General features: G+C 45.4%; 3 protein-coding genes and 1 pseudogene across 5 annotated transcripts; all 4 read right to left on the bottom strand.

The window, feature by feature from the left end:
* Nucleotides 1–17051: 17051 nt before the first annotated feature.
* Nucleotides 17052–25973, bottom strand: LOC142017621 (pancreatic alpha-amylase). Its single transcript, XM_075002682.1, has 10 exons — nucleotides 25806–25973; nucleotides 24990–25136; nucleotides 24569–24766; nucleotides 23216–23446; nucleotides 21222–21355; nucleotides 21014–21136; nucleotides 20824–20923; nucleotides 20456–20577; nucleotides 20231–20356; nucleotides 17052–17241 (listed from the first exon to the last, which is right to left on the bottom strand). Exons 1-10 carry the CDS (start codon nucleotides 25971–25973, stop codon nucleotides 17052–17054), a joined length of 1539 nt encoding a protein of 512 aa, XP_074858783.1.
* A 20390-nt stretch (nucleotides 25974–46363) lies between these two features.
* Nucleotides 46364–57264, bottom strand: LOC142017455 (pancreatic alpha-amylase-like). Its single transcript, XM_075002321.1, has 10 exons — nucleotides 56927–57264; nucleotides 55077–55223; nucleotides 54171–54368; nucleotides 51755–51985; nucleotides 50429–50562; nucleotides 50224–50346; nucleotides 50019–50118; nucleotides 49659–49780; nucleotides 49442–49567; nucleotides 46364–46866 (listed from the first exon to the last, which is right to left on the bottom strand). Exons 1-10 carry the CDS (start codon nucleotides 57206–57208, stop codon nucleotides 46677–46679), a joined length of 1653 nt encoding a protein of 550 aa, XP_074858422.1. The 5' UTR covers nucleotides 57209–57264; the 3' UTR covers nucleotides 46364–46676.
* Nucleotides 57265–57855: 591 nt separating this feature from the next.
* Nucleotides 57856–110500, bottom strand: RNPC3 (RNA binding region (RNP1, RRM) containing 3). 3 transcript variants are annotated; one of them, XR_012646534.1, is made up of 16 exons: nucleotides 110302–110500; nucleotides 108764–108811; nucleotides 101519–101637; nucleotides 99274–99357; nucleotides 97682–97793; nucleotides 96746–96814; nucleotides 94285–94433; nucleotides 92482–92607; nucleotides 89297–89433; nucleotides 87524–87685; nucleotides 85876–85970; nucleotides 85741–85799; nucleotides 84814–84946; nucleotides 83984–84056; nucleotides 79986–81011; nucleotides 57856–58373 (listed from the first exon to the last, which is right to left on the bottom strand). XR_012646534.1 is itself a non-coding variant. In XM_075002324.1 (15 exons), exons 1-14 carry the CDS (start codon nucleotides 110494–110496, stop codon nucleotides 83997–83999), a joined length of 1548 nt encoding a protein of 515 aa, XP_074858425.1. In that variant the 5' UTR covers nucleotides 110497–110500; the 3' UTR covers nucleotides 79828–81011; nucleotides 83984–83996. The 3 variants fall into 3 exon arrangements, 2 of the variants coding, with proteins under 2 accessions (XP_074858425.1, XP_074858424.1); XM_075002324.1 differs by lacking the exon at nucleotides 57856–58373 and having other exon boundaries at nucleotides 79828–81011; XM_075002323.1 differs by lacking the exon at nucleotides 57856–58373 and having other exon boundaries at nucleotides 79828–80063.
* A 3012-nt stretch (nucleotides 110501–113512) lies between these two features.
* Nucleotides 113513–137339, bottom strand: LOC142017936 (protein FAM200C-like; annotated as a pseudogene).
* Between the last annotated feature and the right edge of the window lie 6840 nt (nucleotides 137340–144179).

Genomic DNA, 144179 nt, shown 5'->3' with positions numbered 1-144179 from the left:
GTCAGAGGGGAGGGGCTCTCTCAGGTAGGCCAGAGCTCTAAAGCCCTGCTGGCAAGTGACCAGGGAGCATGCGAACAGGGTGGTTGCTAACAGGAGGGAGTTTTCAGAGGGGAGTTTAGAGGGGGGGCTTAGAGGGAGCTAGTTATTTCTTCAGGTGTAAGAGGCAGCATCATCCCCAACTGCTGGCTGGAGCTGAGGGACCCGCTGCAGCATGAGGAGCGGGGGGGGCGAGATCAAGGGATGTCAGTGCTGGGCAAGTGGTCTGGGGGTGTCTGGTATGGCTGTGAGGAAGGCAGCACCCACGGAGGCTGCTTGCGGTGTGCTGGCCCAGATTGCATGGCTTCCAGACCCAGTCCTGCGCTCCCTGCATGCACACGCTGCACCAGATCTGTGGGGCTCCAGGGACAGCCGTAGCCAGATGACGAGTTGGTAGCTTTGGCTGGGACCCAGGGTGCGGCTGGGCTGCAAGATCGGTGCCTTCCTGGAGGACGTGGGGCTGCAGCAGCGAGTGGCCAGGGGTGGAGAGGCCAGGGGAAGGGGGACCTGGGGGCAATGAGAACTGATAGGGGGCAGTGTGGTGCAGTCGGGAGACATGGAAGTGGATGGGGGAAAAGAGGACAGGGAGGGAGGATCTGGGGGGTGATGGTAGCTGATGAGAGGCAGAGGGGTGGGGAGGAGGGTCCTGGGGAGGCGAGGTGGTCGTCACGGGGAGCTTTGGGGACATGTGGCGCCAGGGAGGTGCAAGAGGTAGTGGGACCATACCCACGTTCTCCATGCCCCACTGCCTTGTGCATTATCCTGGAAAGGAGCAAGGCTAAGGGAGTAAGGGAAACAGTGGTGAGCAGCAGCTAATGCAGTGTGGTGCAGCGGAAAGGGAAATGCTTTGGGGAAAGGAGAATGGCTTTGGGAGAAAAGAGACTTGTAGGGAGGGGAGCACGACTGAAGGTGAAGGAGCTGAGAGATCACAGTGAAATGGGAAGTTAGAAGAGAAAAGACAATGAATTAGTTAGACTGAAGACAATAGGGGAGAATCAAACCACAAAGTTTCCTAGGGAGGGATGGCTCTTTGTTTTGGCCCCATAATCAAAGACTCCTCCATAAAATGTCTCTCAAGCAGCTCTTTGTAAGGGGGTTGATCTGGAAGTGTTTTCCTATACAAATGGAGCCAAATAAATCTACATTACGAACAGAACAAAAAAGCAGTCCAGTAGATCTGTAAAGACGAACAAAATAATTTATTGGGTGGTGAGCTTTCGTGGGACAGACCCACTTCTTCAGACCATAGCCATTCCAGAACAGACTCAATCAGAAAAATTGTAATCAAGGTGAGTAAATCAGAAGAGAAGAGGGGTGGTAGGAGTGGGGGAAGTCAAGAGTCAGATGAAACAAAGTATGTAAAAAAGTCTATATAATGACCTAGGTAATTGCTGTCCCGGTTCAAACCATGTGTTAATGTGTCAAAATTTAATATAAAAGAGAATTTGACACTCTCCCTTTGCAGGCAATTCTTAAAGTTCCTCTTCGGTAAAACACAGACTTTCAGGTCATTAACAGAATGGCCCACTCCATTTAAGTGCTGGCTGACAGGCTTGTGAGTTAAGAGCTTTTTGATGTCTGGTTTGTGTCCATTCATTCTTTGTCAAAGAGTGTTTACCCTTTGTCCTATATACAAAGCATGTGGGCATTCTTGGCACATGGTACAGGTTTTCATTTTCCTGCTGAATGAATTTTTCAGATATCAAAGGGAAAACAATCACATTTTACACTGCTATGGATATACAACTACAAATCTTCTTCCAGCATATATAAAAAACAGGCTACTAGACTGATATGTCAACAGAAAGTGAAGGTGTCGCTCTTTGCTAATAGTGACCCAGCACCGTAACTTCTCGTTGCCTCTTCCAGTCAGTCACATGGGACCACAATTCTAGAGTCAATACATGACATAGACAATAAGTTATATGTAGCCTGCATGGTACAAACAGTGACTAAGACAAGATTTATTTGTTGTTTCCAGATGCAGCTGTGTACAGTTAAATGGCACACATTTACTGGAAATTGGCCTGCTATCTACTGGAAGGTTTGAAGTTCCAAAAGCAACTGAAGTATTCAGGCTCTGGACTATTGAAACATTGTTATTGTGTAGCATGTCTGAGTCGCCTTATAACTCACAGTTAAACCTAGATGCAGTTTTGTTATACTTTAGGTGGCCAAAATAAGTTTGAAGAGAACCAAACTGTCAGTCGGGTATCACTGTTGCCAACTCACATGCATTTATTACATTTTGCAAATTATGATGTCTTTGATGAAATCTCATCTAATAGAGATAAACTGATAACATGAGGATTCCTGCTTTCATTTTTTAAGGTAATAGAGGCTAAAATTCTGAAGGAGGCCATGATATTTGCTAAGAACCACTATTGCAAAATAAAGTCTGGTGAGCACCCCGCCGCCCTCCCCCCAGCCATCTGCGGAGGGCACCTCAGCTACTGTAAATAAGTCCCGAGGCAGCCACATCCCAGGAAGGGATCCTGTGGGGAGGGGAATTGGAATATAGTTAAAGGGTGATTGACACAATTCTTTCACTATCTTCTGCTTTGATCTTGCTTGCCCACTTGCTTTGATTCTGTAGAGATAACATGAATGGTCCGTGTGAAGATTACATCGGGATGCCAGATGAGACATCACCACTTTACACATCAGTGTTGATGACTGCACTCTGCAAAGGACTTATTGTTTATAGACAAAATGTTCTGTAAACTGCACACAGAAACTCTGTAACTCCCAGATTGCTCATTAATTCATCTGGATTGCTCATTGATTGTTCATTGATTATGCTCATTTCCTTACTGTCTGCTCCTATTCTTTCTTCTGCCTATCAGCTCTTTATATAACCACTCATAACTTGATGCTTGTCAGTGCATTCTGAAACTCAATTAAATTCAGAATTGCTCCACCAGCTGGTTGCGATAAACCTTTGCTGCTTCACATACAGTATCCAAACTTTATTCCACAAGGTAAATTTCTGACTCTCATGATTGTACAAATAAGCTTGAAATTATGATTTGAGTGCACCTTATAGGTTCAAAAACTTGAAGTCAAATTAAAAGAACCCAAAATGTATTAAACATAAATCTTATGATATCTAAGTCAATATCTTGGCTCATTTTGTCATGTTTGCAGTTGGCAATACTGCCACAAATCATTAGAATACTAACTTATACCATCATCCAATATAAGCAACTTACACTGCATTATTTGAGTGAATAGAAGTGGCTGAGTTTGACCCACAGTGGGCACTTGACTAACATATTGTCTGGCCAGAAACATCTGAAATATTAAAAAAATAAGTATTTAAGCAAATGATTCTCTATGAATTTCACCACAGTAACAATTGAAACTATAAAGAAGATGAATTATAGACATCCTACTTTGCCCTGGGAAATTCTCCAGTTAAGGGTGTTATGAAATATTTTACAGCTTAAGTTTTAAAGTTTTAAATCTTCTTTCTTTTATATTGACACACAGAATTATAAATGAAGGATTCAGTGACAGAGCTTTAAATATTCAACTACAATTCAGTCTCCCTGGGTGCTCAGTAACAGATTTAAAAGTCACAGTCCTACAACAAAAGAATTCAAAAATAAACTGCAAACAGAAATTTCAGAGGTGCAATTCATTTGCAAATTTGACTCAATCAACCGAGGATTGAACAGATACTGGGAGTGGTTGGCCTATTACAAAAGCAGTTTCTCCACTTTTGATGTTCACACCTCCACATTAGCTACTAATAATGGGCTACATCCCCCTGACTGAATAGACCTTGTCTTCTCTGGCCCTCCCCTTGACTGAGACTCTTTAAATCCACCTCTGAAACCCCCATACTCATGCATCTGATGAAGTGGGTCTTTGCCCACAAAAGCTTATGCTCCAAACTATCTGTTAGTCTACAAGGTGCCACAGGACTTCTTGTTGTTTTTGAAGATACAGACTAACTTGAATACCTCTCTGATAGAATTATGTTGTTAATAATAAGATTTCCCCAAAGAACTTGAAGAATAAAATTTCGGTGACACTTGGTGGGCATGAGAGGTGGAGTGAGGGAAGGAAACTTCACATGACTTCTAACTCCAAGCTGAACTAAGTGCACTTTGTTTCTTACCCTAGCGCGAGCGTCTTTCTTACACAAGCTATGTCAGTGGCTCTGCGTCATAAATAGAATTCTCTTTCCCAGAATTTATATTCAAGGACAAAAAGAGCAAACAGATCGTGTTTGCCCATCTGTTCAAATTCTAATCAAAGGCCTTTGAAGGACTTTTTTGTTGTTGATTCCAGTTGAGAGTGAGACAGCAGGTGTTTTTTATTTTTATCTGAGCTCTTGAAATGTTAAATTACTACATATTTTCATTGGCTTTTTTTTAGTAAAGATTTTTCACATTCACTCAGAAGCTGGTTCCCTACAAGAGATATATGCCATAAATATCAGAATATTTTCAAATGATAGGAGAAGAGAATAGCTCATTAATGATTTCAAATTGCCCAGCAGTAGTCACTAAATTATTCATGTTACTTTAGAAATATACGTCAAGCCTGCAGGTGAAGCACAAAGGCACCCTACACACCAAGAAAAAAATACTGAAAGAATAGAACAGATTTCCTGTTTACCGCCATCACCATACCAGGAAGAATCAGTTGAAGGCTTTTTTCTGGTTCTTCTCAGAGAGTTCTTCTAATTATGACAGACCAATGGACAGAATTATTTTCCGAAGTTACATATCTGCTGCTGAGATGCCTGACTATCAGCTAAGGAAAGTATTTATAATGAGAGGGAGAGTGAGAGAGCTCCTTTAGTATGATAAAAGCAAAAAAGTAAGCTCTTAGAAGACTGAGAGAAAAACTTGGGGGCCAGCCATGAAGATATCATTCAACAACTTGATTTTGAGAGCAAATAGGCTGCAAAGCAGATAGTACTGACGCTACATGCTTAAGAGGGACGTGCCAATGAAAGACAAGTTATCCTACACTACCGCTGTGCCTACACTAGCTCCCTACTTTGAAGGGAGCATGGTAAGTAGGGTGTTGGAGGACCATTAATGAAGTGCTGAGGTGCATATGCAGCACTTCATTAAGCTAATTCTCCCCTGGGGTGACTTCAAAGTGTTAAACTTTGAAGTGCCGGCTTGCACGTAGCTGCAGCCCACCCACCAGTACTTCAAAATGCCTGGGCAACTTCAGAGTGCCTTTACTCCTCAAAATGTTGACATTTTAATGTTGGTCCAGTGGAGAATTAGCCCAATGAAGTGCTGTGTATTCACTGCAGCACTTCATTACTAATGTCCTGTTACCCTGATTAACATGACCCCTTTGAAGTTGGGGGAAGTGTAGACAAGCCCCTCATCGCACAATCTATGAGCAAATTCTTAGGCCAACTACCTGCATCATCACTGTTCAGACTGAATAAATTCATATTATATCTCCTCTGCAGAGGTTATGGTAAAGATTTAGGGCAAGTGGGAAAAATGAATGTTACCATAAAGAATTAAACTTGAGTAGAAACATTTTAGCACCCTAACAATCTTTTTTTTAATTTACAAATGCCACTTAATTGCTTGTAGAGAAATATATGACCTAGTTTGCAAAAAGAGCTCCACATCCATTCAGACACCTAAAAGGGGACACATTTTCAATAGTTCAGCTCTCATGTAGCTAGAGGTGTCCAGTCCAGAGGATGAGGTGGGTGGCTGCTCCTGGCCTGCACTTGGGGAAGGGAGAAGGGCTGCAGCAGTCACCCCAACTGTCCTATGAAAGGCAGAGACCGCGCCATTATTGGGCCTGGTGCCTTGGCATGGGTCACAACCCAACCCCCACACTGAACATGCAGGCAGCAGGAGCTGGTCAGCTTGCTCTGCTCTTCTTTAATCCACTGTCCCATCCTCCCAGCCCACTGAGCCCTACTTCTCTGCAGTGCCAGAAAGCAGAGTGCCACAGCTCCAGGGTGCTCTGCTTCCCACTGCTGCAGAGAAGCAGGATGCAGTGGGCTGGGAGGGCAACATCATGGTGGGGAGCAGAGTGTTACTCAAGCTCCTACTGCCAGCATTATGTGTGGGGCCCGAGGAGTGACAACCGCTGCCATAGTGTCAGGCCCTGTAATCCCGTGGGCATCATTGCTCACAGGACAGGGCAGAACAGAGGTAGGGCTTGGGAAGGGGCAGGGCCTGCAGCTTGGTGTTGATGTGGGTGTTGCCCAGGCCCTGCACCTGCAGCACTAGTAGGGGTTGCTCCAGATCTCACCCTACCTTAGGATGGCCCTGCATGTACACGTAAATTAAGTAGTGTGTCAGATCTTCAAAAATGGTCACCCCCAGCAGATGTCATTGTTTTGGGATCTGCTAGTTAGAATTATAGACTCCGAGGGCTGGAAAAGAACTCAAGAGGCTATCAAGTCTAGTCACCTGCCCAAAGCAGGATCAGCACTAACTAAATCATCCCAGCCACAACTTTGTCAAGCTGGAACTTAAAAACCTCTAGGGAAGGAGAATCCACCACCTCTCTAGGCAACTCATTCCAGTGCTTCACCACTCTCCTGGTGAAGTAGTTTTTCCTAATATCCAACCTAGACTGCCTCCACTGTAAATTCAGACCATTTTTCCTTGTTTTGCCATCTGTCACCACTGAGAACAGCCTCTCTCCTTCCTCTTTTGAGACCCCTTTCAGGATGCTGAAGGCTGCTATCAAATTTCCCCTCACTTTTTGCTTCTGCAAACTAAATAACCTCAAATTCCTCAGCGTCTCCTCAAGGGTCATGTGTTCCAGCCCACTAGTCATTTTTATTGCCTTCTCCTGGACCCTGTCCAAGGCATGCAATGCATTGCTGGGGACATTTGAAAAGCAGGCCCCAAACATAGAAAAATATGCTTTGTGGCTTTTCTGTGGCGGAAAAAGTAAACTATCATTCACAAAAGAACTCTCACATGCATGCACACACATTCACACACACAAAAAAAAAACAAACCCTAAACCAGGAATATGTTTACTTCATATTTCAGCAGTAGTAGGTTCAAGGCCTTCTGATGTGGTAGTTTGATTTAATGTTTAGTAGTAAATTTATAGAATTATTCATATATGTAATGCACTTTTCTATCCTACCTACTTTTACCTCCTCTGGCCACGCCCCCCTTCACTCATGCATCAGACGAAGGGGGTCTTTGCTCATGAATGCTTATGTTCCAAAATATGTCTATAAGGTTCCACATGACTTCTTCTTGTTTCTTCTACCCAGAGTTTAGATAAATCAAAGCAATATCTACCATAATTTTGTAGAGCTAAAGTGTTAACTGTAACAAAAAGCAATCAAGTAGCACTTCAAAGGCTAGGAAAATAGTTTATTAGGTGAGCTTTCGTGGGACAGACCCACTTCTTCAGACCATAGCCAGACCAGAACAAATAATAACCTGATAAACTATTTTCCTAGTCTTTAAAGTGCTACTTGACTGCTTTTTGTTTTGATAGTGTATAGACTAGCACGGCTTCCTCTCTGTTACTATTTAACTGTAACAGTTTGAGATTAAAACAATGTCAAGACTTTATTTTGCGGGGAAAAGCCTATGAGAATGGATCAGCCAGGCTTCTAGTACTGGCTTTCAGTGAATATCCCCCAGAGGAAGGTCCTTCTCAAACATATCATAAGAGCTGTCCTTGGTTCTAGAGTGAGAAGCCATTTGCATGCCACATTTGGCACGTACTTACCCATTTTCATAGGTACAGCTTTAGGATGCATTTGCACTCAGGCCGTCATGTCCAATCAACAAGATTTTGCCATCACAAATCAGCAGATGTCAAACTGGTCTGTTAACCTAACTTTGCTTAAGCTTGCCTGCAGCTAAATAATAGTAGCAACAAGAGTGTTTTCACCCTACTCAACTCAGGGAGCTGTTAATGTTGAATTAAAATTGTCAATCTAGTAAACAACACTGTTGTAAGTTGAAGTCAGTTTTCAGGATATTTTCAGGGCATATGCAGCTTGATATGTGTTAGAAAGTGCGCTTTGTTTGACCTCTGTACTATATTCCTTTTTTGCAGTCACTCTGCTGTCGCCTTACACTTCAGCAGCTTTTTAAAATAAGAATTACATTTGCAACCTGGTATTATAAGGATTAACCAGACTTAGGTCTTTCTGGCTTCAGCTACACTACAGATGTATTTCAAAATCAGATATTCTGAAACAGCTATTTCAAAATATCTTGTTTCAAAATATCACAGCTACAAAAATGCATTGGAAAATAGTACTTACGGACACACCAGGCTATTTTGAAATACTGCCTTTGGGCGCCATTAGGATTTATTTCAAAATAGCGCTATCTTAATAGCACCTGTTTCAAAATGTCCTGCTCCTCTTTGCGCCTGGTTTATCAGATCAGTAAGTTGGGGCGAGCAACAGACTGGTAATTATAACATCTGCAGAGGGTGTGTGTGTGTAAAAAAGCAAATGCTATTTTGTTCTATTATCAATAAATATGGCGTGTTGCCTTATCCCTCTGAAAAAGATCCCATGTGTGTCTTTTAAGCATAATATTTTTTAATCCATGAACAGCTAAAATTTCCAGTGTTTCCATTAATCTATTTATTGGGAGCTTTTATTTAGCAATTGTAACGAAAAACAAATGTACATTTCAAATTTCAAATGTATTAATGATCATAGGAATGACCATACTGTGTCAGACCAAGTGTCAGTCTAGCCTAGTATGTTGTCCTCTGACAAAGGCTGGTGACAGATGCTTCAGAAGGAATTAGCAGAACAGGGAAATTATCAGGTGATTCCATATGTTCATTTTAAACTTGCTGTCCATTAATTTAATCCTGGAGATCTTTGTTTCTTGTATTACATGAAGGACCAAATTATACTTTCTAATTTACTCCCTCCACAGTGTTAAGAATTTTAGAGACCTAAGACCCTGCCTGCAGGTCATGCCTTTTCTAAACTGAATACTCCCAGTCTTTTTAATCTCACCTCATATGAAAGATTTCCATTAGCCTAATTATTTTTGTTGACCTTTCTTTATTGTTCCCTTTCCAATTCTACAATATATTACTTGTCTGTCATAGTGAAGGTGTGGGCATAGCCTGGATCTATTGAGTGGCAAGGGCATTATGATATTTTTGTCTTATTTTCTATCCCTTTTCTCATGATTAATAGCTTTTTCAATGGTTACTGCACTTGGAGCAGATAATTTCAGTGGACTACCCACACTGACTTCCAGATCTCCTTCCTGAGTGGTAACGGCTAATTTAGATGCCCTTATTTTGTATTTAGGGTAGGAATTAGGTGTAACCAACATGCATTGCTTTGCATTTATCGACATTGTATTTTTTCTGCCATTTTGTTGACCAGTGCCATCATTTTGTGTGATCTCTTTGTAACTCTTAACAGTCAGCCTGGGACTGACTATAGATAGTTATTGTCAACAAAATTTACAACCTCACTGTTAACTCACTTTTCAAGTATTTTTCAAGTATTTCACTTTCCAAGTAGTGGAATCACCTAAAGATCTGTGTTGGGACCAATGCTGTTCCACATCGCAATAACTCACTTTTCAAATATTTTATTGCGATGTGGAACAGCATTGGTCCCAACACAGATCTTTAGGTGATTCCACTACTTACCTCTTGCCACTAAGAAAAACTGACCATTTAGTCCTACTCTTTGTTTCCTATCAAAACAAAAAGCAGTCAAGTAGCACTTTAAAGACTAGCAAAATAGTTTATTAGGTGAGCTTTCATGGGACAGACCCACTTCTTCAGACCATAGCCAGACCAGAACAGACTCAATATTTAAGACACAGAGAACCAAAAACAGTAAGCAAGGAGGACAAATCAGAAAAAGATAATCAAGGTGGGCAAATCAGAGAGTGGAGGGGTGGGGGGGAAGGTCAAGAATTAGATTGAGCCAAGTATGCAGACGAGCCCCTATACTAACTCATGAGAGACTCTTCACTCTTATCCCATGAATCCTTACTTTGCTTAAGCACCTTTAGTAAAGGACCTTATCAAAGGCTTTTTGAAAGGCCAAGTACACTATGTTCATTATGTTCACCTATGTACAGGTGCATAGACACCCTTAAAATTCCATTGGGTTGGTGAGACATATTTTCCATTTACAGGTGCAATGCTAACACTTCCCATAATATGTTGTGTTCATTTATGAATCTTATAATTACATTCTTTATTACAGTTTTAACTAGTTTGCCTGATAAAGTTAGGTTTAATGTCCTATTATCACCAAGATCACTTCTGGGTCCTTTTTTACAACTGTAGTTGTATTAGCTATGCACCACTCATCTTGTACGAAGGTTTATGTAAGCACTTATTTACATACCCCAGCTAGTAGTTCTACCATTGCATACTTAAATTCTTTCAGAACTCTTGGGTGAATAGTACCTGGTCCTGGTGATTTATTACTGTGTAATTCATCAGTTAATTCCAAAACTCTTGTCTATCTTCACCTTAATATGGGGCAGTTGTTCAGATTTGTCTCCCCTATACAAAAACAGAATGAGCTCAGGTGTCAGAATGTTCATCCCATTCTCTTCAATGAACAGTGATAAAAAGAATACATTTCCTTTCACTGCAGTGGACTTGGTTCCCTGACCTGCTGCTGATATACATTTTTTGAAGAAAATGCTGTTTGTTTATTTTTATCTTTTGCTACTTGCTCTTCAAATCCTGATTATATTTTAAGCTGTGAATTTCCAGAGTTTAATTTTTCTATTTTCCTCCGTAGGATTTAACTGCCAAGTTTTAACAAAATGTCTTTTTGACTCTGTTGTTCAGCCATAGTGGCAAGCTTTTCTGGGGGAGAAGGGTAAGCGTGGGAGTGGTTCCTCTTACTGTTTTATAGAAAGAGCCACTACTATTTTTAATTGCAGGCATTATATTCTTGACATTTCCTTGAAATTTCCATTTAACTAGCCTTCTCCTTCTTCTATAGTTTCCCTTTCTGAAATTAAATTTTACTGGGCTGGGTTTCTTTTGTATTTTCCTCCCATGAGGATGCTAAGTTCATTACATTATGATCCCTGTTAATGACTGGTTCAGCTCTATTCACCTTTGACCAGCTTCTATGAACCACTGAGGACTGTGTCCAGAATTCCCTTTCACTTTGTAGGTTCCAGGACTAACGCTCTAGGAGACAATCATTAATAGTGTTTAGAATGTTATCTGTGCCTCCTCTCCTGAGATTCTCACCATGAGGATAGTTGAAGTCCCCCATTTTTATTGAGTTATCTGTTTTTATGGTCCAGTCCTGGACACTGCATTTCAAGAAAGAGGTGGATAAACTGAAGAAAGTACAGAGAAGAGCAACAAAAAGGATTAAAGGTCTCAAAAACAGGGCATACGTTATGACGACCAATTGAAAAAAATTGGTGTGTTTAGTCTGGAAAAGAGAAGACTGCAAGGGGATGTAATTTACAGTTTTCAAAACCACAAAAATTGTTACAAGGAGGAGAAAGAGAAACGTTGATTTCCATAACCTCAGAAGATAGGACAAGAAACAATGGTCTTAAATTGCAGTAAATACAGCTTAGATTGGACATTAGAAAATGAATTAGACAAAGACCTTTCAGGGAAGACCTATCAGTGGTGTCCAACCAGTAGCCACGAGCCACATCTCAAAAATAGTTGCAGGGTTAATGATGGGTCCCTTTGAAATGGGAGAAATTTGAATACTTTGTGATTTTTTTTTCCTTAATTTGATGTGTAAGTGACTATTTATTGCTAAATCCACCTTGTCTAGCTGAGGATGGTGAGCCTAAGGGACTGTCTGTGTCTCCATGGTGAAATTCTTATTGTGATCCAGTCATTCACAGTTGTTACTATATGACCCCTTTCACCTAGCGAGATGGTGGTTAGCAGTGGCGATGAGGATCTATGGCTAGTGTTTGAGTCTGCAGCTTCTCTCGTGGCTTATCCATCCAATATTAGGTTTGCACGGTCGATTTCAATAACCACGTCAGTCTATTTCCAAATTCTTTAGTCTGAGAGTTTTTCCTTCTAAGATGAAGTTCTTTCGCCTGCCTTGCACATATACTGTTGAAGGATGATGTGCCCTGTTGTAGGAATCGTCACCAGGTATTTCAATCTGATGATGTAGATTCCCAGGATTTTGGATAGATGTTGAATTTTTCATGACATTTTTGCATGTGTCCTTGAATTTTAGCTTTGGTCTTCCTAGAGACTGTCTAGGAATGACTACAGCAGAAAGGGATCTAGGGGTTATAGTGGACCACAAGCTAAATATGAGTCAACAGTGTGATGCTGTTGCAAAAAAAGCAAACATCTTTTTTTGGGTTTTTTTTGTTTATTTTTTATTTTTGTTTTTTTGTTGTTTTTTTTTTGTTTGTTTTTGTTTTGTCTGGATGCATTAACAGGTGTGTTGTGAACAAGACATGAGAAGTCATTCTTCCACATTTCTCTGCACTGGTTAGGCCTCAGCTGAATTATTGCGTCCAGTTCTGGGCACCACAGTTCAAGAAAGATGTGGAAAAATTAAAGGGAGTCCAGAAAAGAGCAACAAGAATGATTAAAGGTCTAGAGAATGTGACCTATGAACAAAAGCTGAAAGAATTGGGTTTGTTTAGTTAGGAAAAGAGAAGATTGACAGGGGACATGATAGCAGTTTTCAGGTATCTAAAAGGGTGTCATAAGGAGGAGGGATAAAATTTGTTCTTCTTGGCCTCTGAGGACAGAACAAGAGGCAATGGACTTAAACTGCAGCAAGGGAGGTCTTAGGAAAAAGTTCCTAACTGTCAGGGTGGTCAAACAGTGGAATAAATTGCCAAGGGAGGTTGTGGAATCTCCATTGCTGGAGATATTTAAGAACAGGTTAGATAGATGTCTATCAGGGATGGTTTAGACAGTATTTGGTCCTGCCCTTGGAGCAGGAGGCTGGACTCGATGGCCTCTCGAGGTCCCTTCCAGTTCTAGTATTCTATGATTCTATGATTCCTTTTGTTCTCAACTCACATGACAGTTCACCAAAGAGGATTTCTTTGGGAAGACGTTTGTCACCCATTCTTCTCAGATGACTAACCCATCATAGTCTTCTACTATAGAGGATTGCTATGAGGCTGGGTATACCAGATCTTGACAGGACATCTGCATTTGAAATTTTATTTTGCCAGTAGATATTGTCAGTTCTGTGGAGGCAGCAAAGATGGAAGCTGTTCAATTTTTTCTACTGGTTTCGAGTAGGTGTTCCATGCTTCAGAACCATATAGCAGGATATTCAATACACATGCCTGGTAGATTAGTATCTTTGTTTTCACTGTCATCTTAGGACTGTTCCATACTTGTTTCATAAGTCTGCCAAAAATACTCGCTACCTTCCCAATTCTGATATTCAGTTCTTTGTCTATGGATAGGTTTGTGGTGACAGTAGATCCAAGGTAGCAGAATTGTTGAACCACATGTAATGGGCTGTTATCCAGAATGGCATTGGATTGCTGAGGTATACCTTGAGTGAATACAACAGTTTTCTTCATGCTTATGTCAAGGGAAAACAACTTGCAAGCTCTCGGTAGAGAATCCATCAGTGAATGTAGCATGTCCTCATTTTGAATGACAAGATCTGCACCAGCTGCAAAGAGGAGTTCCCTAAGGAGGACTTTCTTGACCTTAGTTTTGGCCTTGAGTCTTGCCAGGTTGTAGAGAAAGACATCTAATCTTGTGTAGAGAAATACATCACTGAGTGAGTTTTGAAATTTGCAATTTAGTAGAACTGAGAAGAATATGCTGAAGAGGGTAGAGGCAAGAACACACCCTTGTTTGACTCGCTGTTCATTGCAAACAGTTTTGATGTAGATCCATCGTATTGCACTGTTGCTTTCATATTTTCATGAACTTGAGTAGGGTTGGTGGGCAGACAATCTTGGTTAATACTCTATGTAGGCCTGAGCTACTAACTGTGTCAAACACCTTTGTTAAGTCCACAAATGCTATGAATAACAGCTTTCCCTTGTTCTCTGCAGTTTTCCTGTAGTTGTTGAAGTCAGAAAATTATGTCCATTGTTGACCTGCCAGCCCTGAAGCCTCATTGTGTTTCTGGGTAGACTTGATCCGCGAGTTGTTGCAGGTGTTTGAGAATGATCTGGATAAATGCTTTGCCTGTGATCCTCAGTAATGAGATGCATCTGTAGTTGTTGGTCACCCTTATTGCCTTTGCTTTTATAAAGAGTGATGATGTTTGCATCCTTCATGTCATGTGGACATCTCCTGTTCTCCAACATTTTAGGAGTAAGATCATAGAGGAAGGGGAGGAGCACAACCTTGTTTGCCTTCAGGACTTCAGCTGGAATTCTGTCATTTGCTTTTCCATTGGCAGGAGCATCAAAAGCTTGAGAAAGTTCCTCCTCTGTTGTCTCTGCATCTAGCTGAGACATTTCTGGAAGAGTTGGGATGAGGTTGTCAAATTCAGGTTGTACTGTACACTCATGGGAATAAAGACTTGAGTAGTGTTCCACTCATCTGGACATCTGCAGCTTTTTGTCTGTGATTTCCTGTCTATTTAGATGCCTCAGTGGGGCAACTTTGGTAATGTTTGGTCTGAGTGCTTTCTTCAGTCCATCATACATGGTTTTCAGGTCACCCGAATCAGATGCCTTTTGAATATTAGACCATAGATCGGCCCAATACTTGTTCACACATTGCCTGGATTCTCTCTGAGGAACAGATCTTGCATGTCGAAGAGGATGTCTGTGCTTTGAGATGGGTTCTTTATATTATTCAAATGTGCCTTGTGTTTTTCTTCAAGAAGAGGCCTAACAATGTCAGCATTTTCATCGACCCAGTCTTTGTTAGAGAATTTATGTGTTCCAAAGGCAGATTTGGCATATTCAGATGTTGCGTCTCTCAGCATGGACCATGTTTCATCAAAGTTTTGCTGGTTAGGTTTGTGTTCCATTTTGCGAGTGAGATCATCTGTGATGACAGAGCATTTCAGCTCATTGCTGGCATTGAAGGTATTCATTTTTGGTTTCATTGCATTCCTCTGTCATATAATAGAGTTTCTTTGGGACAACTTTCACTTTACTGATGATCAAGGAGTGATCACTGTCACAATCCACTGTGATACGTGCATGTAATTTTGATGGTGGTGAGGTGTTTCCTGCATACCAGTACAAGGTCAAGTTGATGCCAGTGACCGGATCTGGGGGTGGCGCCGTGAAACATTGTGACACTCTCGCAAGTTAAAGAAAGTATGAGTGCTGCAGACCTGATTCTAAGAGTGGAATTCAAGAAGCCTGTGACCCTTTTCATTCATTTTCCCAATACTGTGATGACTGAGGTGGATGGACCAGGACTGTTGGTTACATCCAACTCTTGCATTTAAGTCACGCAGGATGTACAGTTGTTCGCAAGTTGGAAAGGAATTAATAACTTTCTGAAGATTATAATAAAAGTGGTCCTTGTCTTCGGTGCATGACGCCAATGTGGGTGCATAAGCACTGATGATGTTGACATATGCCGACTTGGTGCAGAGCTTCAGGGATATATACCTTCCAATTCAGCTGTGGGCATATTGATATATTTCAGCAGATTGTTCCAAACAGGAAATCCAACTCCATAGAGGTGATGTTCGTTTGAACTCAGGTCCTTCCTGAAGAAAGTGTAGTTGGTTTCTTTCACTGACCCACAACCTGCCAGCTTGGTTTCCTGGAGAGCAGCAATGTTCACATTCCATTTGTGTAGCTAGTGATCTGTGACTGCTGTTTTGCGTATTGTGTCAGTGTTTGTAAGGTCATGGGCAGATTCAAGCCCCAGACACATGATCCACACATTCCAGCTACCAAGCCAGAGGCAAGTTGATTTATTATTTTGTTTTTTGCTGGGTACATCATTTACATCTACTTTTCGATTTTTGGTCTATCCTCATGCACCCAATGAGGAAGGAAGATGCGCAGGTCAGCACATTATTAACCGGGGAGCTGCCTGGCTTTAGGCATGAGGTAGCTGACCAGTGGAGCATGATAACTCCTCCCACCAAGAAAAGTGACCCATGGCATCCTCCTTTTCACCAGTTGAGGAGGGCTTATAACCCGTAACTGCCACTTCCCATGCTGCTTCCATGCTAACAGCAAGGATGGAGTGTCCTCTCCATTTGGCACTCTCTTACATGCTGCATTGCCTGGGCTAGTGTTTGGAGCAAGTGCATTGCCCAAGCAACGCTGTTCCCCTCTTGGTCACCCCAGTTGAACCCAAAGGAAAGACAGAAGTTAGTACATTTGGAACTGAGGTGACTACAAGGAGATGACGGAAAGCAGGTTTGAAGAATCCTCCCTGCTAACCGCCTTAGGTTCTCCACTCTAGATATTCTATCTTGGTTTACTCCCATAGACATTGGATCTCCCAAGCCTACCCACAAGGGAGTGGAAAATTTTCTGACAGGGTTGTCTTCCCTGGGGTGATGTAAGGAATCACACTCCCTTGGATGCCGGTGACCAAATCATCGTTCATACACCATTTGGATTAAATAAAATAATCCAGGGACCCAAGTAACCCAGACCCCCATCTCATACAGAATGAGGTGGCAGAAGCTGCTCAGTCCAACCACCCGCCATAATGCTCGGGGATCTGTGCTGCCCACCCAGCGCCCGTGGGCTGCTGGCACTGCCCTTGGTCATTTCTTGCTGGGTAGGTTAATTCTAAGGGCATATCTATACTTGCCAGTTAAAGAGCAAAAAAAGTCCCTTTTCGGCTCAAAACCCTTGGGAACATCTATATTTGTTGTCCTTGCCTTTGTTCCAGCTGTAACAAATTAGTACTGTTAATGGTAGACTACACTGTTGGCCAGTTACACCACTTCACTTATGTAAGGTGGATGAGTGAGGTGAGGTGGTGTAAATGGCCAAACAGTTACACTTAATTTCATTAATTCCATTCACACAGTTTTGCTCCATTACCATTTATTTCTTAATTAGAAGACCGTTCATTGGTATGCTACATATATACAAAAGCACAAGATGGATGACTAAGAGAAGAGATGCATCCAGTTTACATTACAATGTATCATTCACATGAATTGCAATGAAAGGATCTTCGGCCTCATTACTAATATAGAAGTCGGCAAAGCCATTAGAATCAACATTGACTCTGGTTCCACTACAGGAGTTGCCTTCCTTTTGCCCCGAAATGACATCACAGTAAGTGCCAGCGGGAAGGCCAGTTTGCAAATTTTTATTCAAGGTCCTGTGTATAAGAACAGATTGAAAAGGAGTAAGTGGTAGTTCAGACTCTCTAATACAGTTCTGTCTCTGTAATTAAAAACTTGACATGTCATGCTAGCCTATACCCCATGGGATGACCTTACAAAGCCAAATGGACATTCATCTTTAGTCTGGCCATTTACTCTTTCAGCCAGTGGTACTGGAAGTGCAGGTATGGGAAATTTACTGTGACTTCTCTAGGAGAAGTGAGAACAAAAGTGATGAATCCAAAGTGCTCAGGGTAATCTTCATAGGCAGCTTACAAGGTCGTAGAACCCTTGGTCAGCATGAGTAAGACAGTGCACTTCATGTCTCTCATTCTGAAAAATGTTTCATTTATTTATTTCCTCGTATTGTACTCTCAGCACATATATAAACTGCCACTAAAGCTACAGAAATTTCATCTAAGGTTTAGCCTACACTTAAAATTTAGGTTGATCTGTCCACATTGCTCAAGGGTAAGAAAAACTCATGCCCCTGAGTTCCATAATTACACTGACATAATTACTTTAGCAGAGACATGGCTAAGAGCATGGAAGAATTATTTTATGACAAAACTGCCATTACTTGGAAACATGATTTAACTATCATGTTGGAAGAAAATCCCCTTCTGTTATTCTAGATATGACCTGAATCCCTTAGGGCAATTCTAGCAAAAAGAGAAAGAACACACATTCAGATTTTTATTACACTTACCAGCTTTGATAACATGCAGCTTTTAGTTCACACACAACATTTATCACTTCATGGCTGCGTCTACACGTGCACGCTACTTCGAAGTAGCGGCAGTAACTTCGAAATAGCGCCCGTCACATCTACACGTGTTGGGCGCTATTTCGAAGTTGAAATCGACGTTAGGCGGCGAGACGTCGAAGTCGCTAACCCCATGAGCGGATGGGAATAGCGTCCTACTTCGACGTTCAACATCGAAGTAGGGACGTGTAGACGATCCGCGTCCCGCAACATCGAAATAGCGGGGTCCTCCATGGCGGCCATCAGCTGGGGGGTTGAGAGATACTCTCTCTCCAGCCCTTGCGGGGCTCTGTGGTCACCGTGGGCAGCAGCCCTTAGCCCAGGGCTTCTGGCTGCTGCTGCTGCAGCTGGGGGTCCGTGCTGCATATACAGGGTCTGCAACTAGTTGTTGGCTCTGTGTATCTTGCACTGTTTAATGAAAGTGTGTGTGGGAGGGGCCCTTTAAGGGAGCGACTTGCTGTTGAGTCCGCCCCGTGACCCTGTCTGCAGCTGTGCCTGGCTCCCTTATTTCGATGTGTGCTACTTTGGCGTGTAGACGTTCCCTCGCTGTGCCTATTTCGATGTTGGGCTGAGCAACGTCGAAGTTGAACATCGACGTTGCCAGCCCTGGAGGACGTGTAGACGTTATTCATCGAAATAGCCTATTTCGATGTCGCAACATCGAAATAAACTATTTCGAAGTTGGGTGCACGTGTAGACGTAGCCCATATAATTTATTTTTCCTCGCCCTAGAACTCATCCTCTTTGGACACCTAAAGGACCATTTTCTGGCATTGTCATGTTCCTTATGGCTTTCACTGAGTCTCAACTTACCCAAGTATCTTCCTGCACCTCTGACATGAGAGGAGCCTAGTAATCCTAACAAATTGCCTTCCCTCATCCAACACCTCTAACTTTTCTGACTAATCAATAAGCTTGAAGACACTGCTAGGGACTAAATGCCTTTTGTTCGGGAGAAGGGGGCATCTAACTGAAGTGATTCAAACCTTAACACAGACAGCACCGAGAACAATTCAATGAAGAGCACCTAAACCTGACAATCTTCTCCCTTTAAATCAGGGGTAAGAAACCAGATCCAGCCCACAGGCTCTGCCTGCTGGGGGCAGGAAGCAGCTCCACTGCTGCTGCTGTTTGAACTCCCCCTGCCCCAGCTGGGAGAACAGCAGCTCAGCTGCCTGAAGAGGCTTTCCCCACCACTCTTGATTGGCCAGAATTCTGAATTCTGGCCAATCAGAGCAGCAGGTGGGCAGTGCCTAGAAGTGACAGGAGAAAAGCTCCTCCAGGGAGTGTTTCTCTGCACTGGGGGAGGGCGGCAGTTGTTGCGGCACACAGAGGTAAGTGCACCTCTTGCCACCAGACTCCTCCACCCTGCTCCTGCATCCTCTCCCACCCAGACCCCCATCATCAACCTGTTCCTCTACCCTCCTATCCAGAACCCCATCCTCAGCCTGTTCCTACACCCTCTCTCATGCCCAAACCTCACAGCCCCAGCCTGCTCCTGAACCTCCCACTGAGATGCCACACCTGCTCTCCAGCAGCCTCCTCCTGAACACTAAACCATGAACTCTCTATATTTGTTCCCATCCCAAGCCCTCTGAAGAGCTAATCTGGCCTGGGGAAAGCCCTGAGCTTTAGTTCCCACCTTATCTACCCCCTTGCCCATGGTGTGGAGCATGATGAGTGTGAGGTGTCTAGGTCAGAGGCGTCAGTGAGGGTTTTGTAGTTTTTTTTTGGTGGGGGGTTGTTATTCCTTTTCTGTAGGTCAGTAATCCTGTGACCCAAAAAAAGTTCCCCACCCTTGCTATAACTCGTCAGTTCCAGTCATCAGCCCCTCTTTTCCTCCCTTCAGCAGGCCTGACCAAATCCCACCTTCTTAGCCTTTCTCAGAGCATTCCAACTTGACTTACATATTAGTTTCCACCCATTTCTCTGGATCCATTGCCCTTCTAGCACTTGGCTATTTACCTCTCAGACCTGCATGGTTATAGTTTCCTGAAAGCCCAAACTCCTCACTACTGGGTCCAAATCCTGTGATCAGAAATCACACTGGTGTATTGCTTAGGAAGCCAATGGTGGGTTTTGAAATGTGTTTTGTGGAGAAGGTAGGCAGCAGGTTTGGAATTGCAACATAGAAGAACCAAGATCTGTTGCATTACAAAGATGTCACTTATCCTGTGTGTAGCTGCCATATTTTGATGCAATTCACTCTAGTTACTTACCAGTCATCATTGTTAAAGACAATGAATCCTCTATTTCCACGCCCAAAAGCCACTTGATTGCTGTCATTGTCCCACCAGTTTGAGAAAGGTTGGCCATTTACCACATTACGGAAAACAACCATGTTCCTGAAAATACAACAAATGTGATTAAAAGATCCTCACTTAATTTAATGATATATTACAAAAAGAACCATTTTTATTGAATTTCTCTATATAGATCCCTACCTTATTTGACGCCACCTATGTTCACAGACCCAGTCATTGCCACAAGTGGTATCTGCATTGATTGTGACAGATTTGATTGAGCCATCACCATTACTTGGAGGTCCTATCCAGTCATTAACATCCTTGTTAAACATAAAATTATAAAAATGAAACATTATATCTTACAAAAAGATCAGAGAAAACATGATGATATTCATTTTTTGCATCAAGAGTCAAAACAAGGCTTATTCATCACTCAAGTACCACTCCTACCTCAAGCATTTTTAATGGGAATGAAGTAGTGCATAGACCCACAGCTGTCGCTCTACACAGAGAAAAAGTTCATCTTAAGACCCACATATATTTATTTTCAAATATTGGAAACCGACCTCTCCATTCTGGAAATTTCTTGTCCACCGGTAACTTGACATTACACGTGTGAATCCATAAGGATGAGCAAGCATGAAACCAACTGCCATTTTATATAGTCTGTAAGCCAAAGAATAATGAGATACACGAAGTTACATTGTCTTAAGAAAAACAGAGTAAGACCCTTACACAGCCAACAGTATTCCCTACCTGGAATCCCAGAATGTCAGAATAGAAGCTCCTCCAGCACCATGTCCCCTTTGGTTGTCATGATTATCCACAAAGACTAGGGCTCTGTCAGAGGACATGAAACCCCAGCCTTCTCCCCAGTTCCTAAAAAACCCAACACAGAGTCAAATATTGACACTAATATTTCAAGCATTACAGTAATTGCACAACTAATCCAAATGATATATACTTTAAATAGGCCATCTTTTCACCATTCCATTTGCGGATGACTGTCCCCAGTTTTGCACCATATTTGAATTCAGTTACTCGGCCATTTCCAAAGTATTCACTGGCTGTAATTGGCTCTCCACCCAAATCAATTACCTGACAAAAGTGAAAAAAACAACAAAAAACAAAAAACCAAGCTGTTAACACAATCCTTTATATTTAAATAGCGATGTAGTAAGCACCACTTAACATTAGTGATGGTAATGAAGAGCATTAATAACATTTTATTTTGTATATAACTAGTATGTCTAGGTATTGTGGGTGTTAAAAGTATTGCCCCAGTGCCTGAATGCTTAGTTTGAGAATTCAAAAGAGAGTTGAGATCTCTGACCTTAAGTGATTTAGGTTTAACAAACAAACAAAAATTTAATGTGGATAAGTGTAAGGTAATGCACATTGGAAAAAATAACCCCAACTATACTTACCATATGGTGGGAGCTAATTTAGCTATAACTAGTCAGGAAAGAGATCTTGGAGTTATCATGGATAGTTCCTTGAAAACATCCACACAGTGTGCAGAGGCAGTCAAAAGGCAAATAGGATGTTAGGTATTATTAAAAAAGGGATAGAAAATAAGAAAAGGAGTATCTTACTGCCCCTGTATAAATCTATGGTACGCCCACATCTTGAATACTGTGTACAGATGTGGTCTCCTCACCTAAACAAAGATATCCTGGCACTGGAAAAGGTTCTGAAAAGGGCAACAAAAATGATTAGGGGCTTGGAACAGGTCCTGTACGAGGAGAGGCTAAAAAGATTGGCACTTTTCAGTTTAGAAAGAGGAGCCTAAGGGGGGGATGTGATAGAAGTATATAAAATTATGACAGGTGTAGAGAGGGTGAATAAGAAGAAGTTATTTACTTGTGCCCATAATACAAGAACTAGAGGACACCAAATGAAATTAATGGGTAGCAGGTTTAAAACTAATAGAAGAAAGTTCTTCTTCACTCAGTGCATAGTTAACCTGTGGAACTCCTTGCCGGAGGAGACTGTGAAGACTAGGGCTATAACAGAATTTAAGAAAAAGCTAGATAAATTCAAGGAGGTTAGGTCCATAAAAGGCTATTAGCCAAGGGTAGGAATGGTGTCCCTGGCCTCTGATTGTCAGAGGTTGGAGATGGATGGCAGGAGACAAATTGCTTGATCATTGTCTTCAGTCCACCCTCTGCTGGGGCACCTGGCACAGGCTACTGGGCTGGATGGACCTTTGGTCTGACCCAGTGTGGCCATTCTTATGTTCTAACGAACGAACAAACAAACAAACAAACAAGAAAAACACCAAAGTTTTTCTACCGATAGTCATTAGTATCAGCTTTTTAAGCAGTCATTTCAAGAAAGAAAAAAATGCATTTAAAACAAGAAAAACTCTCTTTAGAGCCTATACAAAATAAATGTTAGACTTGACTGGCTCTGAGTAGATCAGCTAACAAAATATTTCCTAGACCTCTATATATTAAAAAGCCCTGGAGAACTGTTCTCTGAAGATTCTAAGGGGATTTGGAAAGTTCCAACGTCAGCACAGAAGACTAAAAGAGGGTCTCCTAGGTGGCAAAGGCAAGCAACCTTTGAGACTATTTTTGCTTGATTCACTATTCCCTTACATTGCTTGTTTTCATTTGTACGTGCATACAATGCGTAAATGCCTAAATACCTTCATGCAAAAAACGAATATTGAACTCCTACTTGATTTCAAAAAAAAAGCACCTATTTATTGGTGGTCACATAAAATTAAAGAATTTTTAGTTTAGGCCCTTGACTTTCATTAACTCATAGAACGCTTAATTTTGTAAAATAGTGAGTACTTTATTAAGTTAAGCCTATGCTTACAGACACTTCAATATTGAGTTAAAACTGTTCAAAGCTTAGTGCTTTGCAGGATCTGGCCCATACTGTACTTGTATCGTTGTATAAAAAAACCTATTTTAATATAAAGTAAAATTAAGAAAATGAGATTACCTCTTGGTAAATAAAAGGCTTGGTGTCTGGAGAAAACCATTGTGTGTTTAAATTATTCAGTTTGTCTAAAAATGCCTTTATGTCCCCAGGCCACATATGCTTGGAAGCATCAATTCTGAAGCCTGCCACACCAATATCAATGAGGTGGTTCATGTACTGAGCAATTGTTGAGCGCACATAGTCCTTCTCCAGGGCAAGATCAAGGAGACCGACCAGGCGGCAGTCACGGACCTGTTTTAAAAATTAAATGAGGTGCCACAGAGTCAGAAGTCAAACCTTATGTTCCATCTTCCCCTCTAGCTGGTGGGGGGGTACTTGACCTTGACTGTGACCCAGGTCTTCCCCCAGTTCCCTGCCATGCTGCGTCCCACTGTCTCCCAATCTCTTCCCCACCTCATTTCTTGTCTCTGCTCCTGCCCCTCCATCCCAGTGCCTTCTGTATGCTACAAAACTGCTGTTCAGGTGGTTGGGAAGCTCTGAGAGGGAGGGAGAGTAGTTCATCAGCTTAGGTGTGGGCAGGTGAAAGTCACCGCGGGGAAGAGGAAAAAGAGAGACTTTAGCTACCACTCGATGCCAAGTACTTGGTAATTTCCTCTGTGGTTGCTCCCACTCTCGAGCAACCATAGTATTGGCACTTATGCACCAAATTATAAACCTCTGATTAAAATATTAATATTAATATATTTTTAATTTCATACTGTAATTCTGTTCAATCTATGTGCTGAAGCTGTTCTGAACAGAATTCCTCCTCAGTCAGTACAGAAGAGTAATCCCTTGAATGTATTATGTGATTCTCAGTACAGGCCAGGAAGTGAAGAATATTGTCTCCAAACATAGCTGCCCTGGGAATTTTGGAAGGAAGAGGGCACAATGGAATTTGGAAGACTAGAAGAGCTAAAAACCCCAAATTTCAGAAAGGAGACTTTAACCATTTCATGATTACTAGATTTCCATGATATGGCTCATCACCTAGTGAATCACCAGCATCACTTGCTGCATAACTGTGGTTTTTCTAAGGTGGTCTCCCATTAGTGGCTACTGATCCAGCTGAAGGGCCTTAGGGAAAATCTTGCACACAATAGTATCTTCATTAGTTGGGATTGATCAGAACTATGTAAATAACAGGTACATAAACCGTTGTATCAGAGTAACTCTAAGCACCAGAGAAGTCAGTAGTCATACTCCCATTTTTAAATGTAGGCACATACTTAACTACCATCTTAAACTGAGTGCGTATTGCTCAGCTCTGCAAAAGGATCTCTTTTTTTTTTTTTTTGCCTTGTTAAGATGGTCAAAGACCAGTCAAGAAGATAAGGGACAGTAAGAACATACAATTACATATTTATAAATTACCTGAGTTGCATCATTGTAATTTTCAATCTCTCCACTGCCAGTTTTACATTTACCATCATTAAAGTCCCATGCTGAGTATGGTACAGCGGGAAAATCTCTGCTCTCTGCATTGTAATAGCTTCCACAAGTAGCACCATTTCCAGAGCCGCCACCAGATCCACACATGTGGTTGACTACAGCATCCACGTAAATACGGACCTAGATAGCAATGGGTGCATTTCAGTTTTCACAAAGGAGAGTGAATGAAGTGACACTGTGAGTCTCACTGACCAGGTCACCATTCATTCCCACTTAGATCTCACCTTGTGTAACTTCTTTGGTGTTGTCTCCCTTCATTCAACATTGGACAGGCAGCTATTCCACCTGAAACAAACTATTTCTCCCCACCTGATTTCAACATGAGGAATTTCCAGACACTTACTCCAACATTGTTGCATCGGGTCACCATGTCTCTAAATTCATCTTCATTTCCAGAGCGTGTGCACAGTTTGTAGCTGATTGGCTGGTACCTTTCCCACCAGGGTCTCCAGGGGCTAGTGATGACAATATTTTCATTTGGGGGTGAGATCTGTGAATGAAATGATGTCATCTGATAAACTAGTAATTAATTTGACATTTATCTGCATGAACTGAGAGAGGGTGCTCAGTACCTTACAACTCACACAAACGAATATCACCTATACCAATATTACTCCTGATTTACATCAGAACCCAGCCCACCCTTTCCCACAAAGAGCTTGCTCTCAAAGGAGTTGATCCTCAGAAGACTCAGCTTGAAATCAGTGGGAGTTAAACGAGTCCAACACCACACAAAAGGTTCCAGGGACTGATTCCTCAAAAAAAGACAGTAACACCCTGGGGAGACGGAATTATTTTCCACGTTTCTTTTTCAGCTGGAATGACACAAGTTGGTGTTTCTGTAAATCACTGAAAAGTCACGTGTTTCAAATTACAGTAAATAATTTGTTATTCCATTTAGGTGAAAGGTACATGACACACAAGGGAAAACGTGGGGTTTTTTTTAAGCTGTTTCCCCCCTCCCCCCCGAGGGCAAAATAAAATCACCCCTTCACAATGTTTGATCTATGTACTTACCTGTCAGCAATTCCTATTTCCATAACGGATTTCCTGTGGTGGTGAAAGTCACCTGTCATCTGTGAACATGGCCCCTTTTTTTCTGGTAAGTAAATAATGACAAAAGATGCAGAAATGTTATTGCATATTAGAGGCTACATACCTGAACACCACCAAATCCGTAGGGCGCCAAATACCGTTCACATTCAAGAGCAATGTCAGCCCAACGCCATTCAAACAGGTGGACAATAGACGTTGTCCCAGAGTTTGTATTTGGGTTGTATTGTGCCCAACAAAGGCCAACAGCTGCAAGCAGAAGAAGAGCCTTCATTGTGCCTGGGAGTGAGGCGCTTGTGCTCTCACTGGCTCTTTATAGTCTTGCAAGAGGGTACAGTTCTCTTTACATTTACATGTGACATGTTTCACATGACTCCCTGTTGTTTGGTTAACTAACCATTTGTCATTTTATCTGATTGTGTCTGAAGTGCCCAACAGGTGAAGATAAAACAAATTCTCGTGCTAACAAAATTTAACTATAAATAAAACAGTAACAAACTTTGACTATAAATAAAGCTGGTTAATTTTCCAGAGGACTCTCGCATGTGTGAACGCACCCAGGGACACAAACTCATTGACAAAACGTAAATATGACCATTGGCCTTCATATATTAAATGCTAAGCTAGGAGGTTTGCACTCACAGATCTCAAAGACGTTATGGCTTAGAGTCAGAAGACTTAAATTAAACATATATCTCCCCTGTACCTCTAAAGGGCTCCATGATTTCTTAAAAGTCCAGAATTTCTTGCTTACGCCTCCAGTTTGCCCTGTTGGATAGACAGTCCTTAGGTGGGAAGGAAGCAACTGCACAGCCTCAGAGGATATATGCATGGCATTGTGCATTGGCTATTTTAACCCGTACTTTTCCACATAGACTTGCATTATTGTAAGAGCAACTAGAAGAAATTGTATTTTTTTGCAGTTTTGAGAGTTTAGAGAATGCATAGTGGGGCCTTCATTATAGCACTGGCTTAGCTGCCGCGAGTAGTCCCAAGTTAGGACAAGCCGTGCCAGAGGAAGTACTTAACGAACAACAATTTCTGCAATTCCTGAAACAACTAGCTGCTGTCATTACTCTAATAAGTGAGGTAGAAACTAACTAGTGTGGTTATATTTCTTAAAAAGAATGTGGGTAGAAATGCCCTGAGCGATAAGCATGCCAGATGCAATCTGCAAAGAAGCTGACCTTTACGTGCAAGTATAGCTGCTGGAAGGTAAGAAAGATGTATGTGAATTGTGGTGTGATACAATTGCCGTTGTGCCCAGGCAACTGCTGTGGGGGATTGCAGAAGGAGCACTGGCCAAGTGCCCCTGCTTCTCCCATGCCACACCCTTTCCTTATCTATACCCCTCCTGCCTGCCCATGAGCCACCCCTCTTGCCTGTGTCTCACCTTCTCCCCACCGCTGGTCCACCCCGACTCCCTTTTTCCTGTGGCAGCACCACACAGCTTCCAGTGGGTGTGGGGGCAGTCCCTCCCAGTCTGCACAGCCCCCAAGTAGCATTTTTGGCCATACTACTGTAGGGGAGGGGTGGGACTGCCCCCGTACTCATCAGAAGCGGCAACGTTCATGGTGAGTGTGGGGGGGGCGACAGGGGGACACCTGTGCACCCCCTCCCATCTGTTGCCTATGCAATTGTGGTATCCTTCTGTGCCTAAACCCTTACACCTAGGCCTGGCTAGAGTACCCACAGAGCAGCTACCTGCCTAATAATGTAACCTGTGTCAAGCTGGAATGAAACAGCTTCTGGCTGCAGAGCACTTGATGAAGTGCTCTCCCAGAACTCGACAACGTGTTCTAGTTAAACAAGTGCAAAAGACTCAGAAGGAATCCCAACATATATGACAACTTGGAGGTCAACAAGATTATAGTCACAGAAATTAAATTCTCCAATAAACCTTCTTGTTTATTTGGTGGGAATAACTGAGTTGAATCCATACAAAGCTGGTACATGTTTGAGATGTAATAGGAAGGTATCTATACATGCATAGCTCTTTAAAGCTATAAGGGCTCATTAGGATCTGCTGCGCTGACCTTCTGCTTAATGCAGGCCCCAAATTTCACAAATATTTTGTACAACAAGCCCAAAAACCTGTGTTTGAACGAAGACTGGGACTTTTCAGCTGAGAAAAAAGGCAAGTAAGGGGGAAAAGGGTATGATAGAGGTCCATAAAATTCTAAGTGGTGTGGAAAAAGTAAATAAGGAAAAGTTATTTGTTTCTGCCCATAACAAAAGAACTAGGGGTCACAAAATGAAATTAATTCACTGCAGGTTTAAAACTGACAACATGAAGTTTTTCTTTACGCAGTGCGTATTAGGCCTGTGGAAATCCTTGCCAGGGGATGTTGTGAAGACCAAGACTTTAACAAGGTTCAAAAAAGAGCTAGATACATTCTTGGAAGTTAGGTCCATTAAAGGCTAATAGCCAGGATGGGTAGGAATGGTCTCCCTAGCCTCTGTTTGTCAGAGGCTGGAAATGGGTAACAGGACAGTGATCACTTTCATGATTACCTGTTCTGTTCACTCCCTCTGGGGCATCTGGCATTGGCCACAGTCAGAAGACAGGATACTGGGCTAGAAAGATAATCTTTTATGAAGAAAGCAAATTTTAGTCAAAATGTGGAAGATACTCAGAACAACAGGGATATGTCATAACAGATCCACTGAACTGATACTGCAGGTAGAAAGAGGGTGTGATTCTATGTGTTTGTTTTTTTAAGGAGACAATAGCGGTCTTCACAGCAAACAAACAAAGAAAACAGGGTTTACCAGTAGATATCTTTGACAAGATTGGTATCTTGAAGGGAAAAAAATTTGTTCTTGCTGTGACAAGGACAATGTGAATTTCAAAGAGATTAATCATTTTATCATCTCCAAATGAAACAAAGACTAATAAAATCCCACCGTCTTAGTAAACATGCAGAAAAGTAAATATTAAGAAGATGTATTAAACTTCAAAAGAGACACCAGAAGATGAAACACTTTACAGTGTGAATGAATAGGAGCCAGAAGCTGAGAAGCCCTGTGAGACAAGACTCATTTGCTCACCAGGAACAGATTGTTCACAGGCAACTTACACACAACCACTGTTACATCACAAGAACAAGTCATCAGAGTAAGCTCTGCTTTCCAGCAGGAAGCATCCAAGTGCCAACAGCTAGTAAAAGTTACTATGATGGCAATGGATAAAAAGACATCCTTAGCTTGTCAAGCTCACTTGACTTTTAAATCCAAACGCAAACATCTAAAACTCTGACATGGCCATCACCTGATCTCCAAAGTGGCTACTTGGGGACCAGAAATTTGATACTAGGCAGGGGTCTTCAGTCCAAAATGGCTAAAATATATCAATGGCAGGCTAAGGTATGAAGTTCAAGCTTTTCACAGTGGAAAGTAATCATCAGCTGAAAGTACTGAGGCTGAGGTGGCATTGCCATCACCAGACATTTTCAAATCAAAATCTCCTATCGGCCTGGGTATTGGAATTAATTCAGATCAGTCCTATGGCTTGTGTTTAGGTAGGGATCACAGAGGTTCCCTGATAGCCTTAAAAAGCTATGACCACTCAGACCTACAATCCCTAGCACGGATGACATTAAATTAAACTAAACAAGGCAGTTAAATCCACATGGAGGAACTCAAATTAGCTTATGCAATAGGAATTTAGATGCCTAACATGCATCCAAGTAGGAACATTCTGACACTGAGGTAATAAAACATCTTTCTAAGGCTATGCAAAGGAGCTGCAGAGATTTTGCTATTGTGCCCCTAGTAGGTATCTCCTATCAGCCCTTCAGTAGATGAAACCATTTGGACGTTCAACTAGAAATCCAAATTTGTTGGGAGAGAAAAAAAGCTGAACTTCACTTTCTGTTTAACCAGTTAGCACCTAGTCTAAGGCCAGGCCCACAAATACGTGCGCAAATCACACACAGCAATGAATTTTATTTTCTTGGAAACTTTAAAGTGGTCACTTAGCATCCATCTTCCTTGTAGCTAGGTTGGGACACAGATTTTAGAGAATTTCTTAGAGGTGCTTCATCACAGACTGATAGATCATAATGCCTTCATATTACATGAAACACTGTCAATGCAGAGAGGTAGCAACAAACTGATTTTAGTATTTAAAAATGCTAAATAACATGGTACAGCTGCTCTCCCAAGGGATGGTGGGATCAAGCCTCCTCCCAGATGTCTCCTAGTCTGAGGGTTTATTCTGCTGTGCCCATCTGGGTAGCTGGGAGTAGCCAGTCAAGGTGAAGCCATTCTGTTCTTGGGGCACAGGCAGATGCTGTCCCTTAGAAAAATTACTAATACTCCTGTTCTTACTAAGGGTTCTGACCCAGCACATAAGGAATAGTATCCAATAATGCAACCACAAACATGTACTATGCCACACTCATAAAGGCCAGTGTAACTATGGGGGACTTTATTGAGGACAGGAAACAGATACACCAGAGAAAGAAAGTGTCAAAGTTAGACTCGAGACTCACAATTTGTCAGACCTCTCTGTTTATTAGCAAAGCTGCTCTGCTAATGCATTCAGAAAACCGTGAGCCCCACCTAGGGCTCAGGTCTTTCAATTTATACAGACAAAAAAAGGCAAGTTAATAAACAAAGAAAAAAAAACAAATGCCCACCCACCACACATAGCCCCTGAGACTAGTCAGGTATCTTCATTTCCATATCACCTTCAGCAATCTCCTATTTATGACTCTCTGGTTACCTTAATTAACTACCGTCTAACACCTACTGCTCTGGTTCCTGCTTTCCCAGACACACCTGGCTCCATCCAAACCCACCCTACATTCCTACACACAGCATCAACATAACTTCCCCTTCTTGAGCTCAGAAGCAACATTGTATCATAGTGTGATTTTTTATAATGTAACTCTTATACTTCTTTCATTATTACAATATAACTTATACTTCCACAAAAGAGTTAACCGCTAAAGCATTAATAATACTACTAATTCTTTCCTCACAGCTGTAGTACAGCCCCCAGCCTCTGGCACCTTACTGAGCAGCTGGATGTGTGGAGAAGCACTGCACTCACTGACTGGCTTAAAGAAAACCAATAGGGCCCTCTTAAACTGTTTTCATCCCTCAGTGGGAAAGGGGTTCATGCCTGGTGGGCTCTATGCGCTGGAAACTGATGTGTTGCCTGGCTCTAGTGAGCCACCACCAGGTTGTATTTGTGCATCCCAGGACACTGTTATTCATGGGGCTGTAAATTGCCTGACCTGGGCAGTAGATTCCCACAGAAGTGCCAAAACTGAAATTAAACTTACCCACTGTGGCTGCATCTACACTACAGCCCCCTTTCGAAAGGACGACTCTTGAAACAGAACATCAAAAGCCTTTCTTTCAAAAGGGAGCGTCCACACCGACAAACAGAGACCGAAGCTGCGATCGTCTCTTTCGAAAGTCCAGGAGTGCAATTTCGAAAATGAGCGTCCACACTACGCAGGGCGCTGTTTTGAAAGTACAGGTGCAGGAAGTCCCGCGGGCAGGGTCACATGGCGGATGAGCCATCCCAGGACCGTGGCCCACCACCACCTTAAAGGACCCCCCCATCCCATACATCAGCCCTCACACGTTGAGGGCCAGCCACCTGTCCCCAGGCTCGCACACCAAGGAGATCAGAGAAGGCACCCCAGGCCCCCATGGAACCTGAGCATCCCCCCATCCCCATCGAGGCCGTGGCCAATGCACTGGCTGTGGTCCTGGCTGCCAAGCAGCAGTGGCTAGGGGCAGCCAGCCTACTACGCACCCTCCTGGAAGTCATCCAGAGGGCACAATGTCCCCAGCCAGTTCCCCAGGGCATCCGCTACCTGTGGAGCTTCCCCACAAGCAGCGACTGGTGGGACCGGCTGGTGCTGGAGGACTGGGGTGATGACCGGTGGCTACAGAACTTCCAGATGATCAAGAGGATGTTCCTAGAGCTGTGCCACTGGCTCACCCCAGCCCTCCAGCACCAGGACACCCATATGAGGCCAGCGCTCCTGCTCCAGAAAAGGGTGGCCATCGCCCTCTGGAAACTGGCCACTCCGGAGAGTCACCAATCCATCGGCCATCAGTTTGGGGTGGGCAGGGCCACCGTTGGGGCCATCCTTAATGAGGTAAGCCATGCACATGTGGGGGCCAGGGGATGGGGGCATTCTGGCATGGGGCACCATCGAAGACCACAGGGCAGCTCCCACTGGGGACAGGAAGGGGACGGGGACAGGGGCCCCAGGGATGCCTGCTCTGCGGGAGACAGGGATGGTCGGGAATACTACACTCCTCCCCATGCTCATGAGTGCATCCTCCTCCTGCTCCCTGCAGGTCCTCCGGGCCATCAACAGGGTCCTCCTGTGGCAGCTGGTGCATGGCAGGGACCTGGACGATGCCATCTGGGGCTTTGAGGAGTTGGGCTTCCCAAACTGCTTCGGGGCCCTGGACAGCACGCACATCACCATCCGGGCCCCAGGGCACAGCGGTGGGGCTTTCATAAACCGACCACTCTGTGGTCCTGCAGGCAATTGTCAACACCAATGGTCAGTTCCAGGACATCTGTGTGGGCTGGTTCAGCCATGCCCATGATGCCAGGGCATTCCAGAACTCGGGGCTGGGCTGCCGCATGGCCAAGGGGTCCTTCATCCCCCAGCGAGAGCTCTCTGCTGGGGACACCACAATGCCACCCTGCATCATGGCAGATGCGGCCTACCCCCTGCAGGCCTGGCTCATGAGGCCATACACGGGACACACACAGCCCAGCCAGGACATTTTTAATAAGCGGCTGAACCGGGTCCACAACACGGTGGAGCAGACATTTGGCCGCTTGAAAGGGCGCTTCAGATGCCTCCTCCCAAGGCTGGAGATTGGCTTCCACAGTGTTCTGGCAGTGGTTGGGGCCTGCTGTGCCCTGCACAAACTCATGGAGGCAAAGCATGAGCCATTTGTGCATGGGTGGGCTGCTGAGGCAGGGCGCAGGTATGAGCAGCCCCCTGCTGCCTCATGCTGCCAGGCCCAGCAGGACGGGGTGCAGGTACGGGAGGCTCTGCACCAGGCCTTTGAGCAGGAACCGCAGTAACCACCCTGCCCCCATGTACGCTCACCGCACCCCCATGCGCACCCCACCACCCCCAAACATGCACAGGGGACCCAGATGGAACCACAAAATAAACACTTAACTTAACCGATACTACTGCTTTGCCACCTATGTACAGGGAGGGGTATCACAGAAAGGGGGCTGGGGGGAACTATATACAAGGCTTTGCAGCCCCAGGTGGTCACCCTCCAGGCCCTGGGAGGGCTGAAGGTAAGGGCGGAAGGCCCTATTCATTTATGGGAGTTGAGGGACAGGATCACCATCACCCATGTCCACCCCTTCCCCCCCCGGGTCCGGGTGGTCCGTCATGGCTGGGTTGGGGCGGGTGGCATGGGGAGGTGGGGCGCTGATTGGGAGGAGCCCCTGCAGGCTCCCTGGGGTTGGCATGGCAGGTGTGGTGGGCGGGGGGAATGGCCTCACCTTAGCCAGCCCTGGCCATCAACATATGGGCCAGCTGCATCAGGGCAGACGGGGGCAGGTGAGTTGGGACAAGGGCAGAGAGGTCAGGCTCATGGGGAGGGGTTCACTGCAGGGAGTGAGGAGGGGGGAAACCAGGGTGGCAGGAGATGTTGGGGATGGGGAGGCTGACTGAGGGGACTGAGGAGGTGGTTGAGGTCAGGGTTGGGGAGGTTGACTGGGGGACTGGGGAGGTGGGAGAGGTCCGGGGTGGGTACGCTGACCAGGGAACTGAGGAGGCTGGGGGGTGGCTGGGTGACAGGGGGATGAAGGATGGTGAGGTGGGAGCCGGGGGGAGGTGTGGGAGTGGCTTGTGACGGGACCGCAGCTGGGTCTAGGTGGCCCACCATGGCCCGGGTCAGGGCGTTCATGTTCGCCGTGACCTAGTCCCAGGCCTGCCGCTCCATGGCAAGCCACTCCCGCAGCACACCAGTAAGGTCCCGCAAAGCTGCAGTATGGGCAGTGTCCCCTGCTGAAGGAGTTTTGCCTTTCCCCCCTACATGTCTCCCAGGCCCGGCTGGGCTCTTGGCATCTAAAGCAACATAACATGTTTTGCAAACGAAACATCTGCTCTCTTGGAGGCAAGCCACAGGGGAGCTGTGTTGCTTGAATTAGGTGTTTTCCAAGAGTTCATGTTCAAGGACTGGGAGGAACGATGTGGCTTTTTTAGAGATAGAGGTGCTGAGCCAGTTGTATTATAGCTGATTGCTTTTCTCATAATAATGTGCTCTCACTTGGTTATAAAAGCTGTGAGAATAATAAACTCAGGGCCTTCAGTCTTTAGAACTGTTGGTCTCCTGCTGTCTTTATGTTTGTCTTTGTCTTTTAACCCTCGCGGCATCTCGCCTTTGGGACCTGTGAGAAAAAGAAATACTACACCCTGCCTCCTCGTTGCCACTCTGATGGCACTGGCGGATGGCCCGGCGGTGACCCTGAACGGTCCCTGCTTGGGATACCGGCTGCTCCCCCTCACCCTCTATGGTGGGGCTGGTCTGGCCACTGGCTGCAGGAGCTGTGGAGACAGAAGGGGAGGGAGGAATGGGCCATTAGTCCCAGGTGCAGGTCCCCGTGTCCTGGCCCCCCCCTCAGGGTACATGTCCCTGGATGCCCCACAGAGGTACCGGGAACGCGCTCCCCACACACTGTTCCCTACTCCCTCCAAGTCTGGGCAGCCCCTGATACTGTCCCATCTATGTGGTGCTGAGTGCTGTGCATCATCCCCCTGAGAGCCTGGGAAATATAGCTGTCCAGGGTCCACATGCACTTGGACTGGTGGCCGTGTGGGATGCCTGTGGCCACCCTGGGTGGGACCTGACACTCCCTCCCTGGGCACTAGGGAGGCTGGTGCGCACACCACCTACCTAAGGGTCCCTCCGGGAAGGCAGGTGAGGCACGGCCGGATGGAGCCCGGCTGGATGGCCCAGATGAGAGGTTGATGATGAGGGCCCCCTCACTTGAGCCGTCGTCATTGCTGGTGGGGTCGAGTCACCTGGTGCTGGCTAACGACCCCGGGTGCTCCTCACCCTCGGTCGCCGTCTCTGGCTAGGTGTCACCGACGGACATGCCGAGGAAGATTGTGGGGGGGTCTGGCCTCCTTTGGCCCCAGGAGGAGGTGGAGCTCTTTGTAGTAGGGGCAGCTTGTGGGGGCTGCACCCGACCACCTGGCTGCATCCCGGGCCCTGCAATACCCCTACCGCAGTTCTTTTACCTTTGACTGGATCTGGTCTGGTGTGCGGGTGGGGTGGCCATGGCCAAGCAACCCCTTTGCCGGCCACTAGAAGGCAACCGCATTGCAGCGATGGACCCCCGTTTGTTGGAGGACCTCCTCATCCTCCCAGAGGGAGACAAGATTCTGGATCTCGGCCTCTGTCCAGGAGGGAGCTCGGCGCTTTGGGGCCTGGCCCACCTCCTGGGACGACTCCCCAGTGTCTTTGGAGGGCCTTTGGGGTGGACGGGGCTCTGGGTGGCTGGTCATGCATCTGAGTGGTGTGGGGGACTGGCTGGCTGTCATGGTGGCTGGCAAGCTGGAGAGCAGTGTGGCTTCACTGCTGGCTGCACGCTGTCAGCTTCCTGCCTGAAGGTTTCTGGGAGCCTGTGTCCTCTTAAGCGCGGCCGGACGCTAGAACCATAGAGCTCCGTCTGTGCTGTGAGCGGTGCTGCTGCCTGAGAGCTGATCGCCACCACGGAGGACTCCCTCTTTCAAATGAGTGGGCCGCAGAGCATCTACACTTGCTGTCTTTCAAAATTATCTTTCGAAGGAGGGCGCTCTTCCCATCCCGGAAATGGAGGACTGACTTCAAAAGAACGCGGGAGTTCTTTCGAAGTTACTTTCAAAAGGGCGCGGGGTGCGCGTGTGTGGATGCTCCGCGGGTTCTTTTGAAAGAGCTCGGTCTTCTGATCCTAATTTCAAATGTACTTGCTAGTGTAGACATGGCCTCTGTGTGTGTCAGGCTGTCCTCTGCTTAAGGGCTCAGAAGTCCTGTCTCATTGTGGACCCAGCAAACTGCCTGTACTAATTGATCATTTATTTTGTGATGAACCTCTTCAAAGGCTTTTGCAGCACTTTCCATTCTAGTCTGTCCCCACCGCAGACTGGAGACAGGTGCCTGGAGTGCTGCATTGTTTTGGTCAAGGCCATCAGGTGAATGAAGCAATGATCCCCCAACTTTGGGATACCCCCCCACCGCAGGTTGTTGGGAAGGATATGGGGATGGGGTACAGACAGGCCAGTCCCATGAGGATGGGAGAGGGAGCATCACCATTGTTCTCTCTAATTTTTCCTACCCCTGACCAGAATGAATCTTGTTATGAGCACCAATATGAAGATGGTGGCTTAGGACCGAGACACAAGGCCATGTCAGGATTCAGTCTGGGCTGGAACACCTTGCCCATGACATGGTCCAGGCCAGGGCAAGGCCATCCGGCCCATGTCAAGTTAATGAGCCAGCTAGGTGGCAGGTGTGCGTGCAGGGGGGATAATCTTCCCCTTCTTGCCACAGGTTTGGTGCATCACCACCACCACCACCCACACCAGCCAAACAACTTCACCCTGTCCCCTGCTCCATCCTTGCCTAGAGGTCCCACTCCTGCCATGCCCCTTCTCTGAGTCTCTGTCCTTGCTCACCCAGTCCCACCACCATTGCTTGCGCTCCCTTACCCCCACCTGCACTCAGGCACGCTTGCTCATTTTCACTGCCAGCCCCATGTGAACAACAGAAGGCCTACCACCGCAGTGTCTAATATGCTCCCGGTTCAGCACATGAGGTGAATGGGAGAGTGCCATGTGGCAAACTGCAGATCAGCAGCTCAGGAGAGCCACACATGTGGAGGGCCCCTCCATTCACACCATGCATGCACCCCACCCTATGGTGGGACAAGTGCATGGTGGCAGCAGCGGAGGTGGCCTCTCCCATAGTTTTTCCAGCACGGCACCTGTGGCACCATCTGGAAGCCATGTGACTCCTTTGGCCCTGCTGCCTGCATCATGGCACAGGCCCAGAGCTTGGTGTGGCACCTGTGACCCCAGCGGCTCTGGATCTGCCAGCAGCGACGCCAGTGAGCTGGGTGTAATATATGAGGGTGCAGTGGGGGTGCCTGGCTGTGGGGGGGGAGTGGGGGAGGACATTTACTGAGATGGCAGGGTGGGCCGGGGGGCCTGGCTTGGAGGCAGGGGGAGGATGCGGCGAATGTGCAAGGGTGACAACCACAAGTGTGTCAGTCCTTGCTTTACTATTGGACACTACTGTCCTAGAGCTGCCACAGTTAGACTGAAAGAGAGAACCTGTGATTCAAATACACTTCACCTCCCCAGAGAAATTTTAAACACTTTTGTAAAATTAATTCCTCTCTCCAAAAGTCCCACTCACAATGCACCAATTATTGCAGGAGCTTTATTTTCCTTGCCTTCACCCATCCGTCCTGGTCTTGTAGTGTTGCAACACTGATGGACTGCTTCCCTACCTAACAATGAACTGTATACCAGGGAAAAGCTATGTTGTTCCATGTTTAATGACTAGGTAAATGGTTAGATATATGCTTTAATAGCCAGTAAGGACACATTAATATTAACATTTCCTGACACTTCTGGTTGAATACATAACCTTAAAAGTGTGTTTTATGAAATCTTAGCTCTTGAATATTAAGTAGGTAAGGTTGCATAGAGTATTTCATACAACTGACAAACTGGCTGCCTTCCTATTTTGCCATCCTGCTAACCAATACACTTCCTAGTGTTCTTTGAGTTTTTTCATCTGTATTGTGTCCCAGATTTGTCCCAAAGCAGGATGAAAGAAATATATTACAATATCACACATAATGTAACCACCCATCCTTTGTTCAGTGTCCAAATTACATAATAAATCAATGAATAGTGTCTTGTATTTACTAATATTGTTGTAAAGAGTTGTACGTTGTATTGCAATGTGCTGTTTACCTGTGTGTATGTGTGTGAGTGATAGAGGAGAGAAATAAAACATTAAGAAGTCCTGTGGCACCTTACAGACTAATAGATATTTTGGAGCATAAGCTTTCATGCACAAAGACCCAATTTGTCAGATGCATGTGTTTATGTTGGAAACATAAAGGATCTGTGTGTCAGTGTAAGAGATTTTCATAGCCATCCCTAGGCCGTTTCTACACAGGACACTTATACACGGAGCAAAAGATGCGTGGATGCAAATTCCCCATGCCTCATTAGCATAACGTCACAATTTGGAGTCCAGAAGACTGTTCTTCCGGACTCCAAAATGCCATGTAGAAGCATGGCCCCCAAGCGGGGGAGCTTCCGGAAGGACGTGCTTCTTCCGGAAGTCCCTTCTTCCCAAATATTTTTGGGAAGAAGGGGCCTCCAGAAGAAGAACACACCTTAGTCTTCGTAAAATAATACAACAGGTTCATTAAACTACAAAAGATGAGAGATTAGGAAAACAAAACACATTCTAAACACTAAACTTTCACTCTAAGCAAGAGATGAAGCAAACAAACAATGTCTCACCCTGACAGATGGGACAAGCAGGTTACAGTTTGTCATTATTCAGGTTGGAACTATCTGCCAGCCTGAGACTACTACCCTTCCCTAGTTCAAAATCTTTCTCTCTCTTCAAGTCATTCTTCCAGGTGTCAGGATTGTTGGAACAAAGTCTGGACACTGTGTATGAAGCAAGCAGGAGGGTTTATTACACACAGTGCTGGTGGAGTGCCACTTTGCCCATCAGATCTCAGTGAAGCACTGAGATTACAATTGATTATATAGATTATTGATGGGCAGGGGGAAACTACGACATGGGTGTCACCCATGCCCGGATAGGTTTCAGCAGCAAACCAAAATGAGCACAATAAGCCAATAATCAAAAAAGGTTACAGAGTATTTCCGCCCATATCTTCTAGAAAATCTTATCTCTAGTACAGGTGGTTTCCTCTCCATGTTAAACAAAACAAATATGCTATGACTGTTTCAAGTCAAGATAGGATAGAGGATGTGGTGACACCTCCACATTGGTGCATTTGGGGGGTTTATCTAGAATATTTAAAGCACAAGCATACAGCACTAACAACTGGTTTCCACATACAGGGCCTCTCCTTGGAATGTAATTGCTGAGGCAGCTATTCCTCCCTTCAGACTGCAAGGCCCTTCCTGCATGAGCTGGGATGTCCATCTCTGGGTCTTGTGAGTGAGATAAGGGAGAAGCGTTCCAGTGAAGTATGTTGTGAGAGAGAGAAGGGGGGGACCAGTGAGGTATCTTTCCACTCATCCTAGCTGGGTTTCTATATTATAGGCCTACTCCAGATTTTAAGAATCAAATAGGGGGTCTTTAGCACAAACCATGGCCTGCCTGAGGAATTTTCACCCTACAGACCCTCCTCTTAACTGCAAGGTTCACAAACCCGCCAGGTTAAATACAACAATTTTACTGTTTTAAATTTGTTCTGGAATTGTTGGTACAGCACCAGTACTAGAATGTTATGATATACACTTCCCTCATAAGTAGGCAGAACACCACCCAAATCCATCTCCATGGGATTTCATTGCCAGTAAAGGCACTGCCCATAATCTTTGTCTAAACCTCTACTGGTTGGTTTTCTACCTCAGAGTATTGCTTTTGGTCTGGTCCTATCTGTGTGTACCTGAGAAGGCGGATTCCAATATGTCTTTGAGCTTTGGCCACCAACTCCTCGATCTTCACCTGCAGGGCCACTAGACCCTCTTCTAGGTACTTATTTCCACTGAGTCACTCAGGATCCCATGTTTGGTTCCCATCATTTCTGGAGTACTGTGGAACTGCGTCCCGTCAACAGTCAGGGCTGTCCTATGAGGGACCATCATGCACAAGGATGGGTATGTGGAGGGGCAAGGTTTTGCATTCAATTCAATGAAGTGGTCAGTCTGGGCAGTCAAACACCAGTAGGTACCATACATTTGGACCAGCTCTGTATATATTCAGTTTTCAGTTACAACCACTTCAAACCTAGACAGATGTGTCAAGACATTATGTGGGGCAGGTACACAAAATCTCCCCATTGGAATGGGCGCAGCATTCACTGGGGTACAAGGTGCCTCCAGCACCGTTGGAAAATGCAGTGCCTTCTACTTTAGTGATATGACACTACCTCATTACAGGCAGGGAGGTTACCATCCTAGCTTGTTGTGAGTGGCTAATGTCTAAGGGTACCAGAAGACTGAAGATGATACTGTGTCCTGTCCACATGGGCTGCTGAACTCTCAGTGATTCTCTATGCCCCTTTCCCATGGTGGGGTATTGCGAAGATGGGGGCTTACCACCTTCCTGAGGGCTAGGTGGACCCATCCATCCAGATCTGCGACAATACCTTGGGTGGTAATATCTAAAGTTTGTCCGATCTGCCAACAATTCCTTTTCAATATATCTTCCCTAATAATAGTGCAAATAACCTGTGATCTAAGTAATCTGTGATGTCCAATGAGGTAGCTACAGAATCTGATAGATCCTTAAGGCTACTTAGGATCAACCTGTTGGCATGGCTGATATCTAGTCCCCCATGGGCATTAGATAGTATCACATCTGTCGGCCTTGATTTAATATGATCCCTTTCCTTAGCCTGCTGTGCTATGACATAGGTGTTGCTGACAGTTTCCAGAACCGAACCAGCCTGTGATGCTATCTGCTAGATCCCGTTTCTGTTGAGCTATGCACTCGCCAATTTGGTTGGTTAGTCTGGTGACGTTAGCACATTGTTGGTCTATATCCTCCAGGTCAAAAAGCACCTCAACCCTGTAGGTGTGGAATACCACAGAAATGAGGATTGATGGAGCTGGTCCTATCATTATTAGTCCCATTCGGGGACAGGGGTTTGTTTGGGGCATGATGCATAATCATGGGGTTCTACCCTATCCTTCAGGACTTGGTTGATGGTTTTCAGTTGAGGGCATGTCAGTGTGAGCTATTATTTAACAAATGATGCCATGACTCTGTGGTTACCTCTGTTTGGGCCTTAAGTGGTAAACCCCAGCAGGAGTTTGTAGGCCTTACTTCTATAGGCACAGTGCAAATCAGAGCAAATGCGATTGTACCTAAGGGCTTGACTGTAAACACTGGATCTAGTTATGTGTGCTGGATGGAAGCTAGAAGCATGTAGGTAAGTATAGGCATAAGTTGATGGTGGGGTGCAATATTAGCATATTGGCTGTGGTGACATCAGGGATGGTATTCCTGATCACTTGTAATCCATTCCACACTAAGACTGGTGTCTGGCCAATCTGGTGTCTGACCTCTGTAACTTTGTTCTCAGCCACAATTATTTCCGATTTGGGGACAATTTATAACTCCAGATAGTGGAACTGCTATGGGCACCTGCATGGCCTCAGAATATGCTAAGATATTTATGGCTGACCTGAAACAACGATTCCTCAGCTCTCGTCCCCTATTACTCTTCCTCTATTTATGATACATTGATGACATCTTTATGATTTGGACCCATGGTCTAGAGATTCTAGAAGAATTCCACAGAGACTTTAACAATCTGCACCCCACCATCAACTTATGCCTCGACTACTCCATGCAAGAGATGCATTTCCTGGACACTACAGTACAAATCAAGGATGGTCTGATAGGTACCACACTCTACCGGAAAACCACTGATCGGAACACCTACCTACATGCTTCTAGCTTCCATCCTGCACACATGACTAGATCCACTGTTTACAGTAAAGCCTTTAGGTACAATCGCATTTGCTCTGATCCTACTGACAGAGACCGAAAACTACAAGATCTTTACCAAATATTCATAAACCTGAATTACCCACCAGGAGAAATAAAAAACAAAATCAACAGGGCCAGACAAGTACCCAGACACCAGCTACTCCAAGATAGGCCCAAAAAAGCCAGGAAGAGAATGCCACTGGTCTTTACCTACAGCCCCCAACTCCAACCACTGCAACGTATTAGTAATGATCTACATCCTATTCTAAATCAGGATGCCACACTCCAGAAGGCCCTAAGTAACAGGCCTGTTCTCTCCTACAAACAACCTCCCAACCTTATGAGGATTCTCACCAACCACCACAGCCTGTACCGCAGGAACACCAGTCCTGAAACTTTTCCTTTCAACAAAGCCCATTGTCCACATATCTATTCTAGAGATGCCATCACTGGACCTAACTAGGTTATCCACAGAATCATGGGCTCATTCTCATGTTCCTCAACTAACATCATATATGCCATCATGTGCCAACAATGTCCAAGTGCTTTGTATATTGGACAGAATTCAAAGTCTCTTTGACAAAGAATTAATGGTCATAAAAAACACATTAAAATACTCCTGATCCACAAACCGGTCAGCCAACACTTTAATGAAGTGGACCATTCTGTTAATGACCTGAAAGTTTGCGTCTTACTGAAGAGGAATTTTGACAACAGTCCAGCAAGAGAGGCTGATGAACGCTCTTTTGTATTCAAATTCGATGCAACACGTGGTTTGAACCGGGATGGGAATTTTCTATCTCATTATAGGGGCTCTTTTGCATTCTTGGCTTAATCTAATTCTTGACTTCTGCCCCCCCTCCTTCTGACCCTCTACTCTCTGATTTGCTCACCTTGATAATATTTTTCTGATTTGTCAACCTTGATCACTATTTTTGGTTCTCTGTGCCTTAAATATTGAGTCTGTTCTGGTAAGGTTATGATCTGAAGAAGTGGGCCAGTCCCACGAAACCTCATCACCTAATAAATTATTTTGGTAGTCTTTAAAGTGCTACATGACCGCTTTTTTGTTTCAAACTAATTATGTTTGAATGAGGGGTGGCCCGGGGCCTTGTATTCCCCATCACTGTTATAGTGCGTATTCATTTCCCTATGTAAGAGATTTGGAAGCTGGTTCCATTGACTGGGGCTACTGTTCCCCTTATGGGACCACAGCAGGGTTCAAGAGTAACCCTCTTTTGAAATGGGGGTGGGGGGCAATGCAACACCATGACTCCTCCCAAGTATTCCCATCGTGTCCCATAACATCTGGCACTTGGCACCAGGGAGTGACTGGGCATTCGGCCGTTATGGAAATGGTGATGTTACTCGTTTCCCTGTTTATGTGGGCATCAGTATATGAATTTATGTGGATCCTTTGATAATCTGCTGGCCCATGTTCCAGCCACAAGTTGTCTCTCAGCTCTGGCCAGACCTTTCTAAGGGTTAGTGCTTGTGCTCTGCAGAAGCTAAGTGTTCTGTTAGTATAACAATTAAAATGAAGCAGCTCAGGTGGCGAGGTTAGTGACCCAGTTCCAGTCTTCTCTTTCACATGGCACACTTTCTGCTCCATCCATCAGGTGCCACAGGATAGCAGAAGTCTCAACAGAAGCAACTTCATGGCCATCTTTTGATACTTCTTGTGTACCTGGGGAGACTGGTGAGACCTTGTTAGCATTTGCAGTTTCTGGTTTAAAAACATTTACAGTTGATTTTGGTGCTTCCAAAACATCCCCATTTCCCCATCAAGTCTGCACAGTTATTTGTGTGTTTGTGGTTAACAAGACCCTCATGAGACTTTGCCACCACAGTTTAGGATTCATTTAACCTCAGGATAAATGCGACGTATTATTAAATCCCCAATTTGAAACACAAGTTTATCTAAGTTGCTGTTATCATCTAGCTGAGCTTGATTTTTTTCTTTTATTACAAAGAAGAGAATTGACTGCTTGGAGCACCACAAGGCTGAAGCAGTTTCCTTATACTAGCTTCTTCTGGTTTTCTTTGACAAAGAACATTTTTCTACCCCTTTTGCAGGTGGCAGATTACATCTTAAAATACTTTCATCAGCATATTTACTGACTTTGGGTAAACAGAGGCATTGCATTGATTCCAGACTTATTGGATTTTGTTCTATAGTTAGGCAAGGTTTTAATGGCTTTTACCCTTTAATCTGGTTTAGGGTGAATTAATTATTTGCTTGGTTAGTTACCAAAGTTTACGAGGTGCTGTTTTTAGTTTCCTTTTTTTACACAGCAGACCAAGTTTGTAATGGTTTTTCTGTTATGCTAACTTTGGACTTATTTAAAGCAACCTATCATGAGGCATATTTCTGGTTATCATTTTTAACATTGCTTAAAGACTTTTATTAAGAGAAAATTAAATACATTGCACCTTATTACTAATTCACTCATTTTAAGTGTATACATTTTTTAAACATACATTGAACTATGTTAACTAATTATACACTACTGTACATAGTTTACATTCCCCTTTTATACATTTGAGGCAGCTAAATGCCAATAGAAACCTCATATCTTCTTTTAGCAATTTTACTTAATTATAAAGATTTAAATTTGATTATTTCTTAGCCCGGCTTATTTACAGAGACTCCTTTGGGAAAAGGGCCCATTTTTGCTTTAGAATGGCTGCAAAGAAACCGAGAATTGTTCTTCATAGCATTTTACAAAGTTAATTTACAAAGTTTAACTGCTTAGTTTCCTCCTAACTTTGCAAAATTAATTTACTCTTTCCTTGAATTACTTGCTTATTTTACAAAATGACATTTTATTGTATATTGCCATTTGAAGTAATACTGCAGGGATTTGGATCTCTTATGCTTGGACTTACTGTTTTTTCCTATCACTATACTCCTGTCCTGGACTTTAGCAAATAGTTCACTCTCCCTGTTTCTTGTATCTAGAACAGACATTAAGCATAAGGTGATTACAGAAGTCATAGAGGGTTTGCTGAGTTTATTTTTTATAATTCACAGTGAGCCACCAGGACTTTTTATTCACCTTTAGAAATGGCAAAATTTGGGCTATTGAAGGGGCTCTGGGTCTTAATAAGGACCCCTTCCTTTAGTAAATCTTGGATTACTCCCTTTACTCCTGTCTCTGCTTCAGATAGCCAGGGTTAATCTTAGGGTTGAGAGCTGTTGGCAGATGGGTATTAACCCCTTCTCTTAACTTACATACTTTACTTAGCAGACACCACAAATCCCTGTGATCCTGTTGGGCATAACCTTTAGCAGGTGATTTCAAATACATCTCTCACATTATTTCTGTATTTCTGTTACCTCTGTAAATTAATTAGTTTTACAACAAAAGAGAAAACTTAACCCTGTGAGCCTATTTAGGTTTTACACAATTTCTGTTCTCTGACATTGAAAGGTGTCCAGATCAGAAGGCATCCACTCCTTATGGATACACCAGCAAGACTAACAAACAAATATGCAAACAGACAGACAAACAAACAAAATTACTCCAGATGGGTCACAAAGCAAAGAAGCTCCAAACATAAAGGAGGAGGAGGAGTACAGATTAGTTCAGTTTCTAATTGCCAGTCACTTGGCAGCACAAAAACCAAAAACAGCTCCCAGTCACCACAAAGGCAAGTTGTAAGATTCTGACACAAACACTTGTTAGCAAGACAATTCATTTAAATTAAGCCTCCACAACGTGAATGTTTGTAAAAGTATACTCTATACCCCAAAGAGTTAATTGGAAAAAGAACTCAGACAAACAGCTTTCAGAGCTGGGCAGTTCCTCAAGGTCTTATACTCTGGGTATCTGTTCAGAAAACTATTTCTCACAGCTCTGTTTGCTGAACTTATTTTACCTATCTCCTATATTTACAATGTAAAGTCACAACTCCTTTCTCTCCTTGTGTCTGCCCAAACCACTACAGCAAACTGAATCTTAGTTAAATCCATTACAGGGATCTTCCCTCCATTATTATGCATGCTGGTTGCAAAGCCTTAGCTTGAATTCCCTACTTTACATACTCTGTCCTTTTTTCATGCACATGTTTTTGTTTATGTTTCCGAATCAGCCTGCAGCTGTTTGGCTTATGTCTCCTCAGGCTGCTTGTGCTGAAATCCTTCCTTTCTGCAGCAAACATGAATAAAACTGCTGCTCCCAAACTATCCGTTTGCCCAGGTCACTATCTCTGTGTGGAATCCCTGATCAGCTGTGCTGTCTTCCCCAACATTCCTTAGTCTCCTAGTATGTGTTTAAATAGGGGCAATACGCCGTACATAATCCCCCACTGTTGCTATCTTCTGTGCCTCCCCACCATCATTTCTGGCAAGATTTACAACTGGTTCTCGCTCATATGAAGTTGGGTACAGGGGGAGAGGGTTGGCTTGGGTTGCCAAATCTTCCCATGGGTAGTGAAGTGGTGGTACGAGCACCAACTGAGAGTTCCCTCTCCCCTGACTTTGCTGTTTCCCCTGACACAGAGGTAGTAATTCTTGTGCTTTGATTTTCTCGCTCTGAGGTGGGCATTTACTTTTCAGAGCATTGTTTCAATCTCTCAAGGTTTCAATTTCTTTCTCCTTTAATTTTATGATGTCCAATAATATTATTACTGCCTTATCTGTTTTATCCCCTTTCTGATTAGTCCAACACTTAATCAAATCCTCGGTCAACAGAGCAAGACTGATACCTCAACAAGGCATACTCTGTACAAAACAGGTCACAATTATATGACAGTAGTGAATATGGGAGTTCCTGGGTACTACTGTGAGGTACTGAGTGTCACAGATTCCATCTCAACTAAGACCTTTTTTGATATTTTTGCATTGCCAGTTAAATGCTGCCCCTGCCCCACACAAAAAAAAATCCATTTTTTCAGCCAGCTCCAACAGGTGCTCTTGCAAGCTCTACCTACACTGTGTCTCTGTTTGGCCAGCTGGCTGCCTGAGTTTTGAAATTAAAACAGTAAAAACAAATCAAATCATTGTTTAATTTCTCCATTACTATTTTCATGTGAATTAAAAATGAAGTACTCTTTAAAATGAACTAAACCTGTAGGCCTGTTACACCACCTTAAAAATTTATATCAGTACCAGTGCTAGTTATTGTGTAATAGAACAGCAACTACGCAGTATTTCATTAATGAGACTAAAAATACCATGACCTCCACACAAATACAGTTTATTCATTGCTACGTATGTTATGCAGAGAATTGTTCATTCTTGTCTAGATTACAGTGTAGCCTCAACATGAATTGCAATGAATGGATCTTCAGCCTGGTTACTAATGTGGAAGTTAGCAGTGCCGTCACCAGCAACCTCCACCTGTATTCCTGTACAGTGGTCACCTTCCTTTTGCCCAGAAATAACGTCACAGTAAGTGCCATTGAGAAGGCCAGTCTGCAAGGTTATCTTCAAGTACCTAGGAAAAACAGATTGGAATGGAGTACGTATAATTCAGACTCTTCGGTACTTTTATTATAAAGTTTCATGTTTGACCACCTTGGTGACTTTGGGGACAGTGTTCTGCTTCACAGTGTCTGTCATTTGGGGTTTACTCTTGGGTCTGGTATTTCACTCCCTAATAAGGTAGAGTCTGAGTTTGTTAGATAGGGAGCAGTATCACCCTACAGTGAATACTCAGGCCAATGTGTATGCTGTCTATCTGGCCTCAAAGAGCCTGTGCAGCCCTGATAGACAGAAAGAAAGGTTCCAGTCTGAATGTCAGAAGGTCTTGCATGTGTAGGAATGAGTAAGCAGAGATAGTTCCAGCTTCTTCCATTCACAAAGCCTTCATATATTTATAATTCAATATATAGTCTGGTGAATATAAATTATTCAGACTCATTTTTCATTTGACCCGGACATTTAAAGAATTAGCTTTTGATTATCTTTAGAATGATCCCACTTTTGAAAGGGCAAAAAGTAATTAAAACTGAAGCCCCATTTCCTGGGAGATAGACATGAGGACAAATGTTAATCTGGTGAAGTATCTTTCAGCCAGCCACTCGTGCTATCATGCATGCACTTCTATCTGACAGCTGCTCCTCCTTTTGCATGAAGGAGACTGTCTAGAGTGTAATTTACACATACAAGACTCAATTCTACTCTACTGGCTGTATTTACTACAGGTTGCATCTCTATTATCCAGACTTCCATAGTCTGGAAACATCTGTGGTCCAGCATCCCCGAGGGTGCACCCAGGCTGGAGCACTCATGGAGAAAAAACAGGCTCCATGCTCAGGAACTCCTTCCCCACCTTCCCAGAGTTTCTTGAACACCACAAATAGCTCATTTGCAGTACTCAAGCTCAAGGAGGGAGGAGGAAGGTCAGTGATGGGGACTTTGAGGGAAGAGGCAGGGTGACTGTGGACCAGGAGTGGGATCCCTGTGGCCAATGACAAGGGCCAGCAATGATGAAGCAGGCACTGCGGGGGAGCACTTGGGGAAAGAGGCAGGGTAACCTGTTGGCTACTGGGCTCAGTACACTTCTGAAAGAGTGGGGGGGATAGCTTGGTGGTATGAGCACTAGCCTGCTAAACCCTGGGTTGTGAGCTCAATCCTTGAGGAGGCTCATTTAGGATTTTTTAAAAAAAGGGATGGTGCTTGGTCCTGCCAAGAGGGCAGGGGACTGGACTCAATGACTTCCTGAGGTTCCCTCCAGCTCTATGAGATGTGTATCGCTGTATGTTATGTTAGGGCTGCACTCCTGGGGCTCAATAGCCATCCTGCCTCTTCCCTTGAGCCCTTCACCTCTCCATCCCCACTCAATCAATGCTGACCCCTCTACTGCTGCCAGAGTGGAGCCCTCAACCTGGTGGCAGCAAAGAAACCAGCACTGACCTCGCCTGGTCTGGCAGATTTCCTGGTTTGGTGAGTCAGGTCTTGAGGGTGCAGCACCAGGGAGGTACATTCTGTACTATAAATTATTCCCCATGTGTGGACTTAATTTCCAGGGACAATCTATGACAATTGTGAACACAACTTAGAAGATAGACTCCAAAGGAAAAAAAAACTACAGAAAAACATGAAGATAAATAGGTCTGATATTATCTGCAGGGACAGTACATTTGTATCAGTTTCCAAAACATTTAGTCTTCCTTATTATTAGGCTAGTATTGTTTTTTTTCTTTTGCCAAGTCCTTCCCTCTCTACACATCAAAATTACCTTTTCTGATCATCCCATTGGATCATCTGAGGAGTTCTGGCACGCTTCACTGGAACTGGGAGGGCTCTTTTTCATGAGTCTCAGACTCTTGGGGGCATCATAGATTCCCTAGATCACTTTCTGAATCTCTGACGCTAAAGAAGTCTAGAAGAGCACAGTGATAACCCTAACATGAAGTACCAGCTTTGATGAGACCCTACAAGGCCCTTTGTGGAATGCCCAGAAATGGCCTGCTCAGACACAGAAAGCTCTTAATAGGAAGAGATTTAAATAAAGTGATTCAAACCGTAACTCACAGAGGACTGAGAACAACTTATATTCAACGTAATTCTGACAAATCCCTGACTGCTCTGCTCCTCTAAAACATCTAGGCTAGTCATCAACTCATCTCACCAGGTAAGAAAGCTAAAAACTCCCAGCTGCTGGGCCTTTTTCAATCCCATCCCAGCTTGCCCACATTATTCTTAGTCAATTCTTTTCCCGTGCCTCATCACGATATCTGCTAGCCTATTTACGTCCAGGCCCAGTGCCAATAATGGCCACGTTTTGTCTGAGACCTGCATGGTTGTGTATTGCCCACTGACCGAGCTCTTACTGCAGATTTCAAGTCCAATGACCAGGAAAAAGCGGCTGGGTAGTGTGTTGTTTAAGTAACTAATTCTGGGCTTTGAAGAGTACTTTAGGGAAACAGTAGGTTTGGACTTGCATTTCGTAAGAGCCTGAACTTATTCCACTCACTATTTGCCAATTTTTTATGGCCAGTAATAATGTACTACCTCCTGATCAGGGTGTAATATTTTTCCTGAAGCTATTCACCTTGCCCACTTACCAGTCATCATTATTAAAGATGATGAAACCTCTATTACCACGCCCAAAAGCCACTTGATTGCTGCCATTGTCCCACCAGTTTGAGAAAGGTTGGCCATCAACCACATTACGGAAAATAACCATGTTCCTGAAAATACAACCAATGAACTTGCTTTTAATTAAAATGTTTCCACATCAGGTGAAGAATATATTGAAAATTGCTGTTTGCAGTGTCCTACTTTATTTGACGCCATCTATGTTCACAGATCCAATCATTGCCACAAGTGGAATCTGGATTAATTGTAACAGGTTTGGTTGATCCATCCTCATAGCTTGGTGGTCCCACCCAATCATTAATGTCCTTTTTATTAAACACAAAGTTATACAGATTAAACATTCTATCTGGTGAGACTGTTCCAGAGGCATACAAAATTATGCTGTTTAAGAAACTAATGCTGGAATTGCATTCCATAAGAGCCTTGACTTGTTCCATTAACCAGTTTTCACTTATTCTATTCATATTCTGAAGTTTGACTTTAAAGGGACAGGAGTAATAGCCTAATGGCTTACAGACTTGTTCTCATTGACCATAAGCCTACCTTTCCATTCTGAAAATATCTTGGCCAACGGTAACTTGACATTACACGTGTAAAGCCATAAGGATGAGCAAGCATAAAGCCAAGTGCCATTTTGTATAGTCTGTAAGCAAAAGAGTAATGAGACACATAAGATACACTGTTTTAGGGAAAGGGAGGGGAGGAAGAAAAAGGAAGAAAGGGAAATCTGTTGGCTGTATAAAGCTACCTGGAATCCCAGAAGGTTAGAACAGAAGCTCCCCCAGCACCATGTCCCCTTTGGGTATCATGATTATCCACAAAGACAAGGGCTCTGTCAGAGGGCATGAAGCCCCAGCCTTCTCCCCAATTTCTAAACAGAGTCAAATATGTTGAAATTAGTATTTCAAATATTGCAGGAATATAATGTTTAATTCAAATAACAGATATATTACTTTAAATAGCTCATTTTTTCTCCATTCCATTTGCGAATCACTGTACCCAGTTTGGCACCATATTTGAATTCAGTCACTCGACCATTTCCAAAGTACTCACTGCTCTTAACTGGCTCATCACTCAAGTCAATTACCTAGTTCAAGTAAGAAAAGCCATTATTATAGTTCAATCAGCTGGAGGAAGAAAACACACAATTCATAGCCCTAAAAGGTGGTTTTATGAAAGAAAGACTCAATTGAAAGTATTAGAAGGGAAATAAGTTGGACTACTTGCTAAATTCCATTTATTGCTTCCTAAAGCAACCCAGGTGCAATTGAAAAACATTAAATACCTCTTGTCCCTGCCCCACCCCAGTACATCCTGACCATGAATAGATTAGTAATGAAATACATGACCCACATTCAGAATGATCAGCTTGACAATAAGAAGAATCAAATGAGAAGTTTGACTTGAAAGGGACATTGCTGAGAGATTTAAGTCCAAAATATTAATTCACATGCGAAACATTAAATGGGTAGAGATTGTTTTTAGACTAGAAAACAGTCATTTACTGATGAAAGTCATGTAACAATATTTCTGAGCCTCAGGGAAAAAATTATAAAGTAATTTGCTGTTTTTAGGGCATACAAATCATATTTTATATTTGACTGGTGCTGCAGCAGTTATCTTACAAAATAAAATTCTGAGATCTATATACAGTTTTAACAATTATAATAATACCCATGAAGACTGGGTGGAGGCACATAAAGGAAGTGAATCAAAAGAAAATGCATGGAAGAATTGATATACATGCTTTACAGTTTTTCACTGAAAGAGCCAACTAGGCTTGCAAATATAAAGCTCTAGTAGCAAAATAGGAAAGTGGGCACTGGCATATGAAGTATTAAAAATCAGAATCTGTAAGATATAAAACTTTCGGGATTTGATACTCCAACTGTCTGATTCTCCAGTATTTTTACTTTTGTGTGATCACTGAGACAGCTACAACATGTATGCTCGTGTTAAAATCATGATTAAAATCCTGGCCACTAGAAGTCAGTAGGAGTGTTGACACTGAAGTCAATGAGCTAGGATTTCACATGAAGTATTTAGGTGGTTTCTTGCTTGCAAACTAAAGGATCCATTTGGGCCCATACAAATTAGAAATATGGACATTTTTACTATAGTTCTTCGCAGTAATTTATGGGTAATTCAGTCTTGCATGCTGCTGAACACTCTTGTCCTAATCCAACAAAGCACTAACACACATGAAAGATCAAGTTCGTACAGTATTTGCATAAAAGAGCCCATTTCTCTGGAGACAGAAACGAGAAAAACTAGATTACCTCCTGGTAAATGAATGGTCTTGATCCATTGGAAAACCATGGTGCAGTTAGATTTTTGAGTTTGTCTAAAATTGCTGTCATATCCCCAGGCCACATGTGTTTGGAAGCATCAATTCTGAAGCCTGCCACGCCAATATCAATAAGACTGTTCATGTATTCAGCAACCTTTGAGCGCACATAGTCTTTCTCTAGGGCAAGATCAAGAAGACTGACAAGGCGACAGTCACGGACCTGTTTAAAAAATTAGCCGGAATTTTGATTTAAGCGAATTTTCATCCCATGTGCTAAATGAGGTGTTCTGAACACAGTTTTTCCAAAGCCAATGTTGTAAAAAAAGAAAAAACACACAGAATAGGGTAGACTTAGGCAGGGCTGACCCAGGAATTTTGTCCATGATATGCACTATTAGTCCCCTTGTCGAGCCAGGGTGCCAATACCTTGCCCATGTGATACCGCTGGTGCCAGTACTTTGCCCGTGCCAAGCTCAGCTCCTGTCTTCCAGCTTAGCACATCCATGTGCTGGGTCTCTATCCATTGCCTAGGTATAGCTACACTTACTGCAGAATTGACTCTGAAGAGCATAATCTTCCAGGGTTCAATTTAGTGCATCTAGTAGGGGTGAGCTAAATTGCACTTTGAGGGTGCCCCCTTTGACTCTGGTACTCCTTGCAGTGATGAGGAGTAATGGAAGTAATGGGAGAGTTTCTTCTAAGCTACATCGACTCCAACTACCCTATTCCCATCACTGCAGTTGCATATTTTAGATCGATTTTTTGCCTAGTGTAGACATGCCCTGAGAAGGGGCATAGTCTGCTGAAAATGGAGGGAGGAAGAGCAGGCTGCTGGGGAGGAGCCCTGCCACAGGAGCTAGGCCCAGGACCGTGGCAAAGTGATTAGTGTTGGCCATCCTTCTGCCTGGCCTTGTGCAGTCAGATTTGGTCCAACAGCCCTTCTGCCTAACACAGGTGATACATGGGGCCTAATCTGAGTAGGACGTGACCACCATGCACCAGTTTGCAACTTTTCTCAATTTTTGCCCCATATCTCCCCTTCCCTACCATCATGGGAGATAAGAGGGGCAGCAAGGACAAATATGAGTGGCCAGTAGGCCAGCCAGTGCTTCCCCTACCATAAGAACAGACAAACTGGGGTCAGACCAAAAGTCCATCTAGCCCAGTGTCCTGTCTCCCCAACAGTGGCCAATGCCAGGTGCCCCAGAGGATGATGTCAGGCTCATTTTGGTCACTGCTAATGGTTCACAATGTTCTTAACATACAGAGGGCTTCAAGCAACATTGAGATTACAAATACTAGACTCTACTAATTTAGGGCCTAGTTGTCTACTACCTTGTATAGTTGTCTAGATATGTACAAGGCTGATTGCATTTTACAACTTTACTGCACAGTATAAGTGGCTTAAGAAGAAGCCATCTGAGAATCAGTCCATTAATTCTGTATTCCTAAGGATTGGAAGGATGAGCACAAGGTAGAGTGCCATCTATTGAAACATACTTTCCATGTTGCCTGGGGATTTCCATCTTTTTTTTATTGATCAGCATGGGTACTGTTGGCAGGGATGTGGCCTTACCCAGACCCTGCCCCTGGCCAGGCCTGCTTCAGTGTGTTTTTCCCAGAGCTTTTCCCAGAGCTCTCCCCTGGCTGGGGCTGGCTAGCTGGCCTCCCACAGGTACTCTAGTCAGCTAGTGCTCAGGCCACACTGCCTGCCCAGTGCTCAGACGGTGCTGGGGATGCTGCTGATCGGTGCTCTGGGTCTTGCTGCCTGGGTGCACCAGGAATTTAGAGCAGCAGAACTGGGGTATTATGGTCATGCCGCTCAGAGTGCCAAGGCCTAGGGTATTGCCCCCCAAACTCTCAGCTCCAGGGCCACAGGCTGTGGTGGTGGTGCTCTGGGTTCCTGTGACAGAGTGGGGCAGGGCCTTGGATAAAGGGGAGTGGACAGAGGCTGTCCTTCCTGGATGGGTGGGCCACTGGCTGCCCTGATTAGCTTATAAGAGATGATAACACCCTTTGAAATGATCAGCGTGGCCTTGATTTAGCAAGTTTCTTAAGCATGGCTCCTAGCTTTAATTACCATCCCTACCAACTAATTAACGCAGAGACTACTGTGTGTGAAATATTGCTGAAGCTGGACAAAAATTTCCTATCAAATATATTTGTCAAGCAAAAAAATGTTTTGCCAAATTTAAAAACACTCTTAAATTTAATTTTAAGTTTTAAATGTTAAAAGGGAAACATATGTATTATTATTTTTATATTGCCAATGAACTGAGAAATCTGTTATTCACCCATCTCTACATTTTTCCTGTTGTGAGGTTTTTTTTTCCTGTGACAAAGCCCACTAAAGAGGAGAGTGGGAGTAAGAATAGACAAGGACAATACTTTTTACAATTGTTTACCTGAGCAACATCTTGGTAATTTTCAATGTCTCCACTCCCAGTTTTACATTTACCATCATTAAAGTCCCAAGCTGAGTATGGTACAGCAGGAAAATCTCTGGTCACTGCATTGAAATAGCTTCCACAAGTAGAACTATTACCAGAGCCAACACCAGATCCACACATGTGATTGATTACAGCATCCACATAAATATGAACCTAGAAAGCAAGTCTGCATTTCAGTTTAATGAAGCTAGTACTCGAGTGACCTTTACCAAATAACATTTATCTCACTAACATTCCCCACCCTTTTGAGTCCCCACTCTTTTTTCCTGCAGGAGTGTTTTCCTGTGACCAAAGTATGCTTTTCTAAATGTCTAACAGTGAGCTTACCACTCAGTGATATGCACCTCATTTGAAAGACCAGACTACTTGGGAGAAAATTATAATGCCTTTCTTTTTAACTCTAATCTCCCCCTAAGTACCTTTCTCTGATTTTGAATGCTAATGAGCACATAACACCAAGCTCATGGGAAGTAAAAGTGAAATTTATGCATTTAAAGTTTTACTATTGCCAAAGAATGACTGTGATTTTTGCTGAGAGCTTTGCAATTACACTTATTTTAAAAAATAGGCAGAAGTTGAAAAGCAAATATTTCTCCTGATTACAAGCTTAAAAACCTCCCACAAAAGTCAACAACTCAGAAAACAAGTTTTGGAGTTTTGCATTAAAAATATATTGTGTTGAGCCGCTTTTGGTTGACATAGTCCTCCACTGTGAACAGGTGAAACATGACCTATGTTGCCATGTGGCTTTAGTGAAGAATATACACCTTTTCTCCCCACTTGGGAACAGGACAAAGGGCTACCTAAGTCTCTTTCATTGCCCCACACTGTCTATATAAGAGGAATTTCAAAGTCTCTTACTCCAACATTGTTGCATCTGGTCACCATGTCTTTAAATTCATCATCATATCCAGATCGTGTACATAGATTGTAGCTGATCGGTTGGTATCTTTCCCACCAGGGTCTCCATGGGTTAGTAATTATAATATTTTCATTTGGAGGAGATATCTATGAATGAAATGACAGCATTTAATAATAAGCCAGTAATTACTTATGTACTTGTTCAAAGGGTGTGAAAGACAGAGGGTCTGAGGCCTTGCTCCTCTGCAGCAAGTAGCTGGCTTTACCAGAACCCAATCCAGGGAGATGCTCAATACTCTCATCTTCTTTTCAGATCAGTGGGAGATGAAGTACCTCAGCATCTCAGAGGCAGTCCTTATAGACAGGAAGTCACTGAGAGCTCATATTCAAGTGTTTAATGAAACTAGCATATGAAATGGATATAGGTTAGTGTTCATGCAGCAAGCTGGAACATGATACGTGTCAAATTGCAGATGTCACACTATCGCGTCAAACTGTACTTTGGACCCTTTTAGTTCCTCTTGATACACCGCTGACAACTTTTGTTGTCCTTATCCCTCTCTGGGTGGAACCATATAGGCCTATCACTCCTAGAATGGGCCTCTGGGCTGCAAGCCTCTGTTTACCAACAGAAATATGAGAGGCCCAACTGCATTTAGGAGCTGGCCTCCCAGCCTGTTTTTACACAGGAGACTGATTAAATGCACTAAAACAATTTCTTCAAAATGAAGTATTTATTCACCCAAAGATTCACTGAACTCTGAGAAGTTAAAAACTGAGGCACCTATGCACACGTCTCATCTAAAACTTGCAAGAAAGAATAAAGTTCAGTTCCATTCAGCCCAGACCCCCACAATTCTGAACAGGGAGAGACAGACAGAATATTTTCACTGTGTATGTCAGACTTCCCTCCAGCCACAGCTGCCTGCCCCCGTCTCTTTATCCTAGATGGGGAAGGAGGAGTCCACCTTTGCTAAACAGTTCCTTTGATCCCAGGGACAGGAAAAATAAACAGACAAACCCAGCTGGAGTCAGACAGGTGGGCATTTCCCGTTTAAACCTCATTCCATTATTACCCTAAGGAGACTTGGTATCTCTCTGTAGATACCTTTCTCCTTTTATTCAGTTCTGCATAGTCAAAATATCATTCAGATAAAGTGCAATACTAATAAAAACATACAGGTATCTTTGCTACTTTCCACAGCAGTTAATCAAGATTCAGGTGTTACTTTGTTCTTAGAGGAACTAGTATTTCAATCACACCTTTTGGAATGACTAAATAAATGCATCCCAAAATGATGGGGGAGGTCTTATTTTTACTTTAGCATTTCCATTTCCAATTTCCAGTGAGTTTGAACTTGTTGCCTGTTCAACATGATCTGGATTTTTATTTTGGTAAACCAAATATGCTGGATATCAAGGAATTTCACTATTAACATTAGTAGTAGGCATCCTTCAGTCTGCATAGACTATGGATCGCGCCCTTTAAAGTTTCAATTGAGGACTTCATTTACAGTGTCTATTGTGACTATGAAGACCCACACAAGAGTGACAGTCCTTGCTGCATCTCTTGCAGATGTAGTGGGTGTCTGGCAAGTCCTTATTGTGCTTTCTGTGCACTTGCTTCTCCTCTGCTAGCTGTCTGATCTTCATCTCGCCCTTCTGAAGGCCCTTGTGTAACCCCTGCCTCCATCTGCTGCGGTCGTCTGCTAGTTCTTCCCAGTTGTCCAGCTCGATGTCTACCTCACTGAGGTCTCTCTTGCAGACATCTTTGATCTGGATTTTTATTTTGGTAAACCAAATATGCTGGATATCAAGGAATTTCACTATTAACATTAAAGGCTACATACCTGAACTCCACCAAATCCATTGGGTGCCAAATACCGTTCACATTCAAGAGCAATGTCAGCCCAACACCATTCAAATAGATGAACAATAGATGTCCTTCCAGGCTTTGTATTTGGGTCGTATTGTGCCCAACAAAGTCCGATGGCTGTTACCAGAAGAAACGCCTTCATGGTTCTTTTAGTAATAATATCTTCTGCTCTTTTCAGTGGATTTTTATACTCATGAAAGAGGGCAAAGTACATGGTACAAAATGCACATTTAAAAAGGCCAACTATTTTTAGCATGTATTTTGTTTATCTTGCTGTTCTGACTGTTTAGGAATTGCTTATCAGATGAAGCAATAACACAGCTTCACAGGATAACTTCAATACTGTAACAAGTTAAGGCTCAGTCCAGGACTACACATAGATGTCATGCTGGTATAACTACTGGTGCTGGAGTGAGCTTTTTACAGCTATATTTATGCTGGTACAACCCCTGCTGTGGACACGTTTATACTGCTATAACTGTATTTGCACTAAGGGGGCATTGTAAGTATAGTTAAAGCTGTACTACTTTTGTGTTTAGACAAAGCTTTAAAGTGTTTTGTTTGGAGGCTTAATTCTGTCAACAAATTCAATATTTCAGAAGGACTGTACACATACACCTACACATGTCCAAACACTTTTTGTCAAAACCAGACTTGAACACAACCTCAGATTCTGCAATTAAATCCCAAGGGTTTGTCAGAGCTGTAGGTTTTTACCTGGTTGGAAACAAACACTAAATATTTTGTATCCATCTGCATTGCATCTTGACAGTGCGAAACATTGTATTGAATGTACAAAACGGGTGTCTGTTTCTCAGAGTAGATGCTGCCATTCAGGCACGGGCCTGGGAGTGCTGTGGAGCTCTGTTGTCCTGCCCCTCTCTGCACCCTGGTATAAAAGGAGAGGAATCTGAAAATCCTTCACCCATTTAACAAATTCAGCATAGTGTCCACTGTATGACATAGCCAGTTCTCCTGGTGGGCACATTGTGAGGCCACAGCCATGCACCGACCTCCTTTTCAACCCCTTTAGAGTGCTATGGTCTCCAGAGAGCAGTAAATGCATTTTATCAAGCCTCAAACATAGGTATCACAGCTTCACACTTCATTAAGTTCTTTGATATTGTGTTCAGCCAAGTAAGGGCCAACCACTTTCTAGTTCTCTGTTTCTAGACCTTTTTTAAAAAAAATGAAACCCCTAAACATGTTCCCTAAAGTATCCCAGAATTTTGACAAAGCCATATCTTGAAATGCCTCTGTGAAAACCACCAGTCCTCTCTTCTCAAAACACAGCAAGGATGTAGAGCCTTCAGCTTTTAGACTATTCATTTTGTACCAGTGACGGTTGGACAGTTTGGATTAACTTGCACACACGCCTCTTGTAACCAGGAAGTTGAACTACTCTTTCTAGAATTCAGGACCTAAAAATGAGGGAACAAGGTGAAAAACAGGAAGGTAGTACTGTTAACATATGTAGTAGCAAGATAAAAATAAACATTGACATGATGGTGTTTGAAAGGAAGAGCCAATGCAGAGGCGTTCTACAATGAAGGCTCAGAGCAGCATGTGCTTTTCAGAAGATTTAATCTTCAGGATTTCTGTACCACTCACACTGGGCTGGGCAATGGCGCTGAAAACCGTATAACATTACAGATAAATTCCTGGAATGCAAAAGGATCCATACAAAATGTCAAGAAAAAATTATTTCTACATTACAACTTTCCCTTTGCTTGAAACATAAGTATAAGTGAGGACGAATCCACCTCAACCTTTCTGTGTAGTTGTACTCTTTGGAACTTGTTCAGCTGCAAAGTGTGCCAGTTTATATGGCACACCTTCTGCTGCCAGATCCTGTTGCCATCAGCTGTTATTGTAAATAACAATCATAATTTGAAGCTGAGTTATTTTGAATGACTCATTTGGCAAATATAGCCCATTCTTCTGCTTACAAACTAATTTCCATGCCATCTGTACCTGTTGAGTAATTTATGAACAAGTTTACCTAGGAAGTGTTTATGAACTGTGTGCATTTTGCGGCTTCATTGTGTACTATGGTTGTTTGATCACATAGTATTGTTTTTGTTCCCTGATTGTGGGAGAGTGCAGATAAAAAGGAGAATTTGTGATAGTCATTGACACTTGATTTTCTCTAGAGAAGATAGAAGCAGTTTACCTAGTTGGCAGAATTATGGTCATTGTCATCATTATCAACCATGAGCTCAGCACCCATTGGTATCTGATGCCTCTCTCACTATTTCCTTTCATCTTTTCCTATCCAGTGCAGAGTGGCTTAGCTTCTGTAGACTAGCTCTGCACAAATTTACTATATCATCTACTCATTCTCTGTGGGGTCTGACTCTCCTATTCAAACCACCCATTATGCCGAATACCACATTCTTGATTCTTCATTCTCCATTCATTCTGCAAATATGCTCAAATAGCTTAACTTCTGTTGTAACCTTCTGCAGCAGGTTATCTTTCGGTTGTATCTTCCTACATAATTCCTCGTTGGTGACCTTCTGTATTCATCCTATTCTCAGGATCTTTCTATAACAACGCCTCTTGAATACCAATATTCTTCTCTTCGAATCTTTTATCACCCGTCTCACATCCATACAACATGCTGCTGAATACACACGTTTTCAAGTTGTTAACTCTTAACCTGTGCACAGATATCCCTACTACCTCTTCCTTGATCTTGTCCATTGCTCTCTCTAGATGGGTGATAAAGATACTTGGCAATATCAGATCTCCTTGTCTCATACCTCTACTTGTTCTAAACCAACTTCCCAACTCCCACACATTCTCACCACTGCCTCCTCATTGTCATTGATACCCTTCAACAACAGTATCAGTCTGCTGTACACTCCATACAACTCCAACACCACCCAAGTTACTTTCTGAGCGACTGGAAAATTAGAGCTGCTTTGGAAGGAGATGGAGAGATACCAATGCAATACACTTCGACTGGCGGAAGTTCGTTGGACAGCATAGGGAGAGATGTGCGGTTGTGAAGTCATTTGGTCAGGGAATGAAATGAAGCATGAGGAAGGTGTTGGATTCCTTCTTAGCAAAAGAGCTAGAGGAGCATTGTTAGGATACAAACAGGTGAGGCAAAAATGATGGTAGTGACATTTGAAGAATTATAGTACTTGGAATCTTTTTGTTTTCCGGGCCAATTGAATCACACCTTGTCTTAAATAGCACTACAACAAAAGTCAGGCAGTTCTACACTATGCAGTCTGATTTCAAAGTTTGTCTTTACATTCATGCTGTAACTCTGGGTTACACATGTGCATGCACAATCCCAGCAACCAAAATTAAGGTTAAAGATTTGATTGGCGACTTATATCATTGTGACTATGAGTGGTTATACTGTCTTAACTCCAAGAGAAAAGTTACATTTAATTGTTAAACTTTCTCGTGGCCTGCCATGTATTAAAGCTGGAGAGGTTGAGGAGATTCTGTTGATTAGTGATCCTCAGTTGGAAGCCACCTGCCACGCATACCTCATGCCTGAATACGTCGAGATACCTGGTCTCCTTTGCCTTGCAGGGCTGGAGCTCACCCTGGCATTCCTGCTCATTAACCATGGAGATGAAGGAGCAAGGGGAAAGGTGAGAGTATTGTAGCCAGACATGAACCCCCCATTTGGCCTTTTCTTCTTCTCCCACCCACTGGGAGAGACAGAGAGAGAAATAAGCAGGGGAGACAGGTAGCCTTTGATGTCCTGGGAACGCAGGTGTGCTGTCTTGCCCAGCCTCTCTACTATACACAAAAACCAGACAGTGAATGGGCTAGCTAATGGCCGCCCTTCTGGCTGATCTCTGTGATTGACACACCTTGATCACTTCCCCAGGAAGAACAGGGAACCCCTGCCCATCACCTCCAAAGGTGCCCAATTGTCCACAGTTCACAGGTGCGAATTGAGCCTTGCACCTTCCCTGGGAAACCTGGGGTTCAAAGATATTCCTCCCAATTGGCCACTTGAGACCAGGAAGAAGCGTACATGACAAAAGGAGTATAAAGGGGCTTGGCAGACCACCACCCCCTCTTTTGAGTTTCAATCACCTACACCTGCTGGCCAGGTCTGGAATTAACTCCCAAGACTGGGGATGCCTGGTTCGTATCTACTTCTTCCCGAGGGATTGAGAGAAAGATTCTGGGTCACACCAGATCTAGGAGGCAGGGGTAAGAATTACACCTGTACTACACTTCTTTCCTATAGGAATTGAGGGAAAGACTCTGGTTCCACCAGGTCTAAGAGGCAGGGGTGAAAATCACACCTGCAACTTGCCTTTCTTGTGTACACATTAATTGTATTAGTTTAAGCTAGCTAGTTTGTCTAAAACTTTTCTTAAGTTAAATTGTGTTGTTTCCCCTTTAAAAACCATGAGTACTAACTGGTACTTTTATCATTTGTCTTAGTTAAATTGTTTCTATCTTTGTATAAATAAAAAGTAACTGTTAAAGCCTCTCTAAGTGTAATTTTCCTCTTGCTGCTGTACCCGAACTAAACACAAACCAAAGAACCGAGACTGCCCTGGCTGCTTAGTGTAGCTGCTGGTGTGGCATCACCCCCTTTGCCCCACCAGACCCTTAGCTGGCACCTGGGCATCGGCTCACAAGTACAGGTATTTGTATCCCGTAAAGGGCACATAATATACTCTTTAGTCCGTGGAGGAATAACCCCTGGTGTTTGCCAAATGGCCAGATTGCTCTCCTAAACTGTCTTTATAAAGGGTAGGGGAACAATTGAAGGATGTCCACTAGGAGACCTTCTACTTCCTCTGCCTGAATGCCCAAACTATGGGCCAAGCAGCAGAGCAGGTCCTGAAGGGACCTGTGGTCTGTTGGGGTAGGAGCTGATGCTGATGTCTTTGTCAAGTGAGGACAGATGAAGCCACCAGAGGGACTGAGCTGTCTTGGTATTCAGCCTGGTCTGGACTTTGTAAGTCCTCTTATTGATTGCCAGACTGGGTATGTTCAGAGGAGGCAGAAGCCTGAACCGGCAAATATGAATCCAGGGAACTAGGACAATCCAGGGAACTATAGACTGGTCAGATTTATCTCAATCCCTGGGAACATAATGGAGGGGATCCTCAAGGAATCCATCTTGGAGAACTTGGAAGAGGGGAAAGTGATCAAAAGCAGCCAACATGTATTCACCAGGAGCAAGTCCTGCCTGACCCATCTGATAAGCTTCTATGACAAGATAACAGGCTCTGTGGACATGGGGAAGTCAGTGGATGTGATATACCTTGACTTCAGCAAAGCTTTTGATAAGGACTCCCACAACATTCTTGCCCATAAGTTAAGGAAATATGGATTAGATCCTTGGACTAAGGATAAGATGGATAGAAAGCTGACAATGGTCAGGCTCAATGGATAGTGGTCAATGGCTCAGTTGGTTTCAAGCGGAGTGCTGCAAGGCTCAGTTCTGGGGCCGGTGCTGTTCAGCATCTTTATTAAGGACCTGAATGAGGGACTGGATTGCACCCTTAGCAAGCCTGTTGATGACACAAAACTAGGGGCAGAGATAGATATGTTGGAGGGTAGAGAGAGAATCCAGAGTGACCTGGATAAATTGGAAGATTGGGCCAAAAGAAATCTGATGCGCTTCAACAAAAAGTGTAGAGTGCTGCACCTGCGATGGAAGAATCCCAAGCATTGTTATTGGCTAGGGACCGACTGGCTAAGCAGCAGTACAGAGGAGAGAGACCTAGGGGTTATGGTGGATGAAAGGCTGGATTTAAGTAAACAGTGTACCCTTGTAGCCAAGAATGCTAACGGTATACTAGGGTGCATTAGAAGGAGCATTTCAAGTAGATCTAGAGAAGTGGGTTGTTCCCCTTTATTCGTGATTCTGTGAACAACAAAGGCTGCTGACAGCTTTGTCTACATATCTATACTGGAGATACCATCACTGGACCTAACCAGGTTATTCACAAAATCACAGGCACAGTCTAAAGTTCCTCTACTAACATCATACATACATCATGTGCCAACAATGCCCAGATGCTGTGTATATTGGACAGACTTCAAACTCTCTTAGACAAAGAGTTAATGGGCACAAAACAGACATAAAAACACTCCTGATCCACAAACAGTTCAGCCAGCACTTTAATGGAGTGGGCCATTCTGTTAATGGCATAAAAGTTTGCGTCTTACTGAAGAGGAATTTTCACAACACTCTTTCAAGAGAGGATACTGAACTCTTATATGCAAATTTGACACATTAACACATGGTTTGAACTAGGATGGAATTTTCTGGGTCATTATAGGGGCTCATTTGCATACTTGGCTTAATCTAATTCTTGAGTCTAGCCCCCGCCTTTGCCCCTCTACTCTCTGATTTGCTCACCTTGAGAATTTTTCTGATTTGTCTACCTTGAGTACTATTATTGGTTCTCTATGCCTTAAATATTGAGTCTGTTCTGGTATGGCTATGGTCTAAAGAAGTGGGTCTGTCCCATGAAAGCTCACCTAATCAATTATTTTGTTAGTCTTTAAAGTGCTACTGGACTGCTTTTTACTTTTCATCACAGTTTTTGACTATTACTATTTAAAATTAAACTAATACATAGTTAAATTTAACTATTGTGACAAAGTCCCTTGTCAGCCCCTGTGGGTCCCTGCGCTGCCTGGCGGTTCTATGCTGCCTCAGAGACTCACGGAGGCCCCTTTTTGCCCAGGCCTTTCCAAAGGCAGGGGTCTCTGCTTAGCGAGCCATCCTCATCATAGGCAAGACCAGTATGGGGAAAATAACACCAGTCCCCTTGAAGGGCCGCGACTGCTCCTAGAGTGATCCCTCTGGGGAAGGATGGGGGGAGTCCAGACCCACCCTCTACCCTGGACTGCAGCCCAGGGTCCCTACGAGGACAAGAGGCAACCAGCAGGGCCTTCACCCCTGCCCCAAAGTAGTAGCCTCACCCTGGGCCACTTTGCCCACCGCTTCCCCGTGGTGCCATCTCGCTCTGCTCTTGCTCTGCTCCTCCGGTGCACCTTCCAAAACCTTCCCCCCTGCTATGAGATGGGGAGCCGTTTATAGGGAGCACAGGGCCCATCTGACCCATGAGGGCCTGGGCCTACACAGGGAACAGAAATGCCTTGGCTTACCACCCGGCATATCTTCTCTCTGCAGGGCTCCTGCAGCCTGTCCCCACAGGCTGGGGAGCAGCCACAGAGAGCCCACTTAGGACCCCTGTGGCTGGGAGGTTGGGTGCTGGGAGGTGGGCAGCCTTAGCTGCTGGCTTTAGCCCCCTTCTTTTGGGCCAGCTTCTTCCCTGCCCTAGGCAGGCTGCTTTCTCTTCCCCCCTACTCCACCCCTCCCAGCTAGTTTTTTCTGGAATTGCTGGGTGGGTGGTGTGTGGAGGAATACGACAATTCTTTGGCTGGTGTACTGTGTAAGTCATTAAAGCTCTGTTCAAAGTTTTGATGCAAATCATCTTACCTTCCAACATGCACAAATTCTTAAACTCAAGGTAATAATAAAACCAGTTTTCACCAAAGAAAGTAAATTTATTACACAGGTCTAGTTAAATAGTAAGAGTAGTGACATTTCTTTCCCTTGCTGCTCCTAGAATATAGGGAGATCCATACTGCTCCCTGCACCTAACAAAATACTAACTCTCAATTTGGTGGAAAGATTTATTGCTCCTCAAAATGTTTGTATTTCATTGCCAACTGAGCACCTTTACATAGTCTTTCCCACAAATTTAGTAGATAACATATAAAACAGGTTAGTTTCACTAGAAGTTTGAAAATTAGTATCCCATGCTTTCAGATAGTAGTGCTAAAAATCAACACTTTAGGCTGCTTCAATAACACTGTAGGAATGCTAACCTATATTGGTCCCTTGGCTTGGCTGTCCTCACCCTGCTGCCAAATAAGGGTGAGCCCCACGACCTTCAGAACTGGCATCCCATCTTGCTCCTCAGCATGGACTACAAATTATTGCGAAAGCCAGCTCCCACCGCTTGGGGTCCGTGCTGCAGGACATGGTCCACCCTGACCAGACCTACACCATCCCAGGCTGCACCATCTTTGACAACCTCTATCTGGTCCGGGATCTCTTAGAGCTTGGGTGTAGGGATGGCCTGTCATTTGCCCTCCTATCCTTGGACCAGGAGAAGGCATTTGACAGGGTGGACCACGGGTATCTCCTGGGCACCCCGCAGGCCTTGGGCTTCAGGCAATGCTTTGTTGGGTTTCTCCGGGTGCTGTACGCTGCCTCAGAGTGCATGGTCAAGCTCAACTGGACCCTGAGCACTCCGGCCAGCTTCGGACGGGGAGTACGACAAGGTGGCCCGCTCTCAGGACAGCTCTACGCCCTGGCCATCGAGCCCTTTCTCTGTCTCCATCTAAGGCTGACGGGATTGGTGCTTTGGGAGCCGAGGCTGCGGCTGGTCCTGTCGGCGTTCACCGATGACATGCTGCTCGTGGTTCAGGACCCGGGACACCTGGTGCGGCTGGAGGCTTGCCAAGCTGTTTACTCAGTAGCCTCCTCTGAGCGGGTCAACTGGGTCAAGAGCTCTGGCCTGGTGGTTGGAGCTGGCTGGCAGACGAGCCACCTCCCCCTGGCGCTTCAGGCCATCCAGTGGAGCGTGGGTCCGCTGTCCTATCTGGGTGTCTTTCTGTCACGCATCCCTCTCTGCTGGAAAACTGGCAGGGTTTAGAGGGCAGGGAGGCTGAGCGGTTGCGGAGGTGGACGGGGCTGCTCCATCTCTCCCCCTATGAGGGAGAGCACTGGTGCTTAACCAACTAGTCCTGTCCATGCTCTGGCACAGTCTCAACACCCTTGTCCCACCCCCGGGTTTCTTGGCTGCCCTCCAGAAGGTAGTTATGGAGTCCTTCTGGCCAGGACTGCACAGGGTCCCTGCAGGGGTTCTCCATCTCACCCCCAGAGGAGGGAGGGCAGGGCCTGACCTGCCTAGACACTCAGGTCCATGTCTTCTACCTCCAGGCCCTGCAGGGACTCCTCAACAGCAATAGTGCAGATAGTCCGGCGTGGAGCATGCTGGCGCACGCTTTCCTCTGTCGCTTCCAAGGGTTCCGATACGACCAGCAGCTCCTTTATTTGCCTTTGAGAGGCCATCCGCGAGACCTCTCGGAGCTACCGGCCTTCCACCAGGACCTCCTCCGCACCTGGCCGCTGCTCATAGTCTCCAGGTCTTTAGGGGCCGCCGCAGAGGAAGACTTCCTTGTGGAGGCCCTGCTACACAACCCCTACCTCCGTGTGCAGGCAGCGGAGTCCCCCGCAATGTGCCGGAGGCTGGTCCTCGGTGGAATCACCAGGGTCGGAGACCTCCTGGACTACGACCAGGGAGACTGGATGGAGGCCCCGGGGCTCGCCCGGCACAAGGGGCTCTCTATCCTACACTCTCCCTGGCGCGTACTCGAGGAGGTGAAGGCTGCCTTGCCACCCGCTGCTCACGTCCACCTACACCGGCTCCTGTGAGGGAATGCACCCCACGCCCCGCTCACTCCTGGCCCTCCAGATCTCTCCGTGGGCCCATGGCTCCATGAACCTCCCCACCCCCCTCCCCCGCATCATCCCAGCTGGCTGCACGCCTTGCAGCCGGTCCCCTTTTGAACCGCACCCAGACGTCATCTGTACACGCTCGTACTTCACACGCTCCACTTCCTCACCCTCACGTCCTGCCCAGACCACAAATGGCAGGACCTTCTACCATCTTCGGAGGGTGGGGAGCCCTGATGGGCCGGCCTTTATTCCACCCTGGTCCCGCGGCCCGCTGGGGACATTGGCTGGTGTATCCTCCATGGGGCAGTGAGCACAGGCGTGTACCTGGTGAGGTTCACCTCCTTCCGGTTACCTGTTTCTTTTGCGGCACAAGCGAGACCCTCACGCACATTTACATTGAGTGCGCCAGGCTGCAGCCCCTCTTCCGGCTGCTCCAGAACCTTCTACTGAAATTCTGGGTGCACTTTTCCCCACACCTTCTTATCCTGGCACACCCCATCTGTGGCCCCACTAAGTCATGGGACCTCCTCATCAGCCTCCTCCTGGCTACGGCCAAGGTGGCCATTTACAACACCCGGGAGAGGAGGCTGGCCGGGGGGGAGGCCTGTGACTGTGGGGCCTATTTCCGCTCTGCTCTCTGCTCATGAAGCCAGGCAGAGTTCCTTTGGGTGGCGTCCACTGGTTCTCTCGACACCTTCAAGGGGCAGTGGGAGCTGTCTGGGGTTCCCTGCTCGGTGTCCCCTTCTGTTTCCCTCATTTTAAACCTTTGACCCCCACTTCCATCCCTGTTTTCTCTTTAGTTGTCCCCCACACTTTGTTGGGACCATGTCTTTTTAATGGGTTCCCTCTCCCATTAAGAGGGGCCTTCTAGTCATGGGTAGGCTGTGCCCGCCCACTCCCTGGTCTTCAAATAGGACCCAGTATACTGTCCTTCTAGAAGGCTCCGGAAGCTTCCAGGTAAGGGTCTGCCACACTATTTAAAATTTAACTATTGTAATTAAGTATGGAAATGTCCAAGCTTTCCAACAACATTGGATAGGCACACACTCACTCCAAATTCAGAACAAACGTAAGAATGCAACAGGTCATCTGTCCTGGATTAAAACAATTGACTATCATTTAATAGACTACTACTTTGAGTAACAAAGTCAATGTTTAGGGATGCTATTATAAAATTAGCTAGAGATAGAGCCTCTCTGTTTGTAAAAGAGGAAGCACTAGAACGTGTTGTGCTTCTTTTATGGTTAACTAGTACAGATGTGGTTCACTTAATTACATAATATGGTTTACCATAAAACTATCTTCAGAGATTTTATATCCTTAAGGCTTAATAAATGTATCACAGTGGACATAACTTAATATCACTTTATTCTCAAAAATCCACCTACGATGGGCGTGATTTTTATACAGTTCAACTGAGTTGTGCAGATGAACGCTAACTCAGTCAAAGTGGTTCAAATGTGAGATTACAACCAGGGCTGTTATGTCAGATGAGAATCTCTGCAGAAGGAAGTAATTTAAATCCCATGCAATCTATTGGTCCTCCTTAGAATTGCTCTCAATTATTGCCTATCTCCTTAAATAAAGTTCTCTCTAAATAAAGCACTTGTTAGGAACAGTTTTATCAAATATAGTCCTATGTAGATCTTTTCTTGTAAACACAAGAAATAAGCAAATTCACAATAGCAATACTATTTCACAAAATAAATGCAAAAAAGATTCAAATACATACAGTTTGACTGGCTGATGCTGTTCTCACTAGTCTTCCTGCTGCTTTATAACCAACTCAGCATTCTGGTGCTTGAAGTAGGACTGACTGCATTGTGATATGACTAAGTCAGTCATTGATAGGCTGACCTTCCTGTCTCTAAAATTGCAGTATATAGAATCCCTTCCTGTTTCTTGAACATACTGCCAGTAATTATGTCTCTTAAATGGTGCTCTCTACTGGCCTATTCATGTATAGATTTAAGCTTTTTTAATGTATGTTTAATATAGTATGTATTTTGTTTTAGGTGTTTGGCTGTTTTAAACACTACAGTAAACTAAGGCAAACGTGAAAAATTTTTAAACTTTATTTTCAAGTTCTAACCATTTGTTGTGCAATGGACCATGTCTTGATTTCTAAGGTTTGAAAAGGGGATTAGTGAGGATATTACATATTTGTTTGTTATATGCCATCATTTACTTCTATGCTACTGATTCTCTGACAGTCTGAAATACTTTATTCTAGTGTCATATTTTATTTGGCAGAGCCTATAGAAGCAATGTGTCACCAAACACAGCAGAGAGACTTAAAAACATCTGAAGGTGAACATTTTACTTAATACTTCATCTGTTCATCTCATCATACAAATGAAGGAGTCAAGAATTACTATGCAACCCCTCTATGGTGAGCTCTCTCCAGGCAAAAGGAATCAAGGTAGGCCTCACAAGAGGTATAAAGACAGTGTGAAGGCCACCACTGCTCATGCTAGATTAAAGCCAAGCGACTAGAGCAGAACACCAAACAGGCTGGCGTGCTCTTGTATGACAGGTGTGTGACAACTTTGAAGAACAGAGATGCATATGCCTGATTGATGCTCGTGAGAGGAGAAAAGCAACAGCAGAAGCCAAACCGACAGAGCCAGGACAATCCCCTTGCCCCTACTGTGAATGCCCATGCTGTTCAAGGCTTGGACTCCTCAGCCACATGCGAGTTCACAACCGATAAGCCTGTGCAAGCTCAAGACAACAAATCAGACACGACAGACTAAGAGTACGTCATCTGCTCAGTAGCCTGACTACATAATGCTGTGATCCTGTCAGACAGACTATGAATGCCAGCTCCAACTCCTTAAGGGATTCGCCCTCTGTCAAAGACAGGGGTCAGCAACCAAAAGAGCAAGAAGAGATTTTTTTTTTTTTCCAAATTCGGGAAAAACTCAATAATTCAAGAGCCGTAATGCACGTGAATATGAGATAGTCCTTAACATCAAACCACACTTTTTAAAACCCCTGATTTAAGAACAGCACACACACAGGCCGTTTCTACACAGGACACTTCTTCGGAAGTGGCATGCTAATACAGAGAGTGAAAGATGCTAATGAGGAGCGGATGCAAATTCCCTGCGCCTCATTAGCATAACATCAAGAGATTTGGAGTCCGGAAGACCGTTCTTCCGGGACTCCAACACACCATATAGAAGCGTGGTCCCAGGGGGTCTTCCGGAAGGAAGCCCCTTCTTCCCAAAAATTCTGGAAGCCACCCCCACCCCACCCCCGGCAGCTGCGCTTCTACATAGCATTTTGGAGTCTGGAAGAACAGTCTTCCAGACTCCAAATCACGACTTATGCTAATGAGGCACGGGGAATTTGCATCCGTGCCTCATTAGCATCTTTCACTCCCTGTATTAGCAAAGTGGCCTGTGTAGAAACAGCCACAATGCTTTGTAATGTGAGACATTTACTGCAGGATGTTCACAAACTTTTTACATATTCTATTTCTTCAGACTTTTCGTGTGTGTTTATATCACTATCTTCCTTTCACTCCCGAACCCACTTAAATTATGCCAGTTTTCCTTCACATTTAATTTTGGTGTTCTTTCTTAAAAATGTGTGTTGAACTTCATAGCAGGAATGCTGCAGTCTTCATTTTCCTTTTCAAAAGACTACTAGCAACACAATCAAAACACAGATAGAGTACCATATCCCACAATGCACTGCACGTTAAAGAGGGAGTTATCCAATGTTTTGAGATCACATCCATTACGTTCTCTCCTGTACTCTTCCTGGACTTACCAATGTCCATCCTCCACCTCAGTACCGCCGCAGTATCTCAGAATCTTTTCTAAGAGGCTCCTTTAGAGACAGTTGTTTCTCACACTACTAGTGATGGCATGCATTTTCTTGTGAGCTCCAGCTGTGGGATGGACTGTCGAAGGTATTCTGTTTGATCTCTTCCTCCTCATGTGCTATGACCATCATACACTTCACATGGGACTACCTTTAAATTCAGTGGATACTTATTTATGAGTCTTTATGCTATATCACAAATTTAAGTGACGGAGTAGAAATGCTCTGAACTCCAGCCTCCTGCAGCAGAAGTCCAGCCAAGTCACATGCATTTTCCATTTAAACACAGCAGTCCATTTACATTAGTTTCAAGGCTCTCTTTCCAAGGAAAAGACTAAACTTACCAACGATTCAAGTGACACATGCTGTACAGGCATATTTTGACAGTGATGTGTCACAGAATGACCAAAAAATCTGGCCAAGGTTTAGATTTATGTTGTATGGGGGGGAGGGGGGGGGGGGGACTTTGATATCCTAAGCTCCTGATGATGTATCAAAGACCCTTTGCTACAATACCTTAACAACAACCTTTAGGAGTATTTTCTTTAGTCAAATAAATCTGCTCTGAGAATTAGCCAAGTTCTTTATTTTTAGAAGCTGGTATCTACTTGAAACCTCTAGTGATAGGCGATATATCTAAAAACTATGTACATTGTACTGAATAGGAGTTAACTGTTATGTAAGATTTGTGATTTTTACAAGCCATTTGTTACTTAAAGTAAATTTTATATTGACATACTATCTGGGAAGCAGCCTCTTATGACCTGCTAACTAAGGGAAAAATTTAAAATGTTAAGATTCAAGACATTTAATCATTTTAAAATCATGCACAACAGGTAAAAACTCTTTCTGGAGGAAGGAGGGGAAGTGTGGCGAGATTGAGCTGGTATTTAGATACTGTTTCAGTACATCTGATGGAATTTATCAGTGTCTTCAAAAAGAGAAGTTACTCACCGTAGTAACAGTGGCTCTTCGAGATGTATCCCCGTGGGTGCTCCACAATAGGTGTCGGGCTTGCCCAGCGCCGCAGATCGGAATTCTTCCAGCAGTTTCTCCTGGATTGCGCATGCGCCGGCGTGCACCGCTCCCCTGCGCACCCCCGGCCACATGCGCGATCCGGTCCCTGCCAGTTCCTTGACCAACCGCCTCAAATGCTCCTGAAAAACACTAGACAGAGAGCCAAAGCAGGGAGGATGGGCGGGTGGTGGAGCACCCACGGGGACACATCTCGAAGAACAACCGTTACTACGGTGAGTAACTTCTCTTTCTTCGAGTGTCCCCATGGGTGCTCCACGATAGGTGACTACCCAGCAGTAACCCAAGAAAGGTGGTGGGTAAATCGGTTTATGTGCAGCTTGCCCCCAAAAGGACTGCTGTCGACAGACGGGTATCCTCTTGGAATACTCTATGTAGGGCATAATGCTTGGCGAAGGTGTCGTAGGATGACCAGGTCACCGCTCTACAGATGTCTTTCAAGGCGATGCCCTTGAAGAAGGCTGTTGACGCCGCCACCACCCTGGTGGAGTGAGCCCTAGGCGGGGCCATCAAGGGAGTCTTTCGAAGCTCGTAGCACGTTTTTATACAGGACACAATGTGCTTTGAAATTCCCTGTGAAGAGAGGCCTTCCCCTTTTGACCTGGGAGCAAGAGATACTAGAAGCCTGTACATTTTCCGGAAGGATTTAGTTCTGTCTATGTAGAATGCCAACGCCCTCCTCACATCCAGGAGGTGTAGGCGTGCCTCTTTGCTGGAGCTGTGAGGCTTCGGGTAAAACGAGGGTAAAACTATTGGTTCGTTAAGATGGAACTCTGAAGAAACTTTTGGAACAAAGGCTGGGTACAGCCGTAAGGTTACCGCCTCCTTTGAGGATACTGTGCAGGGCGGCGTTGCCATAACTGCTGCGAGCTCACTGACCCTGCGAGCTGACGTAATTGCAAGGAGGAAGGTTCTTTTTATCGTAAGGAGACGTAGGGGAACTGTGGCTAATGGTTCAAAAGGTGGACCCATTAGCGTGCTAAGCACCAAGTCCAAGCTCCACGATGGTGGAAGCGGTTTCCGAGGGGGGTACAGGTTTACCAACCCTTTCAAGAACCTGGTAACTATAGGATGGGAGAATACCGTGGGCCCCTCCTCTGTATGCTGACAGGCTGATATAGCGGAGAGGTGGACTTTCAGCGAGGATAAGGAAAGCCCGCCTCTCAAGGCCCAATAAGTATTCTAGTATTATCGGTATAGGAACGTCAAAGGGAGCTAACTGCTTGGCGGAACACCAGGCTGTGAATCGAGTCCATTTCCGTTTGTAAGTCTTCCTGGTGGAGGTCCTTCGGCTACTTTCCAGGACTTGTTGTACTCCCTCTGTACATGTGCTTTCTAAAGGAGCTGAGCCCTGGATTAGCCATGCTTGTAGACGCAGGCCCTGAGGGTGCGGGTGCACTATGGACCCCTGAGCCTGCGTGAGTAGGTCCGGAGCCACCAGTAGAGGGAGCCGTGGGCGGTCCGACATGCGCAGAAGCAAGGGAAACCATTGCTGCCGATCCCACGTTGGGACTACTAGTATCATGCAAGCTCTCTCCTGTCTGGCTTTCTGCAAGACCTTGTGGATAAGCGCTGTGGAGGGGAATGCATAAAGTAGGGGGCCCTTCCATGAAATCATGAATGTGTCCCCCAGGGACCCCCGCCCCACTCCTGCCCTGGAGCAGTACTGGGGACACTTCTTGTTGTGCTGGGTGGCAAACAGATCGATCAGGGGGAACCCCCATGTATGAAAAATCGGTCGTAGCAGATCAGAGCGGATCTGCCACTCGTGCGTGAGTGCGAAGCGCCTGCTCAGCTGATCTGCTTTCACATTGTGAGCATCCGGCAAGTACGAGGCTTTCAACGTTATGTTGTTGGCGATGCACCAGTTCCACAGTCAGACTGCTTCCGCACGTAGGGCACGGGATCGGGCTCCTCCTTGTCGATTTATGTAAAACATAGGGGAGGTATTGTCTGTATTGAACCCGACTACTTTGCCATATACGTGGTCTCGAAAATGTTTGCAGGCGTTGAACACTGCTCTGAGCTCCAGTATGTTTATGTGCAGTGTCTGTTCCGCAGGGGACCATAGCCCTTGCGTCACCTTGTCATTGATGTGCGCTTCCCATGCTATGTGGGAGGCGTCAGTAGTAAGAAAAATAGAAATTTGTGGTTGGTGAAAAGGCACCCCTACTAGCAGGTTCTTGGGGTTTAGCAACCACACCAGGGATCTGCGCACCTCTGTCGTGGGCAACACCGCCCTGTGAACAGTGTGGGATGCCGGTTTGTAGACGCTCGCCAGCCAATGCTGCAAGCTTCACATGTGCAATCTGGCATTTTGTACCACAAACGTCGCTGCCACCATGTGGCTGAGCAGCTGCAAGCACGTTAAGACCGGCACCATGGGGCTGTCTGTGAGGACTTGCACCAGCAAACTGATGGCACGGAAGCGGGCGTCGGGTAGGTACACCCTTGCTGTGATAGAGTTTATGCGTGCCCCTATGAACTCTATAATCTTGTGTGGGGGTCGGTCTTTGACTTTGCGAGGCTGATGACTAGGCCCAGCAAAGAGAACGTGTCCGCTGTGACGCGGATCATGCGTAGGACCTCTGCCTTCAAGGTCCCTTTCAGTAGGCAGTCGTCCAGGTATGGGAATATAAACACCCCGTCTGTGCAGGTAGGCTGACACCACTGCCAGGGTTTTGGTAAAGAGTCTGGGGGCCAAGGAGAGGCCGAACGGAAGAACCATGTACTGGAAGTGTTCCTTGCCGACCATGAAGCGGAGGAAGCGCCTGTGTGCTGGGTGGATCGTTATATGAAAGTAAGCATCTTGTAAGTCGAGGGCTGCAAACCAATCTCCATCGTCCAGTGCCATGAATATGGAGGCATCTGTAATCATCCGGAAACGTTGCTTGCGTAAGTAGCGGTTGAGGCCCCGAAGACCTAAGATAGGCCTCCAGCCTCCTGTTTTCTTCTCTGTGAGGAAGTAGCGTGAATAAAAACCTTTCCCCTGGAATTGTTCCGGCACTCTTTCCACTGCCCCTATGAACATAAGGTGGTCCACCTCCTGCTTGAGCCTCGCCTTGTGGGTAGCATCCCGAAGTTGAGGCCTGGAAGGAGGCTTCGTCGGTGGGAGCAACTGGAAGGGGATCGCGTAACCCGTGGCTATGATCTCCGGCACCCATTTGTCTGCGGTGATCTTTTGCCATTGGGAGTGAAACGGTCTGAGGCGATGATGGAACATGAGATGAGAGTGGCATTACGCGATGGTAGTGATAGTGCAGCCCTCGACATGCCCGTCAAACTTGTTGCCTTTGGGCCTGTCCCGAGGGTGTACGGCTTTGTTGAGAACATCGTCTGGGAGTTCTGTACCGTTGCTGTCGCCCTTGGTCGTAGCCCCGTTGGTACTGCGCACTCTGTGGTTGGTACGGGTAACGTCTTTGCTGAGGGTAATATTTTTTTCTTCCTATATGGAGGAGTATAAATACCCAGGGTTCTAAGTGTAGCTCTCGAGTCCTTACTAGGAGTGGAGGACTGAGTCGGTTGAGTCTGCAAACAATTTTTGCGTGTCAAAGGGAAGATCCACGATCTTCGCCTGTAGGTCCCTTGGGATAACCGATGTCTGGAGCCAAGATTCTCTATGCATGACCACTGCTGTAGCCGTTGAGCGTGCCGCCGTATCTGCCACATCCAGGGTGATCTGGACTCCCGTTCGAAGCTGCATAGCCCTCTTGCACAGTTGCCTTTAACACCGGCTTCTTATCTTCCGGAAGTGAATCCATGAGAGAAGTAAGCCTGGAGTAATTATCAAAGTTATGGTTTGCTAGGTGTGCCACATAATTTGCCACTCTCAGTAGCAGGGTAGAAGAGGAATATACCTTCCTGCCAAACAGCTCTAGCTTCTTGGCATCTTTGTCTGATCCCCCCGATTTGTACTGAGAAGTCTTTGTCCTCTGCTGGGACGACTCGACCACCAAAGAATTTGGTTGTGGGTGACTGAAGAGGAACTCCATGCCCTTTGCCAGGACAAAGTACTTCTTATCCGCTCTCTTGTTCATAGGCGGAGTGGAGGCCGGAGTCTGCCATATGGTGGTGGCTGACTCCATAATGGCTTCATCCAGCGGGATAGCAATTTTGGATGAAGCCGGGGGTCTCAAATTTTTCAGGAGTTTGTGATGTTTCTCCTGCACTTCTGCCGTTTAAATGCCTTGTGTGAAAGCCACCCTTTTAAACAGCTCCTGGAACTGTTTGAGGTCATCCGGGGGAGCGACATCCCCGGGGCCCATGGCCTCACCTGGGGAGGATGAGGAGGAACCACTAGGATAAACCTCCTACAAACTCTCAGGTTCCTACAGCTGATGATACACCTGCTCACTGGAGGATTGCGAAGGAAAGTCTCAGGGTTCTAAAATTAACTCCCCTTGAGATAACTGTGCTTCCATCCCCGATCGAGTGTCCACAGGGGTATTGGACAGCCGGGGGGGACCTGCCCCTGGGCGTAGGCCTGTGGTGTCTGTGTCCAGCATGATAAGAACGATCGTGGCAGCACGGGTACAGGTCTGGGGATGGAGACCTGGACCACTCTCGGGGTGTGTACCCCCAATGTCTGGGAGAGCGAGACTTCCGCGATGACACAGATAGCGGTGAAACTGGTTTATGGTAGTACTCCAGGGGATCCAATCCCAGAAAGGGTGAAGGTGGCCCAAGCCATGGTGACATTGGTTGGAGGGACGGAGGTGGTGGTTCTGGATAGGCCGGTGGAGACCCAGGCCTTCTGGGTGGTGTGTGTAGCACAGAGGGAGGGCTTGTTAGCAGCAGCAGCGCAGCCCTGTGCAGAGAAGGGCTGCGGTGCCGGGTTTTTGTTCTAGCCTTTCCCCTCCCCTGTGGGGCTGGCACCGCCCCCTCCCGCGCCGGGGATCTCGGCCCTGCTGTCAGCGCCGCGCTCAGCTGCGGTGCCGCGCGGGTAACGTCCTCCTGTGCCTGTAGGCTCCATGCCCGTTGGCCCTGCACCGTTGGTGCCGCCGGTTCCGGTGTTTGCCTGGCCGACGCTCTAGGCGCCGCGCGTGCCGGCTGTTTTGTAACCGGAAGCTCAGCCTCTGCCATGTGCGCTGCTGCTTACCTGAGTATGCGGCTGGGGGCTGTGTGCTCTGCCTGTCCTGCTCGCTGAAACCGCCAGCAAGGATAGAGCTGGGGAGAGCTTCCTCCGTTTCTGCAGCGAGGGGGTCAAAGAAGCTGCCTTCCTCTTGTGGAACCCAGAGGGCCCTTCTGGTTGAGGCCTCTCCGGCAGGTCCGGCTAGAGGGCCTTGTCAAACAAGAGCCTTTTAAGATGCATTTCTCTGTCTTTCCTGGCCCTGGCTACGAGCTTAGCACAGTGGGAACACTTCTGGTTAACGTGTGATTCCCCCAGGCATCGGATACATTCACTGTGCCCATCGGAGGCCGGCATAGCTTCACGGCAAGACTCACACTTTTTAAAGCCTGAAGAAGCCATCGCGGTGAGTCTTTTACTGTTAATAGGGTACTTAGCACTCAATCCGTGCCTGTTTACCCGAATCGAGGACACCAGCCTGCAGGGCAGCAGGCGGCCTATGGGCCTTACATCCACTCTGCTTCTCTGCTCCTCTCTCTATTTATTTATTTATTTTTGGATATTCTCTTTGTCCTCTTTTTTTTTTTTAAACCGGAAAACAAAAACAATTTACGCATAGAAACACTATCTAATCTGACTCTGGCCGTAGCCTGAGCAGATTCCGTCTGCAGCCGATGGTGGCTGAGAAGGAACTGGCGAGGACCGGATCGCACATGTGGCCGGGGGTATGCAGGGGAGCGGCGCGCGCCAGCGCGATCCAGGAGAAACTGCTGGAAGAATTTCGATCTGCGGTGCCAGGCAAGCCCGACACCTATTATGGAGCACCCACGGGGACACTGGATGAAGAACTTAAGCTTTTAGACTATATCTAGATTACAGTGATTTGTCAGCAGAAGTTTGTGTTGGATGATATCTTCTGACGAAACTTCTGTTGACAGGGAGCGGCCAGTCTGCAGGGTGGTGGACAGAGTGCAGCCAGACTGCCCTGGCTGTTCCATTGGCAAAACAGCCAGCAGACAAGGTTGCCCAGTATCCCAGAAGCCCTTTCTGCCAACAGGAGGCTCCCCTGAACATCCAGACCAGCTTTTAGAGGCATTCTTCCTCACGGTGAGCAAGGTGCAGCTGTCGACTAAAGTGCTTTGTTCTGTTGACTTACTGTCAACAGAACGCCCTTGGAATCTAGACACTCCATGAGTTTTGCCAAAAAACCCTCTAATCCAGGCATAGCCTGAAGTTTTTTTTGCCCGTACATTTATGAAGAATGGTTTGTCTTCACTGCACTGTTAGCTCAGGGTATAATTAGAGCTTCCTCTAACCTAACTCCCATCTACACACACAAATCTTTAGCTTGAGACATGGCAATTTAAAGTCGAGGAGCTAGAGGGTCAGTCACGGCAGTAAGCCCATGCTTAAATACAACTGAAGCATGAGCTAATAAAATGCTTATGGACACCACTATAGTCATCTGCTGCTGTTAGCACTCACATCTGATATTAATCCAATCACTTCGTTAAACAAAGCAAACAGTCCAGTAGCACCTTAAAGGCTAATAACTTATAAGGTAATGAAATTTCATAGGCAAGACCCACTTCTTCAGATTACTGACAAAATTTTGTTACCTTATACACTGGCACTACTGGACTGCTTGGTTTGTTTTGTGAGGCTACACACTAAAAACAGTTCTCTCTCTGAGACTATTTGTTAATTAAGTCACTCTATAACTGAAGCTATTTCTGCAGTGTGCTTCCCTCACAATTCCAGCAAACTGTAGCAGTGAAGACTTAAATGACAAAGGCAAGGCCTAGATGTAACAGATGCACCATAGCTTGTCAGTTGGTGAAAGAGCAGAAATGGAAATCACACATGGACACAACAGGCATGGCAAGTGCATTACTTTTAAAAGTTTTTTCTCCCCCCCCCCCCCGTTAATTTTGAAGTATTTTAAAATCATAGCTCTAACAACCAGTTACTCTGGAATTTGGATTAAGTTTCATTACACAACAACACCATTTGAATCCCTGGAAAAGCTTTCACCCATTGCTCAAGTGTGGCTGATGAATTAAAGCTAGTTTAGGAAGTTGATAGGAGTAGCTTGCTCTTGTAGGTTAATCTGCTTTTTGTTAGCAAATCTGAATAATACAGCTTGTGGGGTGTGGCTTTAACTTTACACAGTATAATCAATCAGCTTCAATTAACCAATTGTTTTATTTGCTCACTGAACTTCAGACAAACAGAGGTACTAGCTTTTTTATTTATCGTAGTGTTTGTGGGGAAACGCCTTTCAGCATGAGTGGTGTGTCTGCTAGCGTTAGTCATCTCAGTTGTACTAGCCACTGTTATTCGATATAGTGTTAAAAAGCTATCCTTTCGTGTAACAGGCTAGTTTTCTAAAATGTCTATTTAAAGCTTCCACTGTTTAATCTCCATAAGCCATGTTTAAAATAAAAAAAAAATACTACAATTCTTTGGCTGGTGTACTGTGTAAGTCATTATTAAAGCTCTGCTCAAAGTTTTGATGCAAATCATCTTACCTTCCAACATGCACAAATTCTTAAACTCAAGGTAATAATAAAACCAGTTTTCACCAAAGAAAGAAAGTACATTTAGTACACAGGTCTAGTTAAATAGTAAGAGTAGTGACCTTTCTTTCCCTTGCTGCTCCTAGAATATAGCGAGATCCATACTGCTCCCTCCACCTATCAAAATACTAACTCAATTTGATGGAAAGAATTATTGCTCCTCAAAATGTTTGTATTTCATTGCCAACTGAGCACCTTTACATAGTCTTTCCCACAAATTTAGTAGATAACATACAAAACAGGTTAGTTTCACTATAACTTTGAAAATTAGTATCCCATGCTTTCAGATAGCCTAAAGTGTTGATTTTTAGCACTACTGCTTCAATAACACTGTAAGAATGCTAGCCTATATTGGTCCCTCGGCTTGGCATTGCTTAAAATTATTAATTGCTTGATATTTATCTAATGGCAATGTCCAGGGACCTCAATAAGTACTGAGGCCTCTCTGGACTTGATGTTATTCGTGTGTTTGCAGATAAAGTCCTTGCTTTATTGACATTGGTCATCAGTGCAATTCTCAATCCAAGAATGAATGACAGCAGCAACTCATGTTCATTTGAATGACAAAATTGGTGATGGTATGAGCTCACAACACAATACCAGGGCATTACTTCAGTACTGTTTACAAGGCAAAACAAAAATTCCTGATTCAATAAAACCAAATCTTATCCCTTTTTCACTTTGAGAGCACACTAATCTCCTCAAGGTAAAAAGAAAACAGAATTTACTATGGAGCCTCTGAATGACTCTTCTGACATTAATGGTCTAATGCATAACAATGTAAAATTATTCAGCATTGTGTTTTTGTAAGAATTAAACATCTTATCTCCCCCAACCAAAGGAAAAAAAAAAGAGCAGATAAGGCAAAGTGAAGGGGAAAAGAATAATTTATTCGAGATTCAACAAGGACACTAATATACATTTTTCATATATCTGTCTTCGAACAGCCTACAATTTGTTTAAAAGTACTTGTAACCTTTAAGAATGAAGATAATTAAAATCTTGTTTTAAGACTTTAAATGCTACTACGCACTGTTCAATAGTCCTGCTGATCACATTGCTTCTTCCCATGGCGTGGTAACACTTGAAAGAGATGGAACACAAAAGGAACCTGGAACATTATAAAGGCACGTTAAAAGTATAAATGACTGGGGAAAAAAAAATAATCAGGTGTTCTGTTGTCAGAAGCTTAACTAGGAAAGTCAAAAATCTTGATACAGAAAATTAGTGAATCATGCATGACAACTAAATTTAACTTACTACTTACTGCATGTATTAGTTTATATTAAAACTTAAAAAGTAAGGTTAGTAACAAATCCCGTATGAAAATATAGATTAGTTTCCACACAACACTACCGGAAAGTGGGAAACAAAAAGGTACTAATGAATAATAAAGTTTAGCTTCAGTGAATCTGCATTACTTCATCATGAGACTTCGCTAGTTTTTTTTTTTTTCCCTCTATCCTAAAAAAACAGTTATAAGAAAAACTATTTGCAGCTTCCTATAAACTGGGACACAAGTTGTCATTAAACAAATGGATTAGTTAAAAAAAAAAAACCAACTTCAAGGATTGTTTTCTGCTTTGCAACCACCTCATTACAACAAAAACATTCTAACAGTGGGGCGTGGCTATTTTTTAAAAAGGAATATCTAGGGCCAGCGCCTCAGCTGACATAAGTTAATGCAGTTCCACTGACAATTTATGCCAATTGAGGATCTGGCCCATAAAAATAAAGAATTATATGGACTCAGAGAAGGAACAGGGAGGAAAGGTCACATTTGGAGACAAGAAATATTCATGGTGGCCCTTTAAGTAATAAGCGACCTGATTCACTGTCTCCCTTAGAAAGTTTCCTTAAAAATTATACAATATCTTACTAAATGTTAGAGATTTACAAAAGTGTAAAAAAAAAAGAGCGTATATTCCTCCCTGTACCTGCACTAAGAGACCTTTGGAGGTATTTGAGTGCTATGCGAAACACTGCACAAAAAAGGATACACCAAGAAAGGATACACTCTGCATGACAGTATTACTGCAGTATTTACGCAGGAATGTTTCTAAAGAAGAACAGCAGAATGTGGTTTAATTTTACTTGATTCTCAATATTGCATTTACACAACTTTTTTTTTTTTTTTTTTTTACTACCTATTACAAGACTGCTTGATAAAATATAGAAGTTTTGATCCCTTAGCTACACATTAGTGAATGCTCACATGTGCACCAATGACAACTCCAGTTTCATTAAGTGAGTGAGGCGCTTTATAACTTGAGAAAATATTAGGAAAATGCCAACATTTACTGCCCCATCCATTCAGTGGAGCAGATTTTATGTAAGATTTTGTTGTTCATCAGTTCCATTTACATAAAGTCATGCTTCCACACAATGCAGTCTTTTAGGCTCTCTTTCTCCCTCGAGCCAGTAACCTTTGACACGTTAGCTTCTTTTACTTAACCATGCTCTCTCATATAGCTGGCACTTTATATCAGAATTGGGCACCAAGTTATTCATGAAAATATTACTTTGTCAAAGAAAAGGGGAATTCTAGCCAATGAAAAGTCAAAGTTGTATATTTTTTCATCTTTTGGGAAAGCATGTGCATTACAGTATCTTCATAAAGGAGAGAGTAATACTTGGAATAATTACTGTCAGTTAAATTTAGCTATTTTCATTGTTGAAAAAGTAATTTGACATTAATAACAAAGTACCTCAAAGTGACATTAACATAGTATTGCTGTATCAAATTTAAATTTCCTGTGTATACAATTCACATTTTACAGTTTTTTTTTTAAATTTTACTTAATTTACTAAATTATACACGTGAATTTTTTAACCCTTGTCCCTAGCAGATACAAGCTTCTTCCCATAGAAATCACTGTTTCGCATAAAGTCATTTAGACTCTTAGCAATGACAGAAAAACATATTCAAACACAATTAGGGTTCACGTTTGTTATTTTTTAGCAAAATCAAAACAATCCAAAGATAAGGGAAAGTCCACATTCCACTGTGCCATTTGAGTTCTGCAGTACACACAACTGTTGCATACTTGGAAACAAAAGGCTCAGTTTAAAGGAAGGTGTTTAGACTTTCGTTCCTTTCATTAGGCTTTTAATTTTAATCTGCTAATAGCAAACCTAATCGTTACAAATAAAGCTCAGGGAAATATGACATCTGCATTCAAAAACTCTGAATTAACTGTAAAAATACAAGTGGCAATCCAATTAAGGCTTAGCTTTATTGTTTATGTAATCTGAACACCAATTGAACCTTATAGTTAATCAGATACAGGAATAATTACTTAAGTTTTTTTCAAGGAATAAATTGGGAAAATTAGAATTTAATTACAGTACAATTTCTTTTAATACTGAGGATTAAAGGTTGCCAACAACCATTCAGAATACCATTTTGATTTTTTTTCCTAGCACTTGTCACACCACATAAAATAATTTTAAATTGATGGACTAATTTGATGAAGAAACAACAAGGAACAAGTTACAAACCAAAGCTCATTTGTGCCTTTATCCCTTTTAGAATAGTTTAGCCAAGTTTGATTTGTTGGCAACCAATGTAGGAAAATGCCTGTGAACAGCACTTGTTTTCAATTTGATAAAAATCAAAATTTAACTTTGCCAAGTAGAATCAAAGCTTAAGGAAAAAAACTGAACACCCATCTCAATACTGAACAAACCATGAGTGTTAGAGGGAGTCTTACCAACAATCCACGAAACTTAAGAAAGATCCTTAAAGGCAATATATAGCTTAAACAGAATGGTCTCCAGTGGAGGCAAGAGATATACAATAAAATGTCTATTTTCATAATTACTTTATTAGTGACTGTATTGCTGAGCATCTCAAAATATAGTTTTAAGAAAACGTGCTCTTATTTTCTCATCAGAAACAGGCACATTGAAGTTATTTTCATTTTAACTAACAATCAACAGACAACATAAACTTAAGAAATTTTTAGATTTTATTTATTTTTTTCAGATAAACTCATGTTGGCGCATTGTCTAGATGTGGAAACTAGAACATGTTTTCAAACAACATGATTTAAATATGCTTTTATAGGCAGTGTGGACAGAGATCCTATAGAAGAACCACAACTAGCAAACACATTTTTAAGCACAACTGTCCATGTCCTCAGAAAGAAAGGACAAAATCTTGTTTAACATCACATAAGCTAAAGCACTTTGTAACATTATGCTATTTCTTAGACAAAACAAGGCTTAAAGGGACCTCCAACGATCCACAGATCCAAGTCACCTAAGCAAAGAATCTTTGGGAGACCTCAGCAAGGAAACTCAAATACAAGAGACCCCTGACTAACACAATTTTAACAAGAGTTGAAATCATGAATGGCAGGAAGTCAGGAATCAGGCAGCAGCCTGGCTGCCAGCTCCCCTCCGCTTGCAGAAGCTGGGAAACTGAGCAGTGCTGCTACACCTGTCAGTTTCCTGGCTCCTGAGAGAGGCAGGCAGCTGGGAGCCAGGCACTGCAGTGCCGGTCAGTTTCCCAGCCACCCCCTGGCAGGAGCCAGGAAATTGACCTGCACTGCCATGCCTGGCTCTGGTCTCTCTGCCATTCACGGGAGCAGAGTGCCAAGCGCAGACAGGAGGAGGGTACCCAAAGGTGGTAGGGCCCCTCCCCCGTGAGGTCCTGACTTAGGCAAAATTTTGCCTTATGCGTGGTTAGCAAGCTCGACATAAGTCGTGGGTTTACTATATTATTTATGGGACTACAGCAACAAAGCAGTATCTGCTCCTGAGGCATAAAGGCCTGCGGGTGAATGATTGTCAGGGGCCGGACTGATAGCATCCAACTTTTTCACGTGTTGAAAATTAACTTTAAGACCAATCCCTCAAAATGAACTTTAAGACCAATGGTTAGCTGATAGATTTCCTTTGTAAAATCCTGCCCCCCCATGCATTATGTACTATTTAAAAAAAAAAAAAAAAAAAAAAACCACCAACACAAAAAACCCCACCTGTGTACGTCTGAAAGTTCTTTCCTTTCTCTCTAAATCTACTTACCTTTAACATTGTTCTATCTTTTCCTTTTTTCTTCTTTGGAATCCTGTTTTGGTCTAGCGGAACGTGCAAATTGCTAAGCTTTTGGTAAGGACTCTAAGTCCAAGTATAAGTGATAATTGTTAACAAGAACAAGAATCAATTATATGAGGTATACCAATTCATTCCAAGATAAATAAAAATGCAGAGAATGAACATGCTTTGAATGTATATGCAATATGTACACAGTGTGCATCCTCAATCTCTCTCAACTCCACTCACATGAAGTTATATTTGGCCTTTTTTCAGCTCAAATTTCACTATCACAACACTTATTTGTAGCTAAAGTGGACTATTTTTGGTGGTGTTATCCATGATTTCATTGGCATACATTTTTAAATCTGAACTTCAACTTATTACATGTTTTTATTAGAATATAAACTTGGGGGGTGGGGGGAATGCTTGTTGATCTGTTGAGAGCCTGTGAGTGAGTGAGAGAGAATCTTCCACAAATAATACCCCTGATTGTGAAAACATTTGCATAAGTTTAGTCAATGGGACTTCTTATATGAGAGAAGTTAAGCATATGCCTAGGTCTTTGTCTTGCAAACACTTAAGTGATGATTTTATTTTAAATCTTAAAAGTCATACACATTTACTCTTCTGTCAGGAATGCAAGTCTAACCCACAAAGTTTTAAATTATAACTAAAACAAATGTGAATTACATGATTACTACATTATTTGTAATTTTAATATTCATTCTGTTCTATAGTCATTTATGTAATACAGTGAGTTTACAAGAATCTCAGGAGCCATCTCATATTTACAAGACAAATGTTTGGAAAAAGGATACAACCACCATGGGCTTTTCAAACAAAACATATCCATTAACTTCTTTCAAAGCTTTCGTGGCTGATTTTTCATTAGGAAGGCCAATGAAAGCCTGTCCTTTCATGCGACCTTCTTTCATTAAACGTATATCAAACCTGGAAATAAAATTGGTAGAGGAATGAAAGGTTTTAATTTTACCCCATCTCCACCACAATTTAAAAAAAGGCATACATTTTACATCCTGCAAGATAAGGAACAAATGGAAGTGGCAGCAGTGCCTACTACATTCTGGTACAGACAGGGTTATAACATTAAGTATTGACGATAATCTACCTGCAAAATTAATTAGCAATTTCTCAAAATCACTATTAGAAAGCAGGGTTGTTTGCTGTGCTACTGCAAGAAATACCACATACATAAATAAGCATTTAACACATGTACAGTCAATAAAATGCTGTACATTTAAGGCCAATCTAGTGACATTAGGAACTATAATTCCAGTCTCTGGTGTAGACCCAAAGCTCAGTGTTCAGAGCCATATGTATCACTCCACTCAGCAGGCTGCAGCTGCTTACACATTAAGTAGATTATAAATGCTGCATTTTAAAAAATTATTCTTCAGTCCTTATGCAATGTTATGTGGTAGATGTTAAAATATTTTGTTAATAGGCACACCACTTCCAAATGACTTACTGAAACTGGGTATCTTGTGCTGAAGTGTAACTTCAAATGGACACATTTCCACCATTTGCTAACTGCATGCAAAAATATTCTGTACTTTCCTTACAACTAACCTTTCCATTGCAATTTGATATCCACCCCACCCACCCTAAAATTAAGACGCAGACAAAAGGCACTTAAAATTACTGCAATTTCTACTGTGGTTTTCACCATTCATGTAAAAGCTTAATTTTATAGTTTAATTTTACTAAAAACTGAAATAACTTACATAATCCGTTCAGTTTCTGAGTGAAAGTCAACATATCTTCCAAAAATAAATTTGAGATCCTGAAATTAAAATGGACGTGTAAGAGAAGACAACAAATAAAGAAAAAACATAACATTTTCATAAAGTCTTACCTACCTTTTCTTGAACTTGTTTTGACAAATTCTTCACATAAATCCTACAGTTTGGATCACCTGGCTCATAATTTTTGAAAATGGAAAGTTTTTCCATTTCTTGACCAAAAGAGAAAGGAGAGAATAATCAATGTGTTATATGACCTAATAAATCTTCATCTCAGCTTTTTAAAAACATCTTCAAAAATATTATACATTGTAACAAAACCAATTATCTTATGACACACGTAGTACAGAAAACTCTTACATATCCGACAGCCCGAGGACCTGCAGGTTGCCAGATATTCAAATATTCTGGATAATAGAGAAGTAAACCTAGCAATGCATAACACTAAAGAAAAACCAAGATCAGCTACTAAGAAAGAAAACAAAAATGCATGCAGAGTACTTTGTTTACAAACAGTAGTATTGTAAACTGTAAACTTATACTGTATTAATTTGTATTTACTTTCACTATACTATACTGTACTTACAGAAAACATAAATAAAATTTACTTATGGTTAAAAAGCCGGTTATTTGAGCGTTCCCCATGATAGAATGCTGGTTAAGACAGAGTTTATTGTAAATTTCAGACTAGGGCAAGGCAAAATGCAGCTCAGGCACGGGACGCAGCCCACCAAACTGCAACCTAGCAGTAGCCCCAGCAACACTGGCCATGTACTTTGCACACCCTGATCCCCTAGGTGTGGGGGAGACGGGTGGGGGAGAAGCAAAGCAGGGATTTTGCACACTGCCTGTGCTACAAGCACAGTCCAGGCAGCTCCTGTTAGCCAGAAAATGCATAATCGTGATAAGACGGAAGCAATGTGACACTTTACTTCTCCCCGACCCCACCCAGGGTTTGCAGTGCCCATAGAGCACATGGCCCCTGCAGTGGGCCTCTCTGATCAGCATGTGAGGGTGCAGCAGGCAGGAAAATCATATATATGGAGATAGACATCTCATAGAGCTGGGAGATCGAGTCCAGTCCCCTGAACTCTTGGCAGGACCAAGCACCACCTCCCTTTTTTCTATTTTAAATCTATTTGCCCCAGATCTCTAAATGGCACCCTCAAGGACTGAACGCACAACCCTGGGTTTAGCAAGTCACCAAGCAATCCCTCCCCTCCAAATTGCCTGAGGGTCATGCTAAGCTGCTGGCCAGGAGTAAGCACGCCCCATCCTGCTCCCCTGCCCCCAGGTCACAACACAAACCCTCTGCAGTCCCACTCCTGCACCCAAGCCACCTCCCATACCCTGCACCCTGTCACAACCCAAACACCTGTGCACCTTGTTCTCTACCTCCTACAACCCAGGTTACAGCCCCTCCCAGACCCAGCATGCCTTCTCCAGGTGAGAATCTTCTCCTGTGCCCATACCCTCTCCCAGACCTTGCACCCCAATCCCTGCCCTAGGTCTCAATTCCCTCCTAGACCCCACACTACCTCCTGCACTCCAAATCACCTCTCTCAAAATCCCATCTACATCCAACCTCCATCCCAGACCCTGCAAATCCTCCATTAATATCATGTTAGAGAGCAGCCCTTGACCACTTACCAAGTTCTTGGAGTGGCCACTCCATGAATAAATGATTGCTCACTGCTGCTGTAGACTATGTAGCAGTAATGTAACTTCCCATTTTAAACAAAACAAGTAATATTAAAGAAAATACCTCCTCTAGAAAGTCTGCCTTTTTCCAATTCCCTTCTAGAAACAAATTCTGATGGTATTTCATCATCATCATCTTCTGACTCCTCTTTATCATTAGAGCTGGGAGCTGGGAAGATCTTTCCAAATCCTGCATTAGTTATTTCTACTGTAGTTGCATAAAGATCTGAAAGTTGAATATAACATTGTACAAAACGTTTAACAGTTGATTCATATTCCAAATAAAGTGTGCATTCAGGGGTAGGGGAAGGGAAGGATAAACTCCAAGCCAGAATATCCTAATTTTTAAGGGTTTAATTTCTGAATACATCAAGACAGAAAGGAATTTTAGTACATACGTAGTGATTATTTGTCTTCTGCAGATGTATGAAAAGCAACATGTTCCAATTTCTACTTTGAAACAAGATGCCTGCTTCACATAATACTCCACCATTTACTCTGCTGGAGAAAATACCTAACAGCAAGACCCACTGCTCCCTTTTGACACCATTGCACTCTTTCATACTTTTTTTTTTTTTTTTTTAAATTCTCATTTTATATTCCATAAGATTATCTACAGGAACTTCACAATACAGGAAAACAACACTACAAAAAATCATTATGACCCAGCACTATAAAGAAAAATGCACAGTATCAGCAAAGTGCACACTGGGGCTTTGCATAATCTGATAACTACAGAAATGCTACTCTTAGAAGCTGAAGCACACACAAATGCCATGTCTACATTAGCAAGTTCTTTCGAAATATTTTTCAAAGGGGGCTCTTTTGATATATCTACCAGAGCATCTACACACAACAAGCATTCTTTTGAAATTAAATCAAAAGAATGCAGCACTCCTTTCGAAAGCCCTCTTCCATTCCTACTTCAGGAAGAAGGCCTTCTTTTGAAAACTTCTTTTGTCAGAAAATGTGCGTAGATGCTCTGCGGGCTCCCCCCCCACCCCCTTTTCTTTTTCTGAAAGAGCAGTCCTCATGGCACTGGATTTTTTGATCCCTGGCCCATTCTTTCAAAGTGCAGATCACTCTTTTGATACACTTTTTTTGTGTGCCGATGCACTCTTTCGAAAGAAGTTCTTTCAGAAGAGATCTTCCGGAAGGACTTCTTTTGGAAGATTATAATGTAGACATAGCCCAAGTGTCTTTATCCCATGTTAAGTTTTCAGCATAATTTATAGACTCCCTTTTTAAAAACAAAGTACATAATTCACTTGAAAGAGACATCTTGTGTTGAGAAGGCAACATTAGACCCTTAAAATCCCACCCCCATCCTACATTTTAAATTGCAACTAAACAGAGAGACAGTCTTTATAAAAGACAGAATCCTAGAAGAAGCAAGGTTTCTGGATTGAATGACACATACAGTATGATGACCAGAGTGGCACTGCTATGGCCATAGCATAGGTGCAGCTTACAGTGATGGAAGAGGTTTTTCCTATTGCTGTAGGAACACTGCCTTCCCATTAATCTGTATTTACACCAGCATTTTTTTTTTTTTTTTTTTTTAAAAACACAACAGAGTATCAGACTATGTTGACCCAAAATTTAAGAATGGTATGGGCCTTAGAGGTTGAATTCATTGCATGTAAAGTCATGTTAAATGAATATTTGGAAAAAAAACAAAAAAAAAAAAAACCAACCAGCATTATTTACAGAACCTTTATTCTTTAACTCACAGAATATAAAAATATTCAACTCAATTAACATATCTTGCCTGTTCTTTGCATCTGAAAAAAATGGAAATAATTTAAAAGAAGAATTTAAGGATAAATATTCTTACCATTATTTTGGTCTCTCTCTAAGCTTTTCTGAAGAACAGCCGGAATGTCTGCAGAAATTTGGAACTTAATTTTTTTATAACCTACAGATTGCGGCTGTTCAAACACATCCGAAGGCGACAGTATAGGATGCAGATTACTGTTGAAAACAACAATATATCAATCTTAAAGTTTCCATAGTCAATGAAACAAGCACAATCAACTTAATCCATGTATATTTTCAAGTTACATTTCACATGGTTTACAATTAGTACATCAGTTTTCTATTTCAAAAGCAACTCTAGACTTATTAACTTTCTGTGGGTCATAGTTAGTTAATTGGAGATACAACGTTTAGTAGGCAAACAGAAAAAAAATCTGAGAATACCTTACAACTACAGCTAGACTGTCAAAATAAAGAAAAATTTCCTAAGAAAAATAGCAAATGAGGCACAACCAAATTCACTTTCTTTGGAATTGCATGCTAAAGAAAAAAAACGAGGATTGTTTTCTTTCTAAACAAAGCAGGCTTGAAAGAAATACTATTTTTCTTTAAAGCTTAGCTTCAGTTTTGCGCTTGAAAATAGATGACATCTAACCATGAAAGGAGTGAATTTCTGGAACTGTTTTCCAAAAGGAGAAGCGTGGGCAAAACATAAATAGGTTTTAGACTGAACATAAGAGGGGTGCTATGCTGAGGTTGTCTACTATGTCAAAAAGCCCATTCATGATGGTTGAAGATGGGACATTTGATAGGAAAGGCTCTGTATTAATTACAGGGAATGTCCAGCTATTGGGTGTCACTATCTTCTCAGTATTTAAATGGTCACCATATGTGGGGTCAGGATGTAATTTTGTTCCAAGACAGACTGGCAGAAATCCAGAGGTGATGTGGGTGGTCACTCTTCTCTGCAGTACCGGATGTTAATCTCTAGCTGTTTTGATCTAGATGAGTAAATGATTCCCTGTAACTGAAGATTTGAGGACTTCAGTGAGTCAGCCACAGAGTACAGGTCTGTTTCAGAAGTGGGCGGGTTAGGTTCTGTAGCCTGATGCCAGAGCACAGGACCATAATGGTCCTTTCTACCTGTAAAGTCTTTACGTCTTAAGTCTCTCTTAAAGGAGAACAAATGACATAACATAAGAACCAAAAATGAAAGTTAAGCAAATTAGTAAAGTTAAAAAAAAAGCAACAAAAAACCCTGTAATATTCAACATCATCCTTTCAGTTAGAAGGCAAGAACACATGTTAATTATGCCCCGGGATTCTGTAAGGGCCCTTCAGCAACATTATGTTTTCAGAGCTAAGTCTAGACCAGGATTAAGAGGGATGGTATCACAGCATATATTAGTGAACTTGTTAACAACAAGTACAATTCTGGTAAAGAAAAGGCCAGCTGTACTTTAGCAATCAGTAGTTTATGCCTCAGGGAGAGCTTAAGCTTCAACTGCACCAATTTGGCACATGCTGAAGTATAACTTTCCCTATTTCAGTTAGAATTATAGAAGATGTTAGGATCAATTGAGCTGATATTGTTTAAGTAGAAAGAATATATCAAACTATACTAACCCCTGCAATCCACCTGCCAAAGCTTTCATCTTAAAGAGAGTGAAACTGCCCAATTTTTGGGGAAAAAAAATCTTTTGTAGCTTACCTTTAATTTAAATCATTAAAGACAAATATAAGTCTGGAGGAGGTATGAACAAACTTTTTAGGTTGTGCCCCCTTTTACAGCACTGCAATTATCCAGGGCACCCCCAACTTGTGGGAGGGCCACAGGAAGGGACGCGGTGGCAGAGGGAGGTGGCTCAGAGTGGGTGGGATGCTTAGGAAGGTGGTGCTGGGATGCTAGACGGGGTGCCCCAAAAGGGGAGGGGTACTTGGGAGGACCACCCCAGGAGGGTACCTCACCAAGCTGGGAACTCACTGGCTGCCCTCACCGCTTAACACAAAGCTTCTGTGCACTCTGATTAGCCCAGGAGCAGGGATGGTGATGGGGGGGCGTGGAGGGCGATGTTCTTTTGGTGATGCAGCAAAAGAGGTCTTGCAGGAGAAAGCAGAGGACTGGCGATGCAGCAGAAGTTTGGAAGCTGCTGGGGAGGCCAGGGTGGAACAGGCTGGCGGTGCCCTGGACAATTGCAGGGCTGTGTCCCCCTTACAAAACGGCACGCCCCCCCATTTTGCACACCCCTCAGCTACAGTAAAGTGTTCCTCATGAAAGCCAAGTGCAAATTAAGCAATATTTTTCGGAGAGCTCTGCGAAAGCAGAACCGTATTACAATCCACAAAGCAAAAATATCATATGTCCTCTGCCTTTCCAACACATAACAAGCCCTTTCATTTTCTTCTGGTGTGCAGGGAAGAGTGCAAACGCATTTTAAACAGTCAACTGCCCTGAGATCAATGTATTACTGCTGTTTCTTAGGGACAGAGTGGTATAAAGTTGGAGATGCCAAAGCACTGAAAAAGAGAATTACTACTTTTTGTATTTTCATATTTCTCTTAGGTTATGTCTAGACTGCAGGCTTCTGTCGATACAACTTATGTCAACAGAAGTTGTGTCGAAAGAACATGCGTCCACACTGCAAAATTTCTTGGAAGAGATTTGCCAGTTGGAAGCAGCCTGTCAACATCCTTGTACACCCTATTCCACAAGGAAAAATGGATGTCTTGACTGAGGGTGCTTTTCCAACATCTGGTGCTGTGTGGACAGACCTAATGTCAGAAAAGCCTCTCCCAACGGAGCTGTCGGCAAAAGATACGCCAATTGCGGCGTGCAGTTGGTGTATCTTTTGCCAACAGTTTCCTGCAGTCTAGCCTTTGAATGGCTTGAGCCTATTCAGATCCGTTTTCCAGCCCTTAGGCAGATTGGATAGAAGAGCAATCTGGGTTCCCTTCAGGTCAATTTCAAACTTGATATAAACGAAATTGATGCAAACAGATCTGACAAGGATCAGAATAACATTCTCAAAGGATTAACAGCTATGGAACTAGCTTGAGATCAATGCAAGTCTTGGAGACTTCAGAGCATGATAAATACCACCTGAACAACTGAAAGGGTCACCTACAGCACTTCTTGCTGCAGGACCCTCTGTATTATGGGTTGTGACATAGAAAAATGAAATCTTGAGTTAGGCAATTCTGGGGATTATTCCTTATTCTCAATACCTGATTAACACTACAGAAATACAAACAACAACACAGTACCTTTGGGGAGCAGATGTGGGAACATTCAGCAAGTCTTTTATCTTTTGCTTTTTTCTCACACCACGCGGCTTTGTGTTTATTGGTCTTTTAGGCTGAATGGTTGCTAATTCCATCAATTTAGTCATTCTAAATTTTGAAATACAAAGAAATCCAAAATAGTTATGTTTTTAATTTAAAGATGTTATTTTAGAGAGGCAGCTACTTATTTCTGAACAGGACTTCTGAAACTTAAATGTGTTGAACTGTTCTATTATATACGAATAACATTTGTGATATATAGGCAGAGTACAGCTGTGTAGAATGTTTAGACTGATGAGAACACAGATTCTTAAATTGCAGCAGTACACAGACATAAGAAAAGACTAAACCATTCACTAAAATAGAAAGGTAAACTTACCAAAAAAACCCAAAAAAACAAAAGTTTCATTAGTATGACTCTTAAAACTTTACATAAAGTAATGTTATTGGTCCTAAAGTATTTGTTCTAATTCAGGTTAGTTAAGTTCTTCAATCATTCAAGGAATTTTAGATACAGTAAAATCTCAGTTATCCGACATAACAGGGACTGACTGATGGTCGGGTAACTGAATATGCTGGATAATTGGGGAGGGGGAAGGGACATGGGGAGAGGTAGAAGGGGGTGCCACTGGCTGCCAGGTCCCCTCTGCAGGGTGGGCAGTCAGCTGCCTGAGGCAGACTACCAACTGGCCTGAGGCAGGTGCCCCAGGGCCAGCTGCCAGCTGCACAGAGCTGGGGAAGATTATTCAACCTCCATTATCCAAGATTGCTTTTTATCCCACACCACCCCATGTTAGCAGAGGGAAATATTTTTTGAAGACTGCCCTAAAGGTATAATCCCATAAAATACATGGCATAATACATATACATGCACAATCAATTTGAGCCAGGAAAGCCCTTATCACTGGCCTCAATGCAGGGTAATAGCAGGGTGGAGAGCTAGAAAATGTCTGCCTCCCACAAACAGAACAAAATAAAAGACATAATCCAAAATCAAAAGCAAATGACACAGCTACTTAATGAGTGGTGTGAACTTTGCACCTCCTGCATCACACTCAATGGGCTTGTGCACACTACCACCTTCCTTCGAAGGAAGGATGGTAATTAGGGTGTTGGGAGTTTACTAATGAAGAGCTGCTGTGCATATTTTGAGAAAGGGGACTTCGAAGTTGTCCCTGCACTTCGAAGTACCGGCGGGTGAGCCGCAGCTAGATGCGTGCCAGTACTTCAAAAGTTTAAAACTTCAAAGTTGCCACGGGGGGGAAATTCGCTTAATGAACTCCCGCCTATGCATGGCAGCACTTCATTAGTAAACTCCCAACACCCTAATTACCATCCTTCCTTCGAAAGAAGGTGGTAGTGTAGACAAGCCCAATCTGTCTGAACATTCAGCAGGCAGGTAGGTAGAAAGCTGACATCAATTCCAGAGCACAGACTGAATTTCCGGTGTCTTTCCCTAACAGATAAAAGATCCTCCCCACTCAGGAAGAGGAGATTGAGTACAAGTGTATGGAAATTAGTAATGTTAATTCCTGAGCCATGTGATCCTGTTCATCCATGTCCTGACTGACTTTCAGAAGATTGCTGTCAGACAGCACATTAAGAACTTCAGCTTCTTTAAAACTTATATCTGGAAAGGCCATCTACATATTAGAATACCTGTGGATATTCAGTCATAAAATTGGAGCTTCTGTAAGCCAGGAGGCACAGAGGGTGAATTTGGCTGGATTGAGACCTACAAGAACAGCATTTTTTCAACACGGTTTGTTACTGATTATTACAAACCTCTCCTTTTCTTCCTCATCAGCACTTTCATATTCAGATTCTTCTCTGCTAGATAACTGATCTTCCTCCTCTTCAGGCAAAGGAGGCTCCTCTGGAGGCAGTGGTGGGATCGGAGGCGGCGGCACAGGCATAGGTAAATATTCTTCATACTAATCAATGGAAGAAATATAATTTAAGTCTTTAAACTTTGGAAAGCTGTACACTTTAATATTTTTCTGAATAAAAGCCTCAAATGTGATAAAACTGGCAGGAGAAAAAGAATGCTTTTTAAAACTCAAGATTTTTATTGAGATTTCTCTCTTCACATGTGACAAATTCAGTTTCACGAGAATTTTACATTAAATAATTCATCCAAAAACAACAAAATACTTAATACACTTTTCTCTCACCCTTCATTCACAATTTTAAAATTTGAAGAATTAATAAGACCATTTCAGAAACTAAAATGAAAAACAGCTTGTTTCAACCCAGAGTTCTGGTTTTCCATTCCTTGTTTTATAGATTAGAAAGGAGCATAGTGTGAGCATATGACAGAAGGCCAAAAGGATCAAAAATTCTAATTTTAGCTATTAAGGTGAATCGCTTCTGTGGCCTTGGACATGCCATAAATTCTTTCCCGCTGTAAAATAGGGCTGATACTTACCCACAAGTGTAGTAAGGATTAGCTATTGATTAAAGAGATAAATAAATATCATGAGCAGTTTCCACACCAAAACCACCTCATGTTTGATGATGAATTTTACTGTAGAGCTTACGGCCACTTGGATGAACAACACGAGAACAGTTGCACAAAGTGCTGAAGTCAATGAAAATGAAAACATTCAGTTCTCTTTAGAAGCTATTCAGCATTTTTAGCAGGGGTGAGCAAAGTGGGAGGGCATGGGGAAGGATGCAATTTCATGGGGGGAGGGAACACAGCGAAGTCCCATTCCCTGAAGCTGCAATGTCATTAGCTAGGGACAAATCCTGCCCTGTGGGAGTGAGTGCAGGAAAGACATGGCCCGGCTGCTCTCACTTGCAATGGGCCACTCCCCCTATGCACCAGGGAAGCACGTACACTGCCACTGCTGCCTCTCCCTAGGCCAGAACCCAAGCCCACTCCTGCCATATTGGACAGTAAATTTAGCAGACCAGGTGCACAGCCCGCACGTCCCTGAAAGTCCTCCAGCTGTCCCGCATGCTGCCTGGCTGCACTCACGTAACCTGTGGTGTGCCAGCAGGACTGCATCTACCCCTGCCCATATTGATGCTGCTGCTCTAGGGAGCCCCCTGGCATGGCAGCCAGCCAGGAAACTCTGTGTGTGGCGGGACAGAAAGAAGCCTCTTCACCCTGGTTCCCCAGCACTGGGCTTGTATGTTTCACTAAGACTTAAAATCTCACCCCAGACCAATGTTTTCTCTAACCTTTTCCATCTCCCCCTCCCCCTGCACACTCTACACCTCTGTTGTCTACCCCTACCCTCCACAACCTCTGTCACCACCAAGGGAGCACAATGCATCACTTCTGGGAGACTGACACTTGCTTCCAGGGCTGTTGGGAGGAGGGTCTGGGGGGGTGCGGGCTCAGCCCTGTTAATTGCAGGGATGGTAACTGGGACCAGACTTGAAAAGTTTGCTCAACCCTGCTTTATTTGGAATTGTTACTAATTTTTACCTGACCATTACATTTGCAGTATTTGGAATGCACAGGATAGTTTCAAAAACATCCGTGTAAATCCACTGGTCTGCTAAATTTACTGTGCACTATGTAATCTCTTAAAGCAGCTACCCATTTCATACCTGGAAAAGCAGGTGGTAGAATGCAAGGGCAAGCTGTGGGATGCTTGGAACTGAGCTCCCCTACGCCGGATCCTGCCAAAGCCATAAATTTACAGCAAGCCCTCAATGACTTTAAAATCTGCCGGCATGAGGGAACTGGGGATCAGAGTTAGAGCCAACTCCTTGTGTCCAGACAGTGGAGAACTGGGGGCACAGGTTCTGGTCTTCCTTGTTTCTTCTCCTTTGTAACACTGGGGAAATTGCTTACATCACAAAAACTAAATCCTAGGGCCAAAGCAAGTGATCGTGTGGATTTCACATCAGCAGTCTGAATCGCATAAGAACTGTATAAATCCACATATCAAAGAACATTTAATGCATTAGTTATTTTAGACTAACAGTGTGGCGTTCAAATGAATTTCATATTTCCTATAACCGCTACAAGATACTGTTTTCACTGCCATAACCTCCGTTTTATTGCCCTTGATTTGTTCTTTGGAATATTCTGATGATATTACTAAAAGGTCACAACACAGTCATTTTCATCTCATGCTTTTGAAAGATTCAGTTTTCCTCCTGACATTAGTTTGGAGCCCATGTCAACACATCCAACAGCTGCACAAATACCTAAGCAGCAGAAAATATTGAACGACTTCCTATGACAAGGCACTAATATTAAATGCAATAACACAAAATTTCTTACCATGGGTGGTCGAGTAGTAACTGGTCCAAAGGGTGGGGGTAGATTCATTTTATTCATAAGATGCAGCACCTAAAATAAAAATAAGTATAAAATGCCCTTTATCTACAACGTAGTTCTTTGGCACAGTACTTTCTAACTCTTTAATATGATTTTTTTTTAAATCTACTCAGTTTTAAGTGACATAAAAGATTTTACAACAGCCACATTTGTTAAATGCAGAAATGTTATCAGTACAGTATATTTGCAATCTTCAATTTACACTCCATTAAGACGTATCTTTGCAATTATTTCAACAAGTATCCTTTAAAACTCAGTTCAACTATAAAAAAAGACATAGTTAATGTTTTTAGTATTTAATACTTATATTGTACACTTCCAGCACTGATATTGTAAAAGAACTTAGCATCATTGGTGATCTCCCTAGAGATGTATATTGCTATAGCTCTGCTGAAGTCAGACTTATGCCAATGTACACTAACTGAAGATCTAACCCCACATGAAGCTTATCTTACCAACTAAATACTCTGCCAGGAAGAAACAAAGACTAAAATTAAAAGGTAGCTAATAAATGAACAACAGATACTAGAGACACATGACAGTAGAGTTAAGTAAAATTAACACAAATGGTTTGTTCTGAGCCAATTTACAATATTGAGTACATCAGTCAAAAACAGAGTACAGGAAGTATAGTGCAGTACTTCAATGCTAGTGAAATTACATCCATCTTCTTGCCAACTAAACGTTTTCTGTATTTATTTAATTACTTATTTAATAGCAAAAAGTTAACTCCTAGCCCTGGAAAACCAAGGCTTAATTATCCATAAGAACTAAAACAACAGCACTGTGTAGAACAATTGTTATAGTATATATTTAAATAAACAAAGACAGTATTGACATTTAACTTGGATTCCTTTGCTTTGCTAGTTCTTCACTTACCTGCACATAAAATTTAGGTACACTTGCCAAGGCATTTGCTATATTTGCAAGGATTGCACTTGAAGGCGGTGGGTATAGATATTTGAGGCATGAGTTTATAGGAAAGGTTAACCTGAGGAAAAATAAACATTTCAGAAACATTTACAATCGGTAAACCAGAAGCAACATCAAATAACCTGACAATTTGAGCTCAGAAGTATTAAAAAAAAAAAAAAAATTAACTTCTGAAACACATCAGAGTTACTTATGATTAACACAGCACTTTACAAAATCCAGCCATCTCAGTCCAAAAATAAAGCACAAAACTAAACTCTGAATTTCGGAACTGTTTTCCTGTCCAAAGTAGAAGAACACCCAAAACAAACCAAAACCCCATAGTCGTGGAAGTGCTATTAAACTTTTGGTTCCAGGGATTAAGCTGATCGCTATTAGAGACCAGGATGAGTCCTAACAAAACAGGGCAGATAGATTACACCACCAACTATCTCCTACAGTGTTTACAATACCTTCCTCTCAAGCATCCAATGCTAGCCACTATTTGAAACAGGCTACTGGACTAGATGGGCCAGAGTCTGTACACAACTTTGTATTTTATTTCCTTTGTCTATAACAGTTACAGCTTTCGGTCCAAAATGAGCTGTGCATGGTTACATGCCCATCTTAAGGCCCTAACTCAGGGCTAAGCAAAATTTGGCCCACATGCTGCATTTGGCCAGCTAAGCCATCGGCTCTGGCCCACAGATGCAGTGGAGAGCCTCAAGCAGGCTCTCTGCCTACCCTGCCCCACTCAGAAAAGAGGCTGCGGGTTCCTGTTTGTCTTTGAGTAGTTGGAAGGAGGGGAACACTCCCACTGACTGGTTTCCGGCCAGTGGGAGCTGCCTGTTTTGAAGCACAGGCAGCCTGCAAAGCACCCTTCAACCTCCCACAGGCTTCTGGCTATTCACAGCGGCAAGTGGCCCCTGCCATAAGCAGGCAGGCAGACAGATACTTGCTGAGCTGCTGGCAAGGAGTTAACTTGGTAAGTCTCCCAGCCAGAACCTGCTTCTGGAACCCCACCTCTACCTTCCCACAGCCCTCTGCAACACCTCACCTTCCCCAATACTCAACCCAAACTCACCCATATCCCAAACAGTCTCTGGCCCTCAACTTGCACCCATACCTTTTTCCAGCCCCGCATCCGTATCCCCTGTCCCAGGTCAAAACCTCCTTCTGCCCTAGGTCACAACCCAAACCCCCACACCTCAGTCTCCCCGTCACAACTGCCTCTTTCACTCAAACTCTCTTACACCCCACACCCCCTCCTGCATGAGAATCCCTTACCCCAAGCTCTTTTCTGCACCCAGACCCTGCATCTCCTCCATTAACAACATGGAAGACAGCTGCCCTGAACACCACTTTCCAAATTCTTGGAGTGGTCCCTCATCAAAAATTACTGCCCACCCCATCCACAACTCCACCAACACTTATGCACATTTTTAACCTCTCTTACATGTTTGAAGTTTTAATAATATAAATATTTGAAGTATAGGAGACTTTTATAATAATTATAGTATGTCAAGAATATAACAGTTAAGCAAAGAATCAGCACTTGCCCATGGCTGGGAGCAATTCCATTTTCTATTTTCGGACAGCTTGGCTCTTTCCTTTCTCTCTCTTCTTCCACTGGTTCTTCTGACCTGAAAAACAGATTGGTGTTAATTAAAATCGGGCAAAATTCCATGAAATATATAATACACAATGCTCAGCAGAAGAATATGAAACATGTTTCACTTGTAACATTCCAAATTTATTCCAAAATACAGTGGGTTAGTCTGCTGGGCTTTACACCTTTTGCAGAAGGTGCTAGAATTGTAATTATAGTACTTTGTCTCTTAAAATTTGTCCTGTGCTCTTTAAAGAAAACAAGACATTGAAAGTGAAGACCATCCCGCGCAATACCAAAGTATAAAATTGTGATTTATGAAAAATTTCACTTTTTTTTATGTACAAATCAAGTATTTGTTTTATGGTTCATTTTAATTTTACTTAAACAAAAATTTATCAGACAAAACCTTTTTATGTACTGTCTAATGCAAATATCATCAGACAACTTAATGATGCATTTCACTTACATGATATTAAGCCAGATCTGGTGTGATATGATTTTAATTTTTTAAGTCTTGTGACCTTAAATCAGGAACTTGGAACATTTCAGTCTTGATTATTTTATTTGATGCCCTATGGACTCCTTTGGAAATGGAGTATTCTGTGCAGATTAGAGACCCAAACTATCACATTCCTTGGTAATATTTAGAATTTAGAATGAATGGGGCTAGAAAAAGGCTTAGGTTTAGAGGAATACACATGAAATATAAATGACACAAACAGCCATTTTTTGTGTTATATTCAAAATATTAACAGCAATTTGATAACAGAATTAATTACTAAGGCCCTAAGCTGCAAGAAACGCCATGAAAGGGAATCACATACTTCTGCAGGGTTCCTCAGACAACTGAGGCTATAGTCAGATTCTGCCTGGCATGTAAGACAATACACCAGCAGTGGCCAACCCACATCTTTCAAGCTGTGCGCAGCTCTTTAAGCAATGAAGTGTGGCTTCTGCTCAAAGGTGTGTGCCTGGAGTGCTTGCCACTCTCTGTGCATGAGCCACAGCACTTGCAGGGAGAAGTGCGTAGTGGCAGCTGCGATGAGTCCCAGATATTCAGTTAGAGTCTGGCCAGAAGGGCTGGGGCTGCCTAGCTCTGGAGGAGGGGTAGGGGATTGAGTTACAGCAGGGCAGCTGAGGGTGCTAGGGTCTGGGGCAGGGCACTGAGCCATGTATTTATTTTTACTGATTGATAAAAAAAATAAAAAAACATAATACGTCTCTTTGCACTCTATCTACAGCTATTTTGGCTCAGTCTTACGGGTTAGCCACCCCTGTAACACAAAATGGAAATTTCCAAACTGCTGTGCACTCTGTTCAACTCCCACAGAAAAGTCTGGCCCCTGAATGACAGATGTGAAACATTGTTCCATTCCTAATATATGAGTCTTGTATACCAATCTGAACAACAAATATGGAGGTCACTGAACAACTAGTCTTGCTCTGCAAGTGGAAACCAGTGAGGTGACAAACAAATTAGAGCAGATGGTCCCAAACTTTTTACTGAAGTGACCCCTGTTCCTCCAACTTTGTCTTTTTTCAAAACCCACATAAGAGGCTAAATTCATGGAATGCCAGTCCAAAAAAATTCCTTTTCCTCACTCACTCACCAGCTCCTCTTCCTCACCCTGCCAAGGTGACATCAACCACCCACAGCAGTAACCTCAGCCCCAGCACTGAAATACTAATTCCAGGAAGTGTAGAGACGTGCTGGATCGGGTGGAAAGGGAGCCTATTTTCTTACTCATGAATGATATTGTTATCCCATAAGCCTGGTCTCAATGCCTAGAGTGGGAAGCTGGACCCATCTCCAGCACACAGGAGCTGCCACTGTGGTGTGAGTGCAGGGCAGACTTGTTCTCCATTCATCCCTCTCTCTCACGGACTTCCTTCTGCACCAGCGTGTGAGTCAAGACCAATCATTTGGCAACTACTGGATTATTCTATGTTACGATGACACATCTGAATCTGAAGTGAGTAAAGTGAACAAAAAGTCACTGTCCAGACAACTCCCGTTACCCTTATTGTAGGAATTAGACTCAAATATAATAATTGTTTTAAATGAACATGTTTTATTCTGCAATTGTAAATGAAAACTTCAGAAATTGTCAACATTTTAAAAACTGTTTCTCATTCTTATGGTCAGAGTTATAAAAATCTCTGAACATGGAAACAATTATGTGCATACATACCTTTTATTTTTCTCTGAGAGAGAAGGTTGGCTAAGAACATTAACGCTGTCTTGTTCCTTTGCAAATTCAACAACTAAAGTGTGACCTAAAAGTCTCAGCTGATGCAGTCTTGACAATGCCTTCAAATAACCACAATAGCAACAAAGAATATGCAGATTCAGTTAATAAAGATAAATATTTAAATAGATTCCAGTATAAATTAATATTTTCATCATTTTTCAAATGGTCATTTTTTCTTCCCAATATCCGGCCCCTTCAGATGCTGTTTCTAATATATAGCCTGATTTTCACCTAAACTTCTACCATTTAAAATGGAAGAGAAAGAAAGAAGCATACCATAACATAACCAAAACTTGGGTGAAAGTTGACCTTGGAAAGAGAAAGGTAAACACATTAACTTCTATTGATTCTCTGAACAGCTAAGTCAAGGCTATAAATAATCAAGGTTTCAGTGATTACATTTTAATCACTGAAACCTTGATTATTTATAGCCTTGACTTATTTATACTGGAAAATTACTTTACTATAATCAAAGCAGCTTGATTTTTGTATGTTATTTTTGGAAACACATGGGTACCATACAGGAAAACTGATACCTGTATCAACATTAGTAACTGTCAAATATCCCTTAAATAAGACTAAAAAGTAATTATTAAGCCAAAATCTATTCAGCTAATCTGTTCCATTCGTATACAATTTTAAATGTTCTATATTTATTAATAGGATAATTAAAATACACTAGTAGAACACCTGCAAAGTCATGATAGGATGGGGTCTAATCAGAAGTTACTGCAAAGGCTACTAGCCTCTCATCAATTATCAGATGCCACTGACTATGCCAAAAGGAACACAAAACTAGTTGACCTAAAGAATGTAGTCTTTTAAGAGTTTTTTAAGGATACACCTGTTTTGCAACATGAGCTTGTGCCAGAGCCCAACTCCTTTTGTGTTCACACTGCAATTGCGCTAACCCAAGGCTCAGACACAGCATCCCAGGGCCTGGAAAGGGTAGAGGGCCTGAGCTCAAGTTAAGCATGGACCCAGGGTCCAAGACCTATTCTTCTTTAGAGCAGCCACTGCTCAGCCAACCTGAGTCCTGGAGTCAGATGTACATATACACAGCTCAAAGGATACAGTAGTCCCTCAGGATAAGTGAGGGCTGTATCCCATGCAACACTTCATATCCCAAATTTTGGGTAAGTCTAGAGGGTCTTGGGCAGTGGGTTGGGGCCAAAGGACTAAGCCTGGGGTGGGCTGGGAGGGTGGAGTTGAGCTGGGGCATGTGGGGGTTGGAGCCAGGTCTGCGGAGGTCAGAGCAGGGTCCACGAGGTTGGTCGGCAGGGGGCTGGAGCACAAGCCCTGTGTGCTGTGCCGGGGGCTGGAGCTCTAGCCGCACGCAGGGCTGTAGTGCACTGGGAGCACCCCCCCCCGGCCCCCGCACAGGTTGGGAGGGAGGGAACTGATCCTGGCAGTGGGGAAGGGGGTTTTAGTCTCCCTAGCTGCCTGCAGCAGCAGGCAGCTAGTTGGGGCTAAAACTTCTCCCTACCTTGACAGCAGCGCCACTCTAGAAAGGGGATTTTAGCCCACCCGGCTGCCCGTAGTAGCAGGCAGCTAGGCGAGCTAAAAGCCTTCCTCCTACCTTCCCAGAGCGGTGCCTACTGCTGCTCTGAGAAGGGGCTCTTAGCCTATCTAGCTACCTGCAACTGCGATAAGCTAGGCATGTTGACAGCCACACGTCTTCAAGTTGTGTGAAACTCATGTTAAAGTGAGTTTTGCGCATCCTCAAGACACGTAAAGTGAGCATTTACTGTACTTCCTTAGTCCTTTCTATTTCAACACTTTACAATCTATTCTATTAACCACAGGTCAATGGAAAGTGGAAATGGAAGTGGCCCTTTTCAGCATTAGCACACTGTCTTTGAATCACTGATCGGCAAACACACCACCAGAAAACCTTCTGGGTCTAAAATGAAGTGTGAACCACCAAACAAAGCCTTTTACGTCGTAAACTGCTTCTTGGTTGCATGCAGGGAAGGCAGTAAAGTTTACCTCCTGTGTACCATGGTCCTAGAGCTTGAGTGATCATATTTGTGGGGATGAAGAGGTACTATGAAATCTGGGATATGGTTACTTTAATTTGTGTCTATGTACTGCACTGTGAATACCAGGAACCTAGTTTCAAGCACAGATTACAGAAATCTTAATCTGGTGTTAAAATGCCATGTAAGTGCTCAAAAAATGGCATGATCTAACACATTTCAGCAGAATCAAGTCCCACTAACCCTAGAGTTAAGTGGCAATGTTGACATTCACTGAGAAATCTCCCTCCAAAAGGCTACTAAACAATTTACATAGTTGTGGAAAAGAACAGATGAGTAGTCGAGAGAAAGAAAAGAATTGCCACAGATCAAAAACTGCCCACTGAAGACTGAGGAATTTCAGGGACATTTAATCAAGCTAGTCAACACAATGGTAAATGAAGTTGAATGTTAATAATTGAAAAATTTTGACTCATCTTACAGGCTTCTAACATATCAACTCAAAAGAAGACAGGGCCTTCTACATACTCTATACTGTTCCAGAACAATTCTCAAATATACGCTCTCCACACTACTCAAGAAAACCATGCTACAATTCCAGACTCAACATCCGTGTTTAAGCACAGTTGTGGTTAGCATGGTTCAAACCTCACTGCAAACAAAACAATAGCCTAGAAAAAAAGGTGGGGAACTTACACCTCAGATCCAGCCCCTGGCTTATTTTGATCTGGTCTGCAGTGAAGCTGATGACCTTCAACAAGGAAAAGGGTAGAGTCCTGCACTTGGGACAGAAGAATCCCAAGCGCTGTTATAGGCTGGGGACAGACTGGCTAAGCAGCAGTACAGCGGAAAGGGACCTAGGGATTATGGTGGATGAAAGGCTGGATATGAATAAACCGTGTGCCCTTATAGCCAAGAAGGCTAACAACATATTAGGGTGCATTATGAGGAGCATTTCAAGCAGATCTAGAGAAGTGGTTGTTCCCCTTTATTCGGCACTGGTGTGGCCACATCTGGAATACTGGGTCCAATATGGGCTCCCCCACCGCAGTATGAAAAGGATGTGGTCAAACACTCTGGCATTTAATTTCAAAAAGGGGAATTACACTAAAATGAGGAAGCTAGTTAAACAGAAACTAAAAGGTAGAGTAATTAAACTAAAATCCCTGGAAGCTGCATGGAAACTGTTTAAAGACACCATACTAGAGGCCCAACTTAAATGTATACCCCAAATAAAAAAACACAGTAAGAGACCTAACAAAGAACCACCATGGCTAAACAGCCATGTTAAAAAGGCAGTGAGAGAGAAAAGGGCAGCTTTTAAAAAGTGGAAGTCAAATCCTAGTGAGGAAAATAGAAAGGAACATAAACACTCCCAAATTAAGTGTCATAATGTAGTAAGAAAAGCCAAAAAAGATTTTGAGGAACAGCTAGCCAAAAATTCAAAAAACGATAGTAAAATGTTTTTTAAATACATTAGAAGCAGGAAGCCCGCTAAAAAAGCAGTGGGGCCCTTGGATGATAAAGATATAAAAGGAGCGATCAAGGAAGACAGTGCCATTGCGGAGCGATTAAATGATTTCTTTGCTTCAGTCTTCACGGCTGAGGATCTTACAGAGGTTCCTAAATCTGAGCCAGCCTTTTTAGGTGACAAATCTGAGGAACTCACTCAGATTGAAGTGACATTAGAGGAGGAGGTTTTGGAATTAATTGATAAGCTGAATAGTAACAAGTCTCCAGGACCAGACGGCATTCACCCAAGGGTTCTGAAAGAACTCAAATGTGAAATTGCGGAGTTATTAACAGTGGTTTGTAACCTATCCTTTAAATCCACTTTGGTACCAAATGACTGGAAGACAGCCAATATAACACCAATATTTAAAAAAGGCTCTAGAGGAGATCCTGGCAATTATAGACCGATAAGTTTAACATCAGTACCAGGCAAATTAGTAGAAACACTAGTAAAGAGTAAAATTGCAAGGCACATAGAAGAGCACGAATTGTTGGGCAAAAGTCGGCATGGTTTCTGCAGAGGGAAGTCGTGTCTAACTAATCTATTAGAATTCTTTGAAGGGGTTAATAAACATGCGGACAAGGGGTACCCAGTGGACATAATATACCTAGATTTCCAGAAAGCCTTTGACACGGTCCCACACCAAAGGCTTTTATGTAAATTAGGTGGTCATGGGATAGGAGGAAAGGTCCTTTCATGGATCAGGAATTGGTTAAAAGACAGAAAACAAAGGGTGGGAATAAATGGTAAATTTTCACAATGGAGGAGGGTAACTAGTGGTGTTCCCCAGGGGTCAGTCCTGGGACCGATCCTGTTCAACTTGTTCATCAATGATCTAGAAAATGAGGTAAGCAGTGAGGTGGCAAAGTTTGCAGATGACACCAAGTTGTTCAGGACAGTCAAAACCAAAAGGGATTGTGAAGAACTACAAAAAGATCTCAGCAAACTGAGTGATTGGGCAGCAAAATGGCAAATGAAATTTAATGTGGGTAAGTGTAAGGTAATGCATGTTGGAAAAAATAACCCAAATTACACGTACTACATGATGGGGTCAAATTTAGCTACGACAGATCAGGAAAGGGATCTTGGAGTTATAGTGGATAGTTCTCTGAAGACATCCACGCAGTGTGCAGCGGCAGTTAGTAAGGCAAATAGGATGTTAGGAATTATTAAAAAAGCGATCGATAATAAGACAAAAGATATCATACTTCCCCTATATAAAACTATGGTACGCCCACATCTTGAGTACTGCGTGCAGATGTGGTCTCCTCACCTCAAAAAAGATATATTGGCATTAGAAAAGGTTCAGAAAAGGGTGACTAAGATGATTAGGGGCTTGGAAAGGGTCCCATATGGGGAGAGGCTAGAGAGACTGGGACTTTTCAGTTTGGAAAAGAGGCGATTGAGGGGCGATATGATAGAGGTATATAAAATCATGAATGGTGTGGAGAAAGTGAATATAGAAAAATTATTTACCTTTTCCCATAATACCAGAACTAGGGGACACCAAATGAAATTGATGGGTAGTAGGTTCAAAACTAATAAAAGGAAATTTTTCTTCACACAGCACACAGTCAACCTGTGGAACTCCTTGCCCGAGGAGGCTGTGAAGGCCAGGACTCTATTAGGGTTTAAAAAAGAGCTTGATAAATTTTTGCAGGTTAGGTCCATAAATGGCTATTAGCCAGGGATAAAGTATGGTGCCCTAGCCTTCATAACAAGGGCAGGAGATGGATGGCAGGAGATAAATCACTTGATCATTGTCTTCTGTTCTCCTTCTCTGGGGCACCTGGCATTGGCCACCGTCGGCAGATGGGATGCTGGGCTCGATGGACCTTTGGTCTGACCCAGTATGGCCATTCTTATGTTCTTATTCTTATGTTCTTATGTGGATGTGCTGGAGCAGGTTCACAGGAGGGCAACAAAAATGATTAAGGGGCTGGAGCACATGACCTACAAGGAGAGTTTGAGGGATCTGGGCTTGTTTAGTTTACAGAAGAGAACTCTGAGGGGTGATTTAATAGCAGCTTTCAACTTCCTGAAAGGGAGCTCTAAAGGGGATGGTGAGAAACTGTTCTCAGTGATGTCAGACAGCAGAACAAGCAGCAATGGTCTGAAGTTACAGAGGGAGGGGAGTAGGTTGAATCTCAGGAAAAACAACTTCACCAGGAGGGTGGTGAAGCACTGGAATGTGATGCCTAGAGAAGTGGTGTATTCTCCATCCTTAGAGGTTTTTAAGTCCTGGCTTGACAAAGTCCTGGCTGGGATGACTTAGTTGGGGTTGATCCTACTGGAAGCAGGGGGCTGGACTGGATGACCTCCTGAGGTCCCTTCCAGCCCTATGATCCATGCTACAGCAAGTTCCCAGGGTATGATGGCCCCTTCTCCCCATGGAACTAGAGCGTAAGTGGAGCCCTGGTACCCCAAGCTGAGTGTGAGTGAAGGGAATGTCACTAAGGCTTTTTTTTTTTTGGGTATGACCCCAACTGAATTTTTCTGAGTTCCCCACCTCTACTCGAGAACCAAGATTCCTAAACTTTGACTCTGTAAAGATCTGCCAAGTCAGCAAGCCTGGATTTTGGTGAGCAGCCAGAGTTGCTAACTAACATTTCTGTCATATTTGACACGACAATAAAGAACAGCAGAGCCAATTGAGGCCAAGTCACTACTCAACTGACACAATCAACTTCCCTTTTCTGGAAATTATAGTATGTGTGGCCTAAAAGACAACTCAGGAAACCTGTGTTCTATTTCTGTCTCTTCCCAAGTCCTGGGTGAAATTCAGCAAGCCACTTCACAGTTCTGTTTCTCCGCTTTTCTAAATGTAAAATTGACATTACGAAGCTTGCATCCTTATGGAAGAAACAGGAGATCTGCCAACAAGAAGTGCTATACAGTAAAACGCCGAAATGCGTGACTTCGAGTCGCACTTAACTTGCATTAATGTGAGTTAAGCACAACTCAAAGCCGCTCTGCAGCTGTCTGCCTGCCCAGCTCCCCAGCTGGGGGAAGAGTGGTGGACCCCCAATGCTGCAGCTTCCCCTGGGCTTCCCTCAGCTGGGGGAAGCAGGGGAGAAGCTACACCTGGGTCCCAGAGTGGCAGAGAACTGGGAACCAGGCTGCTGCCTGGTTCCCAGCTCCTTTCAGCAGAGGAGATCCAGGAGCCAGGCTGCCACCTGGTGCCTGACTCCCCTCCACTTGCTGGAGCCTTGAAACTGATGAGGGCTGGTGCCCTCCCTCACATTACATGGGAAATTGACTTATGCAAGGGTTGCAAGAACGCAACAGCTGCATAAGTCGAGAGTCTACTGTATATTATCATTATCATTATTATTATTATAACTGTTCTACCTTGTTTGCAAATTGCTTATCATCCTAGCAACATCCCTACCCCATCAAGTTTTTTTTCCCCACACTGCTGTCCTGAATGTGCATACATTACCACATGTAAAGTCCTTCAGCAAATGTTATCAAGCCTACCAATTACAGTGGGACATGACCTTTATGTTCGCTATAAACAAACCTATAACATTAGTGTTTGTTTATATTTGAACCAATTTTCACTATACTTTTTCTTACATATTTTTCCATAAATCATAATGCTAGGAGAAGACAGAAGTACTAAAAGTGAGCTAAAAGCGTAGGGAAAAGAATCCATTTGCTGAAATATTTAATGAAAAGCCCAATACACACCTTTACAGCTGAATTTTCATTGGGAAAAGTAGCAAAAGCTGTATGTTTCTGGAAAAAAATACAAAAAACTATAAGAGACAAATAATATCAGAGTGAAGTTTTGAATGACATGTTACTTTGCAAAGATTTACAACTAGAAATTACATTTCAAGGTATATTATAAATAAAGATTTCCAAGTTAATTATTTGCAGTTTCATGTTTTCAGTCTACCAAATGTATACTTGGGGCAAGAAGTACATGATAAAGAAGTATATGGGTCACAAAAAAGCATGAGGGTAAGGATGACTGAATGGAATCTCTATTTTTATTCCACTGACCCTCAAGGCTAACCCCACTATATATCAATAAAAATAAAAACTTTCAGTGGGCATGGGACTCATATGTGTAAATTTGGTGTATTATATAGGGTTCTAGCTAATCTTCTGTCATCCATCTATCTTGAAATAAACTCTCTGGGGACAGACTCCAGCACCTATTTGGATCCCCACTGAAATCAACTTAGCTCTGTATGAGGGCCATTTGTGAATTTTTAAAGATCTTTTAAAGTTTTTATAGGACCATAAATTTCAACAAAACTTCAGTTGAATCCAAGATAGAATCTGAGGGCTTAACTACACTACCACGGAAGATTGACCCGTTCAGGGTAGATCTTGTGGGGTTTGATTTTGCACATCAAATTTGAACATGCAAAATCACACACTCAGATTCACAGTCAACATCTGTACTCATCGTGAGACATGAGGACTAAGGGAGGTCGAAAGGAAAGACTCTCCTATTGACCTTCCCCTGTAAAGACAAACAAGTTAGCCAAGCACAGATATATGGATTTTAGCTACACAATGGACATAGCTAAAATTGTGTAGCTGCAGTTGACTTTCTATGTCTAGTATAGACACAGCCTCAACCATGGGAGGATGCCTCACGGTAGTGACTAGTCTGGCATGTGAGATCAGTGTTCCCTGTAAGCTGTGCGCTTGTGCAGTTAGCAGAGCGCCCTTCGCTGGCAGCAGGTATTCCGTTGAGGGTGCACAGCCAAACACTGTTTGGCGCAGAGCAAAATGTACTCCCCAGGCGGATAGAAAAAACCAAAGGGGGTCGTGAGCAGCCGGCTCCGCTGCCCTGTGGGAGACACACGCAGGTTCAAACTTCTGCTGTGCTACGAGAGCTGTTACCTGCTGTACAAACGACACAGGTAGGGCCGGAACCTGAGTCCCAACCACAGGGCTGTGGAGCCCCAGACAGCGGACTCTGCATCAAATACCCACCAGGCGGGAGGCTCCTTCCCCAGCACAGCCCCGGGACGGAGGGCCGAGAACACACCCGCAACTCCCTTTCAGGGTGAGGGCGGAGATGCTGCTGTCGTCTCCCCGGACCGGAAAGAGCCAGGGCAGCGCTGGAGCTTCCTGCCGCAAATGACCGGCGCCGCCTGGGCCCAGAGGTGTGCGCCGGCGGAGGGTGGCTCCCCACCTGCACTGCCCCGCGCGCACCAGTGCTACGGGGTCACCCTCCCTCCAGAACCCTTCCGGCCTCTGCCTACCAGCCGCCCCTGGTCGGAGAGGACCCGCACGGACACGGCCCCGAAGTGCCTCAGCAGATCCTCCTTCTCCGCGGCCGTCAGGTCGGTGGGGAGGTGCCGCACCAGCAGCATCCGGCTTCGCCGCCGCCCCACGCACGGGGACCCTCCCCCTGCTGCCGCTGCCGTCTGCTCCTCCTCAGCGCCCATTGCCGCCATCTTGGGCGAGGGGTGACCCGCGGTCAGAAGAGCCGTGCGAGCCCGGCCGCGCCCAAACCTCGCGAGAATTCTAGGGGGAAGGGCGGGGAGTGCAGACCTCGCGAGAATCCGTGGGCTAAGTCGGGGGTAGCTTGGGCACGCGCCTAGAGACTGCTCAGGCGGGCGGTTCGCCGCGGGTCCGGAGTGACCCTCGCCTGAGCGGTTCTGGGGAGGTTCGCTCCCCCTGTGTGCGCGGAGCGGGTTTGAAGTCAGTCCGCGCTGAGACCACGTCCACACCCGGCAGCTTTGGGCGCCGCTGCTGTGGCAGGTGCCTTGTGTTCCGCCTGCTCCCCGTTGGAGCTTCCGATGAGCCCTGAGCGCCGTGCTTAGGTGAACTTAACCCCTGAGTTGTGTGGCACCCGGGAGCCTAACCGGTGTATTCGGCCATGCGCTCGTGTGGCTGCCCCCCCCACCCCCCCCCCCCGAGGAGCTGGAGTTAGAGTGGGCATTACAGAGGCCGGGGTAACATCACTCTAATTTCCACTCCAGTGCATCTCATGAAGTAGCTGTTACCCAGGAAGCTTATGCCCTAATCTCCTACAGCTGGAAGGGAGCTTGGGAGGTCATCTCGTCCAGCCCCCTGCCCTCTTAACAGGACCAAGCACCATCCCTGATATCTATTTGCTCTGATCTCTGAACAGCTTCCTCAAGGATTGACCTCACAACCCTCAGTTGAGCGGGCACATGCTCAAAACACTAATATATCTGTTGGTTTCCCATGGTGGAACAAGACCTCTCCAAGTTTTTGCAGATAGTCTTAACATGGTTAGCTCCGTACCACTTTAAAATGATTTATTAGATGATGAGCTTTCATGGGAGAGTCCCACATCTTCAGCTCTGAGGAAGTGGGTCTGTCCCATGAAAGCTCATTGCCTAATCGTTTTGTTAGTCTTTTTAGTGCTGTAGGACTGCTTTTTTGTTTTGTGAAGATGCAGACTGACATGGCTACCTCTCCATGGTTATCCCTGAGACTTGATCCTGAAGTTTTCCCCATTTGGATGCGTGGTCCAAAATGGATTCCAAGCAGTAGTTGGAAAAGTTAAACGTTCAAGAGGATGCACCACACTAAATAGCTGCATGTGTGTAAAGCGGACATTAGTACCAACCAGAGAGTGCCAACAAATGCAAGCATGGGTGCAGAAAATGTAGTATTGTTTTTTCCTAACAGTTTGGGCACATTAGCCATAGAGATGGAAATAATCTCAGAGTTTTCATGGAAGGTATGGTGGCAGGTCATTTTAGTAGATAGGATGTCTGAAGGTATTGATAGATAGTGTGTGACAAATCATTGGGAGTTCTGCTGAAATCACAAGGTCAGTGATGGATCAAGGAGACAGAATAGCCATTTCATGGAGTGCAAGGGATGCTGGGAGGTGGGCAACCAGCAGATGGCGGGAGAACAGTGGCTGCTGGCAGGTGGGAAGAGTGAAGCAAAAGGTGAACTGATTAAATTGCAAATGACAAATGTGTGGATCAGGATGAATACGAACAGGAACATATTTCATTACTGATGAACGATGGATACTTAAAATGGCAGCTAAGGGGGTGGGGGGAGAACCTATAGTGGGGACCCCAGTATCACATAAATTTCTAAATTCAGGTATCTTTTGACTTCTTATTCAAGATAGAAATCACCACAGAGTGTATGTCATTTGTGTGCTCTGTTAAGCTGTGAACCACGTGATCACAATGAACCTAGAAAAAGTAGCAATCTCTAATGTAGCCCCAATAAAAATCAATGATCTCTTTCCTTCTCTCCAAACCGAGTTTTCATCGTGTGAAGAATGACTATTGAACTTTCTTTTTCATATTATTCTGTGTTCTAGTTGCATTTTTATTCACTAGAATAATGAAAACTTCAGGTTTTTGTTCACAGCAAAAGCACTGCTTTTACACCAGTGACGACAGCTTTAAATGTATTTACTGCATATGAGCAGGAGTTTATCTAGTGGCAACACTTCCTCTTTGTGGCTATGGCCACACTACAGTGGTCCTTCAAAAGAACTACTTTCAGAAGATCTCTACCAAAAAAACTTCTTTTGAAAAATTGTGGCCACACACAGAAAGTGGATCCAAAGATTGAGCCGTTCTTTCAAAAGAGAAGAGCAGAGCAGACCCGGCTGCTTTTTTGAAAGAACAAGCCAGGAAATGCCGCAGACGGCATCGCATGGCCGGCAAGTCCTTCCAGGAGCTCTAGTCACACACTCCCTTAAAGGGCCCCTCTGAAATACCCACTCCCTGCACACGCTGAGGTCTACTGAGCTGACCAAAGCAAAGCAGAGTGAGTGCAGGGACAATCTGTTAGGTCGCAGCTATGGAACCATAGCAACTCCAGCACCACATCCATGTCATGGGTGGTCTGCTGATCAGCATCATCGCAGCTGCCATCCAGCCCCTCTGGTGGAACAGACCTGCCACTGGGGCCAAGGAGCCCAACATCCAGGGCCCTAGCTGCACTCAGCCCACCAAGTGATCAGGCACCTCTGGTACTATGCGACCAGCTCTGATTGGTGAGACTGGCCTAGTGATGGGTGAGTGGAATGACATGCAATGGCTCCAGAATGTCAGTATGAGGAAGGAGACATTTCTGGAGCTCTGCAGCTGGCTCGTCCCTGCCCTCTGACACCAGGACGCCCACATGTGGCCTGTCCTCCCTCTTGAGAAGTAGGTCGCTGTTGTGGTGGGGAAGCTGGCCACCCCAGACAGCTACTGCTCCATGGGACTGCAATTTCGGGAGGGAGGGGGCAAGTCAACCATCAGGGTTGTTTTCATGGAAGCAAGGCACTCTTGGCTCACTGACCCAGCATGGGGAGAGGGGAGGTGGGGCCTAGGAAAGGGGGACCCAGGTTGGGGGCAAAAGGGGGCAAGGGGTGGGGCGACCTAGCCCTGGGAGACTGTCACCCCCCCCACAGGATAACTACCCAAGGAGTGCAATTGTGAGGAGTGGTGCATGGAGGGCTCGGGGTGGGGGAGCTCATCAGGGCCGGGGGCACCCGCTCATGCACTCACAAGTGTGTTCATGGTCCAACCCCTGCAGGTTGTGAGAGCAATCAATCTGCTGCTCCTCTGGAGAGTCGTCTGCATTAGGGAACTGGATGCAGTAATTGCTGGGTTTGCCGCCCTTGGCTTCCCACACTGTTTTGGTGCCCTCAATGGTACCCACATCGCCATCTGTGCCTCGGACACAGCGTGGCCTGCTATATTAACAGGAAGGGCTACCACTCAGTTGTGCTGCAGGCCCTAGTGAACCATAAGGAAGGGTTCATGGACAGTTTTATGGGCTGGTCAGGCCAGACCCATGACACTTAGGCGCCCACCATGGCCATGACCCACCACGCAAGTCCAGCATGAAGGCCCAGGGGAGGTCAGGAGGGAGCAGGGGAGCAGGTTCAGTGGGGAAGGCTCTGGAGAGCAGTCGGAGAATGACAGGGGTAGCAGCAGGGCAACAGGCTGTGCTGACTACTCTCTCAGGACTCCACTGATCCTCCTGTGGTTGCCCATGAGCTCAGCCCACGCTTCCCGCCAACATGCCAGGTCAGCCTCGTCCAGCCACGGCTGCTGCTCCACCAGGTTGTTTTGGTGGGGAAGGACGGCCATGTAGGCATTGTCATCCTGGCTGCAACAATTGGCCTGGGCATACCCCTGGTGTAGATCCTTAACCTTGGATTGGGCCTGCTCCAATGTCTCGGTGGAGTGTCCGCAGGCCAGCCGGCAGTGTCCAGTGAGCCATAGGTGGGGGTGTTGTGCCATTTGCCACTCGTCTCCCTCAGGATGTCTTCGTCGTGCCAGAGGCCCAGGGCTTCCCTGATTTTGGAATCTGTCCAGGAGGGGGCCCTCCATTTTGTGGGCCTGGGTAGGTTCCTGGGGCCCCTCAGCCAGTTCCCTGGGGAGCTCCTAGGGGTTGCAGGGTGGCTGGCTGACCCACATGAGTAGACCGCGCTCTGCAAAGATGGGTATGAGAGCATGAGTCCACTCATCTCCTATCCTTGGTGCCGCCACATGCTCAGCTTCCTGCCGGGGTCTCCAAGGCTCTCTGCATCTTTAAGGTGGCCAGACACAGGGTGCATAGAGCTCTGATAGCACTGGCCAAGGCATCTCCGAGCTCCAGCTGGCCGGCACCATGGAGGACTCCTCTTTTGAAAGAAGGGCCCCCAGAGCATCTATACTTTTTTTTTTTTAAAGATCCTTTGAAATCAGGTGCTCTTCCTCATCCAAGAGCAGAAGAGGGCCACCAGAAAAAAGTGCTGTGTTTTTTCAACAGGGGTTGTAGTGAATGAAGTACTGCAAGGTTTCTATTTCAGAAGACAATGTATCCCAAAATAGAAGCAATAGTGTAGCTTTAGCCAGATTGTTCAGTACTAAGATTCTGCAGTGAGTTTCTGTGCACTTGTTTTTCCATTTTTAAAGAATATCTTTCTTTTATGAGGTCATGAATGAGTGCAGGGAAAGGGTTAATCCTTAACAGAGAGAACTTGCAGCAGGGGGTGGTCAGGTAAGCCAATGGGAGGAAAATTAACTTTTTTGAACTGAGAACAATTGCAGTCTGAGGGATGTTCGCCTGCCTGTCTGATGCAGAGGGAAGACACACAGAATGATTGCTCTCAAGCAGTTGGAATGAATCCAGTAAATGTCCTGACCATCTCAAAATCATTCATAGATATGTAAATAGAAGGGAAATACGTAGTTAGATGTGAACAGGTTATGGTTATTTTGAATTTAGTGTGGACTGACCTTTTTTTAGTTGCTTTGGTTAATGACTTGATCTTTTCCCCTGTAACTTTTAAGCTGAATCCCAGGGAAGTAATTCTCTGTGCTGCAACCAGTATGATTTATTTTCTCTTGTGCTGTGAATAAATTCCTTTTTTTTTCCAAGCAAATGATTTGATCCCTGTGTCCTGAGAAGGGCCTGTATATATTCATGCCTTGCGATTGAAAGGTCAGCTACTCCATTACTTTTCTTTGTGTCTAAGCTCCCTCTCTTGAGGGAGAGTTCATAGCTTGGGGTACCCCCCAGGGAGACATCCAGAGTGTGTGTCTTCCTGTGTTAGGGAGTCTTTTCCCGCTTGGGTGGTGGTGGCAAACTGTCCCCCACGGTCAGGGAATCTGTGACCTTGGGAAGCTTTTTAAGCAAAGCCTTTCACGGGCAAGGTATTTTTTAAAGATTTTGTGGGACCCTACTTCCAGCACTGGGTGTGTCAGAGTGGGGAGCAGCCCTGACATGAATTGTTGATTTAAAACATGATGATGTTCTCTGGCTCAACTCTTTGGTTTTAGCTGTGGCACTGACCATTACAAAGATTTGGCTCAGATTGCAGAATCAAAACCAAACTTTCCACTATTTATTTATTCAGGAGGCTATATTTTTCATCCAATATAACAGTTACAAGCTACATCTACACTGGGATGCTACATCAAAATAGCTTATTTCAATGTAGCGAAATCGAAATAAGCTATTTCGACGCACAGCGTCTACACATCCTCCAGGGCTGGTGCCGTCGACGTTCAACGTTGATGTTGGACAGCACTACATCGAAATAGGCATTGCAGGGGAGCGTCTACACACAAAAGTGGCCCAAATCGAAATAAGGGTGCCAGGAACAGCTGCAGACAGGGTCACAGGGCGGACTAGCACTTCCGGGGCAACAGCAAGCCGCTCCCTTAAAGGGCCCCTCTCAGACACACTCAGCCTGCACAGCACACGGTCTGCAGAGCCACAAGCACGCACACCCTGTGAAGCACCATGGACCCCCAGCAGCAGCAGCAGCAGCAGCAGCCAGAGGCCCACACACCTGCCCCTGGAGGACCAGTGGCTGCCCTGCTCAGTGCCATGCAGGAGGCAGCTGACCATCTTTTATTTGAGGAAGATGAGCTGCCCCCAGGGGATGAGGAAGCAGCCCCAGACCTTGCTGCCCTCCCAGCCCCCCACCCGCCGCACATGCCACTGGCTGTGGAGATACCCCACGAGCACAGACTGGTGGGAGCAGCTGGTTCTCGGCGAGTGGGACAACGACCGCTGGCTCCGGAACTTCCAAATGAGCCGGCAGCCATTCCTGGAGCTCTGCCAGTGGCTCACCCCTGCCTTACGGCACCAAGACACCCCCATGCGACATGCACTCACTGTAGAGAAACGGGTCGGCATCACTGTCTGGAAGCTGGCCACTCCAGACAGCTACCGATCCCTTGGGCAGCAGCTTGGCATGGGCAAGGCCACCATCGGGGCTGTCCTCATGGAGGTAAGAGGACCCGGGGGAGGGGGGAGCCCTTGAGGGAGGGCCAGACACACCCTGCACACCCCTCACTGGTGCTCTCTCATGTCCTTCCCCTGCAGGTCATCCGTGCAATCAATGCCTTGCTCCTCCACAGGCTCGTGCGGCTTGGGGACCCGGATGCTGCCATCGTGGGGTTTGCCAGCCTGGGCTTCCCAAATTGCTTTGGGGCTGTAGATGGGACCCATATCCCCATCTATGCCCCGGAGCACAGTGGAGGACGCTTCCTGAATGGGAAGGGATAACATTCCGTGGTCCTCCAGGCCTTGGTGGACAGCCGGGGCCACCTCTTGGACATTTATGTTAGCTGGCCTGGCAGCACCCACGATGCCTGGGTGTTCAGAAATTCAGACCTGTGCCCCCGGCTGGAGGCGGGGACCTACATCCCCCAGCGGGAGATCCCTGTGGGGGACACCACCATGCCACTCTGCCTCGTCGCAGACGCGGCATACCCCTTCCGGCCCTGGCTCATGCACCACTACACAGGCCATGTCACAGCCAGCCAGGATGGGTTCAACACGTGCTTGAACCATGTGTGCCAGGTGGTCGAGCGCACTTTCAGCTGCCTCAAAGGGCACTGGAGGTGTCTCCTCACCTGCCTGCATGCAGGGCTCACCAGCATCCCCCAGGTTGTGGGTGCATGCAGCACACTCCGCAACCTGGTTGAAAGCAAGGGAGAGGCATTCTTCCAGGGCTGGGCTGTGGTGGCTGGCAGGGCCGACGTCCAGCCACCTGCTGCCCCCAGTCGCCAGGTCGACCCTGAGGGGATATGGGTCCGGGAGGCCCTGCAGGCCCATTTTGAGCAGGCTGTGGGGTGAACGCTGGCAGGGCCAGCTGCGGGTGAGCCACCCACTGCACCCCCCCATCCTCCACAACACTCCCTGCCCCCATGCCCACACCACAGAGAACCCGAGAGCACCCCCCCACACTTAAGTGAAATAAATGGAATTTTGTTTGAAACAAAACTGTGCAATATGTATTATTAAAAGAAGAAGGGGGGAACTATGTACATGGGGCAGGTACTAAACAGGGTTAGAACAAAAACTATTTACAAGGATTGGGGGAATATGTCCAAAGGAGGGGGGCCTTGGGGGGCAACATCCTCAGTCACACACCCCCTATTGTCCTGCGCTTGGTGTGGGAGGGCATGACCCGTGGGAGGGCATGACCCACCTCTGGGCCGGAGGCCCCGTCGAGGCTGGGTGGGGGCCGGGAGAACCAGCAGATAGGGCCGGGCGGTGTCAGGAGGCCCATGGTCCCCCTCAGCAGCAGGACCCAGGACAGCTGATGGTGGAGGGATGGCAGGCAGAGTGGCGGGTGGAGCGGCAGGGGGTGCCAAGTGCTGCGCAATGTCCTGGAAGGTGCGCATGAAGGCCCTCCAAGCCTCCTGGTGCCAGGCCAGCACTCACTCCTGGAGATGGAGCTGCCGCTCCTCCACCTGCAGGCGCCGCTTGGACACCTCCAGCTGATGCTGGAGGGTGGCGAGCAGCTGGGGGTCCGTGGATGCCTGCGGATGGCTCTGCCACTGTTGGGCTCATCCTGGGGCTGGTCCATGCTCCGCCGAGGGGCTGGCCTGCTGCGATGGCCCCGGTGGGCTGTCTGGGACCACAGATGCCGCGCCAGTGCTCTCTGGGCCCTCCGATGGTGCAGTTGCGGAATAGAGGGGGGAAGAAGAGTGGAGACAGCCGTTAGTGTGGGCCGTGGCCCTTGTCCCCCCACCCCTCTGTTGCTGGTTCCCCATCCCCGTCCCCCGGAGATGTTGCTGCTGATGATGATGGGTGTCCAACCCCACCTCTATGGGGGACCCTAGGTTCCACTCCCCCCATCCCCAGGGATTGGGCATGGCGCTGTCCTGCTGGGGGGCAGGGGCTGATGGACTCTTCTGAGGGACATGCTACTGCTTTCCTCGGGGCCATGGTCATCTGGATGTGTGGAGGGCCCTGGTTATGTCTCTTGTCCCTGCCCCTTAACTCCAGGGGTGTGCACCAGGGGGGTACATACCTGACAGTCCGCTCCCACGGGTGGGGGACACCCATCAGGCGGACGACCTGCTGGGGCTGCGGGAGGGGAGGTTGATTTGGAGTCCCCCATTGCTGGAGGACTCCTCCTCCAGTGTCCCAGGGGTGGGCTCCTGGGGGACCCCTGGGGTGCAGGGCTGGCCTCCGGGGCGGACTCCGTCTCCAGGGCCTGCTGGGGCTCATCGGCCGAGGTGTCAAGGGTGGCCGGGGGGGAGGAGGTGTACCAGGGACCCAGGATTTCCCTGAGCTCCCTGTAAAAGGGGCGAGAGGCGGGGGCAGCCCCAGATTGGCTGGCTGTGTCCCGGACCCGGGTGTAACCCTGCCACAGCTCCTTTACCTTACTCCTGACGTGGTCAGGAGTGTGGGCAGGGTGACCCCGGGCAGCCAGGCCCTCGGCCAGCCGAGCGAACGCATCCGCGTTCTGCCTCTTGCTCCCCATTACCTGGAGCACCTCCCCCTTGCCCCAGAGCCCCAGCAGGTCCCAGATCTCGGCCTCTGTCCAGGAGGGGCCCTGCTGCCTCTTCCCCTGCTGGCTGGCAGGCTGGGAGCCCTGGGTCCCCTTGGGGGGGGTGCCCTGTGGGTGCTTGGGGGGCTGGCTGGCTGCCATGGGTGCTGGGTGTTGGGTTGGGGCTGGTGAGGACGTGCAGGCTGTGCACATGGCTGTGCTGCTGCCTGCACGCACTCTCACCTTCCTGCACAGGAACTCAGGGGGCAGGGAGCTTTAAGAGGCTGCTGCATGCGGCAACCGTAGAGCTCAGGGGCTGGAGAGAGCGTCTCTCAACCCCTCAGCTGATGGCTGCCATGGAGGACCCCGCTATTCGATGTTGCGGGACGCGGATAGTCTACACATTCCCTACTTCGACGTCCAATGTCGAAGTAGGGCGCTATTTCCACCTCCTGATGAGGATAGCGACTTCGACGCCTTGCTGCCTTACGTCGATTTCAACTTCGAAATAGCGCTCAGCACGTGTAGGCGCGGTGGGCGCTATTTCGAAGTTGGCATGGCTATTTAGAAATAGCCAGCTAGTGTAGACGTGGCTATACTGTCAATGCAACCACGGTTATGTTCAGAACTAGCAAACTATACAATTTCAAACATTCTGTCACGTACTGAAATGAGCAAACTTTAGACTTGAGGATCTCTACATTGTCCTGCAGTTTGGATTGCAGAGAGGTTAATAGAAACGTGCACCAAATGCTATAACTCCTTTGTGTGGCAGCTGTGGTCAAAAACATTCACAGGTCTCATTAACATAGTTCTGTGCAATCAGGACTACAGTACTGCAAACTTTTTCCCTCTTCCTCCAAAATTATATCTGAAGTATGTGCCTATCTCTGTGGGAGGCATGAATAAAGAAAGAAGAAAAGGGTACAACAAGAAGTCCTGTGGCATCTTACAGACTAACAGATATTTTGGAGAATAGGCTTTTGTGGGCAAAGAAAGCTTATGCTCCAAAAGCTTATGCTCCAAAATATCTGTTAGTGTATAAGGTGCCACAGGACTTCTTGCTGTTCTCATAGATACAGAAAAGGGTGGAGTTTCTTTTTTTGACTCTCATAAGATTTAGGGCATGAGATAGATCTAAGCATGAGGTTTTTTAAAGTTTAATGTGCAAGGCAAATCTCTGACAAGAAGGAACAGATTTCTGTCTCTCCAGCCTTTTGACTAAATTATTTCTCTTTCATGCTGCTGTTTTAAAATTCAATATTTTCTACCTTATTTCAAAGTGTATAAAAATGGCCTAGTTTAGTAAATCAAGGAATGTGCATCACAGCACACATTTATATCGGTCAGGACCAATTTGTCTTGTAATTGACAGGAACATTTTTTTCCCATTTCAACATTGCAAGATAAAAAAAAAAAGTTCCATGTGACTTTGAATGCTTTTTTTTGGTCATATTGCATGCAAACAGCGAAGTCATGCTTAAATTTCAGTGCACTCCCCATATCTTGAATGTTTTCTCAGAATATCAAGATTCTTCTTGAATGTCTTCTCAGAATATCAAGATTCTTTGCCACATTAAATTGCAGTACACTTTTAGGCTGGTACCAGTTGAACTTCTCTAGTCAGGCACCCTGGGGATCTGCCCACGGCCAAACCAGAGAATTTGCTGAACCACAAGAGGTCAGTATTGTCTAGCAGGATTATCAACATTTCTACTGCTTATTAGACTCTTAAAAGCCATAGGAGTAAATTAGTGCTAAATTTAACCACAGAACACTGAGAGCCAGGACTAGTGGCTGTACACAAACTTTATGGGACCACAGGAAACTTGGCCACACCTATGATAAGTGCACATCCACCTAACTAAAGTCATGATGGACCACAGATGTTGCTGGAACAGAGACTACAGGACTGGAGGGATTCAACCTGTATCATCTGTTAAAAATATTCAGTTATTTTTCTGTTTTTGATGCAGAAGTAGGTTACATCTAACGGCTAATTTGGGAGAGATATGTCTGTGTGGGGCAGCCCCAGCGCATGATGGGGACATATACAAATTACTAGACACTAGGCCTGACATGGAGTTGCTCTAATTGCAGCAACTCTATGAGAAGTCCAAAATCACTGTCCAGATCTGCTAACTCTCTGTCCTTGGTCAGTAGATCATCCTTTCTCCAATAACAGTTCTTCAGAACAGCAAAGTGGGAAGAGGATATGGCTATTACCAATCTTTCATTTTAAGACATTTTTAAGACAGATCTTCCTATGCATAATGTATATCCCATCAGTTTGTGGGACCACATCAGTCAGGCAGAGGTTATTTCAATAGGAATTTGCCATTTTAGTAGCCTCAGAAAAAGAACTTTGAATTATTAAAGACAATTTTAAAAAATGCCAGTCCATGAAGAGAGTCAAAATGAAATTGCTGACGGGAAATCAGATTTTCATAGCAAGAATCCCATATGACTATTAAAATTAATAATGCACTGTGATAAAATAGCATTAGAACTTCTAAAATTGGAGGACTAAATATCACACAGCATAACCATTCTTATTACTATTGTAACCCTTCTGCCAGAAGGAATCGGCAGCAACCAGGGCCAGGTTCAACATGGAGGGGTTTCTTTTCATCCATTTCATAAGAACCAGTGCGAGCCCCCACCCAGTAGCCTGGGAAATTCACACACCCCTGGGCACATTGGAGAGGCAATGCTTCCCCAGTCACAAGCACAGAGTCTAAGTGTAGAAAAGAAACTTGTAATGGAAAAGGTGAGAAAAATCATATGGCATAAGCTTGGGAAATACCACACCCAGTCTACTTCTACACTAGCCAAAAACTTCGAAATGGCCATGCAAATGGCCATTTCGAAGTTTACTAATGAAGTGCTGAAATACATATTCAGCTTCTCATTAGCATGCGGGCAGCCACAGCACTTGACGCGGCTCGCCGCCGTGGAGCTCGTCCAGATGGGGCTCCTTTTCAAAAGGACCCCCCCAGCTTCGAAGTCCCCTTATTCCCATCTGCTTATAGGAATAAGGGGACTTCAGAGTAGCTGGGGTCCTTTCAAAAAGGCGCCCTGTCTGGACGAGCCATGCGGCGGCGAGCCATGTCAATTTCGAAGTGCTGCGGCCGCCCGCATGCTAATGATGCACGGAATATGTATTCAGCGCTTCATTAGTAAACTTCGAAATGGCCATTTACATGGCCATTTCGAAGTTTTTGGCTAGTGTAGACACAGCCTCAGAGTTCATAACCAATCCTCAAGTAACTGTCCCAGCTCAAGTGGACTGAGCAGTGGCCTTTCCCTCAGAGGCTCATCAGTCCAATACTTTAGACAAACAATCCACACACCAAACTTTCTTTGCAATCCACCTTCAAATGCCCCACTTACAACTTTGTCCAGTCCATGCAGACCCTGACACCTCACCCTCACTGAGCCAGAGGCAGTGCCACCTTTACGCTGGTTCAGTGTTTGGCTTAATCCCTGACGGATGCCTGGCCATCTGCTGCTCCTACCAGACATCTGCCAGTCACACCATCCATTGTGGGTTTGGCCTGAAGCAAAACCCTGTGATTTTAGCTCTCAGTAACTGCAAAAGTCGAGTCTCATTAAAAGATACAGATATCCAGTTTTGGCCGTGTCTACACTGGTCCCAAACTTCAAAATGGCCATGCAAATGGCCATTTTGAAGTTTACTAATGAAGCGCTGAAATACATATTCAGCACCTCATTAGCATGTGGGCAGCCACAGCGCTTCAAAATTGACGCAGCTCGCCACTACATGGCTCATCCAGATGGGGCTCCTTTTTGAAAGGACCCCACCTACTTCAAAGTCCCCTTATTCCTATGAGCAGATGGGAATAAGGGGACTTCCAAGTAGGCAGGGTCCTTTCAAAAAGGAGCCCCATCTGGACGAGCTGTGCCATGGCAAGCCACGTCAATTTCAAAGTACTGTGGCTGCCCACATGCTAATGAAGCACTGAATATGTATTTCAGCACTTCATTAGTAAACTTCAAAATGTCCATTTGCATGGTTATTTCAAAGTTTTTGGCTAGTGTAGACCCAGCCTTTATCTTTTAACAGATAGGAAGAACTAGTCAAAGTAGGCTTAGCAGTAGGTATATGACCAAGACACAGGCAAGGCCAAGACACTCAACTAGCTAGTTCAACCCTTACCTTCCCTTTTGCTTTATAATGCTTTAGATACTGGGGAGCCCTGTGCAATCCATGTCTTATGCAGTTATAATTACTGCCCTGTCCCCCACAACAACTTTGAGCATTGGTGAGACTTCACAATTCTTATACTGAGTGTTAGCGTAAATTGTGATTTTACAACAATGTGTTTACAATAGACAACATTCCATTGCTTCCTTGCTAGCCATCAGGCTTTGTTTGCAAGGTATCACATATGCACACCTTTGCATTCTCATGCAAATGATCTCTGGGAGACACATTCCTCCCAGCCTTCAGCAGCATTGAGTTCCTGCTGGCACACTCCTTACACTATTATCATTCATTTGTATTGTTCTATTCCCTAGGAATCTCACGCATAGCCCAAGGCCCTGTTTGCTACGGATTGTGTAAGTGCTTAAAAGACAACCTCTGCCTGAGTTAGCATCATGGCTGCTACAGTTCTTTTTGGTTGGCATACAGTGAACCAAATTTTGAGGATCTGACTCATTTACAGTTTACCTAAATGAAGTCTAAACATGGAATAAAGATATCAAGATTTTTCCACTTAGGACTGCAGTGCACAATGTATATATTATGACAGATGATAACTGCAACACAGTTATGTGGTATTTATTTATAGTCATTTACACCAGCACAGAGAGGGCATAATATCTTATCCCAATCTAGTTGTTGTCATTTCACAATGGTGTATATGACTGCACAAGATGCAAGGCAGTGAAGAATCGGGCTGCAGAGTTTTCTTTAATAAATGACCACTAGATGATGCTCTGACTCTAAATATATGTGATGTTGGATGTTTTAAGTTTTTTTTTTTAAATGCTCTTTTATTTAGTAGCATTTTTTGTTCTCTGCAAAATTACATAAATTAATTATATACGAATATGAAACATGTAGAAAAACAACATAATCTCTGCCTAGTTTCCTCTCTTAGGCTACTTCTACACTACAGACTTCTGCTGGCATAGTTTTTTGGTCTGGAATATGAAGAGCTGTGATCCCTGATCAACATAACTGCTAAACCCCTGGGCAGGGTCTACACAAGCCCCTTCCTTTCAGAAGGGGCATGTTAATGAGTGGGTTCAAAAGATGCTAATGAGGAGCTGCTATGAATATGCAGTGCCTCATTAGCATAATGGCAGCCGCAGCGATTCGAAAGTGTGGCTTTCGAATCGCGCGCTGCCTGTGGAGATGGGGACCTTTCGAAAGGACCCCACAGTTTTTAAAAGCCCCTTCCTCCTAACACCAGATAGGAAGAAGGGCTTTCAAAAACTGGGGGTCCTTTCGAAAGGTCCCCGTCTCCGCAGGCAGCGTGCAATTCGAAAGCCGCACTTTCAAATCGCTGTGGCCGCCATTATGCTAGCGAGGTGCTTCATATTCATGGCAGCGCCTCATTAGAATCTTTCGAACCCGCTCATTAACATGCCCCTTCCTTTCGGAAGGGGCCCTTGTAGTCACAGGGCTAGGCTACAGTTACACTACAGCGATCTGTCAAAAAGTCTCTATCGACAGAATGCAGCAACACACAAAAGCCACTTGGAAGAGCACTGCACTCTGTCGACAGAGTGGCCGGACTGCCCAGCCACACTCTTGACAAAACAGGCATCCCAAAGCACAGCAGACAGGGCCACCCATTGTCCTGAACACCTTGCCTGTCAAGAGAAGGCCTCTCAGAGCATCCGCACAGCCTTTTTTGTCATCAGAACATGTCGACAAAAGGCACTGTTCTTCATCTGAGAGAGGCAGAAGGTTGTCAGCAGCGGTGCTCGGTTTTGTTGAGATACTGGCAACAAATCCTACTTTATATGTGGGAGCTCCACTAGTTTTGTAGACAAAAAGGGGTTTTGCTGGCAAAACTCGTTAGTGTATTCGTAGCCCATAGGGTAGTAGATGCAATTAAATCATCAAAACTGCACTTACCGGGATAGGTTGTTTCATTCAAGAGTATGTGGAAGAAGTTCTGCTAGCTCTGGCAGCACAGCTTTGCTTATATAACCTGAATCAACACAGAGAACACTTTACAGCCACATCTACACGGAGCTATACTCCTAGCAGCTCCATGCTAATGAGCAGTCTTGCAATCGCAAATGACTGTTCATTAGCATAATTGTGCTTCTTATTAGCATAGCCATGTGTGATTTCACTCTCAGCAGAGGGTGCTGCCAGCAGTAAAGAGGTCATGTGGACATACCTCGGCCAACTAAACCCCGCTTTTTCGCCAGTCCCTCATTCCTGAAAAAATGTGTGGGTACACTATTAAGGGTCTCCCAGTATAAACATGGCCTTTGTCTCTATAGTGAGAGCGTCAAGTGCTTCAACAGACTGGAAAGGGGAGAAGACACGAAGAAGTGTATATGAAACGTCAAAAAGAAAACTTTATATTTCTTTGTTGGTATCAAACACTGGCTAGAAAACCACAAAAAGTTCTGTGGTTTGAGGAAAACAAGAAAAATGAGTGATTGTTCCCCCCACAGTAATGTTTCCCATTTGCCAACCATTGTTAGGAGTAATAGAATCATAGGACCTAAAGAAACTTCAAGACATCATCAAGTCCAGTTCCCAGTTTATCTTTTTTCTACACTATAGGCAGAAACAAGTCATCAGTAAAAAGAACCCATGTTAAGCAAGGATATAGCTTTCTAGAGCAAAGTGATAGGCAGGAGAAAGAGCGTTCTTTTTGCTGTTTGTAACCATTCTTATCTGTTTTTGTCTTGCTTATTATCACTTTAATCTCTCTTCTTTATTAATACAATTATCCTTAGTTTTATCATAAACCATCACAGTGATATTGTATTGAAGCACCAAGAGAGTCCTTAGCTAACTTAATGGGCTGGTGTGGACACTGTCTCTTTGGAGACAGTGAATAGAATACGTCCTGTGAGCATCTCCTTAGAGGTACTAGACATTACGAGAGATCTAAGGGTAGGCGGCGGGTCACTAATTGTTTCCTACAAGCCAAGGTTAAGACTGTGGGTAAGTCTATACTAGTACCCTTCTTTGAAGGGGGCATGCTAAGCAGGCAGGTCAGAGGAGGCTAATGAGGTGCTGTGATGCATATGCAGTACCACATTAGCATAATGGCTGCTGCTAGTTTGGAAACACAGACAGGCAGTGTAGCTGCAGGAGCTTTGAAGTATGTGTCCGACTTTGAAGTTCCCTTACTCCAAAAACTTACTTCAAAGCCTGATTAAAGTTTGTATAAACTCGTAAAAAAGGTGAAAGGATCTTCTTACCTGCTTTGAAAGAAATCCATTAATTGTTAGTCAGACATTATTATGCAGAGCTCATACATCTGATTTATTAGTCATTGCCGTCTTGGCTCAGAACAAAAATATCTCTTTTATAGCTTTACTTACTCCTTTGCATTTTTCATTTCTTTATTTTTATGAGCTGCTGAGGCAACTCAAGCAAGGTCTTTAGTCTGTCTATCTATAACTTTTCTTTGGTTTGTCATATGTTGTAAATGTAACTTATTTTGCCTAAGATTTCTCTAGTTATTGAATTTTATAGCCAGCACAGTAGAAAGGACAGAATTGAGTTGAAGCAGAATGGGTGAGGTATTTACCCCTCATAGTCCAGAGTACCTGGTGTTACAGCTATGCTGCATAAATCTGAGAATGGTATGTTCTTTCTTCAAAGACAGAGCATGAGGATAGAGTAGGGGAGGGATTAATTGATGAATACTCAAGGAGCTGATAGAGGAGGTATCTGAGCCTTTATGTATCATCTCTGGAAAATCATGGGAGACAGGAGAGATTCCAGAAGACTGGAAAAGAGCAAATATAGTGCCCATCCATAAAAAGAGGAACAAGAATAACCCAGGAAACTACAGGCCAGTCAGCTTAACTTCTGTGCCAGGAAAGATAATGGAGCAGGTAATTAAAGAAATCATCTGCAAGCACTTGGAAGGAGGTAAGGTGATAGGGAACAGCCAGCATGGATTTGTAAAGAACAAATCATGTCAAACTGATCTGATAACTTTCTTTGATGGGATGATGAGCCTTGTGGATAGGGGAGAAGAGTTAGATGTGGTATACCTAGACTTTAGTAAAGCATTTGATATGGTCTCGCATGATATTCTTCTGAAAAAACTAGGCAAATACAATTTAGATGAGGCTACTCTAAGGTGGGTGCATAACTGGCTGGATAACCGTACCCAGAGAGTAGTTCTCAATCGTGCTGGAATAGTATAACAAGCGGGGTTCTGCAGGGGTCTGTGTTAGGACTGGTTCTCTTCAATATCTTCATCAATGATTTAGATATTGGCATAGAAAGTATGCTTATTAAGTTTGCAGATGATACCAAGCTGGGAGGGGTTGCAACTGCTTTGGAGGATAGGGTCATAATTCAAAATGATCTGGATAAATTGGAGAAATGGTCTGAGGTAAACAGGATGAAGTTTAATAAGGACAAAGGCGAAGTGCTCCACTTGGGAAGGAACAATTAGTTTCACACATGCAGAATGGGGAGAGACTGTCTAGGAATGACTACAGCAGAAAGGGATCTAGGGGTGATAGTGGACCACAAGCTAAATATGTCAACAGTGTGGTGCTGTTGCAAAAAAAGCAAACATGATTCTAGGATGCATGAACAGGTGTGTTGTGAACAAGACACGAGAAGTCATTCTTCCGCTCTACTCTGCACTGGTTAGGCCTCAGCTGGAGTATTGTGTCCAGTTCTGGGCACCGCAGTTCAAGAGAGATGTGGAGAAATTAGAGAGGGTCCAGAAAATAGCAACAAGAATGATTAAAGGTCTAGAGAATGTGACCTATGAAGAAAGGCTGAATGAACTGGGCTTGTTTAGTTTGGAAAAGAGAAGATGGAGGGGAGACATGATAGCGGTTTTCAGGTATCTAAAAGAGTGTCATAAGGAGGAGGGAGAAAACTTGTTCTTCTTGGCCTCTGAGGCTAGAACAAAAGGCAATGGACTTAAACTGCAGCAAGGGAGGTTTAGGTTGGACATTAGGAAAAAGTTCCTAACTGTCAGGGTGGTCAAACAGTGGAATAAATTGCCAAGGGAGGTTGTGGAATCTCCATTGCTGGAGATATTTAAGAACAAGTTAGATAGATGTCTATCAGGGACGGTTTAGACAGTACTTGGTCCTGCCCTTGGGGCAGGGGGCTGGACTCGATGGCCTCTCAAGGTTCCTTCCAGTCCTAGTGTTCTATGATTCTATGATGGATTAATGTTGTTGAGGCTAAGGATGGTGGAGAAAGTGATCCTGAGAAGGGCTAGTGGGGACTGTGTTTACCTGCAAGGAACTGTCGTCCACATACCATTTTTCACATCTTTTCAGAAATTGCAGGACTAGCTCTGTGCATATCTCAACGCTTGATGGACCAATCTGAAAGAAACTCCATGAAGGGGAATCCCTGAATTTTCCTCCCGTACAAGTCTGCTCCCTTGTGTGTGTTATCACAGGAAGTGGAGGGGGATGGGGGGGAGCTCAGACGGAACCTTTTCCTTGAATTTGTTACCATGCTTTTTAACAGTCTTTTTTCACTCTCTCATTCAATAGCAGTTTTTCTTTCCCCTTATAATTTTTAAGTGTGAGGCACCTTAATTTTGTTGCAATTCCAGCCTTTGGATTGGTTTTATTTTTCCTTGAAGTGGTTTTTGCTACTGCCTGGCATTGACCACTGACAGTTACATATTCTTAATCTTTCTTACAGCATTACATTCTCCATCTCTTCCAGGATCTCCCGGAATATTCTCTTCCTATGACGTTCTTGTAATTTACAGATCCTCATTTTATGATTTGCAAGAGGAAAGGGGGATATATTTACAATATTCCAGTATAAATATATCTGATCATTCAGAACAAGTTTAATTTTCTTTGTCTAAACCAGTGGTTCCCAAACGTTTTGGCATCACGCCCCCCTTTTGATGCTTGAGAAACCTTCACATCCCCTACCTCTTCTTTACCATCATCCATCCCTTTTTTAACAAAAAAATCAATTCAGAATTTAAAATAAACAAAAAATTGATATAAAATTTTATTTAAAAATAAAAATAAAAGCACAAATAGTTTTTCTTGACCCAAAAATTTAATAAAAACGTAATTTAATATCAGAAACAGCAGAAACAAAATGAATTTAATGTGAAGGATGATGCTGCATTTTCTTCACAAGTTGGGAAATCCTAGGTTTGAAAGATGAAATTGCTCAACACAAATCATTTTTGACATCCACTCAATTTCTTTGTTTTGTTTTTAAGGTGACTAAATTTGAAAATAGAAGAATAATACTTAGTGCTTCATCTTAACTTTCAAGTACATTGGGAAATATCCAAAATTCTTCCAAGCTTGAGTTTTCAAAATTATCTTTTGCACTTAAATTTTATTTTAAAATTGCATTTTATTTCAAGTGCTTCTTTTTGCAATACTTCTGGCAATGTATCGACATCAACGTTGAATGGGTTGCATACTAGTTTATGAATAGGGTTGTCAGAAAAGTTGTCTGGAAAACAGCAGATAAATTCATCATCAAGGCAGTCCAAATGAAACACAGTTTTGTTCTTCACGTCCTCTACATAAAATTCATGGAAGCCTCCATTTCAAGTGACTGAGCAAATTGTCGGAAAAGACAAAAGTTACGTGTCAGAGCTTGTGTTTGACTTTTCTAAAGCTGATTTTTTTTCATAAATGCTTTAATAGCATTGTGGTGTGCTATAATGTTTGCAGCGTTGTTTCCTTGCAGCTTCAAATTGAGGTTGTTCAAAGTTTCAAAAACGTCCACAAGATATGCCAGTGGAAGTTGAAATGTTTGGTCCTTAAATGCCTGATGTAACTCTTCTTTCTTCTGTTGCTTGAGGAAAATTTCCACTTCATCTTTCAGTTCAAATAATCTCGAAAGCATGTTACCTTTGGAAAGCCATCATATCTCCGGGTGAAACAAAAGAGTTTTACGATCCACTCCCAAATCTGTGCAAGAGCAGCAAAAAAAAAAAAATCTAGTATTTAAAGCACTGTTCTTCACAAAATTGACAACATTGATGGCCAAATTCAGTCACATAAGTTCTTCCTCAAGTGTCCCCATGGGTGCTCCACGATAGGCGTCGGGCTCGCCCTGGCGCCGCAGATCGGATCTTTCCAGCAGTTTCTGCCGGACCGCGCAAGCGCCGGTGCGTGCCGCTCCCTTGCGCGCTCCCGACCACGTGCGCGATCCGGTCCCCGCCAGTTCCTTCTTAATCACCATCGGCTGCAGACGGAATCCTCTCAGGCTGCAGCCAGAGTCAGCGTATTTAATGTTCTTAGTGCTTTTAGAGTTTCTTTTCAGTCTTTCAGTCAGCTTGTTGTTTTCTCTTATTGCAAAAAAAAAAAAAAAAAAAAGTATATAACAGCATAGGCAAAAAGCCTTAGTAACCAGAGGAGCAGCGGAGGCCTGGGGACGTAAGGCCATTAGGCCTCCTGCCGCGGCAGGCTGGGTCCAAGAGAGGGGAACAAGCACAGAGAAGGTGCTAAGTACCCTATTAACAACTCAAAGACTCACCGCAATGTCCTCTTCAGGATTCAAGAAGTGTGAGTCATGCCGCGAAGCTATGCCGGCCTCTGATGGGCACAGTCAATGTATTAGGTGCCTGGGGGAATCTCACGTCATCCAGAAATGCTCCTGCGCAAAGCTCACGGCCAGAGCCAGGAAGGACAGAGAAATGCGGCTAAAAATGCTGCTCTTTGATAAGGCCCTCCAACCAGACGTGCCGGAGCAGCCTCAACAAGAGGGACCCACAGGGCCCCATAAAAGGAAGGCGACGTTCCTCACCCCATCAGTGCAAAAACGGAGGAAGCTCTCTCCAACCCGATCCCTGCCGCAGCCACAGCTAGCGGGATGGGTGCAGCACATAGCCCCCAGCCGCAATTACAAACAAGCGGTGGCGCAGAAGCACACGTGGCAGAGGCTGAGCCTCCGATGATTAAACAGCCGGCCCACACCGCGGTCAGAGCGGCGGCCAGGCAAGCGCCGGAACCGGCGGCACCACAGCTAGCGGCACAGACCCCCGGGGCGCTGACGGTGCAGGGCTCGCAGACACGTGGCCTGCAAGCGCCGGGGGAGACCACCCGCGCGGCACCGCAGTTAAGCGTGCCGAGTGCGGCGCCGACAGCGGGGCCGAGATCCCCGGCGCGGAAAGGGGCGGAGTTAGCCCCACAGGGGAGGGGAAAGGCAGCAGAGAAAACCCGGCACCGCAGCCCTTCTCCAGACAGGGCTGCAGGGCTGCTCTGTCTAAGCCCTCCCCTTATGCTGCGAACTCCAACAAGGAGGCAGGGGCCTCCCCCAGTCTACCCTGCGCCTCCCTCCCCGTTCCTCCAGCCAGCATCACCATGGCTTGGGCCACCCTCGCCTTTTCTGGGATTGGACCCCCTGGAGTACTACCACAAATCAGTTTCACCACTGTCTCAATCACCCAGACGATCTCGCTCCCCCAGACGCCGGGGATATGCGCCTCGAGAGTGGTCCAGGTCTCCATCCCAGGAACTGTGCCCGCGTTGCCATGGTCGCCCCTATCAGGCTGGGCATAGACAGCACACCCCCAGGGACAGGTCCCCCCAGACGGTTCACTATCCCCGAGGGCAATCGCGGACGGGGACGGAAACACAGCTATCTCAGGGGGAGTTGGTTCTGGAACCCTGAGATTTTCCCTCGCAAGCCTCCAGCGAGAGGATGTATCATCGTCAACAGGACCCTGAGGTCTCAAGGGAGGCTTACCCCAGTGGTTCCTCTCTGTCCTCCCCCGATGAGGCTACGGCCCCAGGGGATGTCCACCCCCCGGACGATCTCAAACAGTTCCAAGAGCTGTTTAAAAGGGTGGCTTTTACGCAAGGCATCCAAACAGCAGAGGTGCAGGAGAAGCACCACAAGCTCCTCAAAAACCTGAGACCTCCGTCCTCTTCTAAAATAGCTATTCCGCTTGACGAAGCAATTATGGAGTTCGCTACCACGATATGGCAGACCCCAGCGTCCGCTCCACCTATAAACAAGAGAGCGGATAAGAAATACTTCGTCCCGGCGAGGGGCATGGAGTTCCTGTTTAGTCACCCACAACCAAATTCACTGGTGGTGGAATCGTCTCAACAGAGGTCGAAAACTTCCCAGTACAAGGCAGGGGGAACGGACAAAGATGCCAAGAAGCTAGAGCTATTCGGCAGAAAGGTCTACTCCTCCTCTCCCTACTGTTGAGAATGGCAAATTATGCAGCACACCTAGCGAACCATAATTTTGACAATTACTCCAGACTGACTTCTCTCATGGACTCGCTTCCAGAGGATAAGAAGCCGGTGCTGAAGGCCATTGTGCAGGAAGGCTACGCAGCCTCAAGGACAGGAGTTCAGATCGCCTTGGATGTAGCAGATGCAGCAGCACGCTCAACAGCTACTGCAGTGGTCATGCGCAGGGAATCCTGGCTTCAGACATCGGGTATCCCGAGGGATCTGCAGGCGAAGATTGTCGATCTCCCCTTTGACATGCAGAAGTTGTTTGCTGAATCAACTGATTCGGTCCTTCATTCCAGTAAAGACTCAAGGGCCACTCTCAGAACCTTGGGGATTAAAACCCCTCCATACAGGAAGAAAAAGTATTACCCTCAGCAAAGACGATACCCGTATCAACCCCAGCGTGCTCAGTACCAAAGGGGCTACGAACAAGGGTGGCATCAACAGCACCAACAGTATAGAACTCCCAGGCGACATTCCCAACAGCCGTGCATCCTCGGGGCAGGGCCAAAGGCAACAAGTTTGACGGACAGATCGAAGGCTGCACTATCACTACCATCGCGCAATGTCATCCACAGCTAATGTTCCATCATCGCCTCTGACCATTCTACGCCCAGTGGCAAAAGATCACCACAGACAAATGGGTACTGGAGATCATAGCCATGGGTTACGCGATCCCCTTCCAGTCGCTCCCACCGCCATGACCTCCACCCAGGCTCCATCTCAAGGACACCTCCCACGAAGCGAGACTCAAGCAGGAGGTGGACCATCTTATGCTTATAGGGGCAGTGGAAAGAGTGCCAGAGCAACTCCAAGGGAAAGGGTTTTACTCAAGATACTTCCTCACAGAGAAAAAAACAGGAGGCTGGAGGCCCATCTTAGATCTTTGAGGCCTCAACCGGTACTTGCGCAAACAACGCTTTGGGATGATCACAGTCGCCTCTATTCTCATGGCACTGGACGATGGAAATTGGTTCGCAGCCCTCGACTTACAAGACACGTATTTCCATATAACAATCCACCCGGCTCACAGACGCTTTCTCCGGTTTATGGTCGGCAAAGAACATTTCCAATACAAGGTTCTGCTGTTTGGCCTCTCCTCGGCCCCCAGAGTCTTTACCAAGACCCTGGCAGTGGTGTCAGCCTACCTGCACAGACAGGGGGTGTTTATATTCCCATATCTGGACGACTGCCTACTGAAAGGGGCTTCGAAGGAAGAGGTACTACGCATGATACGCATTACAGCAAACATGTTCTCTTCGCTGGGCCTGGTCATCAACCTGGCGAAGTCAAAGATCGACCCCACACAGGACATAGAGTTCATAGGGGCACGCATAAACTCCATCACAGCAAGGGTTTATCTACCAGATGCTTGCTTTCGTGCTATTGGTTCCCTCGTACAAGTCATCACCTTCAGCCCCATGGTGCCAGTTCTAACGTGCTTACAGCTGCTAGGCCACATGGCAGCAGCAACGTTCGTAGTACAGAACGCCAGATTGCATATGCGCAGCATGCAGCATTGGCTGGCGGGCATCTACAAACCGGCAACACACACCGTCCGCAGGGTGGTGTTGCCCACGACAGAGGTGCGCAGATCCCTACAATGGTGGGTGAACCCCAAGAACATGCTAACAGGGGAACCCTTTCATCAACCACAAATCTCTATCTTCCTCACCACCAATGTCTCCCACATAGGGTGGGGAGCACACATGGGCGAAAAGGTGATGCAGGGACTGTGGTCCCCTATGGAACAGTCGCTGCATATAAATATACTGGAGCTCAGAGCAGTGTTCAACGCCTGTAAACACTTTTGAGACTATATACAAGGCAAAGTAGTCAGGATCAATACAGACAATACCTCCACCATGTTTTATATAAATTGACAAGGAGGAGCTCAGTCCCGTGCCTTATGTGCGGAAGCAGTCCGGCTGTGGAACTGGTGCATTGCCAACAATATAACCTTGAAAGACTCGTATTTACCAGGTGCTCACAACGTGAAGGCAGACCAGCTGAGCAGGCGCTTCGCACTCACACACGAGTGGCAGATCCGTTCCGATCTGCTACGACCGCTTTTTCACGCTTGGGGGTTTCTCCAGATAGACCTGTTTGCCACTCAACACCACAAGAAGTGCCCTCAATACTGCTCCAGGGCAGGACTGGGACGGGGGTCCCTGGGGGACGCATTCGCGATCTCGTGGAAGGGCCCCTTGCTCTACGCATTTCCTCCCACAGTGCTCATCCACAAGGTCTTGCAGAAAGCCAGGAGAGTGAAAGCCCGCATGATCCTAGTAGTCCCAACTTGGGATCAACAGCAATGGTTCCCCTTGCTTCTGCGCATGTCGGACCGCCCACCGATGCCCCTTCCGGTGGCGCCGGACCTGCTCGTGCAAGCCCGGGGTCCATAGTGCATCCACACCCCCGAGGCCTGCTACTGCAAGCATGGTTAATCCATGGCTCAGCTCCCTAGAGAGTACATGTACGGAGGGAGTGCAGCAAGTCCTAAAAAGTAGCCGAAGGACTTCTACCAGGAAGACCTGCAAGCAGAAATGGACTCGATTCACTGCATGGTGCTCTACCAAGCAATTAGCTCCCCTTGATGTTCCTATATCTGTAATATTAGAATATTTACTGGACCTCAAGAGAGGCGGACTTTCCCTATCCTCGTTAAAGGTCCACCTTGCCGCTATATCGGCTTTCCAGCATGAAGAGGAAGGGCCCACGGTGTTTGCCCATCCCATGGTTACCAGGTTCCTCAAGGGGCTGGTAAACCTGTACCCCCCTCGGAAACCGCTTCTACCTTCGTGGAGCCCAGACCTGGTGCTTAACGTGCTAACGGGACCACCGTTTGAGCGCTTAGCCACAGTTTTCCTCCATCTCCTTATGATAAAAACAACCTTCCTTCTTGCAATCACGTCAGCTTGCAGGGTGAGCGAGCTCGCAGCAGTTATGGCAACGCCACCCTGAACAGTATTTTCAAAGGAGGCGGTAACCTTACGGCTGCATCCAGCCTTTGTTCTGAAAGTTTCTTCAGAGTTTCATATTAACGAACCTATAGTTTTACCCTCGTTTTATCCAAAGCCTCGTAAGTCCAACAAAGAGGCGCGCCTACACCTCCTGGACGTGAGGAGGGTGCTGGCTTTCTATATAGACAGGACTAAGTCCTTCCGGAAAACGGATAGACTCCTAGTCTCTCTCGCTCCCAGATCGAAAGGAGAAGGTCTCTCTTCGCAGAGAATCTCAAAGCACATCATATCCTGTATAAAAATGTGCTACGAACTTAGAAAGACTCCTTTACTGGCCCCGCCTAGAGCTCACTCCACCAGGGCGTTGGCGGCATCAACAGCCTTTTTCAAGGGCATTGCGTTAAAAGACATCTGCAGAGCGGTGACCTGGTCATCCTACGACACCTTCACCAAGCATTATGCCCTACACAGGGTATTCCAAGAGGATACCCGTCTTTCAACAGCGGTCCTTTCGGGGGCAAGCTGCACATAACCCGATTACTCACCTCCTTTCTTGGGTTACTGCTGGGTAGTCACCTATCGTGGAGCACCCACGGGGACACTCGAGGAAGAAAGAGAAGTTACTCACTGTAGTAACGATGGTTCTTTGAGATGTGTCCCCGTGGGTGCTCCACCACCCGCCCATCCTCCCCGCTTCGGATCTCTGTTTATTATTTTTCAGGAGCATCCAAGGCGGTTGGTCAAGAAACTGGCGGGGACTGGATCACGCACGTGGCCAGGAGCGTGCAAGGGAGTGGTGCGCACCGGCGCATGCGCGGTCCGGCAGAAACTGCTGGAAAGATCCGATCTGCGGCGCCGGGGCGAGCCCGACACCTATCGTGGAGCACCCACGGGGACACATCTCGAAGAACCATCGTTCCTTCGGTGAGTAACTTCTCTTTTTAGCAGCCAGTGCTTGTCTGTTTATGATGCAGTGAGTTGTGGTTATCAGTGAAAGAAAACAATCCAGCCATATCACAAATTCAGAGTGAGAGCCAAGCACTGCTGGAGCACTGTCTGTGCACACACAAACCAGTTTCCCACGTGAAATTCTATTTTCTTCAAAAAAGTCAGAAATATTTTCATAACATCCGATTCCTTTGATGTGGTCATCAATTCCTTTGAAAAAAGCAGTTCTTTCACAGTTCCACCGTTAATGAATCACACGAAGACAAACAACTGACAGCATTGTGCTACATCTGTGGTAGCGTCACGCTGAATTGTGAAAAAAGGAGAAGCCAACACTGTCTCCACAACTTGAAGTTGAAGATCTTCTGCCAGGTCATCAATGCGACGTTTCACAGAATTGTCAGAAAGTGAAATTTCCGACAGTTTTCTCTTCCTTTCGACATCAAGCACAATATCAGCTGCTTTCAACAAGCACAGCTTCACAAGAGTTTCTCCGATTATGTGCACTTTCTTTAGCGATGAGCAATGACAGTTCATAGGCGTCAGCTAGAGCCGTAGAAGCACATTGATGAAAAGCTCCAATAGCATCCAGCTTCATGAGTTTCAAATTTTGAAGTTTAGCAGCAAAAATCTCTTTTGGTTTGTCTGTCAAAGCACTGTGGCATGCTATGCATTGAGGATGATCAGTCCCATTTTTTTCTATGACAGTGAAGCCATACTTAATGTAGTCTTCATCGTATTTCCTTTTCTTAATTGCTGTCATAATATAATAAAAAAAACTATAAAAATAATTTTCCTCATTAGAATAAATTTAATGGAAACAAGTTACTTTGATAAGTTATCACAAATGTTTATTTACTATTATTACTCATGGACCTGTGCTGCCTTATGTATATACCCCACCATCAGTAACAGCGCAAGACTGACTACATACTCCCATGATAGAATACTCCCAAACACTACCGCGAGTATGCTAGAAAGTTTGAAAAAGTTCCATTGCCTTCTACATCATTATTGGGACTCCCAACCCACCCAGCCAGTACCCCTACATGTCAAAAGGAAAAAAAATTAACATAAATTTCAAATTTTTTAAAGGCATTGGTCTCCAATATTTTTACACCGAAGATCGCTTTTTAAATGCCAGGGCAAGCCTGAAGACCCTACCCACCTTTCTTTCTGTTCCCCTATGGATTGCCACATGACCCCCCTGAGCCATGCACCACCCCCTGCAGCCAGGCACACTACTCCCCCACACCAGTCAGGCACACTACCCTACAACCCCACAAACTGCCATTGACTCAATGGAGCCGTGCCTCCTCAAGCTGCGTACCAACCACATGAGCCTTAGTGCCCCGCCAACCCCAGGGCCCCCTTACCTCCTGCCCCCTTGACCCCTACTGGACCCCAGCCATGGGCTGTGTAGGCTGGTTCCAACCCCATGCTGGACATGGTCCTGGCCACATGGGCACCAGCTGCACCCCAAGTGGGCTGCTGGCATGGCCCCAGAGCTGCAGGCGCAGCAGATCAGCTGCAGCCCTGACCAGGGTTCCAGGAATGGTGTCAGCATCAGCCCAGAGGCCAGCTATGGACCAGCCAAGCTAACAGCACAGCCCCCACCTTGTGGGTGCCTGGTGCAGGCCTGACTGGCCAGCCGCTGGGTCCCCTGCCAGCCACCAGCGCTGCCTGCTTCCCCAAGCCGCCTGATCCCCAAGCCAGCTGCTCGAGCCACCTACCTGAGCTGCCTGAGCCCCACACTGCCAAGGCTAGCCGCTCGAGCCCTGCAAACCTCTGGTCCGAGCCTCACACTGGTGAGGCCAGCTGCTCAAGCCTCGCAAGCTTCCTGCCTAAGACCCTCCCCTCACACTGTCAGGGCCAGCTGCTCGACCTCTGCAAGCCTCCTCCCAAGCCACTCGAGCCCCACACTGCCAGGGTCAGCCACTCAACCTCTGCACACCTCCTATCCAAGCTCCTCCCCTCGCACTGCCAGGGCCAGATTCTCAACCTCTGCGAGCCTCCTGCCGAAGCCACCTGAGCCCTGCACTGCCAGGGCCAGCTGCTTGAGCTCTGCAAGCTTCCCACTCAAGCTCTTCCTCTTTCACTGCCAGGACAGCCGCCAGAGCAACGGACCAGTTGCCCAAGCTCCGCCAGCTGCTCGAGCCATGGGAGAGCCACCTGAGCTGCCCGCCAAGCCGTCTGAGCCCTGCACTGCCAGGGCCAGTCACCCAAGCTGTGGTTCAGAAACCTCAGTTGTGAGCTAGCCATCCGAGCCACGGGCCAGCAGCTCACCTGAGTCGCTGGAGCCTTGCACTGCTGGGGCCATCCGCCAAAGCCCCACAAGCCTCTGGCCTGAGCCGCCTGAGCTCCAGCCAGCCACCTGAGCCCCACCAGCCACAGGCCAGCCACCAAAGCCACCCTACGTGAGCTGCCTGAGCCCCACACTGTTGAGGCCAGCCCCTCGAGCCCTGTGAGCCTCCTGCACAAGCCTCACGCTGCTGAGGCCAGCCCAAGCTGCCTGAGCCCTGCGCTCCCAGGGCCAGTCACTCAAGCCCTGTGAGACTCCCACTCAAGCCCCTCCCCTTGAACTGCCAGGGCCAGATGCCAGAGCCATGGGCCAGCGGTCCAAGCTGCTCACCAAGCCACCTGAGCCCTGCAATCCCAGGGCCAGCCACCTGCCTGGGTGGCCCGAGACTCACACTGCCAGAGCCAGCTGTCCAGACCCTGCAAGCCTGTGGACCAAGCCCCACCAGCTGCAGGCCAGCCCCCAAAGTCCACCAGCCATGGTCTAGCCACCCGAGCCACAGTCCAGCTGCCCATCCAAACTGCCCACTACCAGGGCCAGCTACCCAAGCTGCACGAGCCTTCAGCCCAAGTTGCTAGCCCACTGGCCCAAGCTGCTGGAGCCCCACCAGCTGCAGGCTCAGTGCCCAAACCCTGCCAGCCATGGGCCCGCCAGCCTGAGCCGCAGGCCTGCAACATGAGCCACCAGAGCTCCGTGAGCTGTGGGCCAGCCACTGGAACCCCAGTGAACTGCCCAAGCTATGAGCCCACTGGCTAGAGCCCTGGCAAGCTGCCCAAGCCCCGTCAGCTGCGGGCCTGCTGTCCTGAGCCCCAACCAGCTGCAGGCCTGCCACCCAAGCTGCTGGAGACCTGTGAGCTGCGGGCCTGCTTGCTGGAACACTGGCCAGTCATCCAAGCCACTGGCCCACCAGCTGGAACCCCAGCCAGCTGGAACCCCAACCAGTCACCCGAGCCCTGTCAGGTGCAGGCCCACTACCCCGAGCGCTGACGAGCTGCAGGCCTGCTGCCCAAGCTGCAGGAGCCCCACAAGCTGTGGGTCAGCCACCACAGCCCCGTCCGGCCACCTGAGGCCCAGCCAGGCACAGGCCCACTGCCCCAAGTTGCTGGAACCCCGTGAGCCACGAGCTGGAGGTGAGCTTTCAGAGCCCTGGCCAGCCACCCAAGATGCAGGCCCGCTGGCTGGAGCCCCAGTAGCCATGGGCCCACCGCCCTGAGCTGCCGGACTCCTACAAACCATGGGCCCACTGCCTGAGCCACAGGCCTGCCACCCAAGCCACGGGACCACTGCCTGACCCACCAGAGCCCTGCAAGCCACAGTCCAGCCTCTGGAGCCCCAGGCCAGCTGCCCACCAGAGCCATGGACTGCTCACCACTGGGGCAAACTGCCCAAGCTGCCAGGCCAGCCAATGGAGCTCTGCGAGCCCTGGGCCAGCCACCAGAGCATCCCCACCCACATGAGCCTCCCACCAGCCACAGCCACCCCATGAGCCATGGTCCAGCTGCCTGAGCCCTTCCCTTTTCCCTCTCCCCAAGCCAGGCACTGCCAGCACCCTCCTTACCAGATCACCCTTCTCCCATCCAGACACCCCCCAATCCCCCATCCTCCTCTCCTGCTTCCCTCAACCCACAGTCACTCACTCACCTTTGCAGGAGGGCACTCCACATGGGTCTTTGCAGCCACCTCCTTTTTACAGTGGCTGCAGGGTCGTCTACATAAAACAGCAGGAATTGCTCACAGTGTCCCTGTGTGCTGAAGAAAGGACTCATTTGGTAGTTAACCAATTGAGTCTGTTGCTGAGAGCAGGTTCTTTCTTTGGGTGGGGGGAATGAAAGGGGGGCTGAGTCACCTTGCACTCCCCCTTGAATTTCTTTACTCACCCCAGAGGGATGTGCCCCCCCAGCCAGTTTGGGAACCCATGGTCTAAACTGTATCACTCATAAGTTGGTTCATTACTATGCGTGCTTGAAATGCTATTTAAGCACTGATTTGTGTGTTCAAGTAAAACATATCTTCTCCTGATTTAGAAAAATATCATGTATCCAGAGAACACACACATTTAAGGCTTTGTCTCAATGCTGTGCTGATGAAATCATACTAAAGCAAAAAACTTAATTTAATCTAAAGTCTATCTAGTGTCAAATGACCATAGAATCTCTCTGTTTTCAGCTTGATTGGGGCATTAAAGGGGCAGAAAAGTATTATATTAAGGAATAAAGACAATTCTATATTGTTTTAAATGATTCATTTATCTCACACAATGGCTATGTCTACACTAGGATGCAACGTTGAAGTAGCCTATTTCAAAGTAATGACATCGAAATAGGCTACTTTGATGCATATTGTCCACACATCCTCCAGGGCTGGTGCTGTTGATGTTCAACGTTGAAGGAGCAATGGGGAATGTTGAAAGGGGCCGCCCCAGAAGGAAAAGCAGAGCATCCACACGCTCAAGCACTCCCCTTCGAAATAAGGAGCCAGGAAAGCCTGCGGAGGGGTCACAGGCTGCACTAGCCCTTCCCAGGCAACAGCAAGCCGCTCCTTTAAAGAGCCCTTCACAGACACACCCAGCCTGCACAGCATGAGGTCTGCAGAGCACTAGCCACACTCTTGCAGACTGAGGCACAGCAGGCATAGACCCTCAGCAGCAGCAGCAGCAGCAGCAGCACCTGGAAGCCTCCCAGCTTGTCATCCAGGGAGCAAGCGCTCTGCTAGGTGTTGCATGGGAGGCCGCCCAGCAGCTCCTGGCAGGGGGGCCCTCCCCAGGGATAGATGGGGAGGCCCCGACCACCAGGTTCCCCTGTTCCTCCCCTGTTGGGTGCTCCGCCGCCTCTGGAGCCACCCCACAAGCTCCAAGTAGTGGGAACAGCTAGTCATGGGGGAGTGGGGCGATGACATGTGGTTATGGAACTTTCGCGTGCGCCGACAGACCTTGGAGCTCTGCCAGTGGCTCACCCCCACACTGAGGCACCAGGACACCCACATACTGCGTGCCATCCCGGTGGAGAAGAGGGTCACAATAGCTGTCTGGAAGCTGGCCACTCCAGACAGCTACCGCTCCATGGGACACCATTTTGGAGTGGGAAAGGCCATGGTTGGGGCTGTCATCATGGAGGCAAGGAGGCCTGGGCATGCACCCACCAGGGGATGGGGGGCCATGGAGGGGGGCCCAGGTGGAGGGCTGGGGAGGAAGAGGGGCCCTGGGAGAGAGGGCATGGGCAGGGAACTCTTCTGGAACTTGGGCCTGTGCCTCTGGCTGGAGGCAGGGACCTACACCATGCACCTCTGCCTCGTGGCAGACACAGCCTGCCCTCTCCAGCCCTGGATCATGTGCCTGTACACCAGCCACCTCACTGCCAGCCAGGAGCGGTTCAATGGTTGCCTGAACCATGCCTGCCAGGTGGTGGAGAGGACCTTCGGCAGCCTGAAGGGCCAGTGATGGTGCCTCCTTGCCCACCTGCATGTTGGCCTCCAGAACATCCCCCAGGTTGTGGGAACATGCTGCATACTCCACAACATTGTTGCGAGAAAGGGGGAGGCCTTCATCCAGGGTGAGCAGTTGACGCCAGCATGGGCTTCCCCCAGTCGGCTGCTGCACCCAGTCACCAGGCCCACCACAAGAAGGTACAGGTCCGTGAGTCCCTACAGGCCCATTTCAATCAGAGGGACCCCTGAGCACCTTCCTGGCCATCCCCAGAGGGCCTCCTTTACATCGCCCCCACCACCCACATACCACCCCCACCATTTGCACACTATCCCCTGAAAAAGGTTCCTTGAAAAATAAAACTGGATTATTGAATAGTGATAAAACTGTCTGGTGGTATGTGCACAAAAAACTGGAACTAATATACAAATGGGGGCCAACTATGTACAGATGAGGGGCCAGCGGATGGCTCAGCCATCAGCCCATCAATCTGGGGTGGGGTAGAGGAGCACGACCCCTGGCGGGTTTGGGTTGCAGCCCCCCCATCTATGGTCCCCAGCGCAGCAGGCTGGGAGCCAGGAGCACCAGCAGATATGGCCGGGATGCCTCCACTGGCCGGTCTTCAGCCCCATGGGCTCCAGTCTTGCGGGGCTTGCAGGCAGGGTGGCACGTGGTGTGGCAGGTGGCGTGGCAGGGGGGACAGCGAGGGGTGGGAGCTGGGCCACAGGCTCCCAGAACGACCTGGCTATGTCCCAGAAGACCCCCATGAACTCCTGCCATGCTACCCAGCACCAAGTGGACTCCTCCCTGTTGAACCGCAGCCACTCCTTGGCCACCTCTGCCTGCTGCCAGAGAGCTGCCAGGAGCTGGGGGTCCATGGGGGCCATCCCCTGGGTCCGGCAGTAGTGTGCCCGTCCTGGCCTTGGCGGTGTCCCCGGGCAATGGTGGTGCCCGACCTCCGGTGGGCTCTCGGGGACTACGGAGGGTGCCTGACTGCCTGGGGCCTCGGATGGTGTGGCTGCAGAAAGGGGAAGAGAGGGAGGGGAAAGCTGTTAGTACTGTGCCCTGGCCTGTGGCCCATTCCCCCCTGACCCCTCTTGGGTGCTGGGTCTCTGTCTCCTGTCCCTGGATGTGGTGTCCCTGTTGGGTGGCCCCATTGCATGGTCCCCCCACCCCCAGGGTTAAGGCACAGTGCTGTCCATGGGTGTGGGTGCTGACGGGTGCAGATGGCCATGCCGCCATTCTGGGACCGTGCTGTGGCTGGGCAGTTGTGGGTCGGGGTCTGTTGGGCATGTGTGTTGGCCCCAGTTGTGTCTGGTGCCCCCGCCCTGTGGCCCGGGGTTTGTTCCCTGTGGGGTATGTACCTGACTGTCCACTACCGCAGTTGGGGGAACCCCAGTGGGTGGACAGCTGGCTGGTGCTCTGGAAGAGGAGATCTATGAGGAGCATCCTCCGCCCCCCCTTGCTGTTGGTTCCTCGGGTGGGCCCCGGCATGTGGGGCTGGCCTCTGGGATGGCCTCTGGCTCTAAGGCCTGCTGGAAATCCTCGGCTGCGGTGTCCAGTGTGGCCGGCAGGGGAGGAGGTGTCTCAGGGGCCCAGGATGGCCCTGAGCTCCCTGTAACAGGGGCAAGAGGCGAGGGCGGCCCCAGACTGGCTGGTCAAGTCCAAGGACCAGGCATAACCCTGCTGCAACTCCTTCACCTTGCTCCGGACATGATCCAGAGCGTGGGCAGGGTGACCCTGGGTGGCCAGGCCCTCGGCCAGTTGGGCAAATGCTTCCATGTTCTGCCACTTGCTCCCCATCACATGGAGCACCTCCTCTTCACCTCAGAGCCGCAGCAGGTCTTGGAGCTTGGCCTCCGACCAGGAGGTGCCCTGCCGCT

The sequence above is a fragment of the Carettochelys insculpta genome, chromosome 9, assembly GCF_033958435.1.
Source record: "Carettochelys insculpta isolate YL-2023 chromosome 9, ASM3395843v1, whole genome shotgun sequence".
NCBI lineage: Eukaryota > Metazoa > Chordata > Testudines > Carettochelyidae > Carettochelys > Carettochelys insculpta.
This window is presented reverse-complemented; position numbering and strand designations above follow the sequence as displayed.

What these genes read in the sequence shown, in the direction of transcription:
- LOC142017455 (XM_075002321.1), bottom strand. Translation starts at nt 57,208, where the DNA reads ATGCTAAAAATAGTTGGCCTTTTTAAATGTGCATTTTGTACCATGTAC. An exon ending in ATTACCAAGATGTTGCTCAG is followed by an intron (nt 51,986 to 54,170) that starts GTAAACAATTGT and finishes TTTTTTAAACAG; the next exon opens with GTCCGTGACTGTCGCCTTGT. An exon ending in ATCTTTAATAATGATGACTG is followed by an intron (nt 46,867 to 49,441) that starts GTAAGTGGGCAA and finishes TGTTTTTCCTAG; the next exon opens with GTACTTGAAGATAACCTTGC.
- LOC142017621 (XM_075002682.1), bottom strand. Translation starts at nt 25,973, where the DNA reads ATGAAGGCTCTTCTTCTGCTTGCAGCTGTTGGCCTTTGTTGGGCACAA. An exon ending in GAAAAGATGGCCTATTTAAA is followed by an intron (nt 21,137 to 21,221) that starts GTATATATCATT and finishes TGGGTTTTTTAG; the next exon opens with GAACTGGGGAGAAGGCTGGG. An exon ending in GTCTTTAACAATGATGACTG is followed by an intron (nt 17,242 to 20,230) that starts GTAAGTAACTAG and finishes TCTTATACACAG; the next exon opens with GACCTTGAATAAAAATTTGC.
- RNPC3 (XM_075002324.1), bottom strand. Translation starts at nt 110,496, where the DNA reads ATGGCGGCAATGGGCGCTGAGGAGGAGCAGACGGCAGCGGCAGCAGGG. An exon ending in AGAGAGAGACCAAAATAATG is followed by an intron (nt 87,686 to 89,296) that starts GTAAGAATATTT and finishes TTCAACTTTCAG; the next exon opens with ATCTTTATGCAACTACAGTA. An exon ending in TTGAAAAGCCCATGGTGGTT is followed by an intron (nt 84,057 to 84,813) that starts GTATCCTTTTTC and finishes CCAAAAGCTTAG; the next exon opens with CAATTTGCACGTTCCGCTAG.